The following is a 144,179-nucleotide window of genomic DNA, read 5'->3' on the forward strand; positions in this document are numbered from 1 at the left end:
ATAGCTTTTTATAGGCGTCCATATGAAAACTTTCATATAATCACAAAAAAAAAAATCCAATATCAGGGGTGTCGACAATCTTGACTATAACGTAGCATCGTCTCTCTTATTTTTCTAAAATACTAAGGTAGGGTAGTTCACTCAAATTAATTAAGATAGGTCACCGATTTTAATTGCACATACCTTATTATATAGAGAAAAAAAAATAGGTGGGTCAAGTGACCCACCAAACCTTAACATACCCTCGCCACTGACGGCAGATGATGTGAAAAAAGTTATATGGAGTGTGAAGAAGTAGCTAGGGGTATCTTTGGTTTTAGGTGGAACTTGTGGTGCTAGCTTTGGGTGAGGGAAAAAGGAGGGTATTCACTAAAAAGTGCACAATAGAGAGGCCCAAAATAAGACAATCGGATGAAAGTTAAACAATCGATGTGCATTGTTATGAAAATTTAGTTTCTTGCATCCTAGTTATAAAATTTTAGTTCCTCATGTCCTATTTTCATTTTGTCTTAATGCTAACATATGAAGAAAAAAAAAGTCGTCAATCTATCAAGTATGAGGTATGAGAAAATCCGGGAATCCAAGAATATAGGATAAACCAAGCCCATATGGTTATGAACCAAGGGAATTTCTAAGAACAAAACTATGGGTCATCAAGTAAAACTATGGAAATTTCTAAGAACAAAACTATGTTTAGAAGTTTTAGTTTCATATCAAATTGATATGCTTCCAAATTTTGAGAAATTAACCCACATATAATTATAAGAGCATACAAATGAAATTAATCAAGACATTCTTATGTTTGTAATCCAAACATGTATCTCATTAGCACTTACTTCTCATTTGGAAATCCACTAAATCGCAATGATTTCTCAAACTCAATAGTTCAAATGATAGAACCATTATTAGTTCTTACAACTTAATCCAATATGATCTTCTAAGAAACGATCATATGATTCCAAATTTAGAATACTCAAATTCCACTCATAGTCCTTTCAACTTCATATTGAATATTTTAATATTCACCAAAACCTTTATCTTATTTTGATGAATTCCAACCAATATTAGTCGATTTAATGGAAATATCTTCTTCGAATATAGAAGTAACATTTGATTCTAAATTTCCAAACAAGAAATCAGTACATATTTGTATTGAAATCATAGACCATTATGTTCTAACTGATTCTCATATTCTTTGGATCTATCTCCTTTCATTTTTCTCTCGAAAATACATATATAACCTAGTGGCTTACATCGTAGAGGTATATCCACTAAATTTCATGTGTGATTTTGCAAGATAAAATCTATTTCATTTTTAATTGCCTCTCTCCATTGAGGTATTTCATAGGAATCTTTTTCATTGTTAATTCCTTTTTTTTTTTTGAAAGTTTGAGGCTCTTTTTCAACCATATAATTGTAAGAATCATCTCCAAAAGATTTCTCAAATCATGCCCTAGGGCCTTTTACTCCATTGAGGCTAAATTTCTTCCTCCAATTTTTCTTCATGAGAAAATTTGTTATGCCCAGTTATTTTTTGGAGCACTTATCAAAACATAAAAAGCACATTTGCGTTTGTCGATTCTATTAGCATGCCTTTATAAATCTCCAACATTTTAGAGTCATATAGAGGAATATAATAAGAACTATTATTGTTTTATGCATAACCAATAAAGATGCAACCAACAATCTAATGTCCAATCCTTACAACCTTGGGGTTATGTATAAAACCTTTGTGAGACACCCCCACATTTGAATGTATTTGTAAGATGATTTTATACCCGACCGTAAATTAGATGTTTTTTTTTCCGTTTTCTTTTGGGGTTCCTTATTTAAAAGGTAATTAGTTGACAACACAACTTCCCACCACATTAAGTGTGGCAACCCAAAACATAAGAAACAACATGACATTCATCATTTCATTTAAGATATGATGTTTCCTTTTGGTGATGCCATTTGTTATGGTGAATAAGGTGCCTTAAGCTCATGTTTAATACCATGAGTTGTAAAGAATTCCTCAAATGGTGATGCATATTTGCATCCACGTTGACTCTTTTTGTTGAGATGATTCTCAACCTCACTTTTGTACAATTTAAACTTGTACATCTTTACTTTTAAGTAAATTAACATAACAAAGTTTAATGCAATCGTCAATAAAAGTGATAAAGTTCTTATATCACCGTTATATGGATTCGACTTCATATCACACACATTTGTGTGAATTAATCCAAGGGGTTTAGTTGTACTTTCAACGAACTTGAATGATTGGTGTATTAATTTGGACTCAACACAAGTGTTGCATCCATATTTTGACTTATATGAAAGCGAGACATGTGTTCAAGTTTGATTAACCTTCTTAACGTGTCAACATTAACATGTCCAAATCTAGCATGTTACACATTAGAAATTTAAGCAAGTAAGCGGAAGAGTTATCCAACTCATTGATATTAGGCTCATTAGCTAATATATGGAATTTAAACATTTCACCATCCGCATAACACTTGCCTACAAACATACCATTTAAGTTAGTACAAACTTATTGGACTTAAACACCAAACAAAATCCATGTTTGTTGAAAAACCATCCAAACACTAAGTTCTTCTATGGAACATACAACACATCATTAAGTTTTGGCTCTTTTCTATGTTATACCATTTATGGAATGCTTTAAACACCAAATTTAAGTGCTTAGAATCACAATTTCAAGAACAAATTTTTGCCTCAACTTGGACAAAATTATAATTCTCGAGTCACTCCCTCTTTGAGCACACATGGCGTGTAGCACCCATATCAATCCATCACTAAATGGAGTTAGCATCCATAGAGTTTACTTCGGAAATCGTTCCACTTTGGATAATGACATTTCTGAAATCGTTTATACTCTAAATATAAATGTTTATAATTCTAATTACCAGAAAATATGTTTGCCTCTTGCTTGGAAAAAACTCAACATAATTAACAATCTATATTTGAACAATTATAAAACTTGATTTTGATGCAAAAATTCTAAAATTTGATTTCTCATGAAGAAAACTTATGCAAAAATTATGATATCAGAAAATCTGATGTTTTCTTTCAACAAAATTATTTAAAATGTAATGTTTTTAAGTAAAACCAAGTTGTTTTACATAAAATTGAAGTCGTTTTTTACTAAACAAAGCCTTTTTGTTTTTCACAAAACAATGCAGTCTGTTAAAGACTTCTTTAGCTCCACTTAAACCTGTCAACACGACAATCTAATTTCATAATCCAGTAGCCCTATCTCTTAGCTTTCAAAGGACTACTTGCACAAGTGCACACGATTTTTATACAAATTATTATGAATTTTACAAAACTGTGTGTCATTGCTGTTAAAATCTAACCAGTCAACGAAAATCGTATTTTTCACCCTAGTTAGATTTGTTTTCAGCTTTCAGCAAAAACTAATGAAACGAAGTAGACTCATATACCAAACTTTGAGAATTGGATTCAACAAAAAAGAGTGTCCATGACTAAGTTATGATTTTTCAAAGATTGAGACAGATTAGAGCATTTCACAGCAACATGTAAATTGTGTTTTTGAGTTAAGCTAGCTTCTTAACTCATTAGGTACTTAATAGAATCAGTATCGAAGCTGGAAAATCTGATACTTAAAAACAAATACATGTCTTAATGACTTAATGACCAAAGGTGCTTCAAAATCACAAAAAATCCATTTTTTTCCTATGAAAATCGTATAATATCAAAATAATGTAAGTAAAATTGTTTTCGATTTCTAGTTGGATCCGTACAAACGAATTTTGTTTTAAGATTGTAGGAATAATATTACGGAAATGTACGAAAATAAATAAGCAATAGGAAAAGTTGAGGCATGTGTTTAACACATTGTCTTTAAAACAAATTCGTCCGCTGTCGGGTGTTTGTTTTCCAGGATACAACAATTAGAAGTGGTTCTTCTAGACCATTCAAACCTTTAATAGGCTTGTATTATATCTTCAATATAGCTAGAAAAACAATAAGATGAAGTCTGGAAGAAGCGAGTTTTCTTACATTCTTTTTGGTGTATTCAAATGGTTGTATAGTAGTAGTATTTATACTACACATTCTATAACCTCCTAATTAAATACATCTATTAATCACAAAATTAATGTGTGTTAATATGTAATTAAATTGTAATATTAATTACAATTTCAGTTACAAAAGAAAGAAATATTTGCAAGAAAGGTCCTTGAACTTTTCTTTTCTTTCTCCCGCCTTTAAACTCTTTTATTTTGTTCTTCCAACACTGTTACTTTAAGGATTAATTTTTCATTCATATTAAATCCATTTTGAACGTGTTAAAAAATAAATTGGTTAACACCAATTTTCCATATATATATATATATATATATATATATATATATATATATATATATATATATATATATGTATGTATGTATATATATGATAAGTGTTGTAGAAAAAAATTATATAACTAAAATACTAAATGATATATATATATATATATATATATATATATATATATATATATATATATATATTTAAAACTAACTAATTAAATTATTATCATTAACTATAAAATAACCAGGTATGAGACCCGTGTTTTACACGAGTTTATTGAAAAAAGAATCAATATAAACTTTTTAACATTAAAAAATTATTTACGGAAATAGACATCGACACATATGGAAAGTTTGTATGAATGATTTTCTTGTTGTATTATTTATAGCATTGATTATGATTTATTTCAAGATTGATTTTGTATTAATTATTAGATTTAAGGGAAGAATACGTAAGTATGTGACATTTATTCAAATAAGATAATTACATGTGGAAAACAATAAAATCTAAAAATATGAGAAAATATCATTTGTCCAAATCAAAGAGAAAATGACACTTGGCAAATAGATTTTCATTCAGAACAAATACATTTTCATTTAGAGAAAATGACAAAAATAGCCATTTACACTAATTACATTACAAAAATAGTAAAAAAAAAAACCGAAGTTGCAAAAATAACCATGAATTTCGCAGATGGAATAGTCTCATCTGTGAAATGGGCTTCCATCTGCGAATGTACAAGCAGCTAAAGCACAATTGTGCTTTAGCTGCTTGTACATTCGCAGGTGGTTTATTTTTTTTTAATTTTTTTCTCTATTTATATTGAAATTGTAGGGTAAAATCGCAGATGGAATAGCCCCATCTGCGATTTACTCTGATTCCATCTGTGAAATTGCGGTATTTTTTTTTTAAGTTTTACTATGAAATCAATTGGTTTGACTACGAAATAATGTTGCTGAACAAGAAATTAAAGTTATGAATAGGCGTGTGGTAGATAAAACTAAAAAGAAAAAAATTCAAGTCAAAAAAATGAAAAAAAAAAGCATGTTTATGGGCATTATGTTGATGTTGGTGATGTACGTTTAGATATAATTGAGCTACAAACCAATTGATTTCATACTTAAACTTAAACTTAAACTTAAAAAAAAAAGTAACCGCAATTTCACAGATGGAATCAGAGTAAATCGCATATGGGGCTATTCCATCTACGATTTTACCCTACAATTTCAATATATATAGAGAAAAATAAATAAATAAATAAACCACCTGCGAATGTACAAGCAGCTAAAGCACAATTGTGCTTTAGCTGTTTGTACATTCGCAGATGGAAAACCCATTTCACAGATGAGACTATTCTATCTGCGAAATTCATGGTTATTTTTGCAACTTCGGTTTTTTTTTGGCTATTTTTGTAATGTAATTAGTGTAAATGGCTATTTTTGTTATTTTTTCTTTCATTTATTAAAGATGATTAACTATAAAATAATGATTTTATATTAAACTAAAATATTAATATAAACATTGTCGTTTTATTGAATTATTATGTGATAAAGAGGGATTGTTATAAGGATACAAAACACACAACGAAAATATAAGGACAAAAACCTCGATCTCACAAAAAAAAATAGTGATCAAATTCGAAGTTTTCTCTTCAAAATATAGAGTGGTAAAGTCTACTTCATTTAATACGTAAAAAGTCGGATCGGGACGTTAAAAAGGTAAAAATCTAATGAAACTAGAAAATCTAAAAAACTGACTGCCTTTTTACCCTCTCTACCCCTCCATAATTCTACAAGCCTCTCTCTCTCTCTCTCTCTCTCTCTCTCTCTCACACACACACACATCTACCACTTTCTGCTCTCTGCAATTTTTTTAGTTTAGCAGAGAATCAGTACAATTTGTGCCACAAATCAAACCACCACCACCACTTCCTCCCTCATTTCAAAACCACCATAAATTCTCAACATTTAATGCACTCAACAACAATACCACTAGCAGTTTTCCAGTCACCAGCTACCCGGTTTTACTGTTAATGGGAAACTAGCTTCACCGTCAGAATGGGATGTGTGCTCGGTAAGAGAGCCACTCCAGATCATCGCCCGAAGTCCCGGAGTGGGGAAGAATCCTTAGCTAAGCAAAACGTCAAACAGGTGGTGTCCAGTGGAGTTAGGGGTAATAGAAAGGATGGATCAGTTGAGAGAATCAGGCAATCCATCGGGGAAGTTCCGGCGCCGGACCGCCACAGACCGAGGCCAGAGTATACCTTGAAAACCTCTCAGGGATGGCCGTCGTGGCTGTGCGACGTTGCTGGCGAAGCCATCAAAGATTGGACACCTCGTCGTGCAAATACCTTCGAGAAACTCGATAAGGTAAACCCTAGAATCAGTCATAAATCTCAAAGCTTTATTACGTGAAAACGATTACCAGATTGTTTAAACTGTAAATGAATGATGATAGATTGGGCAAGGGACCTATAGCAATGTATATAAAGCGAGGGATTTGATAACAGGGAAGATAGTTGCTTTGAAGAAAGTTAGATTTGATAATTTAGAGCCAGAAAGTGTGAAGTTCATGGCAAGAGAGATTCTTATACTGAAGAAGCTAAATCATCCTAATATTATTAAGCTTGAAGGATTGGTGACATCAAGAATGTCTTGTAGTCTCTACCTTGTGTTTGAATACATGGAACATGATCTCTCTGGTCTTTCTGCTGTCCAAGGTGTCAAGTTTACAGAGCCACAGGTATCTTTCAAAACTCATTATCATAATCTCAACAATTAAGATAGATACGGACTTATTACTTCTTTAATCTAAGGTTAGTAACAACTAACAAGTCTTGTTATATTTAGATCCATTTCTGGCCCCACACATATATTGACCTTATGCCTGGTTGTCATGTTGATTTTTTTATCATATAGTTGCATTTGTCTTATTGTTTCTGGTTTGTATGGTTGTATTTGCCTTTGGTTGTGCTTTCCGACATTATTGTTTTCTAATGTTTTTGTCCATAAGATGGTATCCAATGATATGCTTTTAAAGTCTAACGGATGAGAATACTGTCAAATTTTCTGATTTACGTTGTTTTCAGCTTATATTACATTGACTTTGACTAAAAAGTCGGAACTTGGAAATGATCCAAAGTATCATTATTTAATACTTGTAGAATATCAGAGAAGCTACAGAATGCTTCTTTAAGAAAAGAAGTTCCAAGAATATATACTAACCGGAAGTTTTCACTTTTCATGAAGGGATGATGAAGGAATGAGCTCTCTTATATTATGAAATCTATATATGTAGTAATAACTTGCTGATTTTGTATTTTCACTCAACCCTTGTGTTGTATAATCTGAAAAAGTAATGAAATGGGCAGGTGAAGTGCTATATGAAGCAACTACTTTCTGGGCTTGAGCATTGCCACAAGAACGGTGTGCTACACCGTGATATCAAGGGCTCAAATTTACTTATTGACAATGATGGGATTCTGAAGATTGCTGATTTTGGATTGGCTTCTTTCTTTAATCCACAAAATAAGCAACCAATGACAAGTCGTGTTGTTACCCTTTGGTATAGACCCCCTGAGCTTCTTCTTGGTGCCTCTTATTATGGTGTCAGTGTTGACCTTTGGAGTGCTGGCTGCATTTTGGCTGAGCTTCTTGCTGGGAAACCCATATTGCCAGGAAGGACAGAGGTCTGTATAACTCCTATACATTTATTGTATTATTTATTTAGACAAAAACTGTCCTTAAGTCTGTGTTTGTTACCTGGGATTTTCGAGGGTATTCATGTCTTTTGCACAAAGGAGAGATCAGGGTGGGACAAAAAGATTCATTTTGCATCTCTCCTTTGTTCCTTCTTGTTCTTTTTGACTTATATTTTGATTACAGTAACATATTACTTATGTCAGATAATGTTTTAGAGTAAGTTACAAAGGTGGTCCCTGTCCTTTCTAGTTTTTACTGTGTGTAGTCAAAATTGAAAACTTTTTCAGATTTGGTACCTGGAACGATGGAATAAGGACCAAACTCACTATGATCATTGAAATAAGGACCAAAACTGAACAATGTTTCAATGTTGGACTAAACAAACAAGGTAAAATATTAAAAAGCACAAGGACCTTTTTTGTAATTTACTATAATGTTTAATACATGAAAATTAGTTTTATGGTGATCAATTGGTATTCCACCTTGATTTGGTTTTATAAATTCAGGTTGAACAACTACACAAGATTTTTAAATTATGTGGCTCTCCATCAGATGAATATTGGAAGAAATACCGATTACCAAATGCAACACTTTTCAAGCCACAACATCCTTACAGGCGTTGTACAATAGAAACATTCAAGGACTTTCCACCTTCTTCTCTACCTTTACTAGAAACTCTTCTTGCAATCGATCCCAAGGACAGAGGCACTGCCACTTCCGCCCTCAATAGCAATGTGAGTAAAAGGAGGGGTAATATAGTAATTTTCTTTTTTGTTTTTGTTTTCTCTTAATTAATCATTTTTGTTGCATGTCATCACAAATCGATTATTCCAAAATAATCAGAGTCGTAATCGCTTTGTTGTCATTCCCTTTTATTTTTATAACTGTGTGCATGATTGGGGTTAAAACTATTTTGTGCAGTTCTTCAACACCGAACCTTATGCTTGTGAACCATCTGAATTACCAAAATACCCTCCAAGCAAAGAAATAGATGTCAAATTGAGGGACGAGGAAGCTAGAAGGTTGTTATGTTGTATTTTCTTTGAACCCCATGATATATAGTATTTTTTTTCCCATAATTTGGTGTAAATGTTAAATAATGTAAATTGTGTTACATTTTTATGGATAGGCAAAGAGGTTTAAGCAGTAAATCTCATGCTGTGGATGGAAATAGAAGAACAAGGACACGTGACCGGGTTAGCCGTGCAGTTCCAGCTCCAGAAGCCAATGCAGAAATCCAATCAAATTTAGATGTAAGTCAAACTTCTTTATTTTTTTTATTTTTATTTTTTTTTTCATTTTCTTTTGTTTCATGTTCTTTTTAGATCCATCAACTTATAGATGAGTTGATTTGGGTTATATTTTATTTTTAGGGAACTCATATATTCGTGAAATCCAAGAACCTTTTTTTCCGCAACTTTTTTTTCTTTTTTTTCAAATAAAAAGTTTATGCACCTTGAAACGTGCATATATAAGCACTTTTGTCAAAAAAAATGTGGATATATGAAATGTGCATATATGCACATTTGCGTTGTTTACGAATTATGCATATGCACATTTCATATTTACACATTTTTTTGTTATTATTTTTTACGAAAGTGCTTGTATATGTTAGAGGTGCAATTTTTTTTTGAAAAAAGTAAGTGGAAATAAAGTTCTCGTGTTCTCACGAATATATGAGTTCTCAAAAGATCATGACACTTAATTTTTAATGGGTCAAACTAAAATATTTAGCTAAAAGTTAAACGGATAAGGTTGTCTAAAGTGTATTTAAATCCATACAAACTCCCAAATCGCTTTATCAGATAATATTATATTATATTATTGTAATAACATAGTTTTTAGATCATACTTAACAGATAATAATATTTGATTTTGAAACCTCTTATTCTATTCATCTAGTTTATAAAGTACATGTGAGTTTGGTGATTTTCCTTGACAGCTGAAAAGTCTAGTACACCTGTCATTCGAAATTTAAAGTTGCTACTTGAAAGGAGAAAAAAGTATACCTTTTTTCCTTTTTAAAGGCAAAAAGGTAGTAGTTATTAACCACTTTTTGAGCCTATATACTGAATAATAATATGTAAGTTGTCTTTTTTGAGGCCCACATAAAAGCAACCTTATTTCTTTATAAGGCAAAAGTAGTTGATTGATTTATGTACATCATCCATCACAAAATAATTGTAAATTTAAATAAACACGCAATCAAGCAAAACAACAATTAATGAATGTATCAAACATGATTACAGAATCTATACTGTTAATATAAATTTACTGAATAAAATTAAATGTTTTTTTGTGGATTTTGGTATTTAGAAAAGGAGAGTTGTGACAGAAGCAAATGCAAAAAGCAAGAGTGAAAAATTCCCACCTCCCCATCAAGATGCAGCTGTGGGGTACCCTTCAAATAATGGTGGGCCCGCGTCTTTCTGCACAAATGATGACAATTCATTTGGGTCTTCAAGATCCGTCAAAGAACCCGGGTCCATGGGCGGGTCGTCAAGGCAAAAAAAGGGGAAGAAAGAACGTGTGTCACATAACTTCATTCGAACATTCCTTCCAAGCCTATCGATGGATTTAGGATTCCGGAGTAAAGAATCCGTTTCCGAGGTTTTTGGCAGAAGGTAGATGAGAGATGCAGTTTAAGTGTGTAATTGGTAATTGGTAGGATGGAATTGTGGAGAAAGGAGAAACAGAATGGATCCCACTTTTTGTACGAGAAAAATCGACTTGAGGTGTGGTGAGGTGATTTGATTGTTAGTTGTATAATCTATAATGCACCAAAGGGAGAAACAATGGATTCTTGTTCATAATTTGCAAAATGCAATTCCAATTCCCTTGTACAGTTTCTGAAAATTATGTATTTTAGATATGAAGATTGTTTGTGGAGGAGGCCACTTGGATCCATATCTGGAAAATGAATTATATAATTGGGGTTATATTTTATTTAACGGGTACGGGTACCGGTACTATATTTAAAATAATAAAAAAAAGCAAAAAGCTTGGATAAAAATAAAATGAGTTGAAGGTTTTAAAGGTTATCTGATGTGTGCGACTTTTACAATCACCGAAGTCCAAATTGTTTTAATTAGAAGGAAGTGGATATTATTTCGATGGTTATTATAATCGTATGCAAATATGTAATATATTAGTTATGTATGGATGTATGGATATGGATTTAAAAATTTTAGACAAAAGTTATGGTGGTCCACAAGCCTGTTTTAACGTATACCAGTTTTGTATATTTTCGTTATGGTATGCAATCATGCATGTTATGCCTAAAAGATGCCAAGCTCCATATTGTTTTGTTATATATTTGCCATACAAAGGGATGGTGTACCTCTGCGTGAGAGAGATAGAAAGACTTTTGTAATGCCATACATGGGAGGGTCCCAAATAGGATACACCTCACTTTGTCTGACTTTCTTTTTAGCATATGGTTTACTTTAAGGCTTAAGATTGGGAGTGGTGTCATTGAGGGTTGTTGGGAGGGGACACAGTTTAGACTGTGCTATGCCATGTAGTCTGCAACACACACTTTGTAAAGTCCCATTTTCACATCAAGATATTTCATTTTTAATTAACGTGGAACTGCTCATTTTTAGAATACAAGTTACGAAAATCATTTATCCAAAGTTATATTTATTGAAAATCAGAGTAACATAATAATGCAGAATCTTCAATACTGCTGATGAGTGTGTACAGTCATGCTTTCGCCTTCCTACGAACCGATAATACCTGAAAATAACAGCAACTGGGTAAGCATAAAGTTCAGTGACTCCCCAAAAATATCACATGCATTAAGACATATAAAACATGTAATGGGCCCAATCAGTCATCGGACTGGAATACTCCGGCCCAATCAGTCATCGGACTAGAATGTGCTGACCCAATCAGTCATCAGGCTGGAATGTGCCGGCCAAATCAGTCATCAGATTGGAATGCATCGGCCCAATAAGTCATCAGACTGGAATACTCCATCCCAATCAGTTATCGGACTGGCCTACCACAACCTAATCAATCATTGGACTGGAATGCCAACATGCAACAGGTCCAATCAGTCATCAGACTGGAATATCCGGAATCTAGAAGCGCAATAAAGGAAGGAAAATCCCTAAATGATGAAGTCAACTCGTCGAGTCTATGGAAGAACTCGGCGAGTCGGAGCGGTTTCTAAGTCGCGAGTTAAGTGACCGACTCGACGAGTTGGGGGACCAACTCAGCAAGTTGGTTAGGGTTTGGGAAACCCTAAGTTCGGGCCTTCTACCCTATTTAAAGAACATTATAACACTCCCTCAGCCTCCTTAATGCTCTCTCAAGTCCAGAACGAAACCCTAGTGCGTTCCATGAGCTTGTGAGCCATTATTGAGCATTCTTGAGTGCTTTGGAGCTTAAAGAAGAAGGTGAAGCCTTGGGGATACAAGAAGAGACTAGTAGATCCAAAAACCTCTTACATCCTTCTCCATTTTCTGGTAAGAAACCTTCAACATTGATCATTATGCACTTAGATCTCTTCTTGGTCACTTTAGGGGGGGGGGGGGGGTTGGTCCAAGAACCCTAGCATGTGAGGAATGGACGTCCCAAGGGCTTATGCTTTCAGATCTAGAACCATTAAGGGTTGTTATGGCATAAAGGTGCAAGCTTTATTCCATAGGAATCCCCATGCAAGCATAAGAAGTTTTCTTTTGGCCTTTTTAGCTCACAAGGCCATGTATGGAGGAAAAAGGCAGGAGCTTTGCATGGTTATGAGGTGGTTGGGTCCAGATCTATGTTTAGATGCATTGGTTTGGGGTTGGGTGGCTTGTGGACCAAGATCCAAGTCCTTAAGAGTTAGGGTTTGCATGGAAACCCATTAAGTGGGGGTATTAACAGGTAAAGTTGGAAACTTTACCCTTCCAAGGTCATTTCCATTGTATCTTCGAAGTTTGGTGCTTGGATCTATAGAATAGTGGCTTAATCCATTAAGATAGCCCAACAGACTAAGGGACTCGATGAGTCGAAGTGAGCTGTCCCGTTTCTATTCATGCGAGGACTTGACGAGTTTGAGGACTGACTCGACGAGTAGATTCGATAAATTGCGACCAGGAGTAGCCAAGGAACCCGACGGGTCAGGGGTTGACTCGACGAGTTGGTTCACGATTTCAGTGTTTGAAGTTTTAGCACTCGACGAGTTGAGGGAGCAACTCTGCGAGTTGAGTCAACTCGGAGCGTTGTCTTTGACCGTTGACTTTGACTTTGACCAGGATTGACTTAGTTTGACTTTTGGAGGGTATTTTGGTCTAAGTGTCATTTTGGTAATTGATAGCTTGGGAAGTTGAGTGATCAACAGTTCGAGGATCTGTCAGCTAGTTGCGGGGGGTTATTCACATGATTCTACAGTTAGCTTGTGAGGTGAATTTTCTCTAGTAGGAACGGGTCTAAGGCACCAATGTCGGCCCGTTTATGTATGTTAGTGTATACCGGAATTAGATCCGACGTCGGGTTTAGCCCGATGTCGGGCGAGGCCTGAGGAAGGATTATATGTATGTTTCCGAGCTACGGTTCGATACCGGGTGGTACCTGAGGCAGTAGTGTATGTTTCATTATACTTGTTGTCTTTGTGATACTTGTATGTGCCTGGTAGGGAGATGGGTGTGGGCGGGGGCCCCTATCTCATCACTAGCTGAGTGTGGACGGGGTTCCATATCTCATTAGTAGCAGAGTAGGGGCGGGGCCCAAGATAGGCGGGGCCTTGAGACTAGCAGTTATAATATAACGATTGTTTGTTATGTATTAGCATGCTTATATGTTATTATTGTATGTGTGTAGCGGGCGGGACCCGGAGACAGGCGGGGCCTAGTAGAAACAGATCTGTATACCGAGCAGGGCCTGATGCCGGATTCGTCCCATGTCGGGCGGGGCCCGATGTAGCAGGATAGGCCCAATGTTTGTAGTATGTGATTATGTGTATGGTATGTGGTACATTGGGGAACTCACTAAGGTTCGTGCTTACAGTTTTCAGTTTTGTTTCAGGTACTTTCGGTAGCAGAGGGAAGAGCTCGGGATGACTGCATGACACACAACAAGAAGTTTTAGCTTGGGATGTTTACCATGATAAAAAGAGAATGTTTTGAGATGATACTCTGATTTGATATAACGATTTCTGTTTATGAATGAAATGGATGATAATTATGATTTTTATTAATGGTTAAAAAAGAAAATTTTGGACAGTATTTTTGGGATTTTTCAAGTTGGTATCCGAGCCTTGGTTTGAGGGATTCGGGCACACTCTTGGTGTGTCTGAACTCAAACTGAGGACTTGGTATGAAAATTTCAAAGGAAATTCATTTTTATAAAAGAACTTTGAGAAAAGAGAAAAGAACTTTGAAAAAGAGAAAAAGGGTGTGGTGCATGCAATCAACCGAGCTCAAGTAAGTTCTCCTAAATTACCCATACATGTTTGTTTAGATATGATATGCTTATGAAAACTGCATGTTAGATTAGGATTAAGGATCTAGGAAGGATGCCTTATATGCCTATTATATGTGTATGAGCTTTATGAGTTGCATGCTAGTACAGATTCCTAATATGTGAATAAAATAACTTGATTATGTTCTGGTTAGATTTTACTTTTTGTCTGAATGCTACTTGCTTTGTGCCTTGTGGGACTCCAAGTGATGGGAGTTAGCCATTAGGTGAATACGCCAAGTCACATGTGATCAGGGTTGAATAATCTTAGAGTGCTTTACTCGAAGGATTATCTAAGCCTCGTCACATGTGATGATATTTAGGTAGTGGCTAATTAGCATTATGAAGACACCTTCAATAGCTGAGGAATGGGTTCAGGTTGGAGGTTACCCTAGGGAAAGCCTAGGATGAGAGTAGTTCTAGGAGCAGTAGTAGTAGTTACCCTAGGGAAAACCAGGTTGGTAAACTATCGGTGATTTATACATAATGTGAGTCATATAACCATGTTTGATATGACTAGTGACCTTTCCAACGTTCTTCAGGCGTTGATGTTAAATGACATTTGTACATCTCAGGCGTGCCCGCCTAACTGTAGCTAGCAGTCCAGATGTGGGATTGTCAGCCCCGAATAGATCTATTCACAAACCTCACGCTCTCCCTCTAGGAGACTCTGGTTATACAATGGTAGGATTTATACCTGTACACCTAAGGGTACAATAGTGAAGTAGCGCCTCACAGTATCGTACAATCTAGTTTACATGTAATGCAGTAGCGTTCTACCGTAGTGAAAATCCGAATGTATACCGCGTATAGTGATAAGTTACAGTTATGAAAATCATGATAAAACAGTGATATAAACTATAAACGGTTTCTGTTCCAGTGCATATGTTTAGTAGAGAAAGTTTCTATGCTTGATAAGTTTTTAGAGAATTTCCAAACCATACCGATTATAGTTTGCATGTATAACGTAGTGAATAGCGTATCCGTAAAAACTATGTAATTTTAGTGAAAACGTCCCTTATGCTCAACATAGTACAAAAGGGAAATAAAGTATGAAATTTGCATAAGTTTTATGTATATTCCTGAAAACATTTATGTTTAGCTTATAAGAAAAACATTTGTGTTTAGCTTGTATTCCCCCCTTGAAAACCTTAAAATACGGAAAAATGTAGGGGTATGAACTCACAGTTGTTGCGTGGGGTTGTTGACTGAAAAGAAGATTCCTGAGTTGTTGCACGCGACACTTAATGAAATCCTATTATCAAATAAATACGTATATGTATCTAAATTAGCAATTTCGATAAATAAAGTGTCAGAAAACACTTGAATTTAGTTGAGGAATGTTACCGAGACTTGCTTGAATTGAAGAAATGGGTTTTCAGCCAAAAGTACTACCAAAAAGGTGTTTACGACTGTGAAAAAGAGTTTACGGTTTCTGAAGACTTGGCGAGTTTACGGCCGTAAACTCAAGAACAGAGTTTACGGTCTTTGAAGGTTGGACCGTAAACTCAATAAGAATGATGTTTGGATGCTGATTTCGACGAGCTGAGTGTTTCTAGGCATTCTAAAGGGCTCCAAACGTGATTTTCTCGATGTTTCCCGAAGTTTAATTGCGTTTTCAGTGTTTACGGTTTATGTTTCTTAGAGAGAGGAGGAGAGAATGTGGCCAGAAACGTCCTAATGAAGTCGGAGGCATCGTATTTATAGGGTGAAAGTGGGGTCCATTCGTCCTTGACCGTAAACAGGTTTACGGTCGTAATCCCATTTAGACCAAAAATGTTGATTTTTCGAGATATTTGGGTTTCCGCGCGATTTTTGGCTCCGACTCGTAATAATTTAATTAAATATAACTAGATTATTTTAATAAACCAAAGATTTTGACGGAAAAGTTAACAAATTTGAATTTTTATTAACGGAACCGCTTAACGGAAACGGAACAAGTTTCGGGTTTTCACACCATCCGCTAAGTTGGGTGTTCGGAACTAAGACGCGATAAGAGAAACTATTCGGTCGGTAGCAGCAACGAGACAGCACTGGGAGTGACTGTAGATTTAGTACAACGTAGGGCTCTCCCACACAGAGATAGAGAAGGTTTTTGTTTATGTAAAGTTGTCTTAGGAAGGCCAGTTAACACGCCAGAAAAGAAGGGGGGACCCCTAGGATGTTCAACAGGAATACGCGGGGAGTATTGGAAGGAGTATCGATTGGGTAAGAGAGATGTACTAAAGGTTTCTAGCGATTGGATAGTTCTCCAGAGGATGCCCTCGAGGGTTAGCATTTTGCTCAAGAAAGATTGGGCGGTATACAAATAGAAGCGGTTCTTCAAAGATTGGACCGGGCAGACAGAGTATGCATCGTATCAGAGCACCATTAGAGGTTGCGGGGTAGTTGGCGGTAACGGACTTCAAGGACGAAGTCTAGTTTAAGTAGGGAGAATTGTAACACCCGGAATCTAGAAGATCAATAAAGGAAGGAAAATCCTTAAATGATGAAGTCAACTCGTCGAGTCCATGGAAGAACTTGGCGAGTCAGAGCGGTTTTTGAGTCGCGAGTTAAGTGACCGACTCGGCGAGTCGGGGGACCAACTCGACAAGTTGGTTTGGGTTTGGGAAACCCTAATTTCGGGCCTTGTACCCTATTTAAAGAACATTATAACACTCTCCAGCGTCCTTAATTCTCTCTCAAGTCCAAAACGAAACCCTAGTGCCTTCCATGAGTTTGCGAGCCATTACTGAGCATTCTAGAGTGCTTTGGAGCTTGAAGAAGAAGGTGAAGCCTTTGGGATACAAGAAGAGACTAGTAGATCCAAAAATCTCTTACATCCTTCTCCATTTTCTAGTAAGAAACCTTCAACCTTGATCATTGTGCACTTAGATCTCTTATTTGTCACTTTTGGGGGTTTTTGGTCCAAGAACCCTAGCATGTGAGGAACGGACATCCCAGGGGATTATGCTTTCAGATCTAGAACCATTAAGGGTGTTATTTCATAAAGGTGTAAGCTTTATGCCATAGGAATCCTTATGCAAGCATAAGAAGTTTTCTTTTTGCCTTTTTAGCTCATAAGGCCATGTTTGGAGGAAAAAGGCAGGAGCTTTGCATGGTTATGAGGTGGCTGGGTCCAGATCTGTGTTTGGATGCATTGATTTGGTGTTGGATGGCTTGTGGACCAAGATCCAAGTCCTTAAGAGTTAGGGTTTGCATGGAAACTTGTAACGCCCGCAGATCCGGGCTAGTCAATTTAAAGACGATGAGCATCAAAAATGAGTTCTGCCCCTGTAGAGCACGGCTTCTAGCCAAACCTCCTCGTAGGTAAGATACACCTACCCTATTTTAAATATAACTTTTATTTAAATATAGTATTGTTATTAGGAACTTATAATAAATATTTGGGCTATTATTATGAGTTATATAAGTGTCATTATAATATCTTTTTAACCACTCGCGGTACGGAGAATCTGGTTTAAAGGGCCGCATAGGGTTGTTGGATTTCAGAAGTGCTATATGCCAAAATGGTCCTGCCCTCCGGTGTTTTATGTCTGGCCCCTGTTTGTACATAGTGGGTGAAGAGTATTGTTTAACACTTATATAATAGTAATAATAGCTAGACTATTAATTAGTCTCGGTCAATATTAGACTAAACTCTAGTGGTAATGATACTAGGTTTCGTCGAACGAAAATAAATTAATAGAAGCGAAGCGTTGTCTGAGTTCGGAATCACCACCTTAACAAGTGAGTGCATGGTCCCTTTCATCTTACACATAGATATGAAGTATTTAATATAAATTACGAGTTGTGAGTGCATAGTTACTTTCATCTTACGCATAGATATGAAATATTTTATATAAACTACGTGCTATGTGTGCACATTATCTGTATACTTGTTATCTATGCTGGATGAACGATTTTATACAAGTTTTAAATGATTTAAAATGTATATGTATTTTATATCTACGGATATATTGGGTAAAACATGGGTAGATAAATGATGAGAGATGAAAGATGATATGAGTGAACATTGGCAACTATAGACTTAGTGCCTAATAAATAACATCGGCGGCTATAGATTTAGTGCCTATTGGATAAACGTTGGTAGCTATGGACTTAGTACATGTTAGATAAAAGTTGGTAGTTATGGACTTAATACCTATTCGATAAACACTGGTAGCTATGAATTTAGTACCCGATGAATGAACTTTAGCAGCTATGGAATTAGTGCTTTACGAACGAGCATTGGAGGCTATGGACTTAGTGCCTATCATATAAACCCTGGAAGCAATGGACTTCGGTTTGAAGGAATATAGGATAAATAATTCTTAGGGTAGACCCTTAAGAATAAAGAAGATATTGGGGATGGGTAATTGGGATAATTGTTTGATGATGAAACATAATAATTATATTATTGTGGGTTGAAAACCCTATTGGATTCAAAGCATGTTTAATTAGAAAGCCTAGACACTGTTGGAATAGTGTCTAAGGCTGCAACTATATTAGGCAAGTATTTGACCCGGTTGTGTATGGTCCTTTTGGGTTGCCTTCACCATAGCAACTTGATAGGATGATTTATTAAGAGAGAGTAAATATTATTAATATATTATGAGAATAATATAAAGTATAATATATTGTTATTTGATTAATATAAGTCATAGAGTTAATTAGAATTAATTTGGTGACTTAAAGAGATTAATTAAATAAAATGGTATAAACTGTCAATTGTTTGATAGTTAAGCTTTAGACTATAAATCCTTATAGATATATAGTGGACGGATTCTAGAAGCTCGGATAGCTTCAAAATCGTCCATGACTTATGTAAGGAAAGGATTTGGATAGCCTTAAGAGAAGATTATCCAATTAGGGTTTAGACTGTAACCCTTAAGGAGTCTACAAGTATAAATAGACCCTATGGCATAAGGAAATCGACACCTCTCCTAAAGCAAGAGAACCCTGGCCGATTTCCTCCCCTCTCCTCTCTCCTAAATCATCTTCCTTGCTATTGGTGTTTGTAAGCCATTAGAGGAGTGACATTTGTGACTCTAGAAGCTCCAAGACAACAAGATCAACAAGGAATTCAAAGGTATGGTTCTAGATCTGTTTCAATGTTGTTATTTAACCTAATTAGTGATTAGAAGTATTGGATTCAAAGCATGTTTAATTAGAAAGCCTAGATCCAAGCATTAGGGTTTTGCATGCGCACATATGAAAGTTCTTCTGGCTAAAACCCATTAGTGGTATCAGAGCCTAGCTTGGTTTTCATTAAATTGTTGCTTAATTGTCTGAAACATAACTGCAAAATTCGAATTTTGTGTTTCTGAGTCATGGACTCGGCGAGTTCCAAAGTGGACTCGGCGAGTTGGCCTGACTCGGCGAGTCACTTTGTGCACTCGGCGAGTCCAAGCGTCAGGAATGGCCAGATTCAGGATTTCTTCATAATTATCTTATGGAAACTTACCTTAATCATATTAGATCAACCCTAATCCGATTTTTTGATATATATGACTATAATCTTGATCTAATTAAAGATATTTATCAACTAATAAAATACTTAATTTCCTTATATGATAATTAATTAATTATTTTGATTGTTTTGGTAATTATCTTAAAAAGAAATCTTGAATAAAATCAAATATAGATAATTAGGATATTAATTGTTAATTGGAATTATTTGTTATTTGATCCTCCATGTTTTAAATGTTTAAAACTTGCCCTCAAGTTTTGAAATTTATATTTTGTGATTAAAAGTTTTAATTTACACAACTTAAATTTCAAACCCTAGATTTTAAAAGATTTAAAATACAACCTTATACTAATATGATATTACTATAATAATATATATATATATATATATATATATATATATATATATATATATATATATATATGTATATGTATATGTATAACTAAATGCTAGTCTTACCGTTAGTAGGCCTCATTCACGAAGCCGATCTATAAGGTGGGTATAAGGTTGCAACCTATAAAATGGCGCTTAATGGGTGTACACTCACACCCACCGCTTGCTTGATTGGTGGAGGGTCGTTAGCCGAACGGGTAGGATAGGGCAACCTCATCCTCTCATTAAAAGTATAATAAGTAATACAAAGTAACTACACATTTTTTAAAAATTTCTCAATCTTAGTTACTTTAGGAAAAGTGAATTGATGCAATCCCATGAAATTACACTTTGCACCCTTGCTAAGAAGTTAGTGGAGCGTGTGTGGTTTACCGGCACACTAATTGGTTCTAAGCAAAGGTGGCAAAGGGTGATTCATTGTTTATCATAGTTCGATGGAGCGTGTGTGGTTTACCGGCACATCGAATAGGTGATCGTTACAATGAAGGCACCATGTGAATTTGCATGGTAACTCACACCCGCTTTGTGATCCTCGGTATCCCAGTCACAAACAAGAGGGGCATATCGAGATTTAAACATGCCATTGAATAGTTTCAATGAATCTCATCCGAACCTAGGAATTCTCAAAACACTTAGGACTAATAGTTTAAGTTTTGTGATGGAGAATTAGTGAATCGTCATTCACTTACCTTCAATTTATTTGCATGTTAGATTACGACATCCCTTTTCTAGTATGTAAATGTTATTGTTGGATCCTAGCCCTAATTTTCTTATTGGGTGATAATTAGGGATTCTTATTCTAATCTATCTTTGTCCTTTCTGTTTGTAGATGTCAAACGCTAACAACGCTGCTGCTAGTTCTTTCACGTTGATGAGCCTTTGCCAAAAGGTCACCTTCGATGGAACGAACTTTAGCGAATGGATAAGATACATTCGCACCATTGCTCGCTATGAGGATAAGGAGTATGTCCTTGATGAGAAGCTTGAAAAGATCAACCCCGAAATCGCTACTCCGGCCGAAATCACCGCTTTTGAAACTCATGAGCGAGATGCAGCGAAGGTACATTGCATCATGATTGCCACCATGAACTCCGAATTCCAAAAGTCCTACGAGGACATGTACCCGTACGAGATGCACCAAGACTTATTGGAGAGATACCACCAGAACGCGAGACAAGAGCGTTATGAGATTTTCACCAACATGATTTCCGCTAAGGTGGGTCATGGAAAATCTCTTACCGTGCACTTGCAAAAGATGCAAAGGTATGTCGACCGCCTTCGCAAGTTAAATGTTGACTTTGGGGAAGACTTGGCGATCGACATGGTGCTTCACTCTTTGCCTCCGATGTACAACCAATTTAGGATGACCTACCACATGAACAAAGAAGAGGTCACCCTAAGCAAACTCCAAGGTCTTTTGAGGGTTGCTGAGAGCAACTTCAAAGACAAGTCTGTTGCACCAACTCCCAATCCGCCTACTGCTCCTGTCTTGGCTATTGGTCAAGGAAAGGGAAAGAAAAGGAAAGCTTCATCGAAGAACTATCGCAAGGTTAAAGCCCGAGATGGTGCCTCTTCTAGTGGGACCAAAGTTGATCCCGCTAAGCCCTGTCCTAACCCGAAGGAGGCAGAGTGCCACCACTGCCACAAGATAGGACATTGGAAGAGAAGCTGCCCAGAGTACCTGCAAGCAATCAAAGAAGGAAAGATCAAGCCATCTTTCGTAGGTATATACACAATTAAATCTAACGATTCTAATCATGCTATTTCTTGGGTTCTTGATACCGGTTGTGGTTACCACATTTGTTCTAATGTGCAGGGACTAAGAAGAAGTAGGGATGTGGAGCAAGGAAGGATCAATCTAATCATGGGGAACAGAAGATCATCGCCTGTGACCAAGATTGGAGTGTATTCTTTAGTGCTTAGGAATAATTTGTGTTTAGATTTGAACAATTGTTGCTATTCGCCAGAAATGGCTAGAAACATCATTTCATTTCATGGTTTATATAGACAAGGATTTAGATTTTCTTTTAATAATGAGAATGGTTCTATTTTGGCTTATCTAAATGGTGTCTTTTACTTTGAAGCTATACCATGTAATGGAATATATGAAACTGTTATGATTGTTGATAACTTAGGAAATGATGTTTTGAATATAGATTCTTCCACTAGTATGGATAAAGCATCCTTGTGGCATTGTCGTCTTGGACATGTCAACAAGAAACGCATAGCCCAACTCCAAAAGGATGGAGTGTTGGAGTCATTCGACCTTAGGGAAGATGACACATGCGAGTCTTGTTTACTTGGAAAGATGACTAAATCACCCTTCACGAGTACGTGTGAAAGGGGTGAGGGTCTATTGGACCTAATACATACCGATGTATGTGGACCGTTTAGATCAACCACGAAGGATGGGAACTGCTTCTACGTGACTTTTACCGATGATTATAGTAGATATGTATATCTATTTAATCAAACCGAATTGTACTTGTGCATATAGTTACTAGACTTATCCAAGTGGGAGACTGTTGGAATAGTGTCTAAGGCTTCAACTATATTTGGCAAGTATTTGACCCGGTTGTGCATGGTCCTTTTGGGTTGCCTTCACCATAGCAACTTGATAGGATGATTTATTAAGAGAGAGTAAATATTATTAATATATTATGAGAATAATATAAAGTATAATATATTGTTATTTGATTAATATAAGTCATAGAATTAATTAGAATTAATTTGGTGACTTAAAGAGATTAATTAAATAAAAGGGTATAAACTGTCATAGACCCTATGGCATAAGGAAATCAGCACCTCTCCTAAAGCAAGAGAACCTTGGCCGATTTCCTCCCCTCTCCTCTCTCCTAAATCATCTTCCTTGCTATTGGTGTTTGTAAGCCATTAGAGGAGTGACATTTGTGACTCTAGAAGCTCCAAGACAACAAGATCAACAAGGAATTCAAAGGTATGGTTCTAGATCTGTTTCAATGTTGTTATTTAACCTAATTAGCCATTAGAAGTCTTGGATTCAAAGCATGTTTAATTAGAAAGCCTAGATCCAAGCATTAGGGTTTTGCATGCGCACATAGGAAAGTTCTTATGGCTAAAACCCATCAACATTACACTGAGAGATTAAGGAAATATAAATCACTAGTGATAATGAATGTAAGTTCTGTTTATGCTTATGTTTTTGTATTGAAGATGACATCCCAATGTTTTAAAATGAATATAATACATTTCTTCGGAAATGCTTTGATAACGTATTTATCATGTTTTTATGGGAACAAATTCCGCAAAGTTTTCATTAAAAGAGGTACTCTGATTTTTATAAATCATAAACAAAATCGGTCTTTTCTGGCCGTGAAAATGGGGATGTCACAAAACCCATTAAGTGAGGGTATTAACGGGTAAAGTTAGAAACTTTACCCTTCCAAGGTCATTTCCAGTGTATCTTCGAAGTTTGGAGCTTGGATCTGTAGAATAGTGGCTTAATCCATTAAGATAGCCCAACAGACTGAGGGACACGACGAGTCCAGGGAGGGACTCGACGAGTCGAAGTGAGCTGTCCTATTTCCTGTTCATGCGAGGACTCGACGAGTATGAGGACTGCCTCGACGAGTAGATTCGACAAATGGGGACCAGGAGTAGCCACAAAACTCGACGAGTCAGGGGCTGAATCGACGAGTTAGTTCACAATTTCAGTGTTCGGTGTTTTAGCACTCGACGAGTTAAGGGAGCAACTCGGCGAGTTGAGTCAACTCGGAGCGTTGAATTTGACTTTGACCATGGTTGACATAGTTTGACTTTTGGAGGGTATTTTGGTCTAAGTGACATTTTGGTAATTGATAGCTTGGGGAGTCGAGTGATCAACAGTTCGAGGATCTACCAGCTAACAGCGAGGGGTTATTCGACATTGGTGCCTTCGACCCATACAAACAATGAGGAGACTCACCTCAAATGTTGAAACTCCCTGCAAGAAATCCTTAGCTGTTGTCCTGATAAATCCTCGAGCTATCAATACCAAAATATCGCCCAATTAGCAATTAGGTCCCAAACCATGATCCATAATCCATACTTGGGGGTATATTGACCATTTTACCCCTGGCCCAACAAGATTCATAACTAAGTCCCAACCCAAAACCGATAAGGCCCAAAACTGTAAAATCCATAAAAGACCACTAATGGCCCAATTTTCCAAATTGGGCCCAAATCCTCAAATGGGCCTTCACTTTAAGCCCACATATATTCTTAGCCCAAAAATATCTGATTTCTGATGGTCCACCAAGGCCCAAAGTAAAGAAGTCCAAGGAATGAACCAAACCGAGGCCTAAAACAAAACCTAGCCCATTACATGAGTATGTGGGGTGTACTCGATTGTACGTTGTATGTACATGCTTGTACGCCCAGCATACTGCTCTGTTAAGCCACTTATACCATTAAGCACTCAATACTTTATTCTAGAGGTTAAAATCACAGATCCAAGTCCTCTTCAATGTCTTAATCCATAAAGTCGTTGACTTGGAGACTTTACACGACCCAAATGAACCCAAACTCGAAGTATAGCAATCTACTTCCATGAAAATGACTTTAACTCATGCATGAACACATCAAGACCTTCAAGATGGCAACTTTCTGTCATAAGGATTGAAATAGCACCAATGGTGGCAACCCTAAGCTTAGGAAACGGATTTGAACCATAAAGCTTCATCCTTGGGACCAAAAAGGTCCAAAACCCAACACAAGAGATCTAAGGAAATAATCACCAAGTTTAAGACTTTATACCTCAAATGAAAGTCAAATGCTGATGAGGTTTTGGATCTAAAAGATCTATCTTCAATGAATCTTCAAGAGTGAACACCTTCTTCAAAAGCACCAAAATAATCTTCTAATGACCTTCTAAGCTCCAAGAATACACAAGGATGGATTAGAGTTTCGTGAAAGCTGTCTAAGGGTGAGAGGATGGCTGATCTTTAAGGTTATAACGTTCTTTATATAGTGCTCAACCCTAAAAATTAGGGTTTTAGTCTGAAGGGAGTACGCCCGACGTACTCACAAATCACTCGTGAACAGATAACCTTATATGTTGGATGTACCCAGCCAAACACGTGCATGCATTCCTTGCATGCATGGGACTACCTTGCCACTTATCTCCATAAGAGACCAAAGTTGTCAATAACTTCAAAGTGCCATAACTTCCTCATCCAAGGTCCGTTTCCAACGAACCTTATATCCATGAAAAGGTGGCGAGAAGCCCTACGTTCCTAATAACTCTCTCACTCTCAATCCTTAAAACATTCCCACTTTAAACCCAAATCCTTAAAATAAAGCCTCCACAGCTGTGGCGGCTGCATGTGTTGGGACATGGCGGGTCTTTCAGTATCGGGACTTCGATAATATGAAGCCCCCGACTTTTGATAGAGTCCAAGACCCGATCATAGCTATGAAGTGGGTATCTGATGTGGAGGGATGCTTCTTCAGTTGTTCATACCTTGCTGACCAGAAGGTGACGTGCGCTCTGAACCTTTTGAGGTCCGGAGCGAAGGATTGGTGGAGGCTCGCTTCTTTTGGATTTGGTGTCTAAGCCCATACCTATAATTGGTATGTACTTGATTTGATAGTAGCATGATCCTTTTGGTTTGCCTTCATCCATGCAACTTGATAGGATGACTGATGGAGAGAGAGTAAGTTTTATGATTTGAAATAATAAATTGGTACAACATAATAGCACCATTTAAAACCAAAGTAAAAAATATGTACGAAGTTATAAAGAATAAAAGTTGTAAAGCCATAGTTAAAACCAAGTTGTAAAAAACACTTTTGAAATTCAAAAGTGAAGTTGTAAAAATTAAAAAAAAAATAGGGCAAATTTGTGGAAACAGATCGGGACCATTATATATACTATTAATTCTCAAAATGTTAGCTACTGTTACCTTTTCCCTCTTTCTTATTTTCGCACGGAAGTTTTTGCCTTTCTTATTTTGCCACTAAAACTTCTACTTTTCATTTTTTCGCATAGACAGCCGTATAATTTGTCATCCTTATCTTCTCTTCCTCACACCCAGTTGCCGCCATTCTTCTCCAATACGGTTCGTTTCTATTTTATTTAATTTTTCCCCTTTCTTCTTTACTCTTCCTTCCTCTTCGCTTCTTTGTGTTTCTATTTCGCCTCCGCGTCTCTCTTCCTCTGCTCTTCGCCGTCTTTGTTTCTTCTTTAGGTATGTGTTGTAATTTGTCTTATACAATCTCATGTCGGCACTTTTGTCTTGCAAATGTCGTATTTTGATTGTTCTTTACAAAGATAGAGGCGATGATGATATTTGTTTGTGAAAACAATTTGCACCGTCGACCATGGGTGAACTTGAAGGTCATATTTTGTCAAGGCAACTCGGAAGGCATATCCGATTAGACTATGCAACCGGTGTTTGCAACCATACTGTCTTTCATCCCCTTTTTCTGAGCCTCGTCTCATTGAAAATCACTTCCGTGTTTTTTATTTAGGCTTTCACCTTAAATCTGAATTCACTTTTTATGATTTTTGATTTTCAAATTCTTGGTGTTTCTTTTTTCGTCTTTTTCTATACGTTGGAGAGGGTCACAGAAGAAATCGTTTTATGATTGACAACATATCGTCGTCGACCTCATCACAGCTGAATAGCCGTTTGTCAACAACATCGACGACGGTGTTGTCAACTGTGGAGGGCGTTGATCAAATGGAGCTTCTTCTCAACAGCAAGTGAGGCGTATACCACCACCAGGGTTTTCGAGCAACCCAAGGAGTTGCTGTCGTTCCTAAATACCTGCCTTTTTTGTTCAATGATTTATGTGGGTTTTTTGTTGTTTGTTGTTTGCAGATTAAAAGTATTGATTTCGATTTTTAATCGAGCTTTAAATTTCGATTTAAGGATTCAATTTCTGACTTGCATCAGTTCGTAGAAGCTCGTGTACTACAAACCCTGAATTTTGGTGTTGACATTTTATCTAGCTTGTCTCTTGCTATGGCAACGAATGGGGTTACATGTATGTATATTGATTGTTCTATTATGAAAAGAAACCATCTTTTTTCTTTTTGTCACAGGTAGTAGATTTTTATCTTAATTTGTATATTGATTGTCGATTTTTGTTGTAGCAACTGTCAGGCGAGAGGAAGGGAGTCTTAGTTGCGAGACTTGACCTAAGAAATGAGTTATAGTTAATGAACATGACACATATGGTATTGGTAGTTATGTCTCATGTATTCATAGTTACACATACCTCCCTCCTATCTAGAGTTTTTTTAAGACTTCTTTCTCACAAGTTGTTAAGTGAATTACTCTTTTGGATCCATTAAAATATTCACCTGAAACAAAACTATAGTTTTTTTGAGTGCGAGATGAGAATAGAGATTGCTTTGCTGAAACTGTAGAGGCATGTCTAATATAATAATCTGGTATTCTGTCTTCTGAAAATGGAAGTCCATTATAACATTTTCCCTCATATTACCTTTTTCAGTTTGTTAGTGCTTGCTTTGATATGAATATCAACCCTATAAGTTTCATTTTCGAAGAGCAGTGATGTAGTGGTTACGTGAGGCGTTAAAGAATAAAGATGTTAGAAAAAGTTATGTTAATTCCTGTTTTGGTTTTTGCTGAAATTGATCGAATAAGATGTAGATGTTAATTGTTTATTTGATGTTTTGAATGGTATGTATTGTTGGCGGGATTTTACAATGGAACATACTGTAACGCCTGATAATTTTGTTAGGGTCACTATCCTATTCTTCAATCATTTGAGAACCATAGTCATTCTTTAATAAATGATCATTATAAAAACTATATCGGATTCCCATGTCATCAATATACATGTCATCAAGATACATCTCCAAAAGATATATATATATATATATATATATATATATATATATATATATATATATATATATATATATATATATATATATATATGGAAAAAGTGAATATACATTACAGCCCCACCTAAGCTTAGGCACTAAACCTTACGAAAATATGTTGATTTACTATATAAAGATTGCGATTAGGGGATTCACAATTAACAATTGAAGATGTAGATTCAAGATCGACGCAATAGTTATGATAAGAAAGCAAAAATATTGATTATCTTAGATTTTTCTGACAGCGAATAAAAGTAATATTCACTGGGGTGAAGTAATAAACGATAATTGAGGAAATAAAATATGGATGGTAAAATGATGATGAAGGAAAGAAATGTTAACGAGGATGATATATTTATCAAGTGAAAAACAAATCTTGTATATTTACTATGTTAAAACAACATATTTTATAGGTTTAGTACCTATGCTTAGGTAGGGTTGTAATATATATTCCCTATCCTATATATATATATATATATATATATATATATATATATATATATATATATATATATATAGGATAGGGAATATACACATATATAGAAAGTAACATTGACCCTATTTAACATTGATCCTGTTGAGTGTTGAGTGTATAGGGGCTGATTTGGGTGATATAAGCTCTAAGAATCAACAAGGGTTATCAGATTCTCACAAACTTGATGGGAAAAGTCAATAAGAACCCAATTGCCATACAAGGTATATTTTGTTAATATAGCAATTTTTATAAGCAATTTATGATAAAATTATTTGTATTTATGACTTTATGTTTGATGTTAGGGGTGTTGTTGCTCGTGAATTACATCTATCAAGAGGAGTTGAGAAACCAAGTGGTAGGGTTACTTACATAGTTGTTCTTGAAGGATTGAGCAGATTTAGTGTTGAGGAGCTTAACACAAGAGGAACTTACACTACTGGAAGAATTTCTCCTATTGATATGACAGAGGCTGGTATACCATCAAAACCACATTATTCCTTTTCAATTTCTATGTAGATTCACATTCACCAAGTTTACTTTATGGATTTCATGGTATTTGAATAAAGTGAAAAGTTTTGAGAAATTGATGCCACACTTGAGAAAATGGAAGAATCTCCTAAGTCAAACAGTTCATTCAATCCAAAAACAAAACAACTTTGTCTATACAAAAAGGTAGAGTGGTCATTTTTTCATATTCAAACAGTTCATCCTGTAAAAAAAAAACAATATTTGTTTATACAACAACATCATTTATCCATTCATGCATGAAGATTGAAGAAGCATTATGCCAATGAGTTGAAGTTTTCATCATTAGTAATTGAGTTATTCAACTATTGAATAAACATGAAATGGAGTATAAATATGTTAAATTTCAAAGTTTATATCATTTAGGGTCTTTCAAGATGATGAGTTGCTACATTCTCTAATCTTAATTAGAAATGAAGCAAGTAGAACAAGACACAGACTTCATAGTATTGTCTACACAGTTTATACAAATTGCCATGGAGCTTATTTCTGTTCTTGAACATGTATAAACAGTGACTATTTTCATTCTTATTTTATTAAAAGTAATATTGTAACAATTTTTTTTTTCAAAATTTCATTTTTTGAAACAAAAAACTGGAGGGAGAACTAAAGTTCTAGGGGTGTTGATTGGGTAAAATTTTCAGGTTTCGGGTAATTCGGGTTTTTCATATAAAAAAATTTACCTGTTACCCTACCCAAATTAAATTCGGGTAATGGGTCGGGTAAGGATAATCCGAGTATTACCCGATTTTTAATTTTTTAAGGGCACCTAAAAATAAATGTAATGAAATAAGTATGTCATGCTAAACTTTGAGCATTGAGATTTTTTACTCAATAATATTTGAGATGTCAAGTATTCTTTCCAAACTTTCGATCTTGGGTTGAATTCTTTATTTTTTTTTTCTCTTTTTCTTGTGGAACTTGATCATTGGTCGGGTTGTCAACTTCAATCGTCTCATCTTCTACTTCAATATAGTCATCCATTGATGACGAATACTAACGAAGAGCGGACGAGGTACAAAGGTTTTTTGACGTGGGAAAAATAGAACGAGCCTCAACGAGGGAAATTGGGATTTGGGAGAGTTAGATAAACTCATAAAGGGACTTTATTTCTTATATATATTTTGGGTAATCGGGTATACCCGAAACCCAAACAACTTACCCTTTACCCGACCCGAAAAAAATTCGGGTTACCCACTTACCCGAAAAAATTAACCCGATACCCGAAAAAATCGGATGGGTAATTCGGGTAACAGGTATTTTTGACAGGGCTATAAAGTTCTTCTTGAAAATTGTCCCCGTGCACAAACTCGCAGATATATTTGTTGCAAGCTTTGAGATAAGCTTTGAAGAACAACTGGCTATGTTAGATTCAGTTGATGTAAAAGTAAGGCTTCAAAAGCCACAAAATTAGTTGATAGACATTTAGAGGTAAAAAAAAAACCTTATAATTTTATATTTAGAAACTTTGCAATTTATAGAAGAAATTGATGAAATTATTACATGTATCAGTCTATTCGTGTGACAGAAAAGATTACACAAAAGGTTGAATGATAGCTGTCAAAAACACAGAAGGAATATCTTTTACGCCAACATGTATGTTTTTGGATTTTATTTTTATGTTTTTTATTAATATAAACTTTTTCTTGATTGTAAACCAGATGAGGGCTATTAAAGAAGAGCTTGGAGATAATGATGATGAAGATGATGATGTGGCTGCCCTTGAAAGAAAGATGTAAGATGGTGGAATGCATCCAAATGTTTGGAAATATGCACAAAGGGGATTAAGGTATAGTTGATTTTCGCAATTTTGGTCCTTTTTTTTTTCTTTTTTTGCAGTTTCGGTCCTTATTTATGGTTCTTGAAACGTTTTTTGTACCTATTCATCCAAGTAAAATGAATATTTTAGGCCATTGGTTATAGTGATTTTTGCAATATTTTTTTCCCAAAAATCTAGTCATGTTACTTGGAATAGGAAGCAAAAACATGACAAAAACCTCAAATTAGGACCAAAATGGAAAAAATCAGATTTACTCAAGAACATTTTCCGATTGTGATTGTGTCTTACCTCATTATGGGATATTACGTATTGTTGTTGTTTCTTTAAAATATTGACAAATAAATATGATTTTTTTTATTTTAATATTTATATAAAATGTTAAATCAGGAGATTGAAAATAAATGCAACCTCAGCAACCAGGGTATAACAGCTCACGTGTTTAGCTTAAACTTCTTGCTGATTTGCCATGGCATACAGCCATTGAAGAAGCTGGGTTGGACCTAAAAGCTGCAAAAGAAAGGCTTGATGGTGACCACTATGGCTTAGTCAAAGTCGAACAAATGATTATTGAATATCCGACAGTTCGCGAGGTTAGAAAAACATTTAATTTGGAATGATGGAATCATGGTAGGAATGGAGTCGTTCATTCCATTCCATTGCCATGTTGTGATGAATTTCTTGAATTGTAGCTGAAACCGAATGCAAAAAGTCCGATATTATGCTTTGTAGGCCCGCCAGGTGTCAGGAAAACATCATAGGCGTCATCAATTGCTACTGCTCTTGGGAGGAAGTTCATAAGAATATCTCTTGGTGGTGTAAAAGATGAAGCTGACATTAGAGGCCATAGAAGGACATACATTGGAAGCATACCTGGTCGCCTTATTGATGGATTATAGGTGATTTTTTTACATTTTTTTTTACAAAAATAGATTTGAAATTTTTACTTTTATAAGCTATATAACATTTCAGATCAAATTAATGTAATATATTTTGATTAGTATTATATTATGTTCTACCATTTGGTACAACTTGAAATAAGGAAAAAAAAAACAAACACAGCGCCAAAGAAGCAACTAATTCCACTTTAGTTTCATAATTAAAATTAAAACTAGAAGCAAACTTAAAAAAAGTTAGATAATCTAATAACTTACTATATCAAGTCAACAAGTCACATTGGTGTAGTTGATATGGTTTTAAAAGTTAAGTGACTATACTAGCTATAGTAAACGTTTACATTTTTTTTTCAAACTCAAATCACCCCATGAGCTTTATATGGATGTCACTTTATCGAACAAACTTGTATGATACAAATAATAATCAAAATATATAAATTCATTTAAGTTTAAATTAAGCACCAGTTCAATTCCATTTAGTGATTCTTGAAAAAAAACTGAAAATGAAATGAAAATCATAGGGGTTAAAATTATCATTTTTATTATCACTAATGCGATTTGGTCGAAACAAGCACGTGGTTTTATAGCTCAAATAAGTTTTTTCGATGTTTTGTTGGCTAAAATGACAAACTTTTTAAATTCGATAGTCTACTAGACCTAAATAGAGAGACATGTCCAAACCCCAAGTGTATATAGAATTGGGATACACATGTTACATGTCCAAGCCTTAGGCTTAGGCCTGATCCGATCCAAACCCTTAAAAAAATATATGAGTTTGGAGCATAGTTTTTGATTCGTTTACCCGTTAACGACCGTACCCGCTAATCTTTTTATTAAAATGGTCGGGTATGAATCATCACTGATTCGATCCGTTTATAACCCGCCATGTATAAATTTTAGAAATATATGTCTATATTTTATCATGTCTAAAGTTTAATTTTAATCGAAAGTCCCAAGGGGAAAAGCCAAAGGTCAAACTATTTTTGGAGTCAACTTCTAGATGGTCTATTTACAAGAATCAAGGTATCATTTCATTAATATTTCATCAAGCAATCACTAATTTCAATTATAAATCAACAAATTCATTATCAACCAGAAGAAAGTTTGCAATTGCTATTCTCTATCACCGTATTAGACATTTAAAAATCAATCGGAAGTTACTATAATAGTGAACTTAATTCCAATCGAAAGTTCTCGAGTATGTAATGTGTTTTCTAAATAAACATTTTTGTTTGATTATTCAAAAAACCTACGGGCTATGGAGCGGGTTTGGATATCTGTTGATTCGGTTGATAAGAATATGTGTTTGATTATTCAAAACCCTGCGGGTTACGGAGTGAATTTGGATTCGATTTTGAAATTTGTTGAGTTTGGATTCAATTTTGAAATTTGTTAAAACGGGGTTTGAATCAAGGTTGATTCGCTCCAAACCCACCCCATTGTCAGACCTACTTAGGCTACATGGCATGCTAAGTTTTTAACCTTTCAACTTTTTACCCCAAATCATTGCCATTTTTTTCCTTATCAAAATTTCATAAAAATTTCCAAGAAAATACCCTCATTTCAAACATTTCAAGAACAACCGAGCATTTATTTTTGGGGACCTCGTGCAGAGGGGTGTGGACATTATGTTGTCATGCTATGCCTTCATCCATGTCAACATTCATGCCCATTAAATGTTGGGTAATGCCATGTGACCTTAAAATCATTTGTTTGGTATAAAGATGAAATATTTTTTGTATATTACAATGTTACAAAAACTAGCACTACTTTAATATAAAGTTCACTTATATTCACGATGAGAATAAGACTATTATTTTTTTTAACTGACAAACAATTGTTGTTTTGTATCAACTTTAGGGGAGCTTTTACATTTAGTTTAACTCCCTTACCTCGAACTAGGGAGCTTTTACATTTAGTTATGATGGCCTATTGGCCATAGACAATATTACGAGGATAAAAAACGACAACCATACAGTCATACTTGATGTTTATGAATGACTTTTGGGTGACATAAAACTTGATTTGTTTGAAAAGGTCAAAGACTACAAACATAGATAACCATTTGTTCCATAACATTCATTAAAAACAATTAAACCAAACTTAGAAATGTAAAATAAGGGAAATATTGGAGATTGTGGCACTAGATGATACTATACCAAAAAAAAAGCTTTATCAATTAAGTTTCTGCCACTTTAAACAAACCTCCACCGCCATAACTCTCTGATTTATCAAGTTTCTCCTGCATCCAAAACACAAAATGTAAATAAATAAATAACACCATCTTGAGTTGGCATCCACATCAACCAAGTGGTAGAAAGTTATTTGTTTATCATGCAATCAGTTGCTAGCTAGATACCATAGATAAAATGTTTAAAGTAGAATGCTTCACTTAACAATACGAAAGCAAAATACAAATACATGTTAGAAAATACAAACAAATAGCAAAATGAGGAAATAAGATAAATAAATGCATGTGAAGCAACAAATTATATGACTGACGCATACCTTATAATTAAGATGAGAAGGTGGAAGTAAGGTAGTCGTGATCCTCCAAAAAGATCTGCAGATTCTTGATCTTCATGAGGAACTCAACTGCTTCCTCATCAAACTCCAACAAAAACCCCAGCCTTATGAGCTCACACAGATCTGGAACAAGCTCTTCATTATCCCACAGAACTCCCTCTGCTATTTCTTCAGCAAAATGAGAAGCGTATTCAATAACATTCTTATGACCAGAAGATCTCTCCATCTTCTGCATATATAATTTAGACAGCTGTTTGTCCCAACGGATCATTCTCCTGGGCTCCACATCCACAACTTCTCCACATGAAAAAGTTAAGCTGTATCTGACCGACATCTTTTCCGGTGTCTCAAAAGCTTCGATTGCAAGCACACGGCTAACAGCTTCATGTCTCTTCTCCGGCTCGATTTTCAGATTAGGATCAGCAAGAAAGGAAAGAATGAGTTTAAACAAACCCTTTTTGTTGATCTTTTCTTTCAAATTGACCGGCTCGAATCCAGCATGATCAACATCAGATATGTTTTTGTGTGCAGATTCGGACAAGATCCGGACACCAAGTTTGGTGTAGATGTCCACAAGCTTGGCTCGGGTTAGGGTTTTCTGACTTGGCTGAGGAAACCATACGAATATTGGACGAGAGAAGGTTTTTGTAAAGAGATCCGTCAAGAAAAGATCATCACCAATGAACACGTCACACTTGTCAAACAGAAAAATGACATTGGAAGCAGGATCCAAAACAGGGAGTTTGGATAAGTTGTTTTTGAAGGTATCTTCCGTTCCTGGGCTCCAATTTCGCACCACAAACTCCCAAAAGGCGCAACACTCTTTGTGTGTGATTTGACGCCCTTCTGAACTTTCCCATGACTTCCAGAGCTTACAGTAGTCTTCAACCGAGGGATGAACTCTGACATCGAAAGTCTTGGCAAAGAAGTCAAGAATTGTGTTCTCATATTTGCAATTTTCCAAAACCTTCAGCTGTTCACCAAAAAGATTGTTTTTGTCGTGAAGAACACAAGCTTGAGGCATCACCCACTCTCCATTTTCAGTTCCTTTTGGGATCCATATCCTTTTATTTTCTTCATCGACAGGGACCCACTTGTATGTAGACAAGAAATTATAGATTCGGGAAATTGTTTCAAAGTTATAGTGACATTCGAGGTAGCTAGCAAGCAACTGGCATTCCTTGTTTATATCATTGGTAACTCCTAAAGCATTGAGCTCATCTTTGTAAGATACAATGCGAGATCCATAGAATCCTTCATCGATAAAAGGACCATCGTTACACTTCAAGAAAGAATCATGGAAAGAATTGAAAAGCAAGCACTCGTCAGGATGTCTGTAGCCAAAATGAGTTTTCAACCAATTCTTTTTAGAAACTTTTTCTAGAAATCCATCAGGAAAATCAGTTCTGCTCTCCTTCAGTTTCTTGACAGAATCAAGCAAGGCAAAAGCATTCAATGCAGTCAGGCTACTGCAATCTTGAGGTAAGAAAAGACAAGAAGCAACAAACTTGGCACCATCTTTGAAATCTGTAACCACACCCAAATCCTTCAGCTCAGCGTGATAGTCATGGATCCCAATGCCATAAAAGTTGTTGCTGTCATCAATGAAGGGAAGCAAGGAGATTGGAATAACTGGTTCCCAATCTTTGCCAAAAAGAATGCACTCATTTGGCGATCTGTAGTCGCCAAGTCTTGTTCTTAGCCATTTCTCTTCTCGTATGCACTTCTTGAGCTCCGAAGGAAATTTGACTTTCAATTTCCTAAGTTTTCCATAACATTGCAGAAACGAAAGGACATGTTCTTTTTTTATTGAAGATAGCGAAGCCTGTTGCTTGAAAGTACGTGTAAATTCTTTGCTGGCATCCTCAAAATCCACCATCACACCTATTTTCTTTAATTCGTACAACATAGAAAAGATAGACCTCCCGTAAAACTTTTCATCGAGAACAGGGAATGATCCGAAGACCTTAAGAAGGCAACCCCATTCAGATTCAGGGTTAGACAAGAAACATTCAGATGGGCATCTGTGACCCAAGTTTGTCTTCAAGCACTTATTGTTTTTAATCGCTTGCACAAGCTTATCCGATGATGGCAGATTTTTTATACAGTTTAATATGAGTAACAAAGCTTCAGATGACAGAGAGGTGAGTGAATATGAGGACTTGAGTTTGTCTGAAACAAGCTGATAATTCCCGTTGAACTTCACACCTACACCAAGAAGATCTAGCTCTTTCTTGAAAGAAAGTATCTCTGAACCATAATAATCACGATCAAGGAAGGGAATATCACTTATCTGTGAAGCAGCATTCCATTCCTGGCTGAACAGAACACAACTGGTAGGAGTCATAACACCTCGAGATGTCCTAAGCCACTTTTCTTTTCTTATACTTTCGATCAATTCCCGAGTGGAGATATAATGCACTCCAAGATACTGAATGAATTTCAGTATTGAAAGCACATTGTCTCTGGTAAGCTGTGAAGAGGCTGCAAGAGACATGAGGCGCTTACCAATAAATTACAGGCTTCTGTATCTTGAAACCTAACACCGATTTTTTTCAACTCATCCTCATATTTCTTCAACTCAACACCATAAAACTTTTCATCGACCAATGGGATATCAACAAGCACCGATCCATTCTGTAAAAGATTCGCGATAGATGACTTTAGCATGAACGACTCTGATGGCGGGCGGTAGCCAGGATTGCCACTCAAAGAAATCTTCAACCAACTGCCATTTTCTATGGAGGACAGAAACCTATCTGGTAAACCATCCCTTGATGTCCTTAAATTGTGAAGCCACTCTAAAAGCAAGAATGCATTTCTTTTTGTGAGAGGAGAGGAGAGAGTGGGAATAAGCAGCATTGGGAGGAGATAGATAAGGAACATCAGAAGCTCCAACATATTTTTGAAGAAACGAAACAAGCTATTCACCAGATGTCACCATACCAAAATAGCAAGCACCACGTGTATAATCTTCACCCATCTCAACATAATTATGCTGCCTCCAAGGATTTGAACCAATCAACTCCACCCATCTGCTTCCTTTCGCAGGTACAAGAACTCCACTTCTTGTTTTAGTAACATTCCCATAGTTATCAACTATGGGTATATCAATACACAGCTCCTCAACTTCATGTTTCCCTAAATACTCCTTTTTAAAAGAGTTGTGAAGGAAATGGGCATAAGTAACAACCAGCTTGCGGTCATTGTTGAGTGAATGACTAACAAGCTTGGCATATTCACAAACTGTCACAAACTTCATTTTCATCTCATCTCTAAGCCATTTTACTAGTGTTGACTTCTGCGAACATGATCGTATGGCTTCTTGTGTGGCTTTAGGCAGAAAAAAATTACCTATTGAGTTTCTGAACTCTGTGTTGCAGTTATGCAACCAGGAAATACAAACCGAATCTGCAGCCATAAGCTTGTTTGTACCAGAGGCCGGCGTAAATACATCATCTTTTCCATCTCGCCCAATATACTTTATCAGTGGTATATTCTTCATGTTGGAATTTTGAAAACAAGACTCCCAACTCTCTGCGATGAATACCAGAAGCTGTATATAAACATCTTCTGTGACACCCAATACAAGTCTCGAGCTCCCAATGCATTTGGCATACCATTCATGGCTTACAGGTTTGATTTCCAAAAAATCCAGAATCACATTGTAATCACTTTTATCAAACGAAGAAGCCAGAAGATACGCTCCATGAGACGAAATATTAGAAAAACTAACACCTTGTCTCCTTGCCTTGTTCAGTATGCTCCAAAAAGCAGGCTTCAGCCTGCCAACTTCATTGGGTTTACAAAACAACTTCTGTTCAGTGTGTGACTCACATGGGACAATAGCCTCGTTCATCAGCTTAGCTTTGATGGCATCCCTGACATGGTTCAGTTTTGGATGAGATGACTCGTAGACAGGTAAGAACCTAAACATGTTTGGGAGACTGGAAACAGGAGCATTTTCTGTTGATTTCACCAGTGAGGTAAACGCATTTAGAAAAGCCAGGGGAATGCAATCAAGAATTCCCTGGTTCCATTTGTTGTCCCAGAGGATATTTTCCCTTGAAGATGCCAAGAGGAAGTCTGCTTGGATAATGAATGGAAAATTTGTGATTGTTTCTGTTGGTAGAAAGGAGTAGATTCCAGGCAGACTTGACCCTCTTTTGAGTCTTGTCCCATTTGGAAAAGCGAGAGTGATTGTCCACTCATCTACCTCCATTCTAGCATCCACTTTCCTTTCAGGCTTCACAGGAAACCTTTGTTTCCACATGTAGTACCCACATTCTGTGTCTATTACATCACCAGTTTCATCAGCAGTGAGATGAACTGTATAAGAAACAGCATCCATGCTCTTTGAAGTAACAAAGTTTTTCTCACTGGAAATGGATATTGCACTTACAGTGTTAAGCTTAGGATTCTCATTGACTTCCCTGACAGAAAGCCGCCTTATTTTTGAAAGAAACAAGAGAACTTCAGGATGGATGCTTGAAAGCTGATCCTTGACTGGTTTGACCTTCACTGGTTTTAGAGGCAACACCAGAGTTGTGGTTGGCAGAGTTTTAGACGAACCATATACACTTTGAATGGCAGATAGTGTTGGATCCTTCTCCACCGACTCAGGAACAATATATCCAACGTTACAATGCTCACAAGGTTTTTCGTTAAACCTTATCTGATAACCATTACTGAAAATATAAGGCTGAGTCGTTATCAAAAACACGCTTTTGAATCCAATTCCTGTGACAAATTAAATAAAAATGTGTCACAACACAAGACAGTGCTACAATATTTTCATTTTAGGACACTTAGGCTACTGTTAACCTTGAAACACCATAATCTTTATTTCAAATATTCATTCCAAGACCATCAGTACAAAATTAACTTCTTTCATAACATGAAAATAGCCTCAACTGTAAATCATGTTGAAAAAAGTTTAGGTTATTGTTACTTTATTGTTAAAAACACACTATCAATGTTCAAGCTTTATTGTTTGACGTCTCTAAAGTTAAAAACACCAACATCTTTTCTACATAAGCCTTAAAAAATAGTTACTTTATCCAAAATCTTTAAAACACGAACATCATCATGTAAAGGCACAAGAGCTTCAGCATGACATACGTTTGACTAATTTTCAAATTCTTTTTTCTGTGGAAAACTTTAGATCGATTAATTTAATATGCAGAGTCATTCTTTAATAATATATAGATGTTACATTCATTTGGATGAGATTTAAGGCATGCACGTGACAAAATTATGAGTATAGAAATTAAATAAAAACCAGAGGTTACTTTTTCGCCAATGTAACCACGCTTACGGAGACCTTTCTTAGTAGAACGTCCCACGCTACAAATCGACTCAATGTTCTTTACGGAAAACCCTTTCTCGTTGTTGAAAACTAACAACGTCGCCGGAGCTCCGGTGTTTGTTATGTCATTGGACGTAATCACGAATTCCAAGGATGGAACAACCCCTTCCGGATACTCGTTATCCTCAGCGTTCTGTGAAATAGCATTAAACCAAATAACAGCTTATAATCACGAAGCATCGTCGGTCATCGTCAAATTTACAGACCATAAATCTAAACAAGTTAACACATAGTTTATTTTTTTCAGAAACTACAAAAACGACAAAAATATTTCGAAGAGTATTGAAGTAAAGCAGACCAGTGATCAGGTTCAAAATCCAAAAGAAAACGGTCGATGAACCACCGTGAGCAGTTACCGAGAGAAATTACGGATCAGAAACATAAAATGTGATGCGAAAACATCATGAACTATTTTAAGATAATAACAGAAAGCAAAGAAATGAAACAAATATATACCTGTATAAGTTCCATCAAAAAATGCACGTCCTTCGCGTAAAGCTCGGCAGACAGATTCTTAACCGCCTGATGAAGATCCTCCGTTAGCGGATTTGCCTTTCCGCCGATAGAGAACTTCGTCTTCCTGATTTCGTTCACATGTTCCCTCGCCGCTGTAGTCGTCGACGCCATTGTATGTGAACAAAAAAAAAACAATGCACGATTCGTCTTCCTCCGTATTCAAACCACAAACAAACTATGCAGAGTTAATAACTAGATCGATCAATAGAGATAAAATTGGTGAGGAAGGAAGAGAAGATCATTGGGACAACAAAAGAGTGGGATGGTGACTATAAATTGATTCGACGTCTTTGTCAATTCCGATTCTTCAGATTCTTTCCCAATAACTCCGCTTTTACTAGCGAACTTTGGTAACTTGCACTTACAGTCCTTACTAAATAAGTTAGCTACAAATTATACCTTTTAAAGCTTTTTCGCAATAGTTTTATGGGTGCCATATATAACATTACTTATTAGAGAAAGTGCTCTCACTTCGCTATGGGTCCGAAAATATGTTGTCTTGGTGTGGGTCAATGAACTTTCAAGTTACATATTTCTTTGTAGTTTTTTTATTTAAAAAGTACATATTTTCATTGGCTAAACCTAAAAGCCTGATTTTCCATAGGCAATCTAAAAAAATAGAAGTAGGACATTACATATGTTGGCATTTAGGTTTGCCGGATGCTAGGCAAACATTGGGGACTCAGTGCATTTGTTGCCCCTTTTGTTGAATTGTGTTGTTAAAAGGGTAATATGGTAGCGATACAAATAGAATGCTCCTAGTATTTGGTTGAGTTAGTTGTGAATGAAAAAATGATAGCAGCAACCACTTTTGAATGAAATAATACTATGACTTGGTTTTCTAATCATCTTAAGTATGTGAATGATGCACTCAAATAGAATGTCATTAGTAACACAAAAAGTTCTAAATGAAAAAAAATAGCACATGTTGCAGTTATAACCAAAATGACAATTTTCCCTTTGTCCTTTTTGTTGAATTTTGGCAATGCTGCAGCCACTTATGTGACTAATATCCCTATGAAGCTTAAATTTTTTTAAGCACAAAGCTTTAAAAACTTGAAAGTACAACGCATGATATAAAACATAAATAACTGATGTTATATTGATTATTCTTCCCTACGAATACACAATACATGTTACAGTTATAAATAGTCACATGTAACAAATGTTGGATCATAACACCTTACTTTTATTCTTGCTTGCTATAATTGGGGAAGAATGATGGTATTGCCCTTTGAATTTATATCTACTATCATTGGGTTTTCCGGTCAACTCAACTCAGCCAACTTTTGCATTAAAGTAAGCCAATCTTTGAGTGATGGATCATTCATGTTACAGTCTTCCCAGAATTTTGCATTAACATAGTATTTCTTGGGGTATAACTAAAACGAATTTCAAAGAAGAATCTTATTTGATTCGTGCCATCCGTCTGCACAAAATAGCATTGTACCTTTAAGTCAAGAAATATAAAGTCAAAAAATATATTAAAATTTTTGCATAAAGGGTAATTTCAGTATTTTCCTGCATATACAGTATAATTTTTGTAATCTTCTACATTAAAATGTTAACTTCTATAATTTCATGCATTTAAATTGTAACTTTTATCATTTTCTACGTCTTTTTATCCATTTAAAGTTTAATTTCTATAACTCTCTATGGTAAAAGGGTTATTTATGTCATTTTTTGCATTTATATGACAATTTTCTATAATTTTTTCATTTATAAAGACAATTGTTATGTATCTTTAGCCCCCCCCCCCCCACCCACCCACACACACACACATACACACACACACACACACACACATATATATATATATATATATATATATATATATATATATATATATTGTTGGGTTCAACAAGGAACCATTTTAAACCTTAGAACCAAGAAACCAATCTTTTCTAACTTTTTGTAATACCCAGAATCTAGAAGGTCAATTGTTGAATTTAGGCCAATTTGGAGTTGAACTCGGCGAGTTGGAGGAGCCAACTCGACGTGTCAAAGATGAAGAATCATGAGGATTAAAGGGTCTACTCGGCAAGTAGAAGTTGTTTTGATCGCGGGGTTTAATGAGAAAACTCGGCGAGTTGAGGAGCCAACTCGATGAGTTCAGCGTTGTTTAGGAACCCTAATGTTTAGGGTGTCGCCCCTATTTAAAGAACTTTAACCCCTTGGCTAGCCTCCTTACCGGCCACCCTTGTCCAGAAAAAACCTAGATTCGTGCAATCTTATCCTAAGTTGAGTGTGTGAGCTTAAAAGTTGATTCTTTTGGTCCTGTTTTGAAAGAGCTTGAGGTTGGTGGTGCCTAGCTTGAAGGGAAAGCTTTAGATCCAGAATCTCCTTGTGTTTTACTACTCATTTGAGGTAAAAGGTTGAAATCTTGTACATCTATTGCTTAGATCTCTTCCTTGGAAGTTTATTGTCATATTTGACTCATTTTTGGATTGTTCATGGGGTTGAGAATTTCATGGAGTTATCACTTTAGATCTGGACGTTTGATGGTCTCTTTTGGCTTAAAGTTGCAAACTTTATTGGATTCAATGCCTCATCCATGCATTAAGTTCTCTATTAAGCCTTGTATGAGTCATAGAGCTTCGTTTAGAATGCATGAACGTAAAGTTGGCAACTTTACGTGGTATTCCAGCCCTAGAGGACCAGATATGTATGTTGAAGCATAAGATTCGATGAAAAGGGGTTGAATATGTTAAGACTGGGAAAACTCGACGAGTTGTCCTGCCAACTCGGCGAGTTGGCTAGGGTTTTTCCCGATCTTTTGAGCTTTGTGGGAACTCGAGGATTTTTTGAGTACACTTGGCGAGTTGGGTCAACTTGGACCATTGACTTTGACTTTTGACTTATATATTTGAGCAAGTTTGTCCCAAGGGGTGTTTGTCACACCTCGACCAACGGCGGAAAATGCCGGAGTCGCGACGTTATAAATTGAATCACTGTTAACCACATATGTTGAACATTTAAAGTACAATAATTAATATATTACAAACATTCAAATTTTTAAAAAGAAAGCATTACAATACTTTAACATTTGACGATATTAAAAAAAACATATCACGATTATTTAATAATAAGGAAATAATATTTCCTTAGCACCGACGTCATACCTACGGCTTCTTATTTACCTGAGAACACATACATTTTAAAAATACGTCAACAAAAATTGTTGGTGAGTTCCATAAGTTTTGACGCCGATATTTTTACAAAATAAAATGCAATTTTTATGAATGTAAGAACTATAAACGAAGGAAACATACACCATTATAAATTTCAAATAAATATATATTAGATGAACTTAATTTCTTGAATTGGTATAACATTTCAAAATAAGTATTATTTAGAATATATAAGTAGCAATTTATATATTTTCAATGAGTGAATTACCAATTATTTACTTTATGTAAATAAATAATATCACCAAAACAATAACACCAATACTTTCCGTTTTGATTTATATTAATATTTTTAGCAGTGGATTTCCGGGGTTATGTAGAGTTTAATAACCAAGCTATGAGACTTGTATCCGTCTCTATTAAATATAAAATAGTTCCAACGACGCTTCATCAACGTCAAAACAACAATGAGATAAAATAAGAAGTTATCGTCCGTTTTGTCTCGTCATACGAAGGTTGTAGCTAGCAACCGCGGACGGGATGTCAATCCATATAGATTTATACATAACATTCTCCACTCCTTGGAGACTAACGGTTATTTCAGAGGGCTTCACTAAGTTTATATTCTTAGTTTGATGAAAAATAAACTTACATAAAGATCCCGTATTTTTGTTCACAATTCTTTAGTTATATAAAGTTTATTTATCTTAGAACAATAACAAATAAAAACTTATCATCGAAACTCAGGCCGCATAACAGTTGTATTTGGAGCACTAGCAAATTTTCAATCTAAGTGAAAATCCACCGTTTTAACGATCATTAGATATAAACCTACAATTTATAATAAAAGCTAGAAATTTAGCAAATATTATAGTAACCAAAAATTTAATATTTTATAAGATGACAATATTAAACATCCAAAATTTTATATTATCATTATTATTTTTTATATATATAACAATTAGTCAAAATATTAGTACATATGTATGTCTTATAGGGTTTATATATGTCTATAATTTTGCAAATTTTTATACCCAAAAGTACACAGTACACTTGTACATTATAGTACACAGTACACTTGTACATATTACGTATATTTATTTACATATATGTAAATAATAGAATAACATGCAATGAGATAGAGATACAAAATTTGGAGATTTTTAATGTTTCATTTTGATATAATAATAAGTACAGCAAGTTTTATACGGTAAGAAGTTCATAACTCCATTTTACGTGAATAGTGTATTTTTGCGGATAAAAGCTTTTATGCGACAGAAAAACTATCACAATATGTTTAAAAGTGTCATATAAGTAATAAATGTAACATTTAAAATTTTATGAACCCATACAATTTCTTATAGTTTGAACCTGTAATATCATATGCTTGTGTGTATTCCCCCCCCCCCCCCATAATTGTTTAACAAAGTAAAAAGGGGCCATGGAGAGTCACGTTAGTAACGAGAGTCGGGAAGTGTCGGGAAGATCAAGTTTTGAGCGGGTTTTGCTCCGGGATTCTTGGAGTCGACCTATACACCTCGAAACAGAAAGGTAACGGAATAAGGAAACTATATATGTTTGTTTAGGACCGAACCCATCATCGGGATTATCTCGTCGGAACTGTTCATGCCACCGGCCACCATAGCACGTGTTGACTGTTCTTCGAGATTTTTGAATGTGTTCTGAACAGAAAAGAAAGATGCTTACCTGAGATCAATGGAGGAGTAAGGAAGAACGACGAGAAACTGCTTGAGGGTTGAAAAGAGATGAAGACATGAGGGTAAATAGTGGTTGTCGCCGGTTCTTCTTCTCCAGTGAGCAGTGCCGACGGTCCTATTTGTGATCGGAGGCTTGCATCAACTGGCCATGGCGGTGGTTTGGTGGTTATCGGGTCAGTCTGCCATTAAAATAGAAGGAAGACGAGATGTTGGGTTGAAGAATGCAACAGATTCGGTTGTTGCTGGGTTTTTCTGTGATCTAGTGGAACACAAGAGAGAGGGAGTTAAGAAGATGAAGGGGGAGTGTGAAGAGTGTTATCTAAAAATAAATTCAGTGGTGAGATATTTGATCATATTTCTTGTACAGTTTGATGATCGAATGAAGATGTGGAAGTACATCTGAAATAGTTCCAAAGATATCAAGCATGTGAGGTATTTGTGAGTATGCAGGTGAGAGAGATAGAGAGGAAAGGGGAGACTGTAGCACCTGATTACTAGTATGTGGAAATTTGTATAAGTGTTTGCATTCTTAGCCTTGTGCTCGGCGAGTTGTAGGCCCGACTCGCCGAGTAGAGTCGGGACCCGGGACACGTTTTAAGTTGGCGACTCGGCGAGTCCATATTCTGGACTCGGCGAGTCACCGTTGTTGGATGAAACCCTAAGTTTCAGGGGTTTACACCCTATTTAAACCCTCATTCCGCCCCAATCTCGCCCCCATTCACCCTCAGAGCCCTATATCTCGTTCAAGCTTTGTTTCCTTGTGAGTTTGAAGCTTTTGGTGTGTCCTCTTGAAGTTTTGGAGTGGGAAGAAGAGTAGATCAAGAAGAATAAGAGGAGGTCAGGCATCTTTGAGCTATCTCAGTGTGTTTCCTAAGGTATAATGTCACAACTGAAAATTTTGAGCCATGTAAGCTATACATTCAAGTTAATGTGAATCAAAAACTTCAATCAAACACAACATGCTAGTACTACAAATAGTCATCAAACAATTGGAGACCCTAGAAGCTCTTATTAAGTCTATTTTAGACTAGAACTTCCTTATTGGATCCAAATGGGCCAATAAGCTTCCAATTAGACTATCATAGGCTTAGAATCCTAATTGGGCTCTAATTGGACCCACACTTATTTATTTCAACATTTTGGACCATGTTGAACCTAGAATGAAATAAATCACAAGCTTTGATCCATAATTTAACTTAACTTCGCCTAATAAAGCATAAAAATCACAATTTTATTTTATAAGGCCAATGATCACCCAAACTACCTCAAATATTGGGCTTAAGGGCCAAAAGGCCCAAATTTTTTTTTCCCCACCATTCTCGGCCCAAAGGCCCAAACCCAAGAAGATAAGGAAGAGTTGACTTAAGTGTGCCACCTCATTATTGTCCATAGGGTATCCATGCAATATAGTCCATGTATCCATGCAACATCACTTCAAAATCACTTCTTCCTTCTCTCCTCTCTCACTCTCGGCCATACACTCACACACACACACAAAAATCTCTCACATCCTCTCTAGATCACTCAAGAACAACTCTTCCCCTCCATCCAAAATCTCGAAAATTAGGAAGCATTCAAGAAGGTTCTTCCACAAAAATCATCATCTAAGGTAAGGTTTTGCTTGGATCTATGACTTGTATTCCTTATTTATCAAACATCTCTTCCTAATCCATGCAAAAATCATGATCTTGCACTCTAGAAACCCCCATAATCTCGAAAAGTTCATCAAGGAGTGCAAAGGCCAAAAATCACTTCATTTCTTCCAATCTTTCTTCAAAAACCGAATCAACACCCAAGGTGAGCTTCATACCCCCTATTTTCTGTTTTATGAGTTTTGTGGGGGGGGGGGGGAATACAAGTGAAAGTGTAGATCTATATGTGTTTTGTATGCCTTGTATGATTTCCATGCTTTTATGTGTTTTAATGTTGGATCTAGCCATTAAACCCCTCAAAACCGAGATATAACTTATGTTTTATGATTTTAGCTTCAAATATATTTCTACATATAAAGTGATACAAGAAAAATAGCTAAGTGGTTAGCAACAATTTTCTTTAAGCTAAAAACACAAATTTTGGGCCAAAAATGTGAAAAATACAAAATTAAGGGCCCAAATTGACATTTCACAGATTCTGATGGATGAAATGTGCCAAAACCGTTTCCATAAAATTATTTCTGGAATTATACTCAATTAGAGGATTAAAAACATAAATTTCAAGCTTAATGGGCTAAAAATGACATTTTCGGCCCAATGAGGCCCATTATGAGAATTTTTCTGTTTTGGAGGGCCAAAACTGTGAATTTCTGTAAAACAGTGGACTATAAGTGTCCCAAATCCTTTTCAAAGGTTTAAAATGCTTTTTAAATTTAAAAAGGACCAAAGTTGCAAAAATTTTCCAATTTGGGCCAAAATTGTCAAAATTGCGAAAAGAAGGGTTAAAAACCGAGAAAACTGCATTTTTAGGGACTTAAACTGTTTTCTATGAAAAATATGCTGAAAAATATTAATTTCAATAATTTTTGGTGTTAAAATGTCAAGAAAAATAGTTTAAGGACCAAACCGGGAAATATTACATAAAAAGGGTTGAAAATGTAAATTTTACAAACAATGAGGGGCTGAAAAACAGAAATATTTCAAGGCTAATTCAGTACGTACAATTTGATCAAATAATGGCACCGCGACTATCGATGAAATACAACTCATTACAATACCAAAAGTCGTTGTTAAACGAATTGGCTCGGTCTCGAGCCAATAGAAATCTACAACTACTAACTCTACGACACTACGATTCATACAAGTAAAGTTTGGTAATACATATACATACGAGTGTGCACAGACGTCTACGCACCATCTTCGGGCCCCAAAAGTGTAAAATCTTGCTTGTTGGGCCTAGCTAGCCCAATGACCTGATCTTAAGGCCCGAAGACACATATTTTCTACGAAGTGTTGAGTTTCACCGACTTGGCACAACGTAGAGTGACTTTCAATGGCTTGTACCACTGGTCCCCAAGGGTCCTTGGTATTGCTAGAAGAGTCTGCATATTTTACGAGGCGGGTCGGGGACCCCTCGCACGCATATTTTCCCCAACCGGTTAATGGAGTCACCGGGGTCTTCGTGACCTCTTTCTCTTCGGATGTGGGGCTACACCTAGTCCGGGCGATTGGATAACGCGATTAGTACTGACGACGCCTTCGGGTTCGTTAGTATATCTATAAACTGATCGTTTGTGTAACGCGGGTTTGTAGTAAATAATCCTGCTCGAGAACCTTCCAACGTCGCCTGGGACTGACACTATACGCTATGCAACGGTTTCAATATAACTTCATGTAACTCAAGGAACTAGGAGAACGTCGGGTTTTCCTAGGGTTTTCAATACATACAGATTTGAAAAGCATACATATTCAATGAATATATTTTTTTTACAAGTATAGAAACAAACAAGCATACCTGTGGATCTTCACAAACGTTTTCAAAAGCTTTTCTTTTCAGAAAATATCGGATTTTCTGGTGGTTTTTCAAACAATACAAACATTCGATTTCGAATACTACTTATGAACTCACCAACATTTCATATGTTGACGTTTTTCAAAATACTTGTATTCTCAGGGAACCAGTGAATCAAGGGAATTCATAATCAGTGACGGTTGCAGTTTATTTGTGTATGAATCAAACAATTAAATTTTTGGGAATGTAATGTGTAAACAATGTACGACAATGTAAACACTGCTGGTTGTAATATATTAATGCACGGTGACGAATGTTGTTATGTTTCATATATATTCAATGTTATGGTATTCAATTGAGTCACGACAGCCCCCGGACGTTTCCGCCGTCTGGTTCGGGGGTGTGACAGGTTGGTATCAAAGCTTTGTTTATAGTGAACTAGCATGTCGAGCCATACATTGATATGCAACTATAAACCAAAAAGAGGGACTAACATAACTCTGAACAAAACAAGTAAATAAAATACACTTGCTTGCATTAGGAATAAGGACCTAACGTCGAATCAAACACAATAATGCTGGTATCTCGGTTCATTCGAGACTGTTCTTAGGGATACCAAGGAGTGAATGTAGCCTGATCAACTACATTCTCTCCAAGGTAAAACTAACACACGTCTTGATGAGATCGGGATAGCCAGGGAACCTAAAACTATACCCTCTATCACCCAAAAAGAGAATGTTTGCTTAGTCTGTGTAATAGTCATAGTACCCTAGGAATAATGTAGCATAATTACGTACTCGCGCAGACAGCATGGCTGGTTTTCATCACCCTGGAGACCCCTACTTCCCTAATCAGGGAAACAACGGGTGGCTAGAGGAGGAGGAGGAGGAGCCTGAGGAAGAGCCTGAAGAAGAACCTGAGGAGGACCCCGAAGAGGAATCTGACGGGGAACCGGAGGCAGAAGTCGAGGGCGAGCCTGCCGAACCCGAAGAAGACGAAGAACCTTTCAGAGAGGAGCTCGATGACAGCGAAGGGGGTGATTCGGACGCAGAGTCCGAGGTCATCGATCCCCCTTACCCGATCAGGGTGCCTGCTTATCGTGTGGGACCCACTGGACCTACCCCTCCTTGGGGCATTGACCTTTGGAGATGGAGCAGACAGCAGGGACAGCGACCCCCATTTGGCATGTCACGTGAGTTCTTTGACTTGAGGGACGGAGGACCGGCCGACCGAGCCCTACCGGTCATGGTGAGACGATTACGGGACACCGGCGACCTTGCTCAGGACACTGCTGATCAGGTACGCCAACTGTGGACTAGGGTAGAGCGTGCGGAACAGGAGACGCGTGACGTCCTCCGGGAGTTTCACATGAGGCAGGTAAGGTGGGAATCTCGACTCCAGGATGCAGAACGCTTGGTGGCTCGTCTTCAGGGAGCATCCACATCTTCGGCACCACCTCCTGACGCAGCTCATCGCGGTTAGGGATAGACCTATCGTAGTAGGACATTAGGAACTATGTTATGTACTCCGGCTCTATGTTTAAGTGACTACACTACTCATGGAGCCGTTATGCTGTCGGATTAGTGTTACTTATGTATGCTCTTACGAGCAAATTTTCTTGTACTAAACACGGATAATATTAATAAACTTTTGTGTGTTTTGCTATGATATTCTCAGTTGTTATATGTTGAGACGTTATGATTGTATGCTTGATGATAGTAATGTTTAGGTTCGTACCATACACCTAGTTAGTAGGATCATAACCTCACCGAAACCACGTACACTCAACATCTTTCCGTTTCATGACAGAAAGATGCCTCGCCCAGCTACTCGCGGAAATCCCGAACCAACCCCACCCGAAGTTGACTCCACTACTTTCCAGGCAGCCGTGTCTGCTGCGGTCACGGCAGCTATGGCACAACTTCACCGAGGGAACAACGGAGGAGGCAATGGTCAAGGCTCCGGAAGTTCGAACAACGGGACGAACCAAGGACTCACTAAAACGTGCACCTACAAGGATTTTGCGAACGCTAAACCCCGAACTTTCAACGGCACTGGGGGAGTGATCGCTCTAAAGCGATGGATCGAGAAGGTAGAGTCGGTGTTCGAGATATGCGAGTGCCCCGAGCAGATGAAGGTGAAGTTCGCGGCCTGCACTTTTGTGGACCAAGCACTCACTTGGTGGAATGGTCACATAGAAGCTATGACACTCCCTGTCGCCAACTCTATACCCTGGGTAGAAATGAAAGAGATGTTAACGGCTGAGTACTGCCCCCGAGGCGAAATACAGAAGATGGAACAGGAACTATGGAATCTCACGGTGCAGAATGGGAACATCGATGCTTACATATCGAGATTCAGCGAACTATCCCTGTTGTGCCCGGGTATGATCACATCAGAGGGAAAGAAGATCGAACGATTCATCTGGGGACTGACATCCCCCATTCAAGGGAATGTGATAGCTGCTAACCCTGAAACGTTTGACAGTGCGAAGAAATTGGCAAAGAGGCTATATGATCATAACCACAAAAAGGGCGAAAAACCAGTGGAGACTGAGAAGAAGAAGGAGGGGGATGGTAAGAAAGGATGGAACCACAAAAGAAAGGGGCGTCAGGGCCCCGAGACCTCAAAAAGGCAGCAAACAGTGGCAGTTAACGCTGTTACTGCGCCGGTTCCAGTCACCTCACATGCTCCAGCCTCAGCTGCTTCAAATGCTTCAAGACCCTATTCCGGTAATGCTCCCAAGTGCAATAAGTGCAGTTTCCATCACCATGGAGAATGTAAGGAGTTCCATTGCACCAGTTGCAACCGAAGGGGACACACTGCAAGGTTCTGCAGGACTTATCCTTCTCAGAACCAGAGTCAGGGAAACAACCAGAACAACAACAACAACCACCGCAATACCAACAACACCAATGCCGGCGGCAGCAACGCAGGGCCTAGCCACACCTGTTACGGGTGTGGAAGGACGGGGCATTTCCGTCGAGATTGCCCTGGCAACAACAACAACTCAGGAAACAGAGGAGCAGGAAGAATGCTGACTATGGGTCAGAGTGATGCAGTTCAAGATCCCGCAGTTGTGACCGGTACGTTTCTCCTAAACCACACTTATGCATGCATCTTATTTGATACCGGAGCGGAGCGAAGTTTCGTAAGCGAGAAGTTTAAACATTTACTAAAACAACAACCCCAGAAGCTAAATGAAACCTATACGGTGGAAATGGCCAATGGGAAAACCGAATCCACTAGGGAGATCTACATCGGATGTACCCTAACCCTTAACCAGCACGTCTTTCGAATAGACCTAATGCCAGTATCAATTAGGAGTTTCGATGTGATTATCGGCATGGATTGGTTAAGCCCCCACCATGCTGAGATTATGTGCCACGAGAAGGCCGTTCGCCTTCGTCTCCCAAATCACGAAACCCTAGTAATTTACGGAGACAAACCCAGTACGAATCTCCGCCTCATCTCGTGCATCAAAGCGCAAAAACACTTGCGAAAGAACAATTTGGCGTTCTTGGCTCACATAGTGGACAAGACCAAAGAAGAAACTAACATCCAAGACATTCCGGTAGCGTGTGAATTTCCGGACGTGTTTCCCGAAGATCTTCCAGGAGTACCCCCAGAGAGACAGGTTGAGTTCCGAATCGACCTCGTTCCAGGAGCAACTCCCCTCGCTAAATCACCATATCGGTTGGCACCTGCTGAAATGCAGGAATTATCCAGCCAACTCAGTGAGCTTCTGGACAAGGGATTTATCCGACCTAGCTACTCGCCATGGGGAGCTCCGGTGCTCTTTGTCAAAAAGAAGGATGGATCTTTCAGAATGTGCATCGATTACAGAGAGTTAAATAAACTCACTGTCAAAAACCGCTACCCACTCCCGCGAATCGATGATCTATTCGACCAGCTCCAAGGAGCTAGCTATTTTTCAAAAATAGATTTACGGTCCGGATACCACCAACTCAAAGTCCGAGAAGAGGATATTCCTAAAACCGCTTTTCGAACCCGCTATGGACATTATGAATTCGTTGTAATGCCCTTCGGTCTAACAAATGCACCTGCCGCATTTATGGACCTAATGAATCGAATCTGTCGACCGTTTCTGGACAACTTCGTCATTGTGTTTATCGATGACATCCTCGTCTATTCTCGAAGCAAAGAGGAGCATGGCCAACATCTCCGACAAATCTTAGAGACTCTGCGCACGGAAAAGCTTTACGCCAAACTCTCCAAGTGCGAGTTCTGGCTCCGGAGTGTGAATTTCCTAGGCCACGTAGTTAGCCAAGACGGAATTCATGTGGATCCCTCTAAGGTCAAAGCTGTGGAAGGATGGGCAACTCCGACTACGCCCACAGAAATTCGTCAGTTCTTAGGCCTAGCAGGTTACTATAGGAGATTCATCCAAAACTTCTCTAAGATCGCCAAGCCGCTCACCTTGCTTACGCAAAAGGGCGTGCCATTCAAGTGGACAGACCGACAAGAGATTGCGTTTCAAACCTTGAAGCAAGCTCTTTGTAGCGCTCCTGTGCTATCTCTACCCGAAGGAACAGAAGACTTTGTAGTCTACTGTGACGCGTCGAATCAAGGCCTAGGTTGCGTTCTCATGCAACGTGGAAGAGTGATAGCATATGCGTCCCGCCAACTAAAGACGCATGAGGCAAATTATACGACCCATGACCTAGAACTGGGAGCTGTGGTTTTTGCTTTAAAAATTTGGAGGCACTACCTGTACGGTACAAAGTGCACCATCTTCACGGACCACAAGAGCCTCCAGCACATCTTGAACCAGAAGGAGCTGAACATGAGACAACGAAGATGGGTGGAATTGTTAAACGACTATGAATGCGAGATCAAGTACCATCCAGGCAAGGCCAACGTAGTAGCCGATGCCTTAAGTCGGAAGGAGTACTCAAATCGCCGTACGAGAACACACTCGATAACCATTCAGTCTCATTTGGCCACTCAAATTGCACTAGCCCAGGCAGAGGCTATGAAAGCAGAAAATAGAACTAGCGAGGCATTGCGCGGAATGGAGAAGAACCTAGAAGTCAAGGAGAATGGGGTATACTACTTTATGAACCGTATTTGGGTCCCAAAAATCGGAGGATTTAGGGAAACCGTTATGAAGGAAGCCCACAAGACACGATACTCCATTCATCCTGGTTCGGACAAGATGTATTTGGACATCAAGCAACACTATTGGTGGCCTAACATGAAGGCGGAAATCGCGACCTATGTTGGTAAGTGCCTTACGTGCGCCAAAGTGAAAGTGGAGTACCAGAAACCTTCCGGATTGTTACAGCAACCGGCAATTCCCGAGTGGAAATGGGAAGGGATTTCTATGGATTTCGTGACCAAGCTGCCCAAGACGTCGGACGGATTAGACACCATATGGGTAATAATCGACCGACTAACGAAATCTGCCCATTTCCTGCCAATCAAAGAGTCCTACAAGATGGAGAGATTGACGCGGTTGTACCTACGAGAGATCGTAAGACTCCATGGAGTGCCAAAATCTATTATCTCGGATAGGGACAGTAGATTCACGTCGCGGTTTTGGCAATCACTCCACAAGGCAATGGGGACTCATCTCGATATGAGCACCGCGTATCACCCACAAACGGACGGTCAGAGCGAACGAACCATCCAGACGCTCGAGGACATGCTTCGTGCATGTGTGATAGACTTTGGAAAGTCTTGGGATACACACCTGCCGTTGATTGAATTCTCATATAACAATAGTTATCATTCGAGCATCAAGGTGGCCCCTTTCGAAGCACTGTACGGGCGTAAATGTAGATCACCGTTATGTTGGGCTGAAGTAGGTGACACCCAGCTAGCAAGAACGCATACGTCGAATAGGGCAATAACAGGACCGGAAATCATTCGCGAGACCACAGAAAAGATTGTCCAGATCAAAGCCCGATTACAAGCATCGCGTGACCGACAAAAGAGCTACGCAGACAAACGACGAAAGCCCTTAGAATTCCAGGTCGGTGATCGAGTATTGTTGAAAGTCTCACCCTGGAAAGGGGTTATACGTTTCGGAAAGCGGGGAAAGCTGAACCCGCGATACATTGGACCTTTCGAAATCGTCGCCCGAATAGGTCCGGTAGCCTACAGACTACAACTACCCGCGGAGCTAAACGGTGTACACCCCGTGTTTCATGTCTCTAATCTGAAAAAGTGCCTATCAGATGAAACCCTCGTCATTCCTCTCGACGAAATCGAAATCAATGAGAATCTCCTGTTCGTCGAAGAACCAATCGAAATCATGGATAGGGAGGTGAAGCGTACTAAGCAGAGCCGCATCCCGATCGTGAAGGTACGGTGGAACGCAAAGCGTGGGCCAGAATTCACCTGGGAACGCGAGGATCAAATGAGACAAAAGTACCCTCACCTATTCTAGCATTCTCAAATCTAGCTTTCAAGCAGAATTTCGGGACGAAATTCCCTCTAACGGGGGGATGATGTCACAACTGAAAATTTTGAGCCATGTAAGCTATACATTCAAGTTAATGTGAATCAAAAACTTCAATAAAACACAACATGCTAGTACTACAAATAGTCATCAAACAATTGGAGACCCTAGAAGCTCTTATTAAGTCTATTTTAGACTAGAACTTCCTTATTGGATCCAAATGGGCCAATAAGCTTCCAATTAGACTATCATGGGCTTAGAACCCTAATTGGGCTCTAATTGGACCCACACTTATTTATTTCAACATTTTGGACCATGTTGAACCTAGAATGAAATAAATCACAAGCTTTGATCCATAATTTAACTTAACTTCGCCTAATAAAGCATAAAAATCACAATTTTATTTTATAAGGCCAATGATCACCCAAACTACCTCAAATATTGGGCTTAAGGGCCAAAAGGCCCAAATTTTTTTTTCCCCACCATTCTCGGCCCAAAGGCCCAAACCCAAGAAGATAAGGAAGAGTTGACTTAAGTGTGCCACCTCATTATTGTCCATAGGGTATCCATGCAATATAGTCCATGTATCCATGCAACATCACTTCAAAATCACTTCTTCCTTCTCTCCTCTCTCACTCTCGGCCATACACTCACACACACACACACAAAAATCTCTCAAATCCTCTCTAGATCACTCAAGAACAACTCTTCCCCTCCATCCAAAATCTCGAAAATTAGGAAGCATTCAAGAAGGTTCTTCCACAAAAATCATCATCTAAGGTAAGGTTTTGCTTGGATCTATGACTTGTATTCCTTATTTATCAAACATCTCTTCCTAATCCATGCAAAAATCATGATCTTGCACTCTAGAAACCCCCATAATCTCGAAAAGTTCATCAAGGAGTGCAAAGGCCAAAAATCACTTCATTTCTTCCAATCTTTCTTCAAAAACCGAATCAACACCCAAGGTGAGCTTCATACCCCCTATTTTCTGTTTTATGAGTTTTGTGGGGGGGGGGGAATACAAGTGAAAGTGTAGATCTATATGTGTTTTGTATGCCTTGTATGATTTCCATGCTTATATGTATGCTTTTATGTGTTTTAATGTTGGATCTAGCCATTAAACCCCTCAAAACCGAGATATAACTTATGTTTTATGATTTTAGCTTCAAATATATTTCTACATATAAAGTGATACAAGAAAAATAGCTAAGTGGTTAGCAACAATTTTCTTTAAGCTAAAAACACAAATTTTGGGCCAAAAATGTGAAAAATACAAAATTAAGGGCCCAAATTGACATTTCACAGATTCTGATGGATGAAATGTGCCAAAACCGTTTCCATAAAATTATTTCTGGAATTATACTCAATTAGAGGATTAAAAACATAAATTTCAAGCTTAATGGGCTAAAAATGACATTTTCGGCCCAATGAGGCCCATTATGAGAATTTTTCTGTTTTGGAGGGCCAAAACTGTGAATTTCTGTAAAACAGTGGACTATAAGTGTCCCAAATCCTTTTCAAAGGTTTAAAATGCTTTTTAAATTTAAAAAGGACCAAAGTTGCAAAAATTTTCCAATTTGGGCCAAAATTGTCAAAATTGCGAAAAGAAGGGTTAAAAACCGAGAAAACTGCATTTTTAGGGACTTAAACTGTTTTCTATGAAAAATATGCTGAAAAATATTAATTTCAATAATTTTTGGTGTTAAAATGTCAAGAAAAATAGTTTAAGGACCAAACCGGGAAATATTACATAAAAAGGGTTGAAAATGTAAATTTTGCAAACAATGAGGGGCTGAAAAACAGAAATATTTCAAGGCTAATTCAATACGTACAATTTGATCAAATAATGGCACCGCGACTATCGATGAAATACAACTCATTACAATACCAAAAGTCGTTGTTAAACGAATTGGCTCGGTCTCGAGCCAATAGAAATCTACAACTACTAACTCTACGACACTACGATTCATACAAGTAAAGTTTGGTAATACATATACATACGAGTGTGCACAGACGTCTACGCACCATCTTCGGGCCCCAAAAGTGTAAAATCTTGCTTGTTGGGCCTAGCTAGCCCAATGACCTAATCTTAAGGCCCGAAGACACATATTTTCTACGAAGTGTTGAGTTTCACCGACTTGGCACAACGTAGAGTGACTTTCAATGGCTTGTACCACTGGTCCCCAAGGGTCCTTGGTATTGCTAGAAGAGTCTGCATATTTTACGAGGCGGGTCGGGGACCCCTCGCACGCATATTTTCCCCAACCGGTTAATGGAGTCACCGGGGTCTTCGTGACCTCTTTCTCTTCGGATGTGGGGCTACACCTAGTCCGGGCGATTGGATAACGCGATTAGTACTGACGACGCCTTCGGGTTCGTTAGTATATCTATAAACTGATCGTTTGTGTAACGCGGGTTTGTAGTAAATAATCCTGCTCGAGAACCTTCCAACGTCGCCTGGGACTGACACTATACGCTATGCAACGGTTTCAATATAACTTCATGTAACTCAAGGAACTAGGAGAACGTCGGGTTTTCCTAGGGTTTTCAATACATACAGATTTGAAAAGCATACATATTCAATGAATATATTTTTTTTACAAGTATAGAAACAAACAAGCATACCTGTGGATCTTCACAAACGTTTTCAAAAGCTTTTCTTTTCAGAAAATATCGGATTTTCTGGTGGTTTTTCAAACAATACAAACATTCGATTTCGAATACTACTTATGAACTCACCAACATTTCATATGTTGACGTTTTTCAAAATACTTGTATTCTCAGGGAACCAGTGAATCAAGGGAATTCATAATCAGTGACGGTTGCAGTTTATTTGTGTATGAATCAAACAATTAAATTTTTGGGAATGTAATGTGTAAACAATGTACGACAATGTAAACACTGCTGGTTGTAATATATTAATGCACGGTGACGAATGTTGTTATGTTTCATATATATTCAATGTTATGGTATTCAATTGAGTCACGACAGCCCCCGGACGTTTCCGCCGTCTGGTTCGGGGGTGTGACATATAACTCGTTTTCCCCCCTTGTTTTCATGGTTATTGTCCCTTATAGCTCCATTAAAGTCCTTTTTGAACCATTTCCAAGCTTGTGTATGTTTGAGGGTTGGTAATAAGCTGATTGACCTTTAAATTTAGGCATGGTTGAGCTCCAAGAGCTCAGATCTACTGTCTTTTTGGAACCATATTGCATGAAAGCCCTAGATCAACCCCCTTTTGGTGCATTTTGGACCTTAAAACCCTCATGGTTGTCTATTTACACGTTGGAAACTTTACGTGTTAATCAAGCCCCAGGATCACGGATCTATGTATGGCATGAGCTGGATTCAAGCAGAATCGACCATATAGTAATTGCATGGTAACGACTCGGCGAGTCGTTCATCTGACTCGGCGAGTCGGTTCGCGAGTCTCCGAGTTTGTCCCCTTTTCGTTGTGTCGAGTAGTGTAGTGAGTCCTGAGTGGACTCGGTGAGTTGGAAGCCGAACTCACACATGAAGGAACTCGGCGAGTCAATGCCCTGACTCGGCGAGTTCAAGGCAATCTTCTTAGATCAAGAACAGACTCGACGAATTGTTCATACAACTCGGCGAGTCACAGCATAAAGTGTTCAATCGGATGAAGATGAACTCGGCGAGTAGGATGAAGAACTTGGACATCAGTTTAGAAGGAGAACTCATCGAGTCAACGCCTAACTCGACGAGTAGAGACGGGATACAGGTCAATCGATTGAATAGGGACTCGGTGAGTTGGAGAGCCAACTCGGCCAGTCGGGTCAACTGAAAGTTGACTCTGACCTTGGCTTATGACTTGGTCAGGGGTAAAATGGTCATTTTACCCCAAGGGACAGTTAGCAGTGATTGATTGAGTGTTTTGTGGGAATTATAGCCGGAGGATTTCCGGAGCAGCAGCAGCAGCAGGCAGTTAATTCCCACACAGATCAGCAGCTACGTCGAGGTGAGTTACCTTCCAGTAGCGGTGGGTTTACGGCCACAATGCCGGCCCACCAGTAGGAGTTGTATGTAAATGATTGTCTCTGTGATATTCATCTAGGGATTACTACTACCTGTGTTATGTTTATGTGCTAGTGACAGTAGGGGGAGATAATCCCCAAGATATCCGGTCGGTAGGGCCGAAGGGGTAGTCATACCCAGCCATGCTAGATAGATTCTGATATTGTGATACATGTTATGTGGTAGTAGTACAGGGGAGAAATAGTTCCCCAGTATCCAGTCGAGAGGACCGAAGGGGAGGCCAGCACCCAGATATGCCATGCAGTATCCGGTCGAGAGGACCGAAGGGGAGGCCAGCACCCAGATATGCTAGGCAGTATCCGGTCGAGAGGACCGAAGGGGAGGCTAGCACCCAGGTATGCTAGGCAGTATCCGGGCGAGAGGACCGAAGGGGTAGGTCGGGCACCCAGATATGTCTGACAATATATGTATGTTATGTGATTATATGGTATGTGGTACAGTGGGGGAACTCACTAAGCTTCGTGCTTACGGTTTTCAGTTTTGGTTTCAGGTACCTCTTCTTTGAAGGGGAAGGAGTCGGCGTGGTAGCGATACATCACACACATGCTTTGCTTTCCGCATCATGAGATCCTCCTGGGAATTTGTACTCTAACACTTTAATGTTTTATAAAAATGTTTCTAGACATGCGGTATCTTTTGTGAAATGATATCATCGTCGAGCCTTTTATTTTTAATGTTTTGCCATGTACTTGTTTTAAAAATGAAAATTTTAGCCGGTATTTTTGGGGCGTTACAAGTTGGTATCAGAGCCCTGGTTTGAGGGATTCGGACTCACCTTCGGGGGTGTCTGAACTCAAATCGAGGGAGTAAAAGATTTTTCAAAAAGAAATGTTTTCTAAGAATTAAGAAAAGGGTTTGAGAAAGAATGAAGTGTGTGATGTGCGCAACCGGCCGAGCTCAAGTAAGTATTCCCCAAAGTACCCATACAAGCTTATGTTGTGTTTATCAGTTTTAGTAGAACATCATGCTAGAATAGGACTAAGGATCTAGTAGTGATGCCTTATGTGCCTACTTTATGTGCTTCAGTATATGAAAATTGCATGCTAGAATTGAGTAGACAGCAGTAGGATAGTCTGTTAGGTTATGCCTGATAGTATGAGTTTAGCTCTGTATGCTAGATCAGTTTCTCTCTATGAGAGCGGATTTGCTTGAGATTGTTCCCTTAGTTCGAATGCTGCTTGCTTTGTGCTTTGTGGGACTTTGAGTGGTGGGAGTTAGCCATTAGGTGAATACGCCACGTCACATGTGATCAGGGTTGAATAATCTTAGAGTGTTGGATTTGGCCCTATTGCGCAGCTCTCGTTTGAGTCTAACCGTTGTAGGGACGAGTCTGTTACTCGAAGGATTATCCGAGCCTCACCCCATGTGATGGTATTCAGGTAATGGTTAATTGGCATTACTAGGAGGCCTTCAGCAGCTGAGGACCTGGTAGGGTGGAGCCTGAGATTTTCTAGGGCAAGCCTAGGATGAGTATAGCGGTGATCAGCAGTAGTGGAAGGAATCTGGTGGATTCGAGGCAGTCCTTGAAGAAGGTACAGATAGATGTGGAAGGTAGTATGGGCCCATACTATTGAAAGCAGAGGATCCGTACCCGAACCAAAGAAGGCCAAGATAAGACCAGGGAACTTGTAAATAGTTGTGATCCCTCAAGAAGTATCAGTATCACTAATGATTGTTATTTATGTAATGCAGAATGGTGGTACTACGATCGAGGCCGATAGATGGCGGTTCAGGAAAGGGGTCAGGTTCGGGATCAGGTTTCGAGCCAGTGGATGAGGGACTACACGAATTCATCGCGTCAGAGATCACCAGGGGTATCCTTGAGTCGACCCCCATTATCTTCGGGTCGATTAAGGAGGGGATCATCGAGTTGATGGAAGATCGCCTTCGGGCGTTCAGGAGCGACATGGCATCTGGCCAGTCGGGATCTCGCACACTGTCCTTTAAGAACTTTCGGGGCAGTGGTGCGCCGGATTTTCATGGGGCGAAAGACCCCATTGCCGCCAGACGATGGATTATTAATCAATTATTTTAAAATAAAAAAGATAATAACAAAAACATACATACATGCCATAAAATTATAAACACTTTGTGACAACCGTCAAATTTTGATCAAGTCAAAGTCAAATAAAGTCAACAAGTCAAACCGGTCAACTCAGTTAACCCTTGTATACTAAGGTTTACGCTATGTAATTACAATAAAACTTGTTATTCTAATGAGAAATCATCAACTGAAAAGTTTGTATATCTAGATTTCCTTAGCCTAAAACTGTGGTAAGTAATGAACCAAACCGATAAAACATTGTTGCCTACTCATCGGGAGTGTGTAAGATACTTAAACATGGCTTAACAGGGTTTTCAGACCTTGCGTTACGAAGCCAATCACTCAAAAAGGACACAAAAGAAGCCTCTCTCAATCTCTTTCACTCTATCTCTATCTATTTCAAATCTCTCCCAAATCTCTCTCAAAACCTATTTTGAGTTTTACAATCATTTGGGGCATCCCAACACTTGACTTGGTGAAAAACCACTCGAAAAGGGGTGATATCTTGGAAAATAGCCTTTTAGGGCCGAAGTCTCTCCATAGGGGCCAAACCCTCTTTGAACCGAGGTCCCAAGAGGCCGAGACCAAATTCCCCATGAGTAGTCGCAGCCATCTGGCTGCAACCATTGAACCGCAGCCATCGGACTGGACCAGATCTGCTGAGAACCGAGGCTGATGAAGACCCGCAGCGCCGAACCGAAGCCACTCAACCTGAAGCACCGCATCCGAGCCTCGCCTTCGGTACCTCCTGATGAGCCACCTGCGGTATCTCCTCGGACCGCAGTCTCCTCCCCCTCAGACCCAATTCAGCGACCAAGCCACTCTAGATCTAAGGCTGCTGAGACCGGACCCTCGCCCAGACTTCGGATTTTCCACCTTTTTACCCGGTTTTCGACAACGACTCCGTTTTAAGCCCGTTTTTGATTATTTTTAATGGGGGATTTTCACCCAAACTTATATTTTGACATATAAAGTCCCATATATTCACAAATTCAACATTTTTTAAGGAAATCCTTTTTTAAGAATAAAATCCATTAAATAAGATCTTGTGGTGGAGTGTTGACTTTGCCATAATGTTAGATACAAGCAACCACCCCCATACCCACTCCATGACCAACCCACACCCCTCCCCACCATACCTGGTCATTCAAGAGTACTTTCCCACTCATTTCCCCTCCATTCCCACGTCCTAGGAGCTGGAACATCTACCCTCTCTCCTCACACTTCATTCATTCTCTCATTTTCCACCAAGAATCACACTCCAAACTCTCTCATCTTTCTCTCTCAATTTCGAGAACTTCAAGGATTTTCTCCTTCATTTGGTAAGTATCATCATCTTTGTTATGATTATTACACATCCTCTTACTCAAAATCATAGATTGCTTACACAAATTCCATCACATTGGCGTTAGATTCTTGAATCTTCAAGACAAGCTTCTAAGTGTTCTTGAGTTGAACACTCCTTTTCCTCAACATCCATCCACTGAAATCACACAAGGTGATTTCATACCCCCATCTTTTCACGTTTTCTTAAGTTTTAAGGGGGGGGGGGGAATACAAGTTAAAACAACAAGAACACAACTAAACTCCTCCAACAACTTTCATCAAAAAAGTTGGACTCTATTCACGGACTGTTTTGGACAACTTAAACATTTTACTTTTTTAAAATGTACTAAGTGAAAATATTTCGAGTTATTAGCTTTAAAATGACTACTTGCACATCTCCATACAATTTTTCTATGATTTATGGTGAATTTTACAAAACTGTCTATCATTTCAAGAACAAATCTGGACCAGTCTGTGATTATGGACTTTTTCACACGAGTTGGATGTCACTAAAAATCATGAGAAGACACATTTTCCAAACTCCCAGAATTTACGGATTCTGATTTGGACCTGTTATGAATTTTCTATAAATTTTCTAAGAACAGGAAATAGAAATGCTATTACTAGAAAAATGTTGTCATTTCATTTACACCTTGTAACTTGTTGAGAAAGGTGTATATCATTATGTGATCATATATCATTACATTATATGTCATTTTGTCTTGGTAATTAGACATACATCAGTAGACAAATGGATTTTTGCTACATCAAGCATGCTAAATGATAGATCGTTTTAACAAAATGTTTACATATATTATACACGAACATTTGGTAAACTATGACCACTATAGTTTATGAACACTACTACTACTACCCTTGTGATAAACTATAATAGGTATAGTTGGTGATCCATTTACATAACAAATTCATTACTAAAGGGTATATTTATAAATAAAGGGGTTTTCATTACATTACACGTAAATCCGTTAATGACTTTTGTGAGACGTTCGCTTCACTTTATAAAATAAGTCATGTATTGTAACCAGAGTCTCCTGGAGGGAGAGCATGATAGTTGTATATAGATCTATATTGGGTCTGACAAACCCACACCTTAGCTGCATGCAACAACTAGACTGGCATGTCTGAGGTGACAAATGTCATAACATTTTCGACGCCTGAAGAACGTCGTTTCAGGCCATCTAGGTCATAGCATGGTTATAGTAACTCACATTAAGTATTAACAAACATAGGATTTACAGGGATTTCATTGAAATCAACCGAGTTTATGTCGATTTAAACATGCATTATTTACTATAAGTAAGGAAAGTTACTTATACAATTTGGTTTTGGGTTTTAAGACTACATTTCAAATTTTAAGGAAAATATTGGATTTTTCTGGAACAAACAATACTTTTACAAGGAACAAGGCTTTTATCAGTTCCAAACAAAAGCGTATGAACTCACCAACCTTTGTGTTGACACTTTTTCAAACAACTTGTATTCTCAGGAAATCACTAAACAGGTAACCAAGTGCTTTTGAGGATGGGACGTTAAGGCATCAAACATTTCACATTTTGTCAACATATTGTAATTGATTTGGAAACATGTAATTCCTACAATGATGTAACTCTTTCAATTATATATATGTTGGTTGTGTTTGCTTTAATCACTATTGTAATTGTTGTTATGATGATATACATGAAGTCCTCCACCCCCGGACGTTTCCTCCAATAAAAACACTTCTTTGTTCCAAGATTACCGAATATAAAATGTTCTCTTTCTTCAATTACAAGACCTTCTCTACTCCTTCCAGGTTCAAAATCTAAATAAAACACACAAACACACATTTTACAAAGTAGGATGCTACAAATGATAATTTCCAAATAGTAGAATGTTAGAAAAGATGTTTTTTCTTTATGTTTTCCACCCCATGTTAGAAATTCTTAGAAAGGGACCATTTTACAAAGGAGAATGCTATAAAAAATGTTCTTTTATTTAATTTCCGGTTTGTGTTCGAAAAAAAACTTTTTTATGAAAATAGAATGCTATAAATGGCATTAATATAAAAGTTGATTGATATAATTGGAAAAAGAAATGAAAGTAAAACTCTATATTCACATTAAAATGAATGTTGAATGTTATGCATTAACATGAGAGTAAAATGCTATAATTTAGATTAAAAATGCTATAATTGTCATTAAGATGAAAGTAAATGCTATAAATGACATTAATATGAAAGTTGAATGCTATAATAGAAAAAAAATGAAAGTAAAATGCTATAATCGACATTAACATGAAAGGTAAATGTTATGATTGAAACAAAAATGAAAGTAAAATGATAATAACATACATTACAATGAAAGTTGAATGATATAATTGAAAAAAAAATGCAATTAAAATGTTATAATCAACATTAAAAATGAAAGTTCAATGCCATAATTGACAATAACATGAAAGTTGAATGCTAAAATTGAAAAAAAATGAAACTATAATAACAATACTTGATCACACTCGAAAAGCTCAATAGTTAGAGTTAAGCATAATGCAATCATCAAATACCACAAATTCTAAGAGGAATAATAAGACTCATGATTAACAAATAAATCCAAATATCTTTTAAGAAAAAACTACAAATTGTAAAGATACACATACACGTGGAAGATTAAATCCAGGTGTTTGTCCAATAAAAGGTCGATGAGTACGATCTTTCGAACAGGTTAAAGTAGATTACACAAAGGGATCCCATTCCTGAATGAGTATAAATAATAAAATATGTATAAGAGCCAACTTTATAACCATGATCAGTTAAAGAAAAAATTATTACGAACATGTGTGAACATTTTGGAAATGAAGGCCTCGATAACAAATGTTATATTGTTGGCAAGATGGCTTATGATTAGACCACCTTCCTGCATCCCCATATTTTCAAACTATAATTAATTCCTTAATAACAAATACTATATAATAGAAAGAACTACAATATTCATTCAAGTAAACAAAAGTATGTTGTTGCCCTTTAAATGAATCTTCTTATTCAATTAGACACTTGGCGCTTGTTTATCAAAATCACCAACTTTTGCTTTTGTGGAAAATTTTGTAGCTAAAGTTACCTAATTACCTATTTTCTTTATCAGGTTTTCTAAGAAAAGTTTTAACAGGAAAAAAATGAAAGTAAAATCAATGAAAACATTAATCCAACCAATTTGCTCTTTACAGTGCTCTGGCAATCAAGTGTAACATAACATTAGTAGATCCACCAGGTGTCATCACAGTAACCATTGCATTACGCATTGATCTAAGGGTAATTATGTCATTTTATTTCAAGTCCATTTTTAATAACTCTAAGAATATACTTTCCAGCTAAGTGGTATTCATCCAACTTTAATGGATCTTCAGGAGGTGTTGACGAGCTTTTGGGAATACAAAAATATATTAGATGGTGAGTCTGTAAATGCAAATAGAATAATGTGAAATTACAAAAATGACCCTATGTGTAAGGAAGAGACATTCTCATTACTTCAATGGAAAAGGCTATGGTATTAGTAGCATTCCATCATATTCCCTTACCCCTAGAAAAGTTATATTAGAATATTAGAAAGGTAAATGGTAAACCTGAATATATGTAGGAAAGGCCACTGAAAAGAAAACTTGAACCAACCCTTGTCCCTAGAAATGATATATTAGACTATGGGAGGGATGCTTTCTTCTTCACCAATTCCATTATCATTATTCTTTGTCAAAGTAAAGTAATCCCTTTTAGGCATTTCATTGAACACTTGCTCTGCAACTCTAACTTCCCCTTAGTTAACATTTTAACTTTGTAAACTTTAATACCCACTACCATATAGTAGCATTCTGTGGATGTTTATAGCTTTATATGGATAATATCTTTGATGCACAAAGGAAAAAATACAAATTGATTTAGAAAATGGTCTTCGCCCAAAACAATTTTTTTAAGCGAAACTTACCATTGTAATCACTTAACAATAGTTGAAGTGAGGCAACCGAACATGAAATTTTGAGAAAGCACTTGCGATTCTTATTGGAATTAAAATATTCACTTTAAGTAAGCTGCAATTTAAACATAGATAAGAAATAAACATAGATCGATACAAGAATCGGAGGTGAAGATTATGGTGGTACTGTGGCTGGTGGACGAGTGATGGAGAGAGGATGCGTGAAAAAAACCTACTGCTTCATTACTATTTTTCTATGATATTTACGATTTATAATAACATGCATTAGTTTCCAATTCATATGAAAATTGTAGGTATATATGAATTGGAAACCCTAAACATTGAGGAAGAATGTAATTGATATCATCAAAAGATACAAATTTTGAATTTAAAAACCTCACTCCTTCATTTACTCCTTGATTTTTGGTATCATCAATTCAATATCAATGGAGATAAAACAACTGAATTTAAGAGAGGTAGTTAATAAATTGAAATGAAATTAAAGCTAAATGATGGCACAAGAGGAAGCATGTTGTAGAAAGATGCCATGTGGAAAAATGGCTATTAAATCGACACGCGGCATAGAAAAACTACTCTTTTATTAAAAAGGATATATATATAAACACACACACACACACTAGTTTATAACCTGTGGGAACCACGGTTGTGAAATTAATTACACTTTCATACTAAAATGTTGTCATTATTAATCAAATAATATAAATAAAATCAACAAAGTCTTATCAATAATAATAAGAAAACATGTTATGAGGAATAAAATTTTACAAACAACTTACAAATTTCTAAAAACTTCTTTATAAACAACATTAGAAGTTTTATTTGTAAGTCTACCATCCTTATCTAAAATTAACAATTTTAATCATTCTCTACTTTGAACTCTAGATATGGCAACATATAATTGACCATGTGTAAAAACCAGATCTTTCAAAAACAAACCAACCTTAGATAAGGACTGTCCTTGGCTCTTGTTAATTGTCATTGCATAGGCCTGACAATTGGGTTGAGTTCGTGCTGGCGGGTCACGAGTTGGCGGTTTGGCGGGTCAGAAAACATAAACTCAACCCAACCCATATAATATATGGGTTGACGGGTCACGGGTTGGTGGGTTGGAAATCTCAACCCAACCCAACCCATATAACCCGTTTAAATATATGGGTTCGCGGGTTCACAAGTTAATGGGTCAAACCCAACCCATATAACCCGTTTAATAAATAAACAACACATTTTAAAAAAAAATGAGTTTTTTTCAACATAAATTCATAAAATGATTAAAGTAATTAACATAAAAAAGGTTTTCAACATAAATTCATAAAGTTAATAACATCCAGATAAAAATGAAAAATGAAAACATTCATAGAGGGTGGATGTGTTCTTTGTTCGTGACTCGTGAAATAATGACATGTATTTTTTTCTTTTTCTTATTAACGAACCGCAAACACAGAATAGTCACATACAAATACGGAAGGAATACAATGATACGGAATATTACGAATACAGATGAAAATCGAATTTAATTAATATATATATATATATATATATATATATATATATATATATATATATATATATATATATATATATATATATATACAGGTTGCGGGTTGACCCGCGAACCCAAACAGATAACCCAACCCAACCCATGAAATAAACAGGTTAGTGGGTTGGCGGGTCAGAAATCTCAACCTAAATCCGTCTATTTTTGGGTTGGGTCAGTGTCGGGTTAGGGGTTGGGTCGAGAGTTGCCACCCCTATCATTGCAAAACAAACAGCTAATGGAAATTGTCTTCTTTGGAATTTGAATGAGATTTTTTTTTCAGATGGTGTTAAGGTCATTCTTGGAATAATGGTCCGATTTCCAATATTACTTCCAGTTATGATAACTGCCTTAATAACACGTTTGTCCAAAGATATCACCTGTAGTCTAGTGCCATTACATAAGCCATTTTTTTATCAATGTTTCTCAGTAACATAACTGGAACCCCAACTTTCAAAACTAACTTATGATTTGGCAGACCTGAGACTTTAAGACCATTTAAAACATCAGGTGAGTATAAATTGGCATCAAAGTGATCATGGACAAATTCAGATTCACATAGTTTATCTGAACTTAGATATTCAACTTCATCTCCTGGAAATAATGCTAGCAAACGATCATTTATTTTTCCAACAACTTCATTTTTTGGAGCAAGTATTGCTCTTTCTTGAAAATATTCTGGATTGCTAGAAGCTTCAAGAATTGAAGGATTTACAAACTCGATTAACGAACCTATAAGATCATAAGGATCATTAATTAAAAGATCATCCAGAATATCAATAATCGCTCCGCCATCATTAAAACCACCAAGTTTCCGTTCTCCTATATCCAAAAGCCATTTTGCAAAATCCATTGTCTGTTGAAAAGAAGATGTATCACTTCCAATGGTTAGCCTCATATTCTTGGTTAGTTGATAGACTTTGCATTATTGCCATAAATAAGATAAACTTAATGAAGCATTAACAATGTCTTGTCTACTACCACTTGGGATAACAGGTAGAATTTGTCTAAAATCTCCTCCAAAAACAATTACTTTCCCTCCAAATGGCAAAGTTGAGTTTCTAGGATTATGACACTTGAATATATCTTTCAAAGTTCGATCTAAACCTTCAAATGCATGCTAATGAATCATGGGTGCTTCATCCCAAATGATTAATGAGGTTTTTCTTAATAAACTGTCATGTTCACTATCTGGTGATATTGAATAAATAGAAACCTCAGTAAGAACCAAAGGAATTATAAACCGTGAATGTGTTGTCCTGCCACCGGTTAAGAATAAAGAAGTGATCTCACTTGAAGCAACATTTAAAACAGTTTGAGCATTACATCTAACTGCGGTCGATAATGTCTTCCAAAGATAGGTTTTACCCGTTCCACCATAACCGTAGACAAAGAAAACACCTCCTTCATTATTGTTTATTGCAGTCATGATATCATCAAAAATGTTTTGTTGCTCAGATGTTAATGCAATAGAAAGCTGATCAAACTCATTCTTTAAATTTGGTATGTCATAATCTAGCTCCTCACTAATAAGACGATTGTTTGAAGAGGATACATAATCAACATCGGGCAAAGGCATCCTTGTAAATTTTTTGAGACTTGAACTGTTACGAAGTAAAATTTGTTCAATCTCAAATAAAGTCAGGTTCTTCATTTAATCTTCCTTAAGTGATAAACCTGAAAGAAAATTGGTATAATAATAACCAAAAAATATATAAACAAATTTGTTCTTGAAATAAATTAATATTGTATATTGATTTATAAATATATTTTAATAAATAAGTAAAGAATATTATAGTACCTGGAGATTTTAATCTTTGTTGTTGATTGTAAAGAATTCCATGTATGTTCCCACACAACATCCGGGCTAGACAAGCTGTGAGATAATAACATGGTAGCAAATAAGAAACGTAAGTAATAACCGGATCTAGACCGACTTGCCTCCTTAATAGCTTCGATGTATTCTTTATCATCATCTAAGAGGCCAAGAGCATAACATGCATCTCTAAATGAAGGACATATTTCACCATTAACCATGCGGATTTCTTCAAATGATGTTGGTCCTTTCACTTTGTTTAAAAGCATTCTTAAGAAATATGTTTCGCCAAGATTAGGTGACACTGAATGAATTCAATTTTGCCAATTGAATATCCAACCTCCCTTGGCTTCCAAGTTTTTGAACGAAGCTTCCAAAAAAAATTTGTTGGAAATTCAACATAAGTTAGTTTTTTTTGCTTGTTTGTAAAGTTTGTTGCGCTCCATCCAACATGTGAACATCGAAGAAGCAACTGAAGGCTGGTTAAGAACATTATCGATATCATCATCTGCACCGTAGACAACTTGTTGTTGATTAGGTAGATGAAAAGGAAGTCTCATAACTGAAGGATTCCTGTAATGAACATCGTATCCATAAATTCGCCAAGATGCTTCACATGCAGAAAGATATCTACAATCATAGTATTCTTTTATCTCATCGACTATATCATCTTTATTAGAACCACTGTTGTTTTGTACAAAAGTAACAGTAGCTCTATCCGGACCTTTAGTAATATATTTGAATAAATACTTGATAGAAGATCCCTGATTGCACCATTCAACATTTATGTGTGCTCGGTATCTTTTCAACAGATATTTGTTGTATGGAACAACATTTCGGTTATCTAACTGGACACCAGATTTTTCTACAAACGATCCATCGTTTTTTCTCCTATATATAGGAAAACCATTCTCATCAATTGAAGTATGTTTAGAGAAATTCGTTAGGAAGTTTTTAGAGCATTTGTTATCCACCATGCAAGGGTAATTGACATTTTGAGCACCACATGGACCATGTATCATGAACTCCTTCACAAGTGAATACAAAGCAGGATCTTGTTGAATATTGGGAATCTCAGCTGAAATAAATTGATGAATGTGTTCCATGGTAGGAACTAGGAAGCTTGTAATCAGGTTGCATGAATAGACAAATATCATTGTGAGGCAAACCTCACTTTTGAAACTCAATTATATACACAACTGCATATATCGAAATAAACAAATTTGTAATAAAAAATTAAATAATGTATATACTATAACTATATTTTAAATAAAACATGACATTAAAATATAATATGGATAGTATGAATAAATAATTTTAAATACCTGCTTGAAACATGCCAAATACTAAATTCTCGCATAGGTTTTTAATCAACGCATCAAGTTTGATCTTAAATAACCTACATAGGATATCAGGTCTATCCTCTGGATTAAGCATAGTGTCCCTAAGAAATCTTCGAACTTCGGGCCATTTTGGATTACACGTAAAGGTTATGAAAAAATCAGGATACCCAAACCACTTACAATGAGACATGGCGTCTAAGTAGTTTTGCATCATGTAACATGCACCACCAGTAAAAGAAGAAGGTAATATAACACGTTGGCCAATTTTCGAAATGTTCTTATTCCCCTGATGTTGAAAGTTACGTAAATTCTCATAAGATTCACATCGAAGTACTTTTTGTTTCTTTCGTACGTAATATAATCTCTCGCTTTCAATCATTGCATAACCATCTACCAAAAACTGTTGAAAAAACCTTCTTGAATTCAAAATCAATGAGAAAGAATTATCCTTGTCTTAAATTTTGTAAGCGAAAAATTCCCTCATTGTAGTGTTTAGACGCTTGCTATTGCTCGAAGACATAACACCTCTATGGGGGATGTCAACTCTATGACCATCGTCACCATATGGAAATAGTAGAGGATACTGTAGAGCAAGGTAAGAAGGATGTAATTCACTAATGCGACATAGAGCTTCAGACGAAGTTTGAACAACGATGTCTCTGTTATCAATAAAATCACCAATGTCTCCTACAATTAAAGCAACGACCTCAGAAGCAGTTGGTAGGTTGTATGTCCTTCCATCATGCCATCTTTTTCCAATAATTCGTAACTTTAGATCAACATGAGGATTCGAATTAAAAACGTCTCTAACCATCCTATAACACCTGACCAACTCGTTATTTGAATCCAACATAAGCTTCAAATCTTCTATAATTTGAAGATTAGTTGAATTATCAGTTGATGTAGAAGGATGATTGCTTCCCTGTAAATAAAATTATTTTAATATATATATCAGTAATATAAAATTAATATTGAAATCAGTCTCTATGTTGTAATTTATATAACAGTGGTGAGATGGAAATCATTCAATTTTGCATTAAATTTAATATACATATTCCTAATATATATTCCTATTCTTATTCATAATTCATAATTTCTAATATACTGTAATGTTAATATGGAAGGTATTCAATTCATACTAATATTAATATTGAAACAAATTGATTTGAAACAAAGCTTCAAATAAAATAAAAAATCTAATAAGATAATTTTTAAAAAAACAACTGTATTAAAATCAATTTCTGTGTTAATATGGAAGGTATTCAAATTTTCATTTAATTTAATATACATATTCCTAAAAGTATGTTGATCAGGCAAGAAATCAACATTATTAGTTAACAAAATCAGCAAGAAATTAAGAAACCTTTTACCTTTTATTTATCATTCGTTCTTTCTTCAGTCACGACTTTATCTTGTAACAGATTTTCTATAGATTTTGTTAACCAAATCATTGATTTGTTTTTATACCACTATTGGATCAATGTTTCCTCTTTTATCAGTGGGAAGAAGAAACAAGCGATAAAATGTATCTTGACAAATTCATGTTCACTCTAATTTAATGTTAATGAGATATAATTTTAACGCTAATCATATAATATTTCTTGTTATTATATTTGTATTCTCATTTAAAATAACAAAGGCATGAGTTTTAGGTTTATGAAAAAATGTCAAAGTTATTAATTTTCAGGAAGAATTATTAATGACAATGATTATGTTGAGATAGAAATGACATACGATTGTATGGTTCATAATGTTTATCAGTTTTGCCAGCAACCTAACATGATTTTCCATGGTTGAAGTTTTTGTGTTTTCAGCAATATCTCATGTATGTTATAGGATAATTTGCTAATATGTTCTTGTAGAATAATAGTAAATGCAGAAGAACACATGTTACTGGAATGATTGACTGATATACTTATTAAGTATTAACATTGGTAAGCATGACAAAAAGATGAAGAATAACCGGCTTTAAGCATTAAAGTAAAACTATTATTATAAGTAGAATCCAAAATTCAATATCAGTAAATGCGGTAAGATGAATAAAAGGAAATTGAAAATTGAATTGAAATTTTGAAATGAATTAAATTTAAATTTAAATTAAATGTATAGAAAAAAGGTGACACATGGCATGTATAATTGATTAGGAGGTTTTAGAGGTTGACACATGGCAGTAGGAGATTCAACCTACTTCTTTATTAGAAAGGGATATATATATATATATATATATATATATATATATATATATATATATATACACACACACACGTATACATGCATGTATATAGTTACATTATATGGCTTTTAATGCATATTTGTGGTATAAATAATTATATATTTTAATTATAAAATTTAATCATTTCCATTTGTTTGATTTCGTTTATCGTAGATATTATGAAACTTTAATATCAAATATTGGTCTCACTTGAATATAAAGGATTTAACCGCAAATAGGTGAATAATGACTTAAATTATTTATATTAATACCTGTTAATACACAATAGATTTTATCATAATAATATTCGGGGTGATTGACCGACAAATCTTGGACCGATTTTTGCCAATTGTTACATACTCCCCCCCGTTAGAAGAATTTCGTCCCAAAATTCAACTTGTAGACGGGATGCCATTAAAGAGTTGGGGGTATTTTTGTTTCATTAGATCTTCACGTTCCCAGGTAAACTTTGGCCCTCTTTGAGAGTTCCAACACACTTTAACGATAGGGATACGACTTTGCTTTAATCGTTTAACTTCTCGGTCCATGATTTCTACAGGTTCTTCTACAAAGTGAAGTTTTGTGTTTAATTGAATCTCGTCGAGTGGTATCACATAAGTATCATCAGACAGACACTTCTTGAGGTTCAAGATATGAAACACATTGTGTACTTGATGGGTTTAGAACACTACATCATTCCTATGGTGTACATGCAAACCCTAATAGCTTTTGGATCTAGTTTGTCTAATGAACATGCAATTGAATATCCAAAGCTATAAACCCTAGATCTAACACATTATAATTTGAATTAGGGCTTAGAGAATACCTTTGATTGTTATGTAGCAATAACAATCAATTCCTTTCTTTTAATTGGCTTCAGAAAGCTTAGTGCCTCAAGTGTTGCACCTCTAATGGAGTTACAAACACCATAAGCAATAAGGATGAAGAAGGAGGAGAGAGGAGACACCAAAAACATCCAGAAACCCTAAGGAATCACTTAGCCACGTTTTTGGGGGCTTAGGGGGTCTTTAAATAGGTAGGTTATTAGGGTTATCTAACAAGGAAACCCTAATTTGACTGCTTAAGCTCTAAGCAGTCCATGGACTCCTTTTATCATATCCCTTGGACGAATTCCTTATGGGCTTCCCATAGAATTCGTCCAAACCTATATTATTAGGTGATCCATAGCCCAATTGCAATTATCTTATAATTACAATTCCAATCCCCTTAAGTTTAATTAATCTCTTTTAGCCATAAAATTAATTCTTAATTAATTCTTGACTAGTATTAATTAAACAATATGATTTCTCCTTTAATATATTATTCTTATAATATATTAATAAATCATAATTAATCCTTTCTCTCCTTAATTCATCCTACAAGTTGCTATGGTGAAGGCAACCCAAAAGGACCATGCTCATAATCGGGTCAAGTACATACCAAAATAGTTATGGACTTAGACACTAATCCAACAGCCTCCCACTTGGATAAGTCTAATAACTATTTTGTATAACTTCAGAACCTGATCAGCAATCGTAGCTTTCAAAAGTCGCTGTCAACTCTGATCTTATCAGACACGCGTGTCCTTTAGATAAGGGATCATATATTCCTCCATTCTCAAGATATCGTATAGACTGAGACATGGATTTTAATCATTCTCTCTGTCTATGTACTGTTTCCTAACATCCGATTTATGAAGACTGACAACAGACTACAATTGAACACATCAACTTAGTCCCGGCTTAGCCAAGCGCTTAGGGTGTCATCACTAAATCATCGAGGGGCCCACATATATCGTTTTTATCCCATTTGGGTAAAAGGAATGGATAAACTTTGACTCAAATGCTCGCTTGCACTCACTCATCGAATCACATACAACAATAAGTTTTATAACACCAAGTTACTGGTGCGTTTACTTATTATCAATGTGCAACCGATCAGCAAGCAACAACTCACACGTCTTGGTTCCAAGAATATAAGATATTATCGTATCACAATCACTCATGATAAAATCCCTGAAGTGCAACCGAGTGTACCTGATCCCTAGCCCTTCACTTGACTCTTTGTCAAGGAATTAGTCTAATTTCCAAATATGAAAGTTTTTCATTCATCACACAATGTAGGTTACATGATTCCAAGTTTCTGTCCAGTTGAAACTTGGGCGATGAGAAACTCTCCCTATTTGGTAAATTCTCGACATTTCCACAAATAACATAATTAAGAATCAAATCCATTATTGCTAATAGTAGAAACATTCAAACATCAATTTTTCATACATGCCATTGCAAGGATAAATAAATAAGACAAAATCAAATTTTATTTTATTGCGGAAAAACTTTGTCCTTACAATGCAGTTCAACTGAAAAACTATGCTATCACATATTTCTTAGCAATCTACCCTAACTCTAAAGTAGCAGCTCAAAAATGTGATCCTCGAATTCATGCGATCGAAATCCATTCTTTCATGATCAGATCCAACATGCTTCTTACTGCGACCCTCCAGGCGAGTTTCTGGCTTGAAATAGTTGCTCCACCTTTTGCTCTAAAAGTCTTTGACTCTCTTCCATCCTATGGGCCAATGAGAGAGCTAGTTGATTCTGACTTTCTGCTGCTGAAACTCTCACCTCAAGATGCATTACTCGACCATGAAAATAGTCCATGCGTTGATGGAGGTTTAGTTGGGAGAGTTGGTCATCTTCCCATTTTTCTTCCATCTTGGACATTTTGGTTATCATTTGGTTCATTTCACCCTGATTGGTACTGGATTCATCGCTTAAGTGCCACATCTACCCGTTCAGGCGGGCCATCTGCTAGGTTAGTGCATTAATTTCAGAGGAGGTTGGAGTTGCACTCTTTGAGGTTTGTCCGCTATTGTTGGTTTTCGTTTGACGCCATTGATCCACACAAGTATTTACTTCACTGCTTGAGTAACCAAGAATGTTGTCTAGTTCTTGGGGGTTAGGGACGGACATTCTTGTAGTGCGTTTGAGGCAGCATCGAACATTTCTGACTGATGAACGATTGGGGGGAACTACATTCGTCGCCCCATCACTAACAATCTCCATGGGGTTCTCAGACTCCATTTCTTGGTCATCTTCTTCCGGATCTTCCTCCGGATCTTATTCCATTTCGTTCTCCTTTTCCGAGATTGGTACGTCCTCGGCTATTGGAATTTGATCATGGACGGCTTGAAATTCCGAAAAGTACGGGTCCCCAGGAAACAGTGGTGGAGGGTGAGCTGGGGGAATGACGATCCACCAAAGTTCATCCATCTAATAAGCGAAATAATTTTTAATAACTAAAAACATAATTATTTTTATATACACAAAAATAACATACTAATAATTGTAAAAATTTAATTTCTTAAATCACGAAGCTTTTAGTCTATCAATCACCTCATTTAAGTTATATAATTCATAAAGCCCGATCATAATAAAACTTAGGTGCGCAAGCTAGCTCTAGTTGTGATAAAGCTTATGTATTATAAAACCTAATTGGGTATTTGACCGAAATCCTTGCGTTTTAAGTTTTTAAAATTTCAAATTTATTTTTCACAAAATTTATAAATATGTATAGATTAATAATTTAATTATTAATTTACAATTTATAACCTTTTTTAAGGATATTGGTATACTTAATCCAATAAGAGTAGTCCCTAAACTATAGTTGTATTCTTTTTCTAAGAAAATAATGAGTTCTTTGTAGTTGTTAGCTTTGATATCAATCTGTCACATCCCGACCAACGGCGGAAAATGCTGGAGTCGCGACGTTATAAATTGAATCACAGTTAACCACATATGTTGAACATTTAAAGTACAATAATTAATATATTACAAACATTCAAAATTTTAAAAAGAAAGCATTACAATACTTTAACATTTGACGATATTAAAAAAAAGAAAAAAAAACATATAACGATTATTTAATAGTAAGGAAATAATATTTCCTTATCACCGATGTCATACATTCGGCTTCTTATTTACCAGAGAATACACACATTTTAAAAATACGTCAACAAAAATTGTTGGTGAGTTCCATAAATTTTGACGCCGAGAGTTTTATAAAATAAAATGCAATGTTTATGAATGTAAGAACTATAAACGAAAGAAACATACTCCATTATAAATTTCAAATAAATATAAATTAGATGAACTTAATGTCTTGAATTGGTATAACATTTCAAAATAAGTATTATTTAGTATATACAAGTAGCAATTTATATATTTTCAATGAGTGAATTATCAATTATTTACTTTATGTAAATAAATAATATCACCAAAATAATAACATAAATACTTTCCGTTTTGATTTATATTAATATTTTTAGTAATGAATTTCAGGGTTATGTAGAGTTTAATAACCGAGCTATAAAACTTGTATCCGTTTCTGTTAAATATAAAATAGTTCCAACGACGCTTCATCAACGTCAAAACAACAATGAGATAAAATAAGAAGTTATCGTCCGTTTTGTCTCGTCATACGAATGTTGTAGTTAGCAACCGCGGACGGGGTGTCAATCCGTATAGATCTATACATAACATTCTCCGCTCCTTGGGGATTAACGGTTATTATAGGGGGCTTCACTAAGTTTATATTCTTAGTTTGATGAAAAATAAACTCACATAAAGATCCCGTATTTTTGTTCACAATTCTTTAGTTATATAAAGTTTATTTATCTTTGAACAATAACAAATAAAAACTTATCAGCGAAACTCAGGCCGCATAACGGTTGTATTCGGAACACTAGCAAATTTTCAATCTAAGTGAAAATCCACCGTTTTAACGATCATTAGATATAAACCTACAATTTATAATAAAAGCTAGAAATTTAACAAATATTCTAGTAACCAAAAATTTAATATTTTCTAAGATGACAATATTAAACATACAAAAATCTATATTATCATTCTTATTTTTTATATATATAACAATTAGTCGACATATTAGTACATATGTATGTCTTATTGGGTTTTTATAAGTCTATAATTTTGCACATTTTTATACCCAAAGGTACACAGTACACTTGTACATATTACGTAAAATTATTTACATATATGTAAATAATAGAATAACATGCAATGGGATAGACATACAAAATTTGGAGATTTTTAATGTTTCATTTTGATATAATAATAAGTACAGCAAGTTTTATAGGGTAAGAAGTTCATAACTCCATTTTACGTGAATAGTGTATTTTTGCGGATAAAAGCTTTTATGCGACACAAAAACTATCACAATATGTTTAAAAGTGTCATATAAGTAATTATTAGACTTATGTAAAACTTTGTGAAAACTATATAAGTATTTATTAAGTTGAGGGGTTGTAAATGTAATTCTTTCCTATATATATTGAGTTACTGGTGTCATTGTGGGCATCGAGTTTTCACATTGACTCATGGTATCAGAGCCATTAAATCTCATCCTTTTCCCTCCCATAACCTCTTCTTTTTCTCTTCTCCTTCCCTTAACTCCCACCCATCGGCTTTCTTCCATTTTTCACCACCCTTCCATGGCAGCCGATTCCTCCTCTCTGTCCATGAACACAATCCTCCATTTAATCACCATTCGGTTGTCCTCCTCAAATCCTCCTGAAATTATCTTTTATGGCGGAATCAAATGAGTCCTCTCTTGAACTATCAACAGCTTTACGGCCATGTTGACGGCTCCAATCCATGCCCCTCTGCGTCTATTCTGGTAGACAATAAGCCCACTGTTAACCCCGCCTTTGCCGAGTGGGTCTCATCGGATCAAAAGACTCTCATTCTCCTTCAAGCTTCACTCACTGAAGAGGTTTTTTTTTGAGATTGTGGGACTCTCCACTGCTCGTGAGATTTGGGATGCTCTTGAAGCTGCCTACGGTAACTCCTCATTGGAGCGTGTTCAAAACCTTCGTGACCGCCTTCGCCATCTCACCAAAGGCACCGACTCCGTCTCTGAGTTTGGTCGCAAATTTAAGCTGTTGTGTGATCAACTCGCTGCTATCGGCCAAGTTGTCGATGATTCCGATAAGACTCATTGGTTCTTGTGCGGCCTCGGTGCGTCGTTTGAAACCTTTTCCACAGCCATTCGGACCTCCAGTGCCTCCTACCAGTTGCATGATCTTCTGGCTAAGGCTGAAGGTCATGAATTTTTCTTGAAGGCTATACATGGCGAAGCTTCTTCACCCCCCTGCTGTTGCGTTTTCTGCCGGTGCCGCCCCTACTGGGTCGACGTTTGGTCGGGGTCGCGGTGGTCGTGCGGCCCGTAGTGGTGGTCGAGGTCGTGGTCGCCGGTCCCCTCACTGTCAACTTTGTAGGCAAAATGGTCATTTTGCTAACCATTGCCCCCAACTTGCCTCGTTTGCCTCACCCGGGTCTTCCACCGAAGTCGATCTCGCCAAGGCTTTCTTAGCCAAGTGCAATATTTCCACCGCCGGCCCGGATTGGTTTGTCAATTCCGGGGCTTCCGATCACATGGTTTCCTTAACCGGTTCGGTCACTAATTCCGAGCCCTATGGTGGCGATGCTTCCGTTAAATTTGGCGATGGTAACACTCTTAAAATTTCTTCCGTTGGTTCATCCAAAATTGCTCCTAATATTCACTTACGTGATGTGTTGGTAGTGCCACGCCTCACCAACAACTTATTATCTATTAGCAAACTAACTCGGGACAATCCTATGGATGTTCTTTTTTCCAAATCCGTGTTTTTTATACAGGATCGAACAACGAGGCAAGTTCTAGCACAAGGAAAATGTGATCGCGGCCTCTACGTGTTGGACACCACTCCTCAAGCCTATGCGTTTTTTGCCCGGGCCAAACCACGTGCGTCATTTGAACTTTGGCATTCCCGTTTGGGACATGTGTCATTTGACACAATTTTTATGTTAAATAAACTTGGACTATTAATGGTTTCTAGTGTTTTGCCGAAACCAATTTTGTGTTCTTCTTGTGAACTTGCTAAGTCTCGACGATTGTCTTTTCCTATTAATAATAAGCGTGCTTTACATGTATTGGATTTGGTGCACTGTGATCTTTGGGGACCATCGCCAGTTCCCTCGGTTGATGGGTTTCGATATTATGTGTCATTTGTGGATGACCACTCTCGTTTCACCTGGCTTTATCCTATGCAGGCTAAATCGGATTTTTTTGACGTTTTTTTATCCTTTATTAAATTTGTGGAAAACCAGTTTTCCACTAAACTTAAGGTTCTCCAAAGTGATGGTGGATCGGAGTTTCTAAATAATCGTGTCAAAAGTTTGCTAAATTCGCATGGCATTTTTCATCGGGTTTCGTGTCCCTACACCCCGCAACAAAACGGTCGGGCCGAGCGTAAGCACCGTCATATCATTGAAACTGGGCTTGCTATGATGTTTCATGGTCATGTTCCCGCTAAATACTGGGTCCATGCTTTTAGCTCTGCGGTTTACATTATTAATCGATTACCTTCAAAGGTTCTTGGCTCCAAATCCCCATTCGAGCTACTATTCGAGCAGGTTCCGTCTTATGATAACTTTCGCCCGTTTGGGTGCCGGGTCTACCCTTATCTACGTGATTATTCGGCGCATAAGCTATCTCCGCGGAGCATTCCGTGTGTGTTTCTTGGTTATCACCCACAATACAAGGGCTATCTTTGTCTTGACCCATGCACAGCTCGCGTTTACATTACGCGTCATGCTCGTTTTGACGAGATGTGTTTTCCCTTTGACAGTGCCGCTCCGCGGGTCTCGTTGGATGATTTGCCTTTACACTCATTTTTGGAAGATACCTCACAACCTATGCCTGTCTCCCGGGCCTGTTCAAAGCCTCCTGCTTTATCTCCTTGTCAACCGCGTCCCTTCTCCTGTGGCGTCTGTGCTAACACCCGCCCTTGCCCCGCTCCGGTGACCACTCCTGCAACTGACACTCCGGCTGCTGAACCTGATGACCCTATACCCTCCGATTTCGACGCCTCATCCGAGCCCTTTGGCTCGGCCGCTGGATCGGATAATGATGATGATCCACCCGCATTACCGAACCCCGCACCTAGTGTTTCGATCCCTATGCCCCTTGATCCATCTCCCGCCGGTCACCCCATGATTACTAGGGCAAAAGCAGGGATTTTTAAGCCTCGTCATCGGGCTGATTTGGCACATACATCGGACCACGGGTTGTACTCTGCATTGTTTGCCTCGACTGATCCATCTACTCATCATGATGCTCTTCGAGATCCTAAGTGGGTGGCCGCCATGCGCTCCGAAATGCATGCTCTTTCTCGTAATGCCACTTGGTCTTTGGTTCCACGTCCTCCCAACACTAATGTTGTTGGGTGTCGGTGGCTATTTCGCACCAAGTACCTTGCTGATGGCTCTATTGATCGACACAAAGCTCGGCTTGTTGCTCAGGGATTCAGTCAGGCTCCCGGGCTGGATTGTTCTCATACATTTAGCCCGGTGGTGAAAGCGGCCACCATTCGCGTCGTCTTGACTCTTGCGGTTATTAATCAATGGAAGCTACATCAGTTAGATGTCAATAATGTTTTCCTACATGGCAATCTTACAGACATTGTTTATATGAAGCAACCGCCTGGTTTTATTGATCCTCGCTACCCCGACCACGTTTGCAAACTCCATAAGGCCATCTATGGTCTCAAACAGGCCCCTCGGGCGTGGTTTCATCGGCTAAGTTCTTTTCTTGTGACGAATGGATTTGTTTGTAGTCGCGCTGATCCCTCATTGTTTATTTTCAAACGGGGTGCCTGTGTATTGTACCCGCTTGTTTTTACGTTGATGATCTCATTCTCATTGGCTCCGATTCATCGCTCATACGTTCGTTTATTCACAAGCTCCACGCAGAATTCAAGATCAAGGATCTGGGGCAACTCAACTACTTCCTCGGTCTTGAGGCCAAGCATCTCCCCTCTGGGCTTTTTCTCAGTCAATCCAAATATGCTCACTCCATTGTTGACCGTGCTGGACTTCTTGATTCCAAGCCGGTTTCAACGCCCCTTGCGGCCAATACCTCATTTGTTGCTTCTGGAGCGCTATATGCGGATCCTACTCATTACCGGTCTCTTGTTGGGGCACTTCAATATTTGACCATCACTCGACCGGATATCTCAAATGCAGTAAATCAAGTCAGTCAGTTCTTGCAAGCTCCAATGGTTCTTCACTACCAGGCCGTCAAACGTCTTATTCGATACGTCAAAGGCACTCTGTCCTTTGGACTAACGTTTTCCAGGCCCAAGATCACAAACCTGGTGGGGTATTCTGATGCTGATTGGGCCCGTTGCCTCGACACTCGTCGATCCACATATGGGTACTCGATCTTCCTGGGGGGTAATCTTGTGTCCTGGAGCGCCAAAAAGCAACCGACGGTCTCTCGCTCCAGCTATGAGTCTGAATATCGAGCCATGGCCAACACTGCTGCTGAACTAATTTGGATCACTCGTTTGCTACGTGAGCTTCATGCCATGCCAACTGGTCGTCCAACCATTCTGTGTGATAATCAGAGTGCTCTGTTTCTCACTCAGAACCCAGTTTCTCATAAGCGCGCCAAGCATATTGATCTGGATTATCATTTTGTTCGCAAAATCGTTACATCGGGAAAACTCCTCACCATGTTTGTGCCGACCAAGCTTCAGGTTGCGGACATCTTCACGAAGAGTCTCCCTCGACACCAATTCGAGCAATTTCGCCACATGCTCCGTCTCGGACCTCCACCAGTTTCGCTTGAGGGGGGATATTAGACTTATGTAAAACTTTGTGAAAACTATATAAGTATTTATTAAGTTGAGGGGTTGTAAATGTAATTCTTTCCTATATATATTGAGTTACTCGTGTCATTGTGGGCATCGGGTTTTCACATTGACTCAGTAATAAATGTAACATTTAAAATTTTATGAACCCATGCAATTTCTTATAGTTTGAACCTGTAATATCATATGCTTGTGTGTATTCCCCCATAATTGTTTAACAAAGTAAAAAGGGGCCATGAAGACTCATGTTAGTAGCGAGAGTCGGGAAGATCGAGTTTTGAGCGGGTTTTGCTCCGGGATTCTTGGAGTCGACCTATACACCTCGAAACAGAAAGGTAACGGAATAAGGAAACTATATATGTTTGTTTAGGACCGAACCCATCATCGGGATTATCTCGTCGGAACTGTTCATGCCACCGGCCACCATAGCACGTGTTGACTGTTCTTCGAGATTTTTGAATGTGTTCTGAACAGAAAAGAAAGATGGTTACCTGAGATCAATGGAGGAGTAAGGAAGAACGATGAGAAACTGCTTGACGGTCGAAAAGAGATGAAGACGGGAGGGTAAATAGTGGTTGTCGCCGGTTCTTCTTCTCCAGTGAGAAGTGTCGACGGTCCTGTTTGTGATCGAAGGCTTGCTTCAACTGGCCATGGCGGTGGTTTGGTGGTTATCGGTCAGTCTGCCATTAAAACGGAAGGAAGACGAGAGGTTGGGTTGAAGAAGGCAACAACTTCGATTGTTGCTGGGTTTTTCTGTGATCTAGTGGAACACGGGAGAGAGGGAGTTGAGAAAATGAAGGGGGAGTGTGAAGAGTGTTATCTAAAAATAAATTCAGTGGTGAGATATTTGATTAGATTTCTTGTACAGTTTGATGATCAAATGAAGATGTGGAAGTACATCTGAAATAGTTCAAAAGATATCAAGCATGTGAGGTATTTGTGAGCATGCAGGTGAGAGAGATAGAGAGGAAAGGGGGAGACGAAGTTTCGTAGTAGTCCTGGATGATATTTCTTCCAGATTGTGTTTGAAGACTCTGTGTGAGGTTATGTGGGCCCTAAGATCCCAATTGAGATTTAGAAGTACTTCATTTACTTGCCTGTGATTGTAATGTGTGTGTGACATATAATGGAATGGAAGGCAGGTGTATAACTTAGTTGCGTTCCTTCTAGTTTGCTAGAGCTTTCCATGCAATATATATATATATATATATATATATATATATATATATATATATATATATATATATATATCCCATGTATACACACATATACATGTATGTATATAGTTACATTATATGGCTTTTAATGCATATTTGTGGTATAAATAATTATATATTTTTATTATAAAATTTAATCATTTTCATTTGTTTGATTTCGTTTATCGTAGATATTATGAAACTTAAATATCAAATATTGGTCTCACTTGAATATAAATGATTTAATCGCAAATAGGTGAATAATGACTTAAATTATTTATAATAATACTGGTTAATACACAATAGCTTTTATCATAATAATATTCGGGGTGATTGACCGACAAATCCTTGACCGATTTTTGTCAATTGTTACAGTGTTTGTGGTAACCTGATTTGGATTTAAGGAAAATATGGGCTTAGGATAAGACCTATATAAGATTAGGCCCAATTCAGAAAATTGGGCCATTAGTGGGCCTTGTGGATCTTTTGGTTTGGGGCCTCACTTTGGTGTATGTTGGGCCAGGGTTAAAATGGTTGTTTTACCCCAAGTGTGGATTATGGATTATAGTGTGGGACCCAATTATTAATTGGGTGTGTTATTGGTTTTGATAGCTTGGAAGCCGGTAGGGCACCAGCTAAGGACTTTCTTTCGGGAGCTTCTGCATTTGAGATGAGTTTTCTTCACTGTACTTGAGGGTCGAAGGCACCGAGGCCGGCCTTTTGGATTGTTATCCTGGTTATCGTATGCCTGTATGTTGTTGTGATCTGTTAGATCAGTATCCTGTTAGATAGGATGTCGCTATGTTGTTATGATATGTTAGATCGGTATCCTGGTAGCTAAGGTGTTGTTTGGTTCGTAGAATGTTTCTGATGGAATTGGAATTGGAAAAGGTCTCTATTAGGAATTTGAATCCAATTCCATATACTCTTTGGTTAGCAGGAAATAGAATTGGAATTAATTCTATATTCTGTTTGGTTGGCATGAAACGAAATTAGAATCTATGTAAAATGACAAAATTGCCCTTTTTAAATTTAATTTGCGTAATTTTACTTTGATTCTATCTTACATGTAAAGATATATCATATAAACTTTAAAAGTAGTACATTTTCATTTTATTAATTGAGCATTCATGTCAATGGCGGTAGTAGGTGGTGGTGGTGGTGATGGTTAGTATTGGCGGTGATGGTGGTGGTGGTGGTGGTGGAGGGTAGTGGGTGGTGGTGGTGGTGACGGTGGATGGTGATGACGATGATAGTAGGTGGTGCTAGTGGTAGATGGTGGCGATGGTAGGTGGTGGTGGTGGTGGTGGTGATGGTGATGGTGACGGTGGCAAGAGATGGGTGGTAGTGGTGACAATAGGTGGTTGTGGGTGATAATAGTAGCAGTAGCGGTAGGATGGGTGGTTGTGGTGGCGGTGGCGGTGGCGGTAGCGGTAATGGGGGTAGGTTGGGGTGGTGGTGGTGGCAGTGACAGGTTGTAGTGGTAGCGGTAGGAGTGTAGGTAGGTGGGTGGTGGTGGTGATAGCAGTGGTGGTTGGTGTTAACGGTGACGGTGGCATAAATAGGTGGTGGTGATGGCGGTGACAGTGGCAGGTGGTGGGTGACGGTGCCAGTAGGTGGTAGCGGTGGTGGTAGGTGATGGTGACGATGACAGTAATGGTAAGTGGTTGGTGGTAGCAATGACGATCGTGGTAGCAGTGGTAGGTGGTGAGTGGTAGTGTTGGCGGTGGTTGGTGGTGTTGACGGTTGCGATAGGTGGTGGTGGCGGTGATGTTGGTCGTAGGTGGTGGTGGCAGAGGTGGTGGTGGCGTTGGTGGTGGTTGGGTGGTGGTAGGTGATGGTGATAGAGATTATGTTGTGAAATAAAACAAGGATAGTATGGGAAAATGCCACTTTCCTTCCTAGGAGGGAATTAATTACATCATCTTCTTGAAAAAAAGTGTTTTCTCACGTTTGATGGGAAGTTTTCTCATTTAGGATTTCAATTCCATCACACAAATTTGAACCAAACACTGAACTGTGGTGGAATTAAAACCTTTTCTCCCTAATTCAAATCCATTCCAACGAACCAAACACACCTAAGGTTTGATCCAAACCCTAATCACTAAGGCGTTGTTTGGTAGGCCTGAATGGATGAGAGAATGGAAAACATCATTCCATTCCAATCGGAAAATGTGTTTGGTTGGTAATATGGAAAGCAATGAATCATTCCTTAAGGAATACCATTCTTCCAAAAGCCCCTTTTAGATTATTAGGGCACCACCTGTTTTTTTTTTCCATTCCATTGCTTAAAGAATGAAAATTACCCTCTATACCCTTGGTATTCTTTGAGGGTCAATGCTTTTGATATGTTATTTTACACATGACAAGTATTTGTTTAGGTAACAGTTTTATTTAGATAGTCCAAAATAATTTATAAGTTTTTTTTTTACAGTTATTAGGTCTCCTTTCAATTGGCGAAGAAGACAAATTTAGATGTATAAAAGATATGCTTAATATTAGTTCTTCAAATTGTGAAACTGTTTTTTGGGTTTGCATTTTCATGTTGTAAATGTAGCGATAACAGTTGTCATTTTTGTTTTCTTTTTGGTAAACATTGAAAAATATTTTATAAAAGTTCTTTTGAAGTGGTTTAATATATAAAAATATTATCTGTTATGTTTTATTTTCGTTAATATGGTATTTGTGGTTATTTAATTAGTTAAATTTCAATGCATTACAATACAAAATGTAAATTTTGATTAATAAGGTTATAAATATTATAAATTTATATGCCTTTTTTCTGTTATAAGGGTATTTTTATCTATATAAAAATTTGTATTCCGTTCCAACTAAGTAACCAAACATTGTTTGACAATGGAATGATATTGACTTATTCCATTATCCCGTCCATTCCATTACATGCTCCATTTCATACTTTCGTCATTCCATGTATCAAACCAAACATACCCTAACTGCATTCGTTATTTTTAGTCTTAATATTTAATATTACAACAAATCGGTCTGGATAGATAAAACGAAAAATATAATTAATATGGGATAAATTGCAAAGTTTCTTAAAAACCAGTCCTAAATAATTGATTCAAAATTTAAAGAAATATTATTTTATACTTATATATTTTAAAATCAAAATACCCTAACTTTCTATTTAGATACGGATTTAATTCAATATATAACTAGTTTGTCTAAAGGTGTGTTCGGCAAAACTAGCCGGTACAAGGTAACATTTGATTTTGAAGCCTTTTGTTTACGCTAAAAGTTAAACGTTTTTGTCGCCGAACGAAGCTTCCTATTTTTTATGAGTATTTAGAAGCCAAAAACTTACAGATGCTGACACAAAATAGACACGAAAACTGTTAGAAGTCAATTGGGTTATTAATATTATAAAAAAGATGAAAACATATTTTATGTTTCCTTACAAAAGGTTTTCACCTTGGATTGAAGTTTTCGTACGTGACAACATTAGTACTTTTATCCATGATGGGAATAAGAATATATTTACTTTTAAAGGGGACAGTGGATATGAGCTTATTATATATCCAAACTTTAACTAAAAAAACAGCCTATTGTTTCATTCAATTTAATCTATTTGCTTGCTATTTTAGTGATTTTTATTCTGGCCACCAATTTCTACACCATCAATGCATGCATATGATATTCTTGTAATCACTATCCTGTATGACTCATACCTTTCTATTCTACTTTTTTTCCCCTAATCAATCGCATTAGATTACGTATATTAAATAAAACAAAAAATGAGCTTTTGATAATAAAAAATAAAATAAAATAAAAACGTGTTCCACAGCTAAGCTCAGGCAGCCACAAAATCATTTTTTTCCTTTTATAAATGACATCAACATTTGTTGCTTTAATTTTGGGGAAGCTTTTACATTTAGTTTTAACTCCCTCACCCCTAATTAGGGAGCTTGTACATTCAGCTATCATGGTTGTATATACTTTTAAGAGGATAAGAAACGACAATTATATTTAATGTTTTCAAATAAATCTGGGGTTTAAAGAGTAATAGAAAAAAAAGAAGGGAAAGTATTGTACCATTTCAAGAGGTGACATAAAACTTGATTGGTTACAAAGAAGTCAGACTAAAAGCATAGATAACCATTTGTTCCATAACATACATTAAAAACACTTAAAGCGACTTAATAATGGAAAATAAGGGAAATATTGGAGATTGTGGCACTAGATGATATCATATCAAAAAAAAATAAATAAATAAAAAAAATAAAAAAATAACTTTATCAATCAACTTTCTGCACTTTAAACAAACCTCCACCGCCATAACTGTCTGAGTTCTGAAGCTTTCCCCTGCATCAGAAACACAAACTGTATTAAAAAAAACTGTACAGAAAAAGGGTACACCAAGAAATAGCAACATCATATTAAGTTGGCATCCACAACAACCAAGAGATGAACAGTTATCTAACTTGTTATATACAATAGATGAATGCATGCTTTAATTAATAATAAGAAAGCAAAATGAAAATACATGTTAGAAAATACAAACAAATAGCAAAATGAGGAAATAAGATAAATAAATGCATGTGAAGCAACAAATTATATGACTGAGCGCATACCTTATAATTAAGATGAGAAGGTGGAAGTAAGGTAGTCGTGATCCTCCAAAAAGATCTGCAGATTCTTGATCTTCATGAGGAACTCAACTGCTTCCTCATCAAACTCCAACAAAAACCCCAGCCTTATGAGCTCACACAGATCTGGAACAAGCTCTTCATTATCCCACAGAACTCCCTCTGCTATTTCTTCAGCAAAATGGGAAGCGTATTCAATAGCATTCTTATGACCAGAAGATCTCTCCATCTTCTGCATATATAATTTAGACAGCTGTTTGTCCCAACGGATCATTCTCCTGGGCTCCACATCCACAACTTCTCCACATGAAAAAGTCAAGCTGTATCTGACCGACATCTTTTCCGGTGTCTCAAAAGCTTCGATCGCAAGCACACGGCTAACAGCTTCATGTCTCTTGTCTGGTTCGATTTTCAGATTAGGATCAGCAAGAAAGGCAAGAATGAGTTTAAACAAACCCTTTTTGTTGATCTTTTCTTTCAAATTCACTGGCTCGAATCCAGCATGATCAACATCAGATATGTTTTTGTGTGCAGATTCGGACAAGATCCGGACACCAAGTTTGGTGTAGATGTCGACAAGCTTGGCTCGGGTTAGGGTTTTCTGACTTGGCTGAGGAAACCATACGAATATTGGACGAGAGAAGGTTTTTGTAAAGAGATCTGTCAAGAAAAGATCATCGCCTATGAAGACATCACGCTTGTCATACAGAAAAATTCTTCCATTTGAATTAGGATCTAAAACAGGGAGTTTGGATAAGTTGTTCTTGAAAGTATCTTCTGTTCTTGGGTTCCAGTTTCGAACCACAAACTCCCAAAAGGCGCAGCATTCTTTGTGTGTTACAATTTGGCTTCCTGAACTTTCCCATGCCTTCCAAAGCTTGCAGTAGTCATCAATCGAGGGATGAACCTTCACATTCAAAGTATTGGAAAAGAAGTCAAGAATTTTGCTGTCATACTCGAATTTCTCCAAAACTTTCAACTGCTCTCCAAACAGATTGTTTTTGTCATGGAGAACACAATCTTGAGGCACGGCCCACTCTCCGTGATCTGCTCCTCTCGGGATCCATATCCTTTTACTGTCTTCATCAACAGGCTCCCACTTGTATGTAGACAAGAAAATATAGATTCGGGAAATTGTTTCAAAGTTGGAGTGGCATTCGAGGTAGCTACCAAGCAACTGGCATTCCTTGTTAATATCATTCGGAACTCCTAAAGCTTTGAGCTCATGTTTATAAGATACAATGCGAGATCCATAGAATCCTTCATCAATAAAAGGACCATCGTTACACTTCAAAAAAGAATCATGGAAAGAATCAAAAAGCAAGCACTCGTCAGGTCCTCTGTAGCCAAAATGTGTTTTCAACCAATTCCTTGAGGAAACTTTGTCTAGAAATTTATCAGGAAGATCCGTTCCTATCTCTTTCAGTCTCTTGACAGAATCAAGAAGGGCGTAAACATTAGCAGGAGTAAGACTACTGCAATCTTGAGGTAAGAAAAGCCCATTAGCCACAAACTTGGCTCCATCTTTGAAATCTGTGATAACACCCAACCCCTTGAGATCGGCGCGATAGTTATGGATCTCATTGCCATAAAAGTTGTCATCAATGAAGGGAAGCAGGGAGATTGTAGAAATTGGTTCCCATTCAGCACCAAAAAGAATGCACTCTTTTGGTGGTCTGTAGTCACCAAGTCTTGTTCGTAGCCACTTCTCTTTGCGTATGCAGTCCTTCAGATCAGTCGGAAATTTCACTTGCTGTTTCTTCAGCTTTCCATAACAATTCAGAAAAGAAAGGGCGTTTTCTTTATTGATATAAGATACTGATGCCTGTTGCTTGAAAATTCGGGTAAACTCTTTGCAAGCATCCTCAAAATCCACCATCACACCAAATTTCTTTAGTGTGTTTGCATTTGAACATATAGACCTCCCGTAAAACTGTTGATCAAGAATCGGAAATGATCCAAAGACCTCAAGAAGGCAACCCCACTCGGATTCTGGATTCAACAAGAAGCAATCAGATGGGCATCTGTAACCCAAGTTCGTTTTTAAGCATCTATTGTTCTTAAACGCTTCGACCAGCTTATCCGAGGATCGCAAATTCTGTATACAATTTAATATCAGTGACAAGGTTTCAGATGACAGAGAGGCCAGTGAATATGAGGGCTTCAGGTAATCTAAAACAAGCTGATAACTATCGTTGAACTTCACTTTCACACCCAGCAAATCCAGCTCTTTCTTGTAATTAAGTATCTCTGAACCATAATAATCACGATCAAGGAATGGAATGTCACTTATCTGTGAAGCAGCATTCCATTCCTGGCTGAACAGAACACAATTGATAGGAGTCATATCACCTCGAGATGTCCTAAGCCACCTTTCTTTTCTAATACTTTCCATCAACGCCCGAGTGGAGATATAATTTTCTCCAAGATACTGAATGAATTTCAATATCGAAAAAACATTGTCTCTGGTAAGCTGTGAAGAGGCTGCAAGCCGCATGAGGCGCTCACCAATAAACTCACATGCATCTGTGTCTTGAAACCTGACACCGATTCTTTCCAGTTCATCTTTGAAATTCTTTATCTCCTCACCATAAAATTTCTCATCAACCAATGGGATGTCAACAAGCACCGATCCATTCTGTAGAAGGTTCCCGATTGATGACTTTAGCATGAATGATTTTGAAGGCGATCGGTACCCAGGACTCCCACTCAGAGTAATCTTCAACCAGCTGCCATCTTTAATGGAAGACAAGAATCTCGCTGGTAAACCAACCCCCGATGCCCTTAAATTCCTAAGCCATTCCAGAAGCAAGAATGTGTTTCTTTTAGTGAGAGGAGAGGAGAGAGTGGGAATCGCAGCATTGGGAGGAGATAGATAAGGAACATCAGAAGCCCCAACATATTTTTGAAGAAACGAAACAAGCTCTTCACCAGATGTCACCATACCAAAATAACAAGCACCACGTGTATAATCTTCACCCAACTCAACATAATTATGCTGCCTCCAAGGATTTGAACCAATCAGCTCCACCCATCTGCTTCCTTTCGCAGGTACAAGCACTCCACTTCTTGTTTTAGTTATATTCCCATAGTTATCAACAATCGGCATGCCACTACACAGATTCTGAACTTCATGTTGCCATAAGTACTCCTTTACCAAAGAGTTGTAAAGGAAATGGGCATAAGTAACAGCAAGCTTGCGATCATACCCGAGTGAGTGACTAACAAGCTCAGCGTATTCACAAACACTCACAAATTTAACCTTCGCCTGCTCTCTAAGCCATTTCACTAGTGTTGCCTTCCTTGGACATGATCTTATGGCTTCTTGTGTGATTTTGGGCAGAAAAAATTTATCGATTGAACATCGGAACTCTGCGTTGCAATTAAGCAACCAGGAAATATAATCGGAATCTGCAGCCAGCAACTTGTTTATACCAGAGGCCAGAGAATATACATCGTCTTTTCCGTCTTTCCCAATATACTTGATCAAAGGTGTATTCTTCATGTTGGTTTTGTAAAAACAAGAACCCCAATTCTCTGCAACGAATAACAGAAGTTGTATATAAACATCTTCTGTGACACCCTTTACAAGATCGGAGCTCCCAATGCATTTCGCATACCATTCATCGCTTACAGGCTTGATTTCCAAAAAGTCAAGAATCACATTGTACTCGCTTGTATCAAATGAAGAAGCGAGAAGATACGCTCCATGAGATGAAATGTTGGAAAAATTAACACTTTGGCTCCTTGCCTCTTTGAGTATGCTCCAAAATTCAGGCTTCAGCCTACCAACTTCATTGGGTTTACGGAACATCTTCTGTGTAGTGTATGACTCACATGGAACAATAGTCTCGTTCATCAGCTTTGCTTTGATGGCATCCCTGACAAGGTTCAGCTTTGGATGAGATGACTCATAGACAGGTAAGAACCTAAACATGAATGGGAGACTGGAAACGGGAGCATTTTCTGTTGATTTCACCAGTGAGGTAAATGCATTTAGAAACGCCAGAGGCACACAATCGAGTATTCCCTTGTTCCATTTGTTGTCCCAGAGGATATTTTCCCTTGAAGATGCCAAGAGGAAGTCTGCTTGCATTATGAAAGGGAAGTTTGTGACTGTCTCTGTTGGTAGAAAGGAGTAGATTCCAGGCAGACTTGACCCTCTTTTGAGTCTTGTCCCATTCGGAAAAGCGAGAGTGATTGTCCATTCTTCTACCTCCATTCTAGCATCCACTTTATTTTCAGGTTTCACAGGAAACCTTTGTTTCCACATGTGGTACCCACATTCTGTGTCTTCTACATCAGCAGTGAGATGCACAGTATATGAAACAGCATCCAGGCTCTTGGAAGTGAAAAAGTTCTTCTCACTTGAAATAGAGATTGCAGTGACAGTGTTGAGTCTGGGGTCCTCATTGTCTTCCCTAACAGAAAGCCGCCTTATTTTTGCCAAAAACAATAAAACTTCTGGATGGACACTTGAAAGCTGATCTTTGACTGGTTTGACCTTCTCTGGTTTTAGAGGCAACACCAGAGTTGTGGTTGGCAGAGTTTTAGACGAACCATATACGCTTTGAATGGCAGAAATTGTTGGACCCTCCTCCACCCATTCAGGAACAATATAACCAACATTACAATGCTCACAAGGTTTTTCATTGAATCTTATCTGATAACCATTACTGAAAATGTATGGCTGAGCTGTTATCAAGAACACACTTTTGAATCCAATACCTGGTGAGAAATTAGACAATGTATTAGAATGCAGAATACAACACAGAGCTACAAAATGTTGGATCATCCAACAAGCTTATGGTTCCATTTTACCACACTTAGGACTTTAATGTTTCAGTTAAGATAAAGCATCAAGCTTGGTTAGACACACGAAAGCAAGTTTAGATTCATGAAATGGTTTAAAATAACACCAATGTTCAATTTTGAATCATTTAACATGGACAAGGGATACTGTTCAGCATGAAACAGCCATATTTTTTGTTCAAATCAATCTAGGACCACATCAGTAAAATTCATTCTAAGACCACTGTAAATCAAGGTGAAAAAGGTTTGGGTTAGAGAAGTAGTTAAAAACACATTATCAATGTTCAAGCTTTATGGTTTGACCTCCTCCCTAAGGTTACGAACACCAATATCTTTTCTCCATAGACCTTACAAAATATAGTTACTTTATCCACAGTCATATTAATAAAAAGCACACGAGCTTAGCATGACATACATTTGACTGATTTTCAAATTGTTTTTCCTTCTGTCCAAAACTTTAGATTAATTTAATATCCAGAGTCATTGTTTAATAGATAGCTAATACCTTTTAATTGACAACAGAAATAAAAAAATAGATTACAAACTATATACTAGCGTAACGACTCAACGTGATGGGCGTGTGCACCATTCATTTGAATGAGATTTAAAACATGCACGTGACAAAATTATGAGTATAAATAAATAAATAAATAAATAATCACAAGTACCTTTTTCGCCAATATAGCCACGCTTCCGGAGACCTTTCTTAGTAGATCTTCCAACGCTACAGATCGACTCGATGTTCTTATCGGAAAACCCTTTTTCATTGTTGAAAACTAACAAGGTCGCCGGAGCTCCGGTGTTTGTTATGTCTTTTGATGTAATCACGAATTCCAAGGAAGGATCAACCCCTCCCGGATACTCGTTATCCTCGGCATTCTGTGAAATAGCATTCAACCAAATAACAGATTAGTGAAAATATAGTCATCGTCGGTAATGCATCATGGTCAAATTTACAGAACCATATATCTAAACAAGTTAACATGCTTATTTTTTATTTTTCAGAATCTACAAACCACTTTTAGAAACTAAAATATAAAACAACAAAAAAAAATTCGAAGACTATTGAAGTAAACCAGATCAGGACAGTGATCAAGTTCAAAATCCAAAAAGCAACGGCCGATGAACCACTGTGAAAAGTTACTGAAAGAAAATGGAGCAGAAACCTAAAATGTGTTGCGAAAACACCATGAACTTTTTTAAGATAACAACAGAGTAAAGAAATTAAACAAAACACTACATAATAGATGATATACAAATAAATACCTGAATAAGTTCCATTAGAAAATGCACGTCCTTCGCGTAAAGCTCGGCAGACAGATTCTTAACCGCCTGATGAAGATCCTCCGTTAGCGGATTCGGATCTCCGCCGATAGAGAACTTCGTCCTCCTGATCTCGTTAACATGTTCCCTCGCGGCCGTAGTCGTCGACGCCATTGCAAGTGAACAAAAAGAACAATGCACGATTCGTCTTCCTCCGTATGCAAGCCACAAAAAAATAGTGCAGAGTCTTTAACCTGATCGATCAGTTACATAAGATATTAACTAAAATAGAGAGAGAAGAATTGGTGAGGAAGGAAGAGAAAATCATTGGATAAACTAAAGAGTGGGATATCGACTATAAATTGATTCGTCGTCTTCGTCAATTCCGGGTCTTCAGAATCTTTCCCAATAACTTAGCTTTTACTAGCGAACTTTTGGCAAGTTGCACTTCCAGTCCTTGCTAAATAAGTTAACTACAAATTAACCTTTTAAAATTTGTGTTTTCGACATTGCCCATGTCATTTTCCTCATTTTGAGAGTAAGATTCAGCGACCAAAGGGATCATGTGTTTTAAAATGTGACGATTTTTTTTTTCTTAAACTTAGGGATGATGCGTTTAACAAATGTAATATTTTTTAAAAGTTAAGTAGTGGGGTGGATAAGTTTGTAGTTTGTAGTTTAAGAGGATTGGATATGGACAATTAGTTATATCATCATATTGGTGTTACATGTTATATCATGAATGGTGTTATATAAATATTCACCATGTTATCTACACTATATATTATAACATCTATTATTTCCCATGTCATAATTTTTTTGAATTTTTTTTAAAAAGAAAATTAAAACAAATATATTTTTATGAAACATAATATTTAAATAAAAACTAATATTTAAAAACTATAAAAAAACATAGCATTTAAATTATACATAACATCCAAATAATAATAATAATAATAATAATAATAATAATAAAACATTACAAGACAAAAAAAAAATACATAATTTAATTTTCCTAAACAATATTATTCATCATCGTTACCGTCGAAGATCTGTCAAGTCTTTTCGAAGTTGTATGTGTTTACGTGCGCCATAAATATCAACAACTTTGTGCAAATATTTTGTTGTTTCTAGTTAAAATTGAATGTGTCCGGGCTCCGTTGATATATGGTGTGCAATATCTCGTCATAGATCTTCTACGACCATGTTATGCATTATGATACATGCATACATAATATATCGTAGAGTTTTTAAGTTTAATGGTCGTGCTCCATGTTCAATTATGTGTCACTTCGCCTTAAGAACTCCAAAAGCATGTTCCACATCGTTACGTGCTCATTCTTGTCTTCTTTTAAAAACCTTAATTCTTGGTTCAACTGGATGACGAAATGCCTTGAAAAATGTGGAATATGCAAGATATATTTCATCCGTAAGGTAATACCCAAACTTGTATTCGTTTCCATTCACTGTGAAAGGAGCGTCTGGTGCATTGCTTGACAACAAATCATCGAATATTGGTGACGTATCAAGCACATTGACGTCGTTGTTGGAACCCGCAACTCCAAAAAATGCATGTCAAATCCATAAATCTTGGGAAGCAACAGCCTCTAATACCAACGAAGGCGATCCATAATGACCACTTGCATACTGGCATTTCCATGCTACTGGACAGTTTTTCCATTTCCAATGTGTGCAATCAATCCTTCCAATCATTCATGGAAACCCATGTCGCTCTTCATGTGTCGCATACAATTCTTGCAAATCATGCAACAAAGGTTCCCATATATATACGTCTCCAAATGCTTCAACAACACCTATTGACAATATATACAAACTCTCCCTTGCAGTTCTTCCAAAACATTCTCATATAATTGTTCATGGTATCGGGTGACTCCCCCATAGCCATCAAACGAATCACCGCAGAACATTGATGCAATGTTGTAAACCCTCGCCTACCTCTAGCATTATATCTCAATTGGAAAAATGTATACCTAACATATATATTATGTAAAAATTTGTATTGATTTTGTGATAAATAAGTATTAAAGCTAAACAAAATATACCTGCTTTCCAAGGCGTGGCGATACGTAAGAACACATTCCTACTCAAACGAAATCTTATTTCAAACTCATCTGACCCGTACACACAATTTTCTGCAAAGTAATCTCGATATAGACATTCAGCTCCAACCTCGCGATCTATATTTATCATCACACGTCTTGTCAGTAGAGGGGTTGAGTCTGAATGTAACATCTCATTAGTGTAATACTAATATATCATAGTGAAGAATATATCTGTTGGATTAGTGTCTAAGTCTATAACTATTTTGGTATGCACTTGACCCGATGGTGCATGGTCCTTTTGGGTTGCCTTCACCAAAGCAACTTGATAGGATGAATTATGGATAGAGAATATTAATTATGATTTATTAATATATTATGAGAATAATATACTAAAGGAGAAATCATATTGTTTAATTAATATTAGTCAATAATTAATTAAGAATTAATTTTGTGGCTAAAAGACATTAATTAAACTTAAGGGACTGGAGCTGTCAATTGTATGATAGTTGAATATTGGGCTAATGGACTCCATATTAGAGTGGTGGATGAATTCTACGGGGAAACCCATTAGAAATCGTCTTAGGCCTCTAAGGAGGGAGTCCATGGGTTGCTTAGGACCTAAGCATTCAAATTAGGGTTTCCTTGTTAGATAACCCTGATAGCCTCACTATTTAAGGATCCCTAGGGCATCAAAAATGTAACTAACTGATCATTTAGGGTTTCTACACGTTTTTGGGTGCCTCCTATCTTATCATTCTTCATCCTCTTGCTCTTGGTGTTTGTGAGCCATTAGAGGAGTGACACTTGTGTAACAACGTAAATTTTCAAAATAATTTTTTATTTTTAAAAACATTCATTCATTCATAAATAATGTCAAACACATTGTATCAAATGTTATTATCACAAAACATTTCCCCAGAATCTCTACAAAAACTCCAATGCGTGTGTGTACGAATCATGTCGGCGCCTTCCCGCGCTCATCACTAGTACCTGAAACACATAACACAACAACTATAAGCATAAATGCTTAGTGAGTTCCCCAAAATACCACATACAGCACATACGCCACTCAAGGCTATAATACGACCCTCCGGTCAATGTGTCTCAGCGGGATCCTCCAGTCCCGTAGCTCGTTGGACCCTTAGGTCCGGTCATAGCTCGTTGGACCCTCCGGTCCGGTCTATATCATCATACAACATACCAATATCACATAGCACATAATCTCATACATAACACATAAGACCCTCTGGTCATCACATAGTACCACTCTAGGTAACGTATAGTGAGAAGACTCACCTCGATGTCTCAGAAAATATTTGACTCGGAAGAAGTATGATCTAGCCTCCGCCTAATCACATAAAGTGATACTCTCATAAATACAACTGTACTCAACCCTAAAAGTCAACAAGGTCAACGGTCAAACTTGACCCGACTCGGCGAGTGCACAGGGGCGACTCGGCGAGTCTACACGTGTCTACTGACTCTCTGAGACCCTCTATTGGCACGTCGAGCACTTCCCTGGACTCGACGAGTTCCACCTGGCATGAATCGCGAGGCTACCCCGACTCAACTCGCCGAGTCCCAAGAACAAGTCGATGAGTTCCAACTTGAACTCAGACCCCTAACTCTCCCTGACTCACCGAGTCATTCCCCCAACTCGGCAAGTCCACTCACTGAGTGATTAACAGGCAACCTGCATACTACTCGCCGAGTCTGTTCTTGGGACTCGGCGAGTTCATGCCATGCACAAACTCAAAACGACTTATGAGGTCAGATATGCTCCATACAATCATAGATCAGGCCTCCCCAATCATGATAATCATGTAAAGTTCGGACCTTGACACACAAATAACATAGAAATGGTCCAAAATGGTGATTTAGCCCCAAAAATGACATTCCAAGCTCATGACTTCCAAAATGACTCATAAAGCTTCAAGGGTTAAGGTCTCTAGACCTCTTTGGGTCCAGATCCATAACACAAATCAATCTCTAAAAGGGTTAGGAAAGCCCTAACACTAAGAATCAACATCAAAACTGAAGAAGGTCCGAGAATAATACCTCAATGCAATCTCTATGAGCTCAAAACCACCAAAAATCGCACCTCCTTCAGCCTCCTCTTGCATTAAACACTTCCTTCTTGCAAAAACACCCACCAAAGTTCAAGATTAGCCTCTCCTTCCTCACAAACGCTCTAGATCTCTTTAGGGTTTCTCTCTGGGGTTGGTGGCCGCAAATGACAGCCATAAGGCCCTTTAAATAGGTCTCAAACCCTGGAAATTAGGGTTTCATTAAACAGCATGGACTCGCCGAGTCCACTCATGATCTCGCCGAGTCCAACTGTGAACTCGTGTACAAATCCGCGACCATACTCGGCGAGTCTAGACGCCAACTCGCCGAGTTACCCCACAAAACCCAAAAATAAAGGAACAAAATATCATACCTGGGAATCTAGGTGTTACAACTTGTGACTCTAAGCTTTCTAAAGCTATTACAAGGAGGATTTGAGATTGTTATTGCTACATAACAATCAAGGTAAGATCTAAAACCCTTTCATATGTTAATATGATTAATTGTATGCTAGATCTAGGGTTTATAGCTTTGGATATTCAATTACATGTTCATTAGACAAACTAGATCCAAAAGCTATTAGGGTTTGCATGTACACCATAGGAATGATGTTTTGCTCATAACCCATCAGTGGTATCATAGCCATGGCTGTTTGTTTGATGTATTTGATGCTATTGTGAATTATCCTTGCTTAAAATTCGAAATTTAGGGTTTCTGGGGGCTGAACTCGCTGAGTCCATAGATGAACTCGCCGAGTTCATGGTGAACTCGTCGAGTCCATGCCTGACTCGACGAGTCAGCTGGTCAGAAAGAGGGAAAATCAGGATTTTGTGCTATTTTGGCTTAGGATTAATACCAAAAACGTTTTTGATGAATAAAATCCGATTTTTGTTGATTTTGGGTGAATATCCTTACCAAAATAGAAGATAATTACCAATTAATCAAATATTTGTTTCCTTATATGATTAGATTTAATTATTTGAATTATTTGGTGAATTATCTTGCAAGAATTTGGACTAGGTCAAATTAGATAACCACCAGTTAATTGTTAATTGCCTTATTTGAATTTTGTGATCTAGAATATTCTTGATAAAGTTTGGAAAAGTTTCAAATTAATCCCTTTAAGTTTTATAGTTTAAATTTGAACTTAAAAGTTTTGTTTTTGAAATTTAAATAGTTAAAACCTAATGTTTTGAAATTTTTCAAAACTTGCCCTCAAGTTTTGGAATTTAAAAGTTGATTAAAAGTTTAATTTAGAAATGTTAAATTCTAAAACCCTAGTATTGTTTTGAAAAGTTCAAATCACACCCTTATGGTTTTATTAATTAATTAAGGTGTATAATTAAAAGAGATTTAATAAACCCATAAAGTTTTGGTTTACATTTAATTAAATTAAAAGTATAATTTATTAAATTAGAACACCTAGTATTTTAAAAATGTAAAATACACCCTATACTATATATAACATTAAAAGTCTAGTATTATATATGTATGAGTAAACAGTCAGTCTTACCGTTAGTAGGCCTCATTCATGAAGCTGATCTTGTAACACCGTAAATTTTCAGACAAATTTTTCATTTTTAAATTACAAAAAATTATCATAATACATTCCACAAAAATCCCAATAATCAATTAACAAAACACAATTCCATAATAGTTAAATTAAAAATCCAGGATCCTCCAAAAGATAAATCTTTATCTCGTGTGTGCAATCGAACCATCGCCTTCCCGTGATCCTGAGAAACACCTGAAACACACAACACGGTAAGCACGGAGCTTAGTGAGTTCCCCAAAATACCACAAATACACATTAGCCACTCGAGGCTATAACTCTGTAAGACCCTCCGGTCAATGTGTCTCAGTGGGACCCTCTAGTCCCACAACTCTAATGGACCCTCCGATCCTAACTCTGTGGACCCTCCGGTCCTAACTCTATAAGCTCATAATAAATACACAACATAATTCACATAAACATAATGCAGGATATCACAGTATTTTAATAAACACATAAGATCAATATATACACATATTACCATAACATCATAAGTCACAAAGACATTATGCACGATAACATATAACACATAATAAACAAATAAGACCCTCTGGTCGATAGTGTACTAAGACCCTCCGGTCTATATGTACTGAAACCCTCTGGTCAATAATATACTAAGACCCTCCGGTCACACACAAATTATAACACAGATAAGTATAGTGAGAAGACTCACCTCGGGTGGCGAACAGATCCTATAAATGTTGTTGCTACACTCCGACTTCTATCACTAAGCCAAACCCACAAATAACCCCATTAGAATCTAAGACCAACCTTCACATTATTAGGTCTAAACATGGTCCACCAACCTCGTCCATATATGACTCGAGTCCATTGGGCCCACCATGGCCTAATTTTCCAAATTGGGCCTAAACCCTTATATGAGCCTTACCATAAAGCCCATCTAAATATTATAGTCCACGTGACTGCTCTTGGACGGCCCATCAATGGCCCAAATACTAAAACCCAATAGGAAGGCCCAATCACAAGGCCCAAGTAAAAATTAGGGTTTTCACATAAAATGACGATTATGGTTAAGTATTTCTCGCTTAACCCATTAAGTCCATTATTCGACTAATAGATCATATAATAAAATTGTCATGGGTTTTATCTTCAGTCCACTAGTCTAAACGCGGGTCCAATAGGTCCAAATCAACAAACCCAAAATTAGGGTTTTCTAAACCCTAATTAGGGTTTCTAGCCCAATAGTCATCCAACAAGCCCATATCAAGCATTTGGGCTGGTTAGGGTTCACTGTGCCAAGCACCACCCACTACCACCCCAGGTAGTGGTGGTCATTGGCGGCTCATGGCGCCAGTCACCACCTCGCGGTGGTGGTGGTGGTTTTTCCCTCAATTCCTCCACCAAAAATGCTAACACAAGACTCATTTCACAAGGCATACTCATACTCATCACAACAAATACCCATAGCCATCACCATATGGCGGCTGGTGGTGGTGACGCGGCGGAAGGAGGCGGCAGCCACCATTTCCAATGGTGGCGGTGATGGTTCCTGTCCAAAAAGCACATAAATGACCTCACACATAGAATACACACGTCCACAGCCACCACCCACGGTGGCTGGTGGCGGCCAATGGTGGCAGAAAATGAAATGGGTGGCAGCCATCACCTTGAAGTGGTGGTGGTGGATTCCGGCTCTAAATAGTACAAACAACACCAAAAACAGATCATAGCATAACAAATACTCGAGCATCTAACATCCAGCTGCCTTATACATGGTTGTTGTCGCCAGAAATGACGACCACATCAGCCCAAAAGCTACCGACAACAATAAAAGGCAAACAACTTCAACCGGCTAGAGAGAAGACATAGAGGAGAAGAAACCAATCTTACCGAGTGTTTTTGGTTATTCACGACGCCACGCAAGGACGAACTCCGCCAGGTTTCTCGATCTTCAATGGTCTTCTCGGCTGCCACGGTAGTGCCACCTCACCATGACTTCGCCGGCGACAAGAGCGACATCGGAGGTATTCAACGGCCATGTGACGAGGAGGTGTCGATCTCTGGAGTGTGAGGGCACAATGGTGGCGGCTGGTCCTCAAGCATGGCGGCTGTATCACAATGCTAGGGTTAGGATTGTTGGAGCATCTTTACACGGAATGAACTGCCGAGTCCATATCTCACGATCTAATCAAACTTGCCTTCCATTTTTCCAATTTCGGCCCTTCCTCCACAAATCCTTTCAAAATTAATCCGTCATTTACACTTTTGCCCTAATTCCATAATTTCATTACATAATAAGCCCAAATTACCAAGAAGCCCCTTATCTATAAATTATTTACAATTGCAGCCCCCGCCTTCATGAATATTCACAAAACCAATTCGGACTTACGCTTTTAACCCCCAAATTCTAAAATTATAACGGTTAACTCCCCAAAATCAACACCCTATTTAAATTATTAATTATTTAGGGTTTCTACTCATATTAACCCTTATCTATTTATTTATTTAATATTCGGGATGTTACAGGTCTATAAGGGGTGTTTAAGGAAATTGCCTATAAAATGGCGATTGAATGGGTATCCACTCTTACCCACCGCACTCTTGACTAGTGGAGGGTCGTTAGCCGAACGGGTAGGATAGGACAGAAACCGTCCATTATAGGTATAATGAAGTACAAAAGTAACTAAATGCTTTTACAAAATTCCCAATCTTAGTTACGTTAGGCAAAAGTGAATTGATGCAATTCCATGAAATTACATTTTGTGCCCTTGCGAAGACGTTAGTGGAGCGTGTGTGGTTAACCGGCACACTAAATGGTTCTAAGCAAAGGTAGCAAAGGGTGACTCATTGCTTGTCATAGTTCGGTGGAGCGTGTGTGGTTAACCGGCACATCGAATAGGTGATTGTAACATTGAGGGCACCATGTAAGTTTGCATGGTTATTCACACCCTGTTTTGTGATCCTCGGCATCCCAGTCACAAATCGAGGGGCATATCGAGATTCAAACATGTCATTGAAAAGTTCAATGAATCTCAAAAGATCTAAGAATTTTCAATAGATTTAAAACTTAAATTTCTTTTCGTTTTTCATGGTGGAAATTAGTGAATCGTCATTCACTTACCTTCAAATGTTCTGCAATTTGGGTTACGACATCCCTCTCCCAAGTTGTAGAGTATTGTGTTGGGTCCTAGCATTAATATCTCATTTGGGTGATTTATTAAGGACTCAATCAATCAACTAACTTGAATTTTTCTCCCGTTTTGTATATGTCAAAGTGTGACAACCATGGTCTTCCCAAATCCCATGGAACAAGCTTTCCACATGAAGATGATATTCCATGATTCGATCGGGGAATAAGAGATGATGCTTCACTTCCTCCACCTCCTCCAATTATTCACCCTAACCCACAAGTTTGAAGGCAAAGACCAACTAGGACCAATTTTGTGAAGTGTTTTGTCTTGATAAAAGCTACACTAACTCTTGAATATTTGTTTGTCAAGAAATGTTTATTAACAAGAGAATCTTATATGTCAAGGAGTCAGTGGGAGTCTCAATTGTCTTGAAAGGTTTCAAGAACAAATCAAGAATAAACCTTATCAATCATCACTAGCACACGACTTGAGGTTTACAACCTATCGTGCTGACATTATTTTGTTTCTGTGCCATTCCAATTGAGTTAATTATGCATGTGAGTTCTATGAGTTCTCATTTGAACGCATAAAAGGCAAGCACCTTGATCAATGAAAAGTACATTGATATGAAAGGGTGAGTTGCTTAACTACTTGGAAGACATGGCAGGCACTCGTGTTACCATAAGGCAAGAAATCAAGATTGAGAAAGTTTGGTCCATATGAGTTTGGATTTGTCGCAAACTTTGGTTTTGGAAAATTCGCATGGACAAGAACTAATACACCATAAAATCTAAGTGTCATAAGATTACCTCCTTCGTGAAAATGATTGTGAGGAAATGCTTTCACTAAGAGAGATTTTAATAAGATAGTGATTGTGAAAATTGTATTCTTAAATTCGATTATGGTTACGGTATCCCTTTCCATATTTCGAATTGTGAGATTTGGCAATTAGTCTGAATTGTTTAGACACATATATGAGCTATCTAAGGCAAAGGTGTACAAGATTAAGAAGCTTAGATAAAGGATTATCAAAGCATTAGGTATTAGAAATATGAACTTCAGAAATTCAATAAGTATTGTTTTCGGGAAGTTCAGTTGTTTTCTAAAACATGTCAAAGCTAGTGAGAGCATAAGTGTTATGCTTAATTGATAATAATCATCATGATAGTGGGAGCATAAATCTTGTGCTTGTATGATTATTAAGGCAAGTATTGCAAGTTAGCAATATTAATTATAGAAAACAAGAGTTATACTTTGCAAAGTCGTAAGGGTTGAATAGTTGTTTTGCTATAATTAAGGGGGATAATATTGTACTTCGTTTCAAAATCTAAAGCTTAGATTGAGAAATTTTGATAAATTTATTCAAAGGATACATAGTGTGTTCTTAAATTTCGATTATGATTACGGTATCCCTCTTCATAGTTCGAATTGTAAGAACGAGACACATAAATATTTATGGCAGAAGATTGATAAAGTATCATATCTTTATGTAAGACATTATGCATCGTGTCCCATACGCTTCGGGTATAGGATTGATTGCCAGTGCTATTATATTTGAACATTCTAAAATTTTCCAAATGTCTAGCGCAATTAGAGGGAAAAAGGACTAGAATCGGTTTTTACTAAAATAATTAAACTATCAAAGGATGATCCAAAGCTCGCTGAGGATTGGTTGCTTGTGAGTAGTTGGAAGTATGGTATTGGATGACATTATTATGAATATATAAGATTCTATTAAGAATGAACTGTTATATGGCAAATATGGAAATGTTTCCATATTGGGAGTTGAATATTGAGAATCTATGTCTAGATTAGAAACTTTTATGCAAGAAGGACGTTTAAATGAATGTACTTTGAGTGAGAGACATCATATCTATAGAATTGTTTCTGATAGAGATTGACCAAGTCTTGATGATTTTGAGCTATGACTTTACGAAAGAATCATTGCATAAAATGTTAGAATCTAGCATAAGTAACAAGAATTTGATATTCTTATACTTATGATAAGGATTTGAAGTTGTGAAATGAGTATGATTAGAAATGTGTTCATTTGATCTATTTCACAAAGTAAGGACCGTAGGTAAACATTGTGTGCATGCTGAGAGCATGGGAAAAGTGTAGTAATAATTCAAGTAAGAAGTTGATTACTCGAAACAACAAATAATGAGTAATCAATATGGTGATTAAATAAAATGTTTTATTTATACCCAGAGTTTGGGGCCATATGGGATTAGTATTATTCTTGTGTTTCACTTTGCATGTTTTGACTTCCTGAATAATTAAATTGGTTCAGAACAATCAAATTATTCGAAAGGACCACAGTCGTTCATATGTTGGAAGTAGGTATGAATGAAGACTGTCGTGAATTGGTGTGTGGATTGTCTAAAGTGTATTAGACATAAGCAAATGTTTGCTGCAACGTTCATGAGTGCTTGTGAATATTGGATTAAACCCACGCTCACTTGGATCACTTCATGGATTTTATCGTGAGTGATTGGTGAAACGATAATATCTTATATTCTTGAAACCGAGATGTGTGAGTTGTATCTTGTGAGTCGGTTACACATTGATAATATGTAAACGCACCAGTAACTTGGTGTCATAAAACATATTGTTGTGTGTGATTTGGTAAGTGAGTGCAAGAAAGCATTGAATCAAAGTTTATCCGTTCCTTTTATCCAAAATGGGATGAAAGCGATATTTGTGGGTCCCTCGATGATTTAGTGATGGCACCTAAGCGCTTGGCCAAGCCGGGACTAATTTGATGTGTTCAATTGTAGTCTATTGTCAGTCGTCATAAATCGAAAATCGGGAAACAACACATAGACATAGAGAATGATTCAAATCCATGTCTCAGTCTATACGATATCTAGAATGGAGGAATATATGATCCCTTATCTAAAGGACGCGTGTCTGATAAGATCAGAGTTGACAGCGGCTTTTGAAAGCTACGATTGCGAATCAGGATCTGAAGTCATATGCATAATAGTTATTAGACTTATCCAAGTGGGAGACTGTTGGATTAGTATCTAAGTCCATAACTATTTTGGTATGCACTTGACCCGATGGTGCATGGTCCTTTTGGGTTGCCTTCACCAAAGCAACTTGATAGGGTGAATTATGGAGAGAGAGGATTAATTATGATTTATTAATATACTATGAGAATAATATATTAAAGGAGAAATCATATTGTTTAATTAATATTAGTCAATAATTAATTAAGAATTAATTTTGTGGCTAAAAGACATTAATTAAACGTAAGGGACTAGAGCTGTCAATTGTATGATAGTTGAATATTGGGCTAATGGACTCCATATTAGAGGGGACGAATTCTATGGGGAAACCCATTAGAAATCCTCCTAGGCCTCTAAGGAGGGAGTCCATGGGTTGCTTAGGGCCTAAGCATTCAAATTAGGGTTTCCTTGTTAGATAACCTTGATAGCCACACTTTTTAAGGATCCCTAGGGCACCAAAAACGTAACTAACTGATCCCTTAGGGTTTCTACACGTTTTTGGGTGCCTCCTCTCTTATCATTCTTCATCCTCTTGCTCTTGGTGTTTGTGAGCCATTAGAGGAATGACACTTGTGACTCTGAGCTTTCTAAAGTCATTACAAGGAGGATTTGAGATTGTTATTGCTACATAACAATCAAGGTAAGATCTAAAACCCTTTCATATGTTAATATGATTAATTGTATGCTAGATCTAGGGTTTATAGCTTCGGATATTCAATTGCATGTTCATTAGACAAACTAGATCCAAAAGCTATTAGGGTTTGCATGTACACCATAGGAATGATGTTTTGCTCATAACCCATCAATATCGTCACCGTCATCGTCAGACGAGTTGAAATGATCCATAATTTTTTTTGAAGATAATTGAAATTATATAGAGAAAGAGATGAATTGTGTGAAAAAAATTGTGATATATAGTAGATATTTGTCGGTAAAAAAATAGGGTAAATAGTACAAAAGACATTAAGTTTACATCAAAATTCTAATTTGATACTATGTTTTCTTTTGTTTAAAATCTGACACTGTGTTTTGCGATTTCTTACAATTTTGACCACTTAACCGGTCAACCCCATTACCTGCTGACGTGACATGATGACATGATAGTTTTGATGATGTGGCATGGTGACATGTCAAAACTAATTTTTTTTCCACAAAAGACACTAAATTTTCATTTTCTTTTATTTTGACACAAAGTTTATTTATTTTTTTTAATTTTGACACTCTGCTCTTTTGTTCCAAATCAAACATGATTTTTTTCAAATTTTGTTCAATGTTTACCATTTTCCATTTGAAACCATATAAATATTTTCTTTAATACATTTTATACCGTATAAATATATTTTTTTCCCATTTAAAAACCATATTTTTGTATAAATACAATGTTTTTTTTACATTCAAACCATAATTTTATGTATAAATGTATATTAGTTATATAAAAACCGTATTTTATGATATATACACAACTTTAAAATGAGTTTTGAGGTTTGGAGACGTGTAGTCAATCAAGGCCCAGATGTCAAGTTTGCAACCCGTGAAATTTTACATCTCATATCTTATTTATATAAATATTAATCATGTAGCACCCGGTTCCGAGTATGTATTTCATTAAAGTGTTTTTCGCAATTTGGACTAAGACTCGGCGAGTTGATGGACAACTCGTCGCGTAGTAGCCACTTGGACGCGGGGGTTAAGTGGCGGACTCGTCGAGTCGGCGGCATGACTCGACGAGTAGACTCGGCTGGATAAAACCCTAATCCAAGGGTTTGCACCCTATTTAAACGTCTTATTCAGCCTCCCTCGTACCTTTATGCTCTCAGAACTCCCTCACATCAAACCCTAATCGTTCTTGGTGAAGATCTAAGGCCTTTTTGGTGATTTTTGGTGGTTTGTGGTGGAAAGAAGGAAGGAGAAGCTTGAGGAACCAAGAGATTGGCCAGAAGAGTCAAACTTGTGCATCATCTACAGTCCTTGGAAGGTATAAAGTCGTCACCTTGCTCCTTCTTGTATTAGATCCCTTTTTGGGGGGATTTAGGGCTTTTATAAGCCATTCTTGGCGACCAACCATGATTGCAAGCATGGTGGGGGTTAAGGTTTCAGATCTAGGCTCATTAAAGGGTTAGGAGGCAGAAAGGGATTGCCTTTGCACCCATGGAAAGCCTCATGCAACTCAAGAGCTTCTTTTAGGGTCTTTTTAGCTCATAATCCCATGCATATACATAAAGTTCGTAACTTTACATGCTAGATCGATCTTAGGAGCCTAGATCTATCATTTGGACAAGTATTGTACATCAGAAATCGAGAAATGAGACTTGGACAACCTCGACTCGACGAGTTGTTCTTGGGACTCAGCGAGTCCGAGGTTTGACTTCCTTTTTCTGTTAGGGTTCAAAGGAACGCAGTAAGTGTTAGAATGGCCTTAGAAGGGTCCGGGTAAGTGACCCAACGCATTGGACTTAGCTATAGTCCTGGAGTTCATAGGACTCGACGAGTGCATGAGCAGACTCGGAAAGTCCAAGGCAATCTCCCAACTGTTGAAGATGAACTCGACGAGTTGTTCATACAACTCGGCAAGTCAAGGTCAGGACTTGTTTGTAGGACAAGGATGAACTCGACAAGTTGTTCATGCAACTCGGCATGTCAGATGAAGGTTCATTCGAGGTTGTTTTAGAAGGAGAACTCGTCAAGTCATTGCTAAACTCAACGAGTAGAAGCGTGAAGAAGGAAAAATAAAGGGTAGGAATCGACGAGTTGGAGGCCCAACTCGGCGAGTCAGGTCAACTGGAAGTTGACTTTGTCTTTGACTTTGACTTGGTCAGGGGTAAAATAGTCATTTTACCCTAAGAACAATTATCAGTGTCTGACTAAGTGTTTTATGGGAATTATAGCCGGAGGATCACCGGAGCAGCAGTCAGACATCTGTTGATCAGCTTTTTAGCAGTCAGCTTTACGAGGTGAGTTACCTTCCAGTAGGGGTGGGTCTAAGGCACCAATGACGACCCACCAGTATGTGATTATGGTTGAGATGGTTATCTTTGTGATAATTGTTTGGTTGGTGTATTTGTGCTGAGAATGTGTTCAGTAGTAGTAGGGCACGCTAGCCCTGGTTACCGGTTGAAAGATACCGAGGACGATTACCGGTTGAAAGATACCGAAGGGGTGGATAAAACCCATGCATGTATAGTAATATGATTGTGATATGTCATTATGTGATTCAGTATGCTTATGTACGTTAGTATGAAACCAATATGTTTATGACCTGTAATATGTGGTAGGGATATGGATATGGGGTGAAATAGTCCCCAGATACCGGTTGAAAGATACCGAAAGGGAAGTTAGTTCCCGGATACCGGTTGAAAGATACCGAATGGGAGGGTAGCTCCCGGTTACCGGTTGAAAGATACCGAAGGGGAGGGTAGCTCCCAGCTACCGGTTGAAAGATACCGAAGGGGAGGGTAGCTCCCGGTTACCGGTTGAAAGATACTGATGATTATGTGTTATGGTTATGATGGGGGAACTCACTAATCTTTGTGATTATAGTTTCAGTTTTGGTTTCAGGTACCTCTTCGTCTAAGGGGAAGGAGCCGGCGGTGTAGCAGCGCATCACACACACACATGTTTTCCGCATGGAGTTACCTGGGAATGTACTCTGATTTATTTCACTTTTGACAAAAAATGGTTTTGTGGTGACATGTTTTGGATTATGGAGACATTGGTTGTGACATGAGATATCATTATGAATGTTTTTATAACGATGGTTTTTATGTTATAATTTATTTAAAAATGAAATTTTTGGCCTTGAATTTTGGGATGTTACAAATCATGAGGTACCTTTTGTGAACAGTTCTGTAACATCCCAAAATTTAGAGCCAAATATTTCATTTTTAGTTAGGTAAGTTATAAAAATAGTAAACATCATCAGTATCATTCAAATCATACTCAAACCCAAGTGTCAAAATCAAAACCATAACATGTCATAGTAAAACAATATCAGAGTACAACCCCCAAGGATCTCGTAATGCGGAAAATCATAGTGTGATGTGTAAACATGAAGCTTAGTGAGTTCCCCAAATACTACATACCATACATATCAACATACTGCCTAGCATATATGGGTGCTGGCCTACCCCTTCAGTCTCTTTCAACCGGATATTGTCTAGCATATAAGCACATAAATCTCATACCGTCATACATAACCATGAGCCATACATATATCATAATCAATAAAGATGATATGTGTTGAACATAGTCTTGCCATTATGTCATGGGCTGCCACGTGGTCTTTCTTGCCAAGCCGGGGGCCACGCCCTTGGTCTTACAGACAAGTGCTAGGAACCACCTCCTGGTCTTCCATGCAAGCATCGCAAAGACAACTAGCATATATACTACTCTACTTAGCCAATTAGCATACAGGGTGCCAGGAGCTACCTCCTGGTCTTTCATACATAACGCCTAGGGCTAACCCCCATGTTTTCCTACCATACATAATAACACAGTGTGCCAGGAGTCGCTTCCTGGTCTTTCATACATAATGCCTAGGGCTAACCCCCGAGCCTTCCTACAATACATAAACCAAATGGGCTGGCATTAGTGCCTTCAACCCATACAAACAGTGATGAGACTCACCTCGCACTGCTGAAATCCCGCGAATAAATCTCTGGTTGCTGATTGACAGACCCCCGAACTATCAACATCAAAACAAATTCCAATTAACCATTTGGGTGTCAATGCATAACCATAATTCCATACTTGGGTTAAAAAGACCATTTTACCCCTGACCTAGCTTGGTCCAAAGCCAAGGCCCAAACTCAAACTCTGGAGGCCCAAAAGCCCAATAATAAATCAAGGCCTAACATATGGCCCATCTATGGCCCAATTTTCCAAATTGGGCCCAAACCCCTCACATGGGCCTTACCCTAAAGTCCATCCAAATATTCTAGTCCATGTACTTGTTCTTGGATGGCCCATCAATAGCCCAATCACCAAAGCCTAACAGAAAGGCCCAACTCAAGGCCCAAAAAAATTTAGGGTTTTCACATAAAATGGCTATTAGGGTTAGTTAGAAACACTTAAGCCATTAAGGACTTAATCCATTAAGTCCATCATTCTACTAGGTAACTCATACGGTGTGGTCGGGCGTAATTCATTATTCAATTCCGATGGCCCAAAACGCGAGTCCTGATATTCCAAACTAACATATTCATTATTAGGGTTTTCTAAACCCTAATTAGGCTTCCAACCCAATTACGTGCCAACAAAGTTCCAAATTAGGTTTTTAGGCTGATTAGGGTTTCATTAGGCTGGACACCACCCATTGCCACCTTGGGCTGTGGTGGTCGTCGGCGGCTCACGGCAGCAGCCACCACCTCGTGGTGGTGGTGGTTATGATTCTAAACCAAAAACTTGTCCAATCATCTAAAAAACAATTCAATCGCCCACGAATGTACACCGCCGCCCAACATGGCGATTGGTGGTAGCAGAGTAGCGGCGTGAGGTGGCAGCCACCACCTCACGATGGTAGTGACGGGTTTTCCGTCCAAAAATCATACATACAACATCATACTCACAAAACCCATACAATACACTCTCACACACACAAAAACACACACACACCGCCACCCCTGACGATGGTTGGTGGCGACAGAGGGAGTAGCATGGGTGGCAGCCACCATGGTTGGCTGCCATGGTGGTTATACACATTTTCCGCCCACCTAGACACACTCACACCCGCGGAATAGATTGAAAATAACACCCATACGTCGGAAGTCACACACCAACAAAGCAGCAGCCTCACCATCGGAGGAAGGTGGCGGTCAGAGAACCCACAAATGTGAAATAGCGAGAAGCGGCGGTGGCGGTCCGGTGACAACGCAACAATAGAAGAACAGGAAAGGAAAGGAGTTCGTGACCCCTAATGGCGAACGACAATAGCGACAAATCACGTTCTTCTAATCGCCCACTGCCCCGATGACCAAGGGCAACCTTCATCTTCAACAGAATGAATGCAGCGGTGGTTGTAGTTCGTCCTTGGCTTCGTCGACGACAGTAGTAAGCGTGGTGCAAGCAACGGTAATGAGGTGGTGGCTAGGAGGACTCCGGGAAGATGGTGGCGGCTGAAGAAGGCCGCTAGGGTTAGGGTTTCACAATGCTTATATATGAAGGCTTCATATGAGGGTGACGTGTTTAAGCCCGTAAATTTTAAAACTTGACTCATAGTTACACTTCCTACCACTCCCTCTCAATTCTTTTCAATTTAGCTCCATAAGTTACCATATAGCCTCCTCCATGACAAATTCTTTTCAACCTAGGTACATAATTTACCATTCGGCCCTCCACATTCCAAAATCTTTTCATAATAAGTCCATAATTTACCAAACACACCCTGACTTCTGAAATCTTCTTTAGATTATATCCATAATTTACTAATCATTCCTCAACCCTCAAAAATTTTTACAAATTAATCCGGAAATTACATTTAAACCCCCAAACTCTCGATTATGACTCTTAACTCCTGAAGAAAAACACCCCGCTAAGATATTATGGATTTAGAGCTACAATAAAATATATTATACATCTATGGGTTTAGGGTTAATTATTTATTTAATTTAAACGGAATGTTACAAGTTCTTTGATGTGGTTGGTGGAACTTTTTTCATTAATTTTGGGCAGTGGAGTGGATGACAATAACAACGTGTTCTCTGTCTGATTCCACCGCCATTTTAACCAATAACAATGAGATTAGTGTGAGTATCTGCCGCTTCGTGCCTTGGAATTATACCAACCCACTACTGATATTTGTTAATCTTCTTTCTCTCCAGCGGTCACCCCCTCCTCCCTCTCCTATATGACACTTTTGTCTGCATCCGTTGGTCGGCAGTGGTGACAGTCGCGTTCTCCAACCTCGATGACTTCATCCAACGTGCACCCTAATCAATAAGTTCTTCGATGGCATGGTCTACTACAAATGGCGTATGCTCAGTCACCGGTCTCCCATGAAGATGAAGATTGTGCGACGTAGCTGGTTACGTCGGCGGTGACAAAGGTAGTGGATTCAAATGGTGCACAAACCAAATGCCGACAACTCCATCTCAGGTTTTTAATTTTTTCTACGATTAGGGTTCTGATTGAATGTTTCTATTTCTATTTGGGTTCCATTTTAAGAATCTAAAGCACGGTTTCTCGGTTTTGATATTCAATCGACTTACCAATTGGTCTTAGGGCTGTGATGTTATCATACAACAACCGTACAACTATTTTCATACTCTTTAAATTTGATGTTCGTGATTTTATCTCTTCTTGGAACTACACGATATATTTCGAATTAAATTTTTCCCCTGAAAAAAACCATTGTTTTCTTACAAAGATTTTGGTTCACCTTTTTAGGTGGTTGAGGGTATGAGAAACCAAGAAGACCCTCCTCTTAGTGAAGGCTCATCATGAGGTCATTTAGGCTAAAGTTGTTATCGTGACTATCATTTTAGGTCGATCTTTCTTATGCTTTTGACTGTTTGTGATTTCTCTCTTTTCGTTTTTTATGAATATGTGTTCTTCAAAAGCAAGCTATTGACAGTTAACCGAGATAAAGAAGAAAGGCTTACAGTTTCAGACAAGAATGAAGAAGTTGTAGTTAATTATAAACTAACTTTTCAATAGATGGTAGTTGAAATCAGGTGGGACCCCAACAGTTTTCCTGCATATGATTCTCTCTTAAACACATTAATCAAGGGTTCTCATGGGATAAAAGAGCCTATAAAGTTCTTTGATGTATAAATCCTTTTTCTATGGAATATAGGTTGTGTATTTTCTGTGTACTATAGTTGTACGGAAGATTTGGAATCTTCTACTTATATATATATATATATATATATATATATATATATATATATATATATATATATATATATATATTAACCACTCAAAATAAGGTATTCATTTCCATATTTTTTTTTAATTTCTAATTTGGTACTAGAAATTGTTGAAATTGTATTTTGATTATCCATGTTTGAATTTTTGTTTTGACAACAATCAAACATAATTCATGCATTGATTTGAGATCGATCTATCATAGTTACATTATTTTCTTTGGTCAAATAGAGTTATCTTTCTAGGTTGTAGACAATAAATACTACAGTGTCACTGATCTGATTCAGTAGTAGTTTTCTAGACACGATTATGGATGAGACAAAAATAGTGATGATTTTACCTTTTGGCAGGTAAGTTCTCTCCAATTTGTCTGAATTAGCAATGAGCTTCATAACATTCTTTTTTTTTTTACAAAAAAAAAAAAATTCTACAACCGTTTCTGTGACATCCCCAAAATCACAGCCAGAAAAGACCGGTTTCATTTATGATTTTAAAATAATTTCAGAGTAAATCCTTTTGATTTAAAAGAGTTGCGGAATTTGTTCCCAAAACAAAATATGATAAAGATAAGATATACCAAAGCATTTTTTTAAAGAAAGTATTTTTCATTATATTACAATACTCGGGATGTCATGTTCCGATAAACAGACCAAAAGCATAAAAATTTGAATACAGACCTTACAAAAGTTATTTACAACAACATGTCTATAATCCAAAAATAACTTGACAAGTCATCCAACTTATGCTTTGGCGCCACAACCTGTAATACAAAGAAAAATGAGTGGGTCAGGCTTGGGAGCCTGGTGAGCATATAGGGGTTTCAACCCACAATAAGTAATTAAATTTATTTTCATCAACCAACAATAACCCAATTACCCATTCCCGTTATTCTCACTTTACGTCCCAAAAACAACTAACACAAGGGACCTAGTCTTAGAATATTTTATCGGGGGGACAACACATGCGTTCGGGGGTTTCCCAACAATATATGTCAAATAAGGCAACCATGAGGGGGATGGAGTACAACGAATGAACACCCAAGTTCATTAACACCTACAGGTGGCGAGCCTGCTAGCGTTCCACATGACTGTCTAGAAAAGTTTGTGGTTGTCATCTAAACTCCGCTAGATGACCGAATCAAAAACAACATCGAGGCCTCTCTTCATTTTAACACACATCAACTATCTACCCATGCTTTACCCAACACTTTTGTAGATAAAAATACATATACACTTTAAAATTTGTATAAAACATTTATTCAACACTTATTTTAAATGAACAAATAAAGTATAAACACATAACACGTATTTTATATAGAATACTTTGTATCTGTGTGTTAGAAGAAAAAGAATAAACACTTACCTCAAATAAACAACAATATATATATATATATATATATATATATATATATATATATATATATATATATATATATATATATATATACATAACACGTATTTCAAAGCAAATACTTCATATTTATGTGTTAGAAGAAAGTGACTACAAACTCACTTGATTAGAAGATGATCGGTCAACACTACGACTTGTAAAAGTAGTATTCTTTGGTAGATCTGGAAGATCTTCACACACCGGGCTTCTCGCAGGCAAAGCTTCGGCTCAGAAACTCTTTTCTTCTCGGGATCTTCGGGCTTCAGGACTCGCTTCGGTTCTCGGGAATGATACCAGGGCTTCGGGGGTTAAAATAGGGCTTAGAGAGAGTATCGGGAGTGGGAGAGTAAGAGATGAGCAACCAAACTCGGCTGCCCCTTGAATTCTATTTATAGGGAAAAAATTCTAGGTTCACCTCGTGAGCCACATATGCTCACCTCGTGAACTAGGCTCACTTCGTGAGCTACATATGCTCACCTCGTAAGCTCAGTACGTCATTGCGTTCGTCATGGCCACTTGCCATGGAAGACGTCCATCATCTGTTCACCTCGTGAGCCACTAATGCTCACCTCGTGAGCTCTGACACAGCCTTGGGGTTCACACCCCGAACTTTAGAAATTCATATCTTTCGCATACGAGCTCCATTTTCGACGTTCTTTATATCTCCGGAATCCTTGTTTCGACCACTACAACTTTATGTAAAGATATCGGGCTTATCTCACACTTTAATTTTGACGCTCATTTTATTCTTAATTCATTAAATTATAATAATTAAGGAAATAAACACATAATTCACATAATACTCAAATATTTCATCATTAATACTTCAAAAAGAGTTACAATGGTTAACCTAGACTATTACATCAACAATAATGCGTAGCCTGAAAACGCGGGCGTTACAATTTTTTTGTCTTTTAACTTCATATATATAATATTTCCTTATTACATCCTTTTGGTTGTATGATAGCGCAGAAGCAGAGAAGAAGAGATTGCCTGAAAAGGCAGGTAACTGGATTCACCAACTTAAGTGATTTAAAAAAAAATTCTTTATTTTTATTTAGCAATAGTTTTGACAAAAAACATTACATAGATGCACTTCTATAGATGATATGAAAAAACATGTATTTATAAATTTCATATATGGTCCCCGTTGTAGCAAACAATTATATAAATGGTCCCCATGAGAGTTAAATGTTTAAAAAAGTCCTTATGACATTAAATTCTTACATACATGGTTCCTGTGACAGTTCCCTATTTCAAAAACAAATTATGTAATAGTTAAATGTAACAGAGACCATTTATGTGTCAATTTACTGCCACAATGACTTTTTTTAGTAATTTACAGTCAGATGGACCATTTAAGAAAATGTAAAATGTTACAGTTACCGTTTATGTAACAGTTTGCTACAACAATGACCATTTATGTACATACTTATTTTGACATTTCCAGATTGTGATTTTTTTACATTTTGATTAAAAGAAGCATGTCTATGTAAAAGTTGGCACAATATATGTGTAACGCCCGCAGATTCGGGCTAGTCAATTTAGAGACTATAAGCGAAAAAAATGACTTTTTGATAGAGTATTATTTAGAATAAATAAACTTAACTAAGTTGTAGTATATATCACAAGGTTTCCATACATATAAAGAACGCTTAAATTCAAGTTATAATGAAGAAGTTTTGACATGTCGAAGTTTCGCGACAAAACCGGTACGACACCGGGAATCGTAAAAAGTGAGTTTATGATAAATTAATTTTTAGCCTTAGTTATTTAAAAGAAAGTTGTAGAGTGAGTCTCTACCTACGTGTGGATATACAAAACGACAAAAACATAGCTCGTATGCAAAAGTTATGACCTTCCGAAGATATAGCTGTTTGAGAGCATGACACGTGTCAAAAACCCTAATCTGACTGGACTCACGACGTGAGCCTCTTTTCTCACGACGTGAGGAGTCGAAAGGTGAATTTTCAAGGCTAGAATGCAGATGGCAAGTCTACGTTTAGGACTCACGACGTAAGCAGTCAAACAGACACTAATCGAGCCTAGAAAACACCTAGGAAGTCTACGGGATGACTCTTGGAAGCTCATGACGTGAGCATATCATTCTCACGGCGTGAGAAGTCATGCAGATACCTTTTGAAGCTAGAAACATAGATGGCGAAGCTACGAGGTGATACAGCCATGACTCACGACGTGAGAAAGCCAAAAACTGCCTATAAATAGAAAGTTCGACCTCAGCCATCCTTACACCAAATTCTCTTCTCTCTCTCCGTATCTGTCTCTGTTTGTCTGTCTGTCTGTCTCTCTCTCTCTCTCTCTCTCTCTCTCTCTCTCTCTCTTCCTCTCTCTCATTTGCTAAAGGCGTTCCGCGTTCCGAGCCCAACGATCACGAACCACTGACCGTTTCTAGTTAGGTTATATCAAAGCACACTACAAGTGAGTGCATAGTTACTTTCATCTTACACCCACACACCCACACACACACACACACACATATATATATATATATATATATATATATATATATGAAGTATTCTATATAAATTATGTGTTATGTGTGCATATTATCTATATACTTGTTATCTATGCTAGATGAACACTATTATACATGCTCGAATGATTTAAACTGTATACATATTTTATACTTATATATTACAATGGGTAAAAGATGGGTAGATGGAAGATGAGTTGGATGATGGGATGAAATGTGATATAGATTATGAGATAAGGGTGAGAGGTATGAAATGAGAGAAGCTTTTACCCAAGCATTGGCCCCGTCATCTAGCAGAGTATGGATGACAACCACATACTATTCTAGATGGTCCAGTGGAACACTAACAGACTCGCAACTTGTAGGTGTTGTGAACAATATGTTCACCCGGTGTACTCTAAAAACCCATTGACATGTATTGCGGGTGGACTCCCGAAAACAATATTGTCGATAAATGAGATAAACCCTGGCAACTATGCAGACTTAGTGCCTAAACCCTGACGACTATGAAGACTTGGTGCCTAAACCCTGGTGACTATGGACTTAGTTTCTGTTGTATAAACCCCGATGACGATCGACTTCGTGCCTAATCCTTAGGAATGAATGAACGAGAAATAGTTGATTCTTAGGATGGATCCTTAAGATTAATGAAGATAATGGGGATGGGTAATTGGGTTGATTATTTGATGTTTAAACATAATAATTATATTATTGTGGGTTGAAAACCATATGTGCTCACCAGGTTTCCCAACCTGACCCACTCTAGCTTATTTGTATCACATGTGTCGATACGAAGCCACATTAGACTAAGAGATAAAGGAGATATAAATCATTAGTGATAATGAATGTAAGTTCTGTTTATGCTTATGTTTATGTATCGACGATGACATCTCAAATGTTTTAAAACGAATAAAAATACATTTCTTCGGAAATGCTTTGATAATGTATTTATCATGTTTTTCTAGGAGCAAATTCCGCAACATTTTTATTAAAAGTACTCTGATTTTTATAAAGCATAAACAAAATCGGTCTTTTCTAGCCGTGAAATTGGGGATGTGACAATATGTCTGGACCGAATGAGGTAATCTCATTGCCTCTTGAAGGAGGCTTTGTTTTAATTCCTGTGAATGGGTAGGTTTGGAAACATACGACATTTATGAGAACTTTAATGCTTTATGTCTGCTTGGATAAATGTTCGGTAAATTACTAGATTATATTTCACAAATTTAATTGAGTTTCATAGATTTGTGGAACTATGGATACTTTGGTTTGAGTATTTGAATATACTTGGAGAGAAACAACAATAGCCTCTCAATAATGTAAGAAAAATGAATATTTATTGATGCATATAATCTGATCTGAGATTGAATTCTTTTTTGATGTGTTTCAATATGATTACCGAAATTATTTTAATGAGGAATAACCAAGTAAATAAGAAAAATGAAGAACAAAAAGAGAAACTGGAGTGAAAGAAGAGGAGAAAGACTCAAATTTCAATAAGAAACTTGAGAAGGTAGCAGGAATTCAATCTCATACGTTTGATAAATTACATGTAATGTAGGTGATAGCATAAAGACTTTGGATAACGTGTTAAATTACTGTAACATCCTGCTTATATTTCTTTTAAGCTTTTTTTTTTCTCATCAACCCATTGTATTTGGGTCCTCATCATGTATCATTGAAGTTTTATGATAACAAAAATTATAGCTTTAGTTGTTTCTTTCAAAGCCAACACCATATTTGATAAATTTGTCACTTTGATGAAAGGGAAAATAACAATCTGCTTTAATAGATCATTTTCATGTCGTTTTTTTTGGTGTATCCAACCCCGCAAAGTGGGAATTCTTCCCTAGTTCGTAATATTATTATGAACATCTTGAATCTAATGGTTCAATATGTGACTCTCATTAAATCATATATGTTTTAGCTTATTTTTTCAAAAATATTTATGAAGGATAAATATCGTCATTTTTACATCTATTTTAATATTCTCATTAAATTTTGGTATTTTGTTCTATATTTCGCACCTCTTCTTCAATGCTTCAGGGAACATTAGATATCAATATATACCAAATAAAATCATTTAACAGTGAGTAAAAAATGTGTAAAATCTACAACAAAAAATAAAATAAATAATATTTCATAAGCGATAAATGATAAAATTTTGTTGATCACGAAGCTTATGCTTATTTTGATTCTCATTATATAACTAACGCGTATTTATACATAAAATTATAGTTTGAATGTAAAAAAACCGTGTATTTATAAAAAAATAGAGTTTTTAAATGAAAATATATATATTTATACGGTTTAAAATGTATTAAAAAAATATTTATATGGTTTCAAATAGAAAATTGTCAACATTGAATATAATCAGAAAAAATGATGTCTGATTTGGAACAAAAAAAACATAGGTCAAAATTGAAAAAAAAAAATTAAATTTCGTGTCAAAATCGAAAAAAGTGAAAACTTAATGTATTTTGTGGAAAAAAATCAATTTTGACATGTCAGCATGCCACATCAGCAAAACTGACACGTCATCATGCCACATCAACAGGTAACCGGGTTGACCCGTCAAGTGGTCAGAATTGTAAAAAATTGGAAAACACAATGTAAAATTTGAGACAAAAAAAAAATACACTGTCAAATTAGAATTTTTGTATAAACAAAGTGTCTTTTGTGCTATTTACCCAAAAATAATGTTTTTATTGTTAATTTTCAAACGTTAACTTAACGTTAAAAAAGGCACAATCAAATTTCACGTTTTTTCTCGTGCGAATTACCACCAGAGACGAAAAACACCTTCATAACGAGAAGGGTGCGGTGTTGCCCCATTATACCATCATTTTCGTATAGTCACGTCGGCAATAACGCCGTGTTTATGGCCCGCACCGGGTGCTCTAAGAGTGATATTTACTAAGGCTAAATGGTATACATTGCACGAGACGGTCCGTGGTCTAGGTGGCCACGAACCACGACCGTGCACACCACCCCGGTGGTTCGTGGCTGTGCTTCTTCGTGTTCCCGACAACGGATTCAAACGAGAAATTTGATTGGTTGTTTGGTTTTTGGCCGTTTCTTTTTTTTTTCAAACTCAATTCACTAATTATAAATAAACCTTCTATTACCAAAACTTACACCCCATTCTATTCTCTAAAACCACAAAACACATACACATGGATCCCACAATACATATGGAATTTTTAAAAAGTTTTGACTCGGATGACGACGTAGAATTCGTCGAGACATTCTTCAATGTTGTGCAACACATTCACGACGAAGAAAGTTCAAATGCAGCGCGTACAAGGGCGGTCGTCAATCGTGATCGCCAAGCCGCACACGACTTATTGGTACGTGATTACTTTGCCGATAATTGTCTTTATAATGACGACTCGTTCGAACGTCGTTTCCGTCTGAATAAGGCTATATTTTTACGTATTAGTAATGCTTTAGAATCTCGTTATGATTTTTTCAAACAAAAACCCGACGCTAGAGGAAGAATGGGTTTTAGTAGTATACAAAAATGTGCGGCTGCTCTTAGGTATTTGGGATACGATGTAGCATTTGATGCATCTGACGAATACTTGAAAGTATCCGAGAGGACCGCAGTTGAATGTGTAGATTGGTTTTCTGCATGTGTTTATGAGGTTTTTCACGAAGAATATTTGCGTAAACCTACTCAACGTGATATTGAGAGATTATATTCGGCTCATGAAGAGAGGTGTGGATTTCCTGCATGCTTGATAGTCTAGATTGTACGCATGTGGCTTGGGAAAAATGTCCAACTGCATGGCGTGGTCAGTTCACTCGAGGAGATATAGGTGAACCAACTATCATCCTAGAAGCTGTTGCATCTCAAGATTTGTGGATATGTCATGCCTTTTTGGAGTAGCGGGGTCTAATAACGACTTTAATGCTCTTGGTCACTCTCCACTTTTCAACGATATTTGGACCGGTAAAGCACCTGATATGACGTTCACGGTGAACGGGCACGCGTACAAATACAGTTACTACCTTGGTGATGGGATATACCCGAATTATTCTACATTGATGAAGGCATACTCGGTTCCTCGAAGTGAAAAAGCAAAATTTTTTACAAGAAAATAGGAATCGGCGAGAAAGGATATTGTTGAGAGAAAACCTTGGAGACACACTTGAACAAACGTTAGTACAAGTATATTGCGGAATAGAGTTAATCTCAAAGGATCAAAAGCTCAACAATAATATAGTTAGATAGTTAGATAGTTAGTTGCGGAAAGTAAAGAAATGTAAATGACAACAGTTGTTATATCAAGAATACACTTAAACTGATTCATAACAAGGAATGCATTCACTCCAATTTAGTAAGTGATATCAAGTTTAGTGATTAAGTCTAGAAGACTTGCTCCAAAGAGAGGTTATGTTCCAGTAACAGTTTGAGTGTGAAGAGTATTAAGATAGAGAAATGAAGAAGATAACTTAGAGAAATATATTCAGAATAAGTTCATAAGTTAACACTAAGGAGTAAGAAGTGAGAAGCAAGGAGTTGTAATTAGAAGTGGTATTTGATACAAGAGAATGAGTCTCTATTTATAGAGATTCATAAATAAGCTACTCTATAAGAAGTCATGCAAGGCATGCTGGTCAATAGAGTACATTACATAAGATAAGTAAAAGAAATAACTAAGACTGCGGATGCTGAAGACTTGATGACTCCGGATGCTGAGATGATTGCTGAAGGAGAAAGATTGTGGTTTGTAGAAATGACTTCGGATGCTGGATTGGTTGTGGGAGCTGAACCGTTGTGGTAATAAAGAGATGGTTGCGGCAGTTGAGTTCAAGAGGGTCACTTTTATGATTCAACAATTTCCCCCTAAGTGACCTCTTTAACTCCGGTTCAGTTATCAAGTTTGAGGAACTTGATCAAAATCCACCAAAATTTTCTAACATTTTCCAGCCAAATGATTCTTCTTGTGATCTCAAACTTGACTTCAGTAGTAGTGTGCTTCGATCTTTTTGTTGCGGTCTTGTAGATGTCAAGTTGCTTCTTGGGCAGGCGGTGCATGGCATACATCGGAATGAAGTATTTAACATTGTCTGTCTTCCGTTTGAATATGATGCCAAGTTCTGGGAAGTTGGTTGCGCCTAGAGATCTCTCTTCATAGCCTTCAGTAAGCATTGGCACTGGTTCAAGTGGTGGAAGGTCAAATTTCTTGATGATGGTGGGATACTGGGATGGATGTCCGCATCTTTTTTTGGCAAAGTCACAAACAGTGTCCTTAAGATAGGATTTGGCTTTGTTAAGAGTAATCTGCATCTTAGGATGCTTCTCTGTCTTGTTCTGAAAGACTCTGGCAATGAGAAATATTTCTTCAGGGTTCATGCAGGGGAAGTCCGCCTGGGTGCGTATGTAGTCATGCTCTCTTTTGGTAAGAGTGAATTGAGCAAAGTCTGCTTTCATGAACTTCCGCATCTTGTAGTTTTTCACTGCGGATGGTCTATCATTAGACCGTATATTTTCCACTGAAGAGCCATGCTTCTCATAGAAGCGAGTGAGTCTTTCAAATTCCATCGGCAGTCGCTTGTGATCAGGGAGACTGCAGTCGAAGGATTCAAAAACAACAAAATACTTGGCATTGGGAGAAATTGGAATATCCCAATAACCATCGGATGGTGGTTCAGCATAAGTGAGATGGGGGGTGTAGTCTTCATCTAGCAGCCTGCGGTGTGGATTGACCCATGAGTTGATCAGCGACTCATCGATCATAGTATCGAATCCGCACTCTCTCCAGATGAGTTCAGCTAACTTGGCTGCTTTCCAGTCTTGTTTTCTTTGAGCTGTAGCAGGGGAGTCTGTGGAGCTTTCTGAAGACATATGTTCCTCAAGGTTTTTGAAATGAGGAGGAGTCTCAGGTCTGTTGAGGTTATTTTTGGGTGATGAGTGGGGAGATGGAATATTTTGAGATGGTGGAGGTGAAAGTTGCGGGGTGGGAATTTTTGTTGTGGTGATTGGAGGGCTCTGACGGATGGTTGTATTTGAGCGATGGCCTTCTTCATCACTCCCCCCTCTTGAGGAACGCAACCCCGGTGATTCCTCAAGCCATTATTTGAGGCCATCCACTTTGGCACAGACTTCTGTAAAGTGGGTTTTCATAGTTTCGGCCAGTTGGGAGTTGTCTGGAATGGCAGAGTTGAAGAGCAGCTTGTGAATGTCTTTGGTGAGCTGAAGTATCTCAGGGCCATGGAAAATGGAGGTAAGGGATTTCTGCATCCGGTTGATTGTTGCATGAAGAACGGAGATAGTGGACTCATAGGCAGTGTGAGTCTCATCTATCACCCTTTGAGATAAAGAAGCTTGGTCTGCAATGGCTGTTTGTAAGCCTTGTTTGATTGCGGTCACCTCAGCAATGAGGCGTTCCGCTGCGGCCATAAAATCTTGATGATCTGCCCTGCGGGTGGTGTGAAGCGATCGAATCCCCATTTCGACCTTGAGAGAGATGCGCTCAACAGCCATGCGCTCTCTTGTCTCAAGTCATTCAATGTGTTCAATGAGGGACTGCGGTCCTGGAATATCTTCAGGTGGAGGTTGAGTAGGCTTGACCACAGCTAAAATCTGATCGACTTTAGCTTGGAGATTGAGAAAATCTTTTCTTGTGACAACAGCTTTCTTCTTTTTCTTTTTCTTCTCCTTGGGCTTGGAAGTTGAGTGCTATGAACCGCTGGACTCTTCTTCTTCTTCGAACATCATTAGGTCATCATTGGAAGGATTTGGTTTGTTGACCTCTTGGATGTGTTCATCATCAAAACCGAAGGTTGGGGCCGAGCTGAGTTCAATAGCTGGCTCTTCGTCTTGAGATGGGTTGACTGCGGTAGGTGGAACCAGAGTTGAAGTAGAAGGAACATGAGATGTACCTGCAGCTGTGTTTGAGTTTTGAGCTTTCAGTACAGTTTCGGCCATTTGATCCATCTAGGTTTGAACCTTTAGGATTGTGTCAGCAGTTTGGGCATTGCTGATGGCATTTGCCCAATACTTGGCCACAGACAGGATTTCTTGTTCCTTTTGTTGTTGTTGTTGTTTGACCTGTTGCTCCTTGCGGTCTTGGAATGCTCTTTTGAAAGCATCATCTTTCTTGATTTCAACATCAGTAGTTGGCTGATACCGACTCCAAGAATCACTAGAATCTTCGCCGTCAATTCCTTGTGTTCGCACCAAGGTGACCCTTGGGTTCACGGATCCTTGCACATTAGTGCTCACCGTGCCTAAACCACCTGATAAAGATGTAAGCAGAGTAGGATTTCCTGGGCTTCCTCGGTCTCCTTGACCCGTGGTCAAGTCTGGCCTCGGCTCAGTTCTGGCATGGGCGAAAGAGATGCCCTACGGATGGAGTGGTGTTTGAAGTGTTTGGGATACTTGCAAGAGGATGGAGTCTAACTCCTCAGAAGAAAAAATATGCAGTCTGGAAGCCTTGGAGACCTTAGGGCGATTTCCAGATTTATCTACTTGAGATAAAACTGGGGGGCTGTCTCCACGTTCGGATGAGGAAGAGGATGAAACAATCTCACATGATGAGGTTGAGTGGTATTCGAGTGTGGTATTGAATGGATGTGCGGCCATCCCAAGGACTATCGGAGCCTGTTGAGAGGCTTCAGTATCAGTCCAGTCACACATTTGGCCAGTGGTTGCGGTTGTCTTTCTTTTCTTGAGGATAGAAATGGGTTGTCTATCTTCCTTAGAATCACTGCTCGATACAGTGGTGGTTTTGGTTTTTCGTTTCTTAGAAGGTGCGGTTGGTTTTGGGGCTTTCTTATTTGGTGTGGTAGCTTTCTTTTTAGAAGCCACAGATTTTCTCCGTTGAGAAATGTTGGAAAGTGTAGTGGCAGAGGGGGCTGCGGTACCCTCAGGAAGAATGGTAGTAGAAGGAAGAGGTGGGGTAGAAGGGTATGGGATAATACCCTCCGTAGCCTCTATGTGATCTGAGACATTAGCAGTCTCGAGACCACGCAAGGTAAGGATGTGAATGGGGAGCCTGCGGATAGGTCCAAAAAGAGTTTGATCAGAAGAGGGATTGTACCTTTTGAGATCCTTGGTGACAAAAAAATTGATGTCACTGCCCATGTCGAGACCAGCATCCGTATTTAGATCAGAAATGCATAGAGACCAGAATCGAGCAAAGGTGAGCTCGATTGGGTTCTCTCTGGGGCGCTCTTTGGGAATATACTGGAGGAAATCATCCCAAAGAATTTGGCCATAGTTGAAATCGTGGCCTGTGAAGATGCTCCATACCAATTCTAACAGCTTTAAGCCCATGTTGTCGATGCCTCCGGTCCTGCCAAACAGACATCGGATGACAAAGTGGCATACGAACTGCCAAACCGCAGGCAGTTGGTTCTTCTTGAATTCACCAATCCTTCGAATCGGTTTCTAGTAACCCATTTGGTAGAGTGCAGTGGTGATGTCACACCCCAAAACCAAGAACGGCGGAAACGTTCTGGGGCGGAGGACGTCATGTATAATATCAACAACAATGTAAAGTAGTAAACAAGCAACAACATCATCCATTGCATTAATAAAATAATTATTATACAATTGTATTCTGTCAAATTTTGATAAACACTATAGCATAAATCAAAATGAAAGATAAGTCTTGAACAAGCTTCATCTTCCTTTCTCCTTGCATCGGTACCTGTCTATGATGACCTGAGGATACAAGTAATTTTGAAAGCGAGTATCAGCTTTGAAGCTGGTGAGATCATAGTATTAATGTGTCTTAATTTGTAAAACTTATAATTCTTAAGACTTGACATTGTTTTGAAAGAAAGCTCGTATAAGTATGAAAATGTTTGTAGATCAACAGTAAATGTTTGAAAAACCCTAGAAATCCCTATGATTCCTATTAGTAACAAAAGGAGTCTTCTACCAAGACTTAACTGTTCTCAATGTAATCTTCTATCAAGACCTAACTGTGTTACTATTATTATCATTATAAGAAGTTGTATCCTTTAGTACTAGGATACCTAAATATAATTCACCTCAATGGTTATGTGAATGAGTCACAAAATAAAGGTAATAATATAACTAACCTGAATATTACCCTTTGGTACTAGGGTAACTAACCTTGTTAACTTTAAGACATCCGTAGACGTACTCTTACCTCTGTTGCTAACAGCTGGGTATAGGAATAGTTAATCCCTTAATCGTATACCTATAATGGTACCAACCGTTGACATCCGTGGATGTGCTTTTACCTCTGTAGCTAACAGAGATTCTAGGAATGGTCAATCCCACAATCGTATACCTATAATGGTACCAACCGTTGACATCCGTGGATGTGCTTTTACCTCTGTAGCTAACAGAGATTCTAGGAATGGTCAATCCCACAATCGTATCCTTTGGTACTAGGATAATAAATCCATTCTATCTCGTCGAATATGTGATCGTATCACAAGGTAAAGGTAAGAATGAGGATTTGATAACAGAGTCGATACATATAAAATGGAATAGGACTCCTCCTGATATATCTATGCAAAAGTACTCCTATAAGTATGATCATGTAAATATTATAGTAGAGTACGGTAAGGTTCTACGTGTGCTAGCTGTAATGTGTGTTCTCTCTATCTAGCAAGTATAGTAATGTAGTCGTTCTAGTATAGTTGTATATGTTCTCATCCTAGTATAGTCGTATATGTAATGTACAATAATGTTCTAGAAAGTATTGACTCATGAATGAACTGACTCGTTGTATGCTATCGCGTTCTAGTAATGGTTCTAGTATCTTCCTGAACTACCCATATGGTAGCTTACTAGTAATCTAAGTGGTACGTATGGACATGGATGTATACCCTTGCTACCCAAGGGCATAGGATGAAACTGGAAGGACCTTTTATGACTATATATGTACACATGATATATAACTAATCTTTAAACGACTTTCGAACTCATACCCAATATCCCACCAGACCACATCTCAAGGCGCGAAAAGGAAATAGGGTGGATAGTCTTCCTAAATCTTTTAAACATTTCTTATATAACTATACATATAGAGGCATGCAATTTATAATATAAAAGCATAAATAAATTTTGTAAGACATTTGAAATATAAATATTATTTTAAGAAAAGATCAACTTGATGTCAATCTACAAAACAATTTGAAGGCATAAGTATGATAAAACAGTTTTGAGTATAAGGAAACATTTGTTTGAAACACAGTTGTAAATAAGTTTGAAAGGTAATGTACAGAGTAAATGTACAGTGTAATAAGGAGTTTAAAACATATAAAATGTTTATAAAAATCATTTGAATGAAACTGTTTGGTAAAACAGCTAATGAGTAGCCAAATCATTTGAATGTTGTATATTAATCACATGTGATTGATGTAATAACTAGTGTAATTCTACTTATTAATCGCATATGATTGATATAATACTAGCATGATTCTACTTGTATCCCCTCCATAAAACATTTAAAAGTAGTTTAAAACATTAGTTAAGGGGTATGAACTCACTTGATTGAAGTGGTTGATTTGAAATAGTCTAGAGAAGAATCGAGCAGAACTTCGACAGGAAGAGTTGAAAGCGCGGGAAAATCTTGGGATTCTCGGGAATCTCGGGAATCTCGAGAACACAAAACCTTCCTTCAGGATTTGAAGGTGAAAACCAGGGCTTTGGGAGGGTCTCGGGGGCTTAAACGCAGAGTTTCGGCGCGAGAAAGAAAGGAACTGAGCAATGGAACTCGGAGCCCTTGAAATCTATTTATAGGGGCATTTCTGGGGTGTGCCACATCGTGGCAACCTTTTTCCATGTCGTGGGCTTGGTCGTCACTGCATGCGTCATCCCAAGTTGCATCTGGGGGCCTCCCGGAGGTGTCAGGAGATTTGCCACGTCGTGGTCTCTGACAGCCGCGAATATCGGGTCTCGAACTTGTAGAATCCGTAACTTTCGCATACGAGCTCCGTTTTTGACGTTCTTTATATGCACGCGTAGCTAAAAATATGATCTACAACTCTCGTTTAGACTTCATTGGCAAATTTTGGCTTTATTTTTAATTATTTATTTTTAACGGGCCGGGACACGAAAAGTCCGTTAAAAATCCATAACTTCTTCATCCGGTGTCCGTTTTCGTCAGACTTTTCGCCGTTGCGCTACTAATGTTGAGACCTTAGATTCTCATTTAGGTTGTTTTGGTCAAAAGTATCTCGAGCTCTATTTCGAGTTTTTAGCTGTCTACTGCTATACCCGAATCTTGGAAAAATCATAACTTTCTCATACGAAGTCAGATTTGGACGTTCTTTTTATGTACGCTCACGGTTTGAGGTTATCTATAACTTTCATTTAGATACTTAAGGCTAAAAACTATTGTATTGAAACTTCGTGTTTTTCGTTTAATCGGTGTTGCTGGTTTTGCCGAGAATCTTCGGTTGGTCATAACTTCTTCGTTATAACTCGGTTTTTAGGTTTCTTTATATGTACGAAAACCTTGATACGATTACTACTACTTTATTTAACCCAAATAAGATTTTGGGAAAGTTATATTTTGACCTAAATTTGATTGGTTTTACATTACATTGTCTCGAAATATCGGGTTGTCACAGGTGATGTTAGATAATGATGGTGTGAAGAACTTGATGGAGGGATGAATAAGAAGGTTTATGGCAGTCAAGAACTTCTCTTTGGTCAAGATGACCAAGGAATCATTGATGAGGTTGAGATGCACTTCTTGAGGGTTTTCCAGTGGTCTGTATGCAGAAAGAGCACACTTGAAGAGTGTAGAAACGAGAACAACGTCAGTGAATGCGTTGAATGGGCCAAATAAGATGCGGTTCTTGAGATGCTTGATCATCAGTTTTGTTGGAGCATTATACGATTGATGATCTTCAAACACTGCACAGAAGTTGCTTGAAGCGATTGATGGTGTTGTGGAACCAGTCTGAGTCATGGAACCTGAAGCCTTGGATTGCTTCTTGGATGCACCTGATTTCGCCATTGAGAGATGTGAGATTGGAGTTCTTGAGAGCTTTTGGGAGTTTTGAGAAAATAATCGATTAACAGAGAGCGTAAACGATTTTAGTGAAGAAGATGGGTTTATAAAGGGGGTAAAAAGATTTTAACCCTAGGTAAAAGATAGAAGAGGGTAAGAAGTTGAATGAGGTTTTTGGGGGGAATCAAGGATTCTAGGATTGAATGTCAGCCACACGAATATGAAACGGTTTTTGGAGAGATTTTGAGAAATCTCAAAAGGGGATTTGCATTTAATGGCGGATTAGACGCATGGTAATACGTCAGGTAAACGTGGGGTGAGGAGAGAGAAAGTTGTAATTGATGGGACGTGGTTGGGAGAGGAAAGGACAAGTTGAGGATGGATTGATTTGGGAATCGTTCTTTTTGTTATCATCCCTAAAATAGGTCTGATCCTGGGTTTATTCAGAAAGAGAATGTGACAGTTTCTAAAAGGAATGTTTGTATTTTATTTAATGAAGGATCATTAAATAGCACACAAGGATTCGAGAGTTAATGAACTGTTGGAATTTATTTAAGATGATTGCGGATGAAAACATCATTGCGGTTGAGAAACTTCATCGCGGATGAGCAAAAGAAAGATTTCAGAGAGAATCTGTGATAAAACACTTGTACAAAGAGTTAGAAATAAAAGAACATTAAAACCCATGAGAGATACGTATGATATATGGTTGCGGTACCTAGATTGCGGTATCAAAACCATCTATCATATGTAATTCTCAGTTAGACCGCAATGGAGACCAATGATGGTCTGCGATAGCTAACACTTCATAAAGAATTGTGGGTCTGGATTCATCATTCCCAACATTTGTAAGAATGCATTGAGTTTTGTAGAGTCAAGAGCTTTTGTGAAAACATCAGCAATCTCTTCATGAGTAGGAACAAAGATGAGTTCAATATTACCTTTCAGAATATGATCTTTGATGAAATGATACCGTAATTCAATATGTTTTGTCTTGGAGTGCTGAATAGGATTGTGAGAGATTCCTATAGCACTTTCAGAGTCACAGTAAATTGGTATCCCCAGCATTCTGTACCCGTAGTCTAGCAGTTGTGTCTTCATCCAAAGAACTTGGGAACAACAATTGGCTGCAGCTACATATTCTGCTTTTGCGGTTGATAGAGAAATACACGTTTGTTTTCTTGAGGACCAGCTTACAAGTCTTGCGCCTAGGAATTAGCATCCGCCTGATGTACTTTTTCTATCGAGCTTACAACCTGCATGATCTGCATCGGTGAAGGCTTGAAGACTGAAGTCATTGCTTGCGGGATACCATAAGCCCATCGATTTGCTTCTTTTAAGATACCAAAGAATTTATTTAGCTGCGGTCATGTGAGACACTTTTGGATCAACCTGGTATCTTGCACATACACCAGTTGCAAAGACAATGTCAGGTCTTCTTGCGGTGAGGTACATCAACGAACCAATGATACCTCTATAAGTCTTGTGATCCACAGATTCACCAGAGGGATTAGTAGAGATCTTATAACCGAAGGCCATAGGGGCCTTAGCAGAAAAGTAGTTGTTGTCCATTGAATATTTCTTCATAAGTTCGGCGGTGTATTTCTCTTGGTGAATGAAAATTCCTTGCTGAATTTGTTTGACTTGAAGATGTAACATCCCAAAATTCAAGACTAAAAATTTCCTTTAATAAAACATTACTTTAAGCAAATTCATCATTTCAAAACATAAACAGAGTATTAGTTTCCAAAATACATGTTCGTTATCAGAGTAAACATTCCCAGGCTGTCTAAACTATGGTGTGTGCCATGCGATCACCCCGAGCTCTTCCCTCCGCTACCGGAAGTACCTGAAACCAAAACTAAAAACGGTAAGCACAAAGCTTAGTGAGTTCCCCACCCTACCACATACCATGCATAACCACATACTGCACATACTGGGCCACACCCCCTATCCTGGGCCTCGCCCCTACCTTGGGCCTCGCCCGCTACAACGACCTCGCCGCTCCAGGCCCCGCCTGGCTTCGAGCCCCGCTCGGATACAGATCTGTTTCACTTAGGCCTCGCCTGTCACAGGGCCCCGCCCACTAACATATAATAGAACATAAACATATCACATCACATCACATAAGCTAAATACATACTAACGGATCTTGTTCTAAGGCCTCGCCTATCTCTGGGCCCCGCCCGTCTCCTGCTACTGATGAGTCATGGAACCCCGTCCATACTCCTGCTGATAGTGAGATACGGGCCCAGCCCACCCTCACTCCTTCCCTAACTTGGGCCTCGCCCCTGATCTGCTGCTACTGAGATATGGAACACCATCCACACTCTGCTATTAGTGAGATACGAGACCTCGCCCACACTCACCTCCCTACCAGGTACATACAAGTATCACACAGACAACAAGTATAAACTATCACTTAAACCATTCCTTGGGCACCCGCCCTCTATCATTGGACCTCGTCCCGAATATCATACTAGCATACTGTGCCTAGGGCTAACCCCCGGGTCTTCTACTCATAACTACATGGGCCGACATTGTGGTCGTAGACCCATTCATACAAAGGGAAACTCACCTGATACTGCCGAACTGCTGCTGCTAATCCCTTTGACCGCTACCTGACCACTGACTCCGAACTGCTGCTCCACTAGCTCCCCGAGCTACCAATATCAACATAACACTCAGTCTAACTGACCTTCAAAGGTCAACTAAGTCAACCCTTGCCAAAGTCAAAGTCCTGGTCAAAGTCAACCTCCCAGGTCAACCCTACTCGCCGAGTCACCCTATTGACTCGCCGAGTTCATATGTTCAGAGTCCTTCTATTCGCGACTCGACTCGCCGAGTCAGTCCATGACTTGCCGAGTCTATCGATTACCGAGTCCTGACCTGTCCAACTCACAGAGTCTCCATTCGACTCACTGTTTCGAGTCTCAACTTGAAGGGTTTGGGGTTTCGCGACCTGACTCGCCGAGTCCAAGAACAGACTCGCCGAGTCCAAGACAATCTTCATCCAACTCGTCGAGTTGTTCTTCCAACTCGCCGATTTCATGCCCAACTTCATCCGACTTGACGAGCTGTTCATCCCACTCGTCCAGTTCCTCCTCATCTTCAAGCTACTCACCGAGTCCACTCAAAGGACTCGCCGAGTCCATCCGGTCCTTCATACATGTAGAGGACTTTTGAGTCATGCAGGGACTCAAATCTGTAGATCTACCCTTCCCAAGCCTATTCCTCACGTAAAGTTGCAAACTTTACGTGTAGAGAAGGAGATCTAAGCAATATACACCATAAACTAGGGTTTAAAGCAAGGAGGCTCCATAATCAACTCAAGGGCTGCTACTTTATGCTTCTCAAGACCATAATATGCTTAGATCTGAAGTAGCAACTTCAGATCTGGCTTCTAACTCAAAATAATAACATTATAGCTAAAAAGCCCCAACAACCACACATAGAGCTAGGTGCAAAAAGGATCCAGGAACTAGTTTATTACCTCCAAATGCTCAGAATGAACTCACAATCCCAGATCTATAGTCCCTTCTTGCTCCTCCAAGTTCCTTCTTCCTTCTCCAAGCTTTAATGCACCTTCCAAGGCAACAAATGGCTCAATCAAAGGATATGACGGCTAGGGTTTGGTATCCAGGGCTAAGGAGGCAGTAAGGAACCCTATGAAGAAGATTAAGACGTTTATATAGGCTCCAAGTCCCGAATTTAGGGTTTTCCACGCACAGACCAGACTCGCCGAGTCACCTTGGCCGACTCACCGAGTCGGTCACTTACTCCTCGACGCGGATCCCGCTCGGACTCGCCGAGTCGACCCCCAAACTTCGGGTTTTCTTTCCTTTCTTGGCCTTCAAAACTTTGGGTGTTACAACTCTCCCCCACTTAAATTAAACTTCATCCTCGAAGTTTTCCATGGCCCATCGCCTACGATCTGCCTCCAATACCCTATCAATGATTCCCACACCAGCTGCGTACCTTCGCTGGTCTTCCGCTCGGTTATTCTGACTAGCATCAATCCTTGCGGATAATCATCTCGGGTCAGCCCTGACCCTGAACATTCTGGAAACACAACTTACTCTACCGATAATCCTTCTGGTACTCACCGAGTACTGCACTGAACCTATAGGGGTTCACCCCTTCTTCCCTTGTGCAAATTCCTTGCCTTCCCAAGGCAAAGCTCCATATCCAACTATTTCCTCTGACACTGTGAAGGTCCTATCCTTCACCAACTCCATCACCCTCGCTATTCCCAGAACGGGTCATCACCGTCAGTAATCACTGACACTCCTCTCTGCCAAAACTTGGTGTCGAGCACCCCTTGATTCAACTAACTGAATTCCACCATACACTGCTTACCCGTAGTACTACTGACTGAAAATTCTGCTATTCCTTGTTTGCCTTCCGGATGAACTGAGACCACCCTGGTCCCTACCAACCTATCAATGTCTGGATTACCGGCTTCCACTGGTAGCTAATCCCAACACCACCACTAGTCGCTCCTAGCAACTTCTGAAGAAACTTCGACCACCAATAACTGCTCAATCTATTCTGCCATTCAGGAACTACAATCCTGGGATCCCCGATCCCCTATCTTGACACTAAGGTCCCTACCAGGTCCCACCTGTGCTGCTAAAACTCACGGGCCTCGCCTACGGGTCCCACCCGCCTCTATCCTTCTAGTCCCACTAGTCTAATCACTCTCGCTCAGGCCTCGCCCATGGGTCTCACCCAACCATACTACTGAGCAACCCTGCTCTCAGGTCTCACCTACACTGCTAATCTCATATGGGCCTCGCCCACGGGTCTCACCCAACTATATCCTGGAGCGGCCTCTCCCAAGGTCTCACCTCTCTAGGGCTATACAGGCAACTCCCTATCATTCTCATCCACTACCCATTCCTGATCCCTATCAGATCACTAGGAGATAAGGGCCTCGCCCCAACTCCGCTAACGAAGCTACTAAGGAATGCTACGGCTTACCCGTAGTCTTACGTCACCATCCATTGCTGACTGCTAGTGAATGCTACGGCTGCCCCGTAGTCTTACATCACTTCCACCACTGACTGCTAATACGAAGGCACCCATGTGCCATTAGCTCTCAAGATCCTCATTCTGACTCCCCCGAGTCCTACGGGCGATCCACAACCCGAATTCCCAACCACGTACTAACCATTACCACCACACACACTAGCTAATGGGGAGTTTCTCAAACTCCCATCCCTGAAATCCTCAATCCATCGAACGCTGAACTACTTCCTTTCCTTCTCGGAGGTTGCGCACTCATTCTGGGTCTGCATGCTCCTATCTTTGCACACTCGGAGGATTCTCCCCCACTTCGATCCTGCTTACCCCTTGTTGCTCAATACTCAAAAGAAATCCCAATTCTTGCTACCATTCCATAATCAATCTGCTGAGGAATCCAAGCTTACCATAGCTAGGGATCTAACCAATCCATTTCTAACACTACACAACTCCGATCTAGCGAGACATACCAAGTCCCTCCCAAGCATGCTACAGTTACTGCATCCCATGCAACCTTCTCCAATAGGGCACATCCCCTCACTACCTTTCGGATATCCAAGGTATGCAGATGGCATATAACTTGATCACAATCAACCGCTCAAAAATAAAATACTCATACCGATAATGATGCAGAACCATAACAATATAATCATGCACAAATAAAAGAATTAAAAACAGAAATTGCATACCTGCAACGTCCGGTGCTGACCACGCCTCTAAGGTAGTCATCTGAAAAGCTCTGCTTCCCACCGCAGGCGCCTCTGCACGGCCCTGACGGCCGTCTGTGATCCTCAAAGTTGCAGGGGTAGGTGCCATCACCCGTCCTGCTGAAAACAAACTGGGGTACTGGGCCTTCTTGTGGCCCCGCTGATTGCAGTGAAAACATATCAAGTCGGATCCCTGCATGTTGGTAACTGTACAATCTCTGCTGAAATGACCAGTCCGACCGCACTTGAAACAGCCAGACTCACCACCGCTACCACTCCTGCACGTGCCCCCGTGTGCCCTGCCACACTTCCCGCACCGGCTGCGGTCCTGAAAATCCCTCGACCTTGAATCCGATCCCTTGGGCCTTTTGTCCGAACCTGCAGCTACCTGAACCTCATCTGGCTTCCTCTTCCGAATCTGCTCCAAATCAATTTCCCTCTCTCTAGCCCGAGAAATCATATCTTCTAGCGTCTTACTGCTGGATCTGCTCACGAACTCCCTGATGTCATCCTTCAATATCTCATGGTATCGGGCCTTCTTCATCTCCTCATCCGGGACATACTGCGGTACAAGAAGAGCCCTCTCCCTGAACTTGGCGGTGATCTCCGCCACAGTCTCAGTGGTCTGCGTCAAGTCCTGAAACTCCCGTGCCAACTGCTGCACCTCAATAATCGGCGAAAACTCCACCCTGAACCTGGCCGAGAAATTGCTCTAGGTCATCGCGTCCAACGCGGCGTCATCCCCCAAAGCATGACCAATCTCTTCCCACCAGTCCCTTGCTCTGTCCTTCAGAAGACAGGAAGCGATTCTGACCTTGTCCCCCTCAGGACACCGGCTCGTACGGAATGCGTTGGCAACATCGGCCAACCATCTGCTGCTAGCGATGGGGTCCCTAGCCCCATGATAATCTGGTGCCCCGCAAGCCCTGAACTCCCGAAATATCAAGGTACGCGCTCCCATCAAAGCCATCATCTCAGTGCAAAAGGCTCCCAGCCTCTTATCCAAAATCTCCAATATACCCTCCTTGACCGTGCCAAAGATCATAGGAGTCTGACTCAAAATACTGCGCGTAACCTCGGCGGATATCAACTCCCTCATTCGCTCCTCGAGCTGCTCAGCCCCTGAACCCGAGCCTGATCCCTCTCTGGCTCCTGATCCGCCCGCTGGTCTCTCTCTCAATGTCACCATACTGAAAAATATAATACATCCACTATCAGAAAACTCATCACTGCTGCGAGACCAAACACACTCCCTACTAGTTCCCGGTCTTGTCTTGGCCTTTCCCGAATCGAGTACGGATCCTCTGCTTTCAGTAGTACGGGCCCATACTACCTTCCACATCTATCCGTACTTTCCTCAGGAATTGCTTCGACTCCACCAGGTCCCTTATCCACTACTACTGCTCCCAACACTATCTCATCCTAGGCTTACCCTAGGGAAACCTCTGACTCAACTCAACCAGTCCTCAGCTGCTGAAGGTCTCCTTGTGATGCCAATTAGCCATCACCTGGATACCATCACATGTGACGAGGCTCAGATAATCCTTCAAGTAAAAGACTCATCCCTACAACAGTTGGACTCAAACAAGAGCTGCGCAATAGGGCCAAATCCAACACTCTGAGATTATTCAACCCTGATCACAGGTGACGTGATGTATCCACCTAATGGCTAACTCCCATCACTCAAAATCCCACAATGCACAAAGCAAGCAGCATTCGGACAAGGGGAAAATCTAACCACAACATACTCAAGCAATCATATGCAAATAGCAAGAATCTGAACTAGCATGCAACACAAACTCATAAACTCAGGCATAACATAAACAGGCTATCCTACTACTGTCTAATTAGCACTATCATGCAGCTCAAGCACATATAATTGGCACATAAGGCATCATTCCTAGATCCTTAGTCCTAATCTAGCATGTTGTTCTATCAACTGATAATCATAACATAAACTTGTATGGGTATTTTGGGGTACTTACTTGAGCTCGGCTGATAGCATGCACCACACCCCTTTTCTCTTTTCAAAGTACTTTTTCTTTCTGAATTCTTTTGCTTTTCTAAAACTGTTTTTAGTTCTCAAAAATCTTTTTACGAAACTGTCTTCTCATTTTTGAAAACTTTTTATCCGACCCCTCAGTTTGAGTTCAGGCACACCCGAGAGTATGCCCGAATCCCTCAAACCAAGGCTCTGATACCAACTTGTAACGTCCCAAAATTCAAGACTAAAAATTTCTTTTAATAAAACATTACTTTAAGCAAATTCATCATTTCAAAACATAAACAGAGTATTAGTTAAATACATGTTCGTTATCAGAGTAAACATTCCCAGGCTGTCTAAACTATGGTGTGTGCCATGCGATCACCCCGAGCTCTTCCCTCCGCTACCGGAAGTACCTGAAACCAAAACTAAAAACCATAAGCACAAAACTTAGTGAGTTCCCCACCCTACCACATACCATGCATAACCACATACTGCACATACTGGGCCACACCCCCTATCCTGGGCCTCGCCCCCTACCTTGGGCCTCGCTCGCTACAACGACCCCGCTGCTCCAGGCCCCGCCTGGCTTCGAGCCCCGCTCGGATACAGATCTGTTTCACTTAGGCCTCGCCTGTCACAGGGCCCCGCCCACTAACATATAATAGCACATAAACATATCACATCACATCACATAAGCTAAATACATACTAACGGATCTTGTTCTAAGGCCTCGCCTATCTCTGGGCCCCGCCCGTGTCCTGCTACTGATGAGTCATGGAACCCCGTCCATACTCCTGCTGATAGTGAGATACGGGCCCAGCCCACCCTCACTCCTTCCCTAACTTGGGCCTCGCCCCTGATCTGCTGCTAGTGAGATATGGAACACCATCCACACTCTGCTATTAGTGAGATACGAGACCTCGCCCACACTCACCTCCCTACCAGGTACATACAAGTATCACACAGACAACAAGTATAAACTATCACTTAAACCATTCCTTGGGCACCCGCCCTCTATCATTGGACCTCGTCCCGAATATCATACTAGCATACTGTGCCTAGGGCTAACCCCCGGGTCTTCTACTTATAACTACATGGGCTGGCATTGTGGCCGTAGACCCATTCATACAAAGGGAAACTCACCTGATACTGCCGAACTGCTGCTGCTAATCCCTTTGACCGCTACCTGACCACTGACTCCGAACTGCTGCTCCACTAGCTCCCCGAGCTACCAATATCAACATAAAACTCAGTCTAACTGACCTTCAAAGGTCAACTAAGTCAACTCTTGCCAAAGTCAAAGTCCTGGTCAAAGTCAACCTCCCAGGTCAACCCTACTCGCCGAGTCACCTTATTGACTCGCCGAGTTCATACGTTCAGAGTCCTTCTATTCGCGACCCGACTCGCCGAGTCAGTCCATGACTCGCCGAGTCTATCGATTACCGAGTCCTGACCTGTCCAACTCACAGAGTCTCCATTCGACTCACTGATTCGAGTCTCAACTCGAAGGGTTTGGGGTTTCGCGACCTGACTCGCCGAGTCCAAGAACAGACTCGCCGAGTCTAAGACAATCTTCATCCAACTCGCTGAGTTGTTCTTCCAACTCGCCGAGTTCATGCCCAACTTCATCCGACTCGACGAGCTGTTCATCCCACTCGTCGAGTTCCTCCTCATCTTCAAGCTACTCGCCGAGTCCACTTAAAGGACTCGCCGATTCCATGCGGTCTTTCATACATTAAGAGGACTTTTGAGTCATGCAGGGACTCAAATCTGTAGATCTACCCTTCCCAAGCCTATTCCTCACGTAAAGTTGCAAACTTTACGTGTAGAGAAGGAGATCTAAGCAAAATACACCATAAACTAGGGTTTAAGGCAAGGAGGCTCCATGATCAACTCAAGGGCTGCTACTTTATGCTTCTCAAGACCATAATACGCTTAGATCTGAAGTAGCAACTTCAGATCTGGCTTCTAACTCAAAATAATAACATTATGGCTAAAAAGCCCCAACAACCACACATAGATCTAGGTGCAAAAAGGATCCAGGAACTAGTTTATTACCTCCAAATGCTCAGAATGAACTCATAATCCCAGATCTATAGTCCCTTCTTGCTCCTCCAAGTTCCTTCTTCCTTCTCCAAGCTTTAATGCACCTTCCAAGGCAACAAATGGCTCAATCAAAGGATATGACGGCTAGGGTTTGGTATCCAGGGCTAAGGAGGCAGTAAGGAACCCTAGGAAGAAGATTAAGACGTTTATATAGGCTCCAAGTCCCGAATTTAGGGTTTTCAACGCACAGACTAGACTCGCCGAGTCACCTTGGCCGACTCGCCGAGTCGGTCACTTACTCCTCGACCCGGATCCCGCTCGGACTCGCCGAGTCCCTCCTTGGACTCGCCGAGTCGACCCCTAAACTTAGGGTTTTCTTTCCTTGCTTGGCCTTCAAAACTTTGGGTGTTACAAAAGACCTAGAAAGAAATTAATCTCTCTAGTGATACTCATTTTGAATTTGTTGGTCATGAGATTTGCAAATTCATCTACCATGCCTTGATCAGTCGATTCGAAGATGATATCATCCACATAAATTTGTACCAACATAAGATGGTCACCATTTGCTTTTCTGAATAATGTGGGATCAATCACTCCTCTTTTGTTCCCGGATGAGACTAGAAATTCAGAGAGTGTCTCATACCAAGCTCTTGGGGCTTGTTTCAGACCGTAGACTGCTTTTTCAAGCTTATAGCAGTGGTCAGTGAATTCAACATTTTCAAAGCCTGGAGGTTGCTGAAGATAAACCTCTTCTTTTAGTTCACCATTGAGGAAGGCACTCTTAACGTCCATTTGGTGTACTTTGACATTTTTTGCGCTGCGTATGCTAGAAAGATCCAGATGGCTTCCATGCGTGCTACCGGAGCATATGTTTCATCGTAGTCAATGCCTTCTAGTTGACTGTAGCCCTTGGCAACAAGTCTTGCCTTGTTTCGGATGACTGAGCCTGATTCGTCTAACTTGTTCTTGAAACCCATCTTGTACCAACAATAGTATGACCTTGTGGAAGAGGAACAAGTTGCCATACTTTGTTTCTTTCAAATTCTTCTAATTCTTCTTGCATTGCAGCTATCCAGTACGGTTCAAGTATGGCTTCTTTGATCGTTTGAGGTTCAACCGAAGAGATAAATGCTGCATAATGGCAGTGGTCAGATAAATCTTTGGAAGATCGAGTCTGGATACCTGCAGATGGGTTGCCGATAATTTGACCTGGTGGGTGGTCTCTTGTCCATACATGAAGACGTGGCATCATATGATCAGCAGCTGCAGTAGAAGGAATATCTTGGATGTCAGAAGAATCTACGGTTGGGGAAGGCAGTTCCCCCTGGACTTGAGAACATCCTGCTGAATCATCTTGATCTATTGAAGCATAATTTACTTGAGGAGTTGGCAGAGATTGAGGTTCCCCCTGGATTGCGGATGGGAGTTCCTCTGGAACCTGAGAGGGTTCCCCCTGGAATGTGGATAGGAGAGTGACAATTCTAGGATCGGATCTAGTGTCAATATTCTCTATGAGTTCGTCATCTGAGTCCTCCGAAGGTTCGTTTGATGGATAAGCTTTACTTCGGGCAGGAATGTAAGCAACATCAGGTACTGGAACCTAAACGGTTGCAAAATGATCCGGAGTAGAGCTTCCCCCCTCAACCGGAGAGGTGGAAGTATTGAGCGATACTACTTCAGATAGAATGGTCCAGATACGTCGGCATGTTGTTGTTGAGCTGCGGGTGATACTAGGACTTCGGATAGTTTCGCCGTTTCAATGGGATCAAACAGATCATCATAATTGATTTCAACTAGATTCAGAGGACCGGAAGTGGCTGGAATGTCACTTTCCATGATTGCAGTTGTTTCAGTGGATGGAGGTGCACTGCGGATGTGAGAGTCATCAAATTTAACATCAAAGCTTTCGATGATCAACCTTGTTCTTCTGATGAGCACTCGATATGCAACCTTGTTAGTAGAATAACCAAGGAAGATACCTTCGTCTGACTTTGGTGCAAACTTGTTGAGTTGGTCTCTGTTGTTGATCACAAAGCATCTACATCCAAAGATATGAAAGAAACGAACATTGGGTTTGCGATTGTTGAGACCTTCATATGGTGTTTTATTGAGACGCTTGCAAATAATACTTCGGTTTTAAACAAAACATGCTATTGCTATAGCTTCGACCCAGAAGTAGAGAGGAAGTTAGGCGAAGTTAAGCATGGATCTGGCTGCTTCAACGAGAGTGTGGTTCCTTCTTTCTACTACACAATTTTGTTGTGGTGTATAGGGTGCTAAAAAGTTGTGAGAGATGCCTTTGGAAACTAGGAAATTGTTCAGAAGATGACTAGTGAACTCAGTTCCATTGTCACTGTGGATGCGTCTGACTGGAAGCTTGATTTGAAGTTTAATTTCTTTGATGAAGTTAATGAAGATTTGTGGTGTCTCAGATTTGAGTCTGAGAAAGGAGACCCATGTGAAGCGTGTGTAGTCATCTACAATAACCAATATATATTTTGTGTGGTGAAGACTGGCTACGGTTGAGGGACCGCAGAGATCAATGTGTAACAGCTCCAATGGTTCAAAGATAGAAGAATTCATTATCAGAGGATGACTTGCTTTTGCTTGTTTGCCGCATTCACACGCTGGACAAAGAGTATCATTGCTGAATTTGAGAATGGGAAGACCACGGACTAGTTCTCCTGTGACGAGGTTGTTGATGCAATGAAAGTTGAGATGAGCTAGCTTGCGGTGCCATAGCCAGCAGACTTCGGATACAGCTTTGGACAGAAAACACAACTGCGGTTTGCCAATGATGAGAGAAACATCAAGAGGGTACATCGTGCCTTCGCAGCGTGATCTGATTAAGCAAGTGTTGTGGTCACTCGTCATTATGTAACAGAATTGATTGTGAAATTCAACACGATGTCCTGCTTTACATAGTTGGCCAACACTGATGAGATTGTGTTTAAGACCTTCACATAAGCAACCTTCTGAATGGAGAAGTTCTCCGTAGTGAGAACACCGTAACCTCGGATGACACCGTTTGCATTGTTGCCAAAACGTGACATTTCCACCATTGCATATAGGCCTGAAATCCCGAAGGTACTCTAACCTCCCGGTCATGTGCAAGGAGCAGGAACTGTCAATTAACCATTCTTCTTCTTGTTCCTCCTTGCACAAAGCCTGAGAATTATACAGTTAGTTTAGGCATCCAAACAAGTTTGGAGCCAAGGACGATTGATGTATTCTTAAATGATGCATGGTCCGAGGTTGCATGGACATGTCTTTTGTCAACTTGTAACGACCCATTTCCGGTATGATAATTCCTTGGTTTTTATTTTTTTAGTTTTATAGGAGGGACTCGGCGAGTTCATAGCCTGACTCGCCGAGTAGGGTCGGGATTTCGAGCACGTGTTAGCTGGCGACTCGGCGAGTCCATATTCTGGACTCGGCGAGTCTGTCCGTCTGGGAGAAACCCTAAATCCCCGGGTTGCCCACTATTTAAGCCACCTTATAGCCCCCAATCTCGCCTCCTTCACCCTCAAAAGCTGTGAGAAAACCCTAATTTGTTCTTGAGTGATTCTAAGTGATTTTCGTGTGCTATTTGTGAAGGCTTGAAGAGGGAGAAGAAGAAAGGATCAAGGAGAAGGATTGTAGAGCAGAGATTCAAGGGAAAGCAAGAGCTCTTTGAGGTATTCTTCAGTTTTCCTTCTCTTTTATGCCTTAAAACCCTTTCTAGATCTTGTTAATGCCTTTCTCAAAGCTTTATGTTGATATGGAAGCTCTCTTATGCCGAGATAACCTTAGATCTGTTCATTTAGGAGTTGAAGAGCCCAGATCTATTGCCTTTATGGAGTTATTTTGCATATTAACCCTAGATCTACCCCTTTTAAGCATCTTTTAGCCTTTATACCCTTGTTCATGTGATTGTACACGTAAAGTTAGAAACTTTACGTGGTAAATCAGCTTATTGGACTCAGATCTATCATTTGTATGTTTTGGATTCGAGCAGAATCGAGTGTAGAATAGTTGCATGGCGGTGACTCGGCGAGTCGGAAGA

The 144,179-nt window shown here is 38.3% G+C and overlaps 6 protein-coding genes and 1 pseudogene across 7 annotated transcripts; 2 read left to right on the forward strand and 5 right to left on the reverse strand.

Annotated features, from left to right (window-relative positions):
• Positions 1-6,009: 6,009 nt before the first annotated feature.
• Positions 6,010-10,925, forward strand: LOC145052220 (putative serine/threonine-protein kinase At1g54610). The gene is made up of 7 exons (XM_079000015.1): positions 6,010-6,686; positions 6,775-7,059; positions 7,688-8,005; positions 8,525-8,752; positions 8,940-9,040; positions 9,148-9,271; positions 10,335-10,925. Exons 1-7 carry the CDS (start codon positions 6,375-6,377, stop codon positions 10,644-10,646), a joined length of 1,680 nt encoding a protein of 559 aa, XP_078856141.1. The 5' UTR covers positions 6,010-6,374; the 3' UTR covers positions 10,647-10,925.
• A 15,987-nt stretch (positions 10,926-26,912) lies between these two features.
• On the forward strand, positions 26,913-31,862 carry LOC145049382 (lon protease homolog 2, peroxisomal-like; annotated as a pseudogene).
• A 2,079-nt stretch (positions 31,863-33,941) lies between these two features.
• LOC145052222 (uncharacterized) lies at positions 33,942-95,262 on the reverse strand. 2 transcript variants are annotated; one of them, XM_079000017.1, is made up of 5 exons: positions 94,888-95,262; positions 94,290-94,500; positions 88,795-93,537; positions 88,488-88,525; positions 33,942-34,064 (listed from the first exon to the last, which is right to left on the reverse strand). In XM_079000017.1, exons 1-3 carry the CDS (start codon positions 95,056-95,058, stop codon positions 88,802-88,804), a joined length of 5,118 nt encoding a protein of 1,705 aa, XP_078856143.1. In that variant the 5' UTR covers positions 95,059-95,262; the 3' UTR covers positions 33,942-34,064; positions 88,488-88,525; positions 88,795-88,801. The 2 variants fall into 2 exon arrangements, with proteins under 2 accessions (XP_078856143.1, XP_078856142.1); XM_079000016.1 differs by lacking the exon at positions 33,942-34,064 and having other exon boundaries at positions 88,238-88,525.
• On the reverse strand, positions 33,977-37,942 carry LOC145052223 (uncharacterized). Its single transcript, XM_079000018.1, has 2 exons — positions 34,368-37,942; positions 33,977-34,101 (listed from the first exon to the last, which is right to left on the reverse strand). The coding sequence occupies exon 1, from the start codon at positions 36,880-36,882 to the stop codon at positions 34,375-34,377; it is 2,508 nt and encodes an 835-aa protein (XP_078856144.1). The 5' UTR covers positions 36,883-37,942; the 3' UTR covers positions 33,977-34,101; positions 34,368-34,374.
• On the reverse strand, positions 37,309-40,380 carry LOC145049383 (uncharacterized). Its single transcript, XM_078997799.1, has 3 exons — positions 40,210-40,380; positions 39,667-39,886; positions 37,309-39,125 (listed from the first exon to the last, which is right to left on the reverse strand). The coding sequence occupies exons 1-3, from the start codon at positions 40,378-40,380 to the stop codon at positions 37,309-37,311; spliced, it is 2,208 nt and encodes a 735-aa protein (XP_078853925.1).
• Positions 68,300-68,776, reverse strand: LOC145049384 (uncharacterized). The gene has a single exon (XM_078997800.1). It carries the CDS (start codon positions 68,774-68,776, stop codon positions 68,300-68,302), a length of 477 nt encoding a protein of 158 aa, XP_078853926.1.
• LOC145049385 (uncharacterized) lies at positions 68,849-69,502 on the reverse strand. Its single transcript, XM_078997801.1, has 2 exons — positions 69,140-69,502; positions 68,849-69,043 (listed from the first exon to the last, which is right to left on the reverse strand). The coding sequence occupies exons 1-2, from the start codon at positions 69,500-69,502 to the stop codon at positions 68,849-68,851; spliced, it is 558 nt and encodes a 185-aa protein (XP_078853927.1).
• Positions 95,263-144,179: the final 48,917 nt, after the last annotated feature.

The sequence above is a fragment of the Lactuca serriola genome, chromosome 5, assembly GCF_051521515.1.
Source record: "Lactuca serriola cultivar US96UC23 chromosome 5, Lser_US96UC23_V15, whole genome shotgun sequence".
Classification (NCBI taxonomy): domain Eukaryota; kingdom Viridiplantae; phylum Streptophyta; class Magnoliopsida; order Asterales; family Asteraceae; genus Lactuca; species Lactuca serriola.

Coding starts and splice junctions, on each gene's coding strand:
- LOC145052220 (XM_079000015.1), top strand. CDS start 6,375: ATGGGATGTGTGCTCGGTAAGAGAGCCACTCCAGATCATCGCCCGAAG. Junction 6,687..6,774: donor CCTTCGAGAAACTCGATAAG/GTAAACCCTAGA, acceptor GAATGATGATAG/ATTGGGCAAGGGACCTATAG. Junction 8,006..8,524: donor TATTGCCAGGAAGGACAGAG/GTCTGTATAACT, acceptor TTATAAATTCAG/GTTGAACAACTACACAAGAT.
- LOC145052223 (XM_079000018.1), bottom strand. CDS start 36,882: ATGTCTCTTGCAGCCTCTTCACAGCTTACCAGAGACAATGTGCTTTCA.
- LOC145049383 (XM_078997799.1), bottom strand. CDS start 40,380: ATGGCGTCGACGACTACAGCGGCGAGGGAACATGTGAACGAAATCAGG. Junction 39,887..40,209: donor TTTTGATGGAACTTATACAG/GTATATATTTGT, acceptor GCTATTTCACAG/AACGCTGAGGATAACGAGTA. Junction 39,126..39,666: donor TGGCGAAAAAGTAACCTCTG/GTTTTTATTTAA, acceptor AATTTGTCACAG/GAATTGGATTCAAAAGCGTG.
- LOC145049384 (XM_078997800.1), bottom strand. CDS start 68,776: ATGGATTTTGCAAAATGGCTTTTGGATATAGGAGAACGGAAACTTGGT.
- LOC145049385 (XM_078997801.1), bottom strand. CDS start 69,502: ATGCCTTTGCCCGATGTTGATTATGTATCCTCTTCAAACAATCGTCTT. Junction 69,044..69,139: donor TTCCTTTGGTTCTTACTGAG/GTTTCTATTTAT, acceptor ATGATTCATTAG/CATGCATTTGAAGGTTTAGA.
- LOC145052222 (XM_079000017.1), bottom strand. CDS start 95,058: ATGGCGTCGACGACTACGGCCGCGAGGGAACATGTTAACGAGATCAGG. Junction 94,501..94,887: donor TTCTAATGGAACTTATTCAG/GTATTTATTTGT, acceptor GCTATTTCACAG/AATGCCGAGGATAACGAGTA. Junction 93,538..94,289: donor TGGCTATATTGGCGAAAAAG/GTACTTGTGATT, acceptor ATTTCTCACCAG/GTATTGGATTCAAAAGTGTG.